General features: G+C 43.3%; 1 protein-coding gene across 3 annotated transcripts; it reads right to left on the reverse strand.

The window, feature by feature from the left end:
- Positions 1–51,217: 51,217 nt before the first annotated feature.
- On the reverse strand, positions 51,218–106,451 carry SHQ1 (SHQ1, H/ACA ribonucleoprotein assembly factor). Of its 3 annotated transcripts, none has more exons than XM_052778262.1 (12): positions 106,381–106,451; positions 103,911–104,093; positions 102,802–102,866; positions 101,792–101,914; positions 100,847–100,998; positions 99,160–99,272; positions 97,029–97,156; positions 86,285–86,439; positions 84,417–84,470; positions 81,673–81,796; positions 73,833–73,953; positions 51,218–52,807 (listed from the first exon to the last, which is right to left on the reverse strand). In XM_052778262.1, exons 1-12 carry the CDS (start codon positions 106,449–106,451, stop codon positions 52,159–52,161), a joined length of 1,938 nt encoding a protein of 645 aa, XP_052634222.1. In that variant the 3' UTR covers positions 51,218–52,158. The 3 variants fall into 3 exon arrangements, with proteins under 3 accessions (XP_052634222.1, XP_052634223.1, XP_052634224.1); XM_052778263.1 differs by lacking the exon at positions 106,381–106,451 and adding an exon at positions 105,011–105,106; XM_052778264.1 differs by lacking the exon at positions 106,381–106,451 and adding an exon at positions 104,753–104,985.
- Positions 106,452–111,584: the final 5,133 nt, after the last annotated feature.

Below are 111,584 nucleotides of genomic sequence, written 5' to 3' on the forward strand. Positions count from 1 at the left end.
CAAATCTGGCTTGCTCTGGGGCATGTGAAGGGACCAGCTCCAGGCAATCAGAGATGCTGTGCTCTGTGCAGCTGGCATTAGGATCACCGGCATCTGGTGGGAGTGCAGCTACTCAGGACTCACCAAAAGAACAACAACAAAAAAGCCTCTTTTCTCATAGAGTACAGCTGAATTCCCTTCCTCCCATTCCCTTAACAGATGTCAGAAAAAAGCATGAATGGCTGCAGCTCTGTGCTTGACTCACAGCTTTCACACTTGCTACAGAGCTGGCCTGCTGCTTCTGAACCCAGTTCTGGAAGGTGTTGCTTTTTGAAAAGCAAAATAGAGAGAAAGGAAGAAAAACCCTTAAACACTTAATAGTAAACTCCTTCAAAAGAAAACTTGCTTCAAGCCAAAACACATTTGCCAAGTTTCAACTAAATGTGAATTTTCACAGTGCTGTAATAAACACCTCAATATGGGGGTTTCAAAATGAGAATGCGGAGACAACTTTGCTCCAAGCAGTTCAGAAATATATATATAATATATAACTTTTTTTTTTCTAAAGAAAAATCAAAGTACCCCAAGGAGCCATTTTATGGTGCCTCAGTTATATATACATATATATATATAAAACCCCAACCAAGACACAGAGAAAGCAAAATGAAAAGCCATGGATTCATCTGTTGCCCATAATCCCAGTTGTGCAGGAGGATGTAAGCAGGAGAAGGACTCTCTCCCCAGAACCACATCACATTTCTGGATGCTATTGCAGCAGATTAACCTGGGAGCGCTACGGGAAGGAAGCATTTCCAGGAGAGAAAAGTGGTCTACCACAGAAATCCTCTTGCAGAACCTACCTGGCCATTTTACCCATCCAGACACCAGCCAGGGTTCCCGTGGACTCTGTGACACCCCGCACTGATTTCTGAGCCCAGCACCTTCTTCCCCAAGCACCGCACCGAGTGGTGCCCGCCATGGCTGTCGGCATCAGAGGGGCTCCAGCAAGGTTCTCCAGCAATGGATAGCGACGGTGTGAGCCATCAAACACTCCTAGGACTGGAAGAGTCTAAAATTCTTGACTGCTCAGATGTTGAATGGCTTTTCTTGTGCTTAGGCTGCTGTGTAAAGCAGGATCCCGAGACAGCAGAGCTCTGGGTGCGAAGCGTGAGCACATCGATCTTTTCTCAGGGCCAAGTCTGGCTGCCTGTTTTGCAGACAGCTGCTGATTTGTTTTGGAATGTACAAAAACGCCCTTAAATCCAATTTAGGCATTAATTGGAAAAAAACCCCCCGAGTGCTGTATGGTAGCTTTGCAGCCCCAAAGGTGTCCACAACTCCTGAGGGGACAGCAGTGCTGCTGTCACCGGTCCAAAACTAGTGTCATGGTGCTGCCAGCTACAGCATCCCTGCAGAGACAAGCGGTGGAACTCTGCTGCCAGGGTGACCGACAGCCTTAGGCTGGTTTTAATTCTGGCCACCTCCCTCGCGCCATCACACATAGGATGGATTGGGAAAGCTGCAGTGAGAGAACAACCTGCGTTCCTGCAGGGGAAGAGACTGTGTTTGGGACCGCAGCCATGAGTGCACTAAACTTGTCCAAATAAGGGCGGGGGGGGGGGGAAGCTACTTACGTTGTTTCCCCAGCCTCGGAGCAACATGTTTCCCTAGGATCAATTCGGAACAGGTTGCTGTGTTCAGAGCTAATCTTACACTAGTAGAAGGAATTAAAAAAATGAAGAGCTTCCTACATTCATTGCTAAAAAAATTAATCTTCTGCTGAGAGCTTCCTTTTCTACTTTCCAACTGGCCACCTTGCTTTCATTCAAGGAAAGCCCAAGTAAAAATGTAAAACCATTTCCAGGTGGTTTTGGTTAAAGCAAACAAAGAGCTGTGAATTGTGTCAGAGCCTGGTTTCAGGCATGGCAGAAGGTGGAGGGTTAGCCAGAAAGAGAGAACTGCTGCTGCTGAGATACAGCCACTGGCCTAATTAGGTGGAATAGCTATTAGCAATTCCACCTAATTAGATAATTAGATTAATTATCTAATTAACTGAGATTGTTGTTAGACAAAGGCAGGTAGAGCCTCAGAGGTGATAAGGAAGATATCAGGGCAAGGTTACTCTGTGATTTATATTGATTTCTTTAACAGTTCAAGAACTCCCCTGGTTCCCACATTTATTTACCCTAGTCTTGCTCCTCCAGGATAGTTTTAAAGTGATTAAAGCAGGGAGGAAGGGGGGCTGTGTTTTTAAAAGTAAAAAAGGAACATTTCAGTGCACGTTGCCCCTGTGCTACTGAAAATTCAGGACTCGGTGGAGGGGAGAAACCAGACTGGGCAGGGGGATGCCTTGCGGACAAGGACCACCTGTGTCCCCCCACTTCTTGTGCTTGGCTTTTGCTGCACATCCTCCCCGCAGACCTTTTTAGCTACCCAGCTTGTTTAGCTTTGGCGAGAGAGACAACATGTGACCTACTGATGCACCAACACCGAATGGTAGCTGTGGTGCTGGCAGATTTTTCTCCATCGCTTGTTCTTTGCTTGCAGTGCTGGTGGGAACCACAAGCCAATTAAGGAGGCCTCATTGCAGTAGACGTGGCGTAAAAGTAGCATTAGAGCATCCTGCCCCAGAGACCCGGCAGTCCTAAATACCCAAGGGCTAGCGCAAGGCAGGTTTGCAAGTTTAATAAGCTAAGTCCTCCTCGCTCAGGCGTGAAGCTAATATTATGCCAGGCCCAGGTGGAGGAGGCACAGCCAGAGCCTCTGGCTTCCATGATTTCAGCCACCTGCTTTGAATTTCACCACGATGGAGTCAGGCCCACAGAGGAGCCCAGATTTCAAGCAGCGCAGGAGGGTATACAGCCACATCAACCCTGCCTTTCCCATCCTACATCTATTGTTAGCTGCATCAAGGAATTTGACCCACTTTGGGAGTTTCTGGTGGTTTTTCACATTCCATTTGTCCTTTCTGACTAACGTTTTGCACTCATGTGTCACAACCCTGGCTTTGCTCCCTGTGGTGGATGCTCAGATTGCCGGAAAAAGATCCAGCTGCTGTATCCCACTGTTTTTAGAGCTTCTAAGCTCTGAGCGGATCCAAGATGCTACCCACACTGGGTTTTGAGGCATCCTCTCCACGTGCCAGCTCCACCTAGCATCCTCCCTTCTCACCGAGCTTCCCTCCAGCAGCCGGCTGATTGAACTCAGACCTTACAGGCTTTGCACACTCGCTCACACTGAATACACAATCTTTGCAGACTACAACATAATTTTTGCAAAGGCCCATAAGAAGCGCAATCCCAGGTGGGCTCCTCCCTGAGTTTCGGAGCTCGGCTGGTCTCTGGTCACGCCGCAGAGCACAATGGCATTTAGAGGTCTGGTGAGTAGGATGTCCTTGGCACAGGACCGGCTCTTTTGCTCACCTCTCTGCAGGAATCCTCACAAATCAACCATATGGCAGAAGAAAATGGTTTATACACCTTGTCAAGAGCTCAAAGGTGACTTACGCTTTATCTTCTCTAGCTTTGGTTGGTCCCACACCTAAACCAGCCCTTTCCCACTACAAATGCCTCACCATCGCTTCCCCTAACTTCTCCTGTGCACCTCTGAGGTTTCTCTTTCATATGCCCTCATAACACTTGACTTCTTCGTTCAGCCTTAATACCTGTGTATAATAATAGCTTAATAACTTTATAATAGCTTCAGCCTGTCTCCTGGGAGGTACAGAAATAAACCTGTCTTTCCTAGTTGCAGAGACTACGTTAGAAGATCCATTATTGGTCAAACCAGAATCATTAAAATTCCTAGCACCCTTTGCCCCTGCTCCGGTGAGTGTGCCTTGGCATCCTTTTCAGCAAGATGCTCCACCCAGGCCTTAGCAGCATCCCCTGGAAGAGCTGCAGAGTGTAAATGTCACGCAGGTGCCACAGGTACCGTGTGGGGCTGGGCAGGCTGTGCCCTGCCAGATGTGGGGCATTGGGCTCCCACTCTCCTGCCTTCACGCCCATGCCCCAGAGGCCACAGCCACGATCTCAGGGAGAACTTGCTCTTTCCTAACAAAACATTTATGTCTCCATGGGAGCTAAAGGGTTGCAAGCACAGACCAGCCACATTGCTGCAAGCAGCCGTCCATCTGTTAAGAGTATTGGAGCAAGCGACTTTCAAAGCCAACAGACACTTTTTTGCAGAGTTTTTCCACTGTAGAGAATATCACAAAAACTTCTATTTTGTTGTGTCATAATACTGGTAACTAAGAGAGATTTTTACCCTTTTCAACAAACTCTGAAACCCGTCCCAGGCCTTGGGGAGGGAGCTCTCTCCAACCAGCTGCAGGATGCACTGCCCAGGGAGGAGGCGACTGGTCCCCAGCAAGCCCGGAGAGTCTCCTCGCCTCCAGAAAAACTTCCCCCAATGGTTTTGGTATCCTTGGAAATCTGCCACCAGTGTGCCAAGGCTGTCTCCCATTAGCCGGCAGGATGGAGGGAGAGCACAGGCCGAGAGGAATGAATTTAAATCATGCCCAGCAGCAGCAGACTTCTAACCCCTATTGCAAATTCTAGCTGTTCTGCTACTATTTTCATCCGGTTCAAGAAGTTTGCAGGAATAGGGCTGCAAGAAATCAGGCGACTTAAAGCTGGAGGCTGATCATCCACAGAATCTAGCAGCATTACTGTGCTGATCACATTTGGTGCCGAAGGGCCCGAGTGGGCAGTTATTTCATTTTGGGGGCTTGGAAATCAAGCAGTGCATCTCATTGCAGCCCAGAGTTCAAACCCCAGAGGACAGTAAATCAGGGAACGGTGCACAGGCAGCACATTGACACTCCTCAGCATAAATATCAATTTTCACACTGTGGTCAGGTTCTGTAAGTGTGGGGAATTGGTGTGGCAATGGGATTTTAACGAGGTCTGGTTGTGATTAATCCCTTTCTAGGCAGTTCCTCTAAACGACTCGATTCCTTGCGATCACTCAGTAATTACGAGACTAAAGCAAACTGTAAGGGACCACAATGGACATGCGCGTGAAACGATCCAAGGCTGGAAGACAAATGTACTTGCTGGGAATTATTAAAACAGCACAAAAACATGGAACTTACCCAACATGGAAGGAATATTAGAATGGGTAAGAAATATTGTATTGCAATTAATGCTGTACAGGACACTACAGCAGGATGGGGGCTACCTATGAAAGAGAATTGCAACACCGAAGCAAAACCCACGGCCGAGCCTGGCCGATGCAGTGCAGTTTGTGCTGGGCTGCTCCCGGCCATGCTGCTGTTCGGCGGGGGACACCCGTCCTGGGCAGGGGGAGGTAGGAAGCAACAGCAGCCCCGACAGGGTGAGATAAAGCAAAAGTCTGCAAATAAACTGAAATCGGTCACTCAAGTTCCTGCTCTTACGTCATCCATCCTCTTGCTTTTACCGCTGTGGCAGAGAAGATTCCCTGCCCAGAAGGCAGCCCGGCCGTTGCCAGAGTACACTGGGAAAAGGGAGCGAGAGCTGGCTTTGCAGGGGAAGCAAACGCCTTTCTCCAGCCGATCTCCATCGCTCTTTATCTGCCCACAGCTGCTCACAATCTGGCCCCGCAGATAAGGAAGGCAGCGCTCCCCATCCTTCCTGTTCCTCCAGCCGGCGAGGTCTGGCAGCTCCGCGTTTTCTGGAGCTGGGGACAGCAGCACCGCACGGCAGACGAGCGCGTGGCCAAGTCCCACGGCTTTAGCTGGGAGGTGCCGCGGTGTGGCAGCCAGCCATGGGGATGGCAGGCACGGCAGAGCAGGCACACGGGCTCAGCACACATCTGCTCCCACCCCGCAGCCCTCCCCGCGCTCCAGGAGGGTGGCGAGGGCAGGGGCTGATCTGGATCCCTCCTAGATCCATCCCTCCTCGCCATCCTTCTTGCCACCCCCTCCCCAGCTGTAGCAGTAACTGGGTTCCTTCCTTTCTTCCAGCTTAGCAGTACGGCTCTGTCAAGTGCATCCACTGTAAAAGGGCCAAATTCATCCCAGGTGTCCACGCAGAGGCTTAACCAGAGGGACACTTGGGATGGATTTAGCCCATTACACAGCGTGTTAATCATATTACTGCAGAAACCTGACGCAGTTCCCAAAGCGCGAGCTGATGAATCCTCCTGGAGCCCGGCGGGCCTTGGAGCCTCGTTCCAGCGTGCCAGAGGTTCTTTTATTCATTAATCATATTTGCTTAATAACCTTGTATCTCTCCAGCGGAGGGAACTGCCAGGCTCACATAAGGTAATTGTGGATGGCTCTTCTGGAGAGCTGGAAGCACTGGCATTTTCAGCCGGTGCGTGTGGCACAGCTCCGTGGTAATTTCCTTCCCCCATCCTCAGCCGCAAGGGCACAGGGAGGGACGCAAAGCCCTGAGGATGCTACATACCCTTCTGACAGCGCTTCTCCCTCAATCTCGCAGCAAAGTTTATGACAGTGAATTTATGATGTTCCAGGTCTGAGCTGCCTCTTGATTGACAAGCCCATGCGCAGCAGCAGCATGTTTAGTGCAGGTAATTACTGATGATGTCAAGGAAAAAATTGCAGAGAAGATCCTGTAAGCAGCCAGTTAATTGTACCTGTTCCTCTTGCTAAAAGTTTTGATAGGTGTAATCCATCAAATATGCTTTATGCAACTTTGCAGTTGTTGACTAAAGGCCAATTTTATTGCTTTAGAAATCAATGGGAGCAGCGCTGTTGGGAGCAGAAGATCCCATTGGCATTTCTCGTCTCCTGTAACAGCACCCGGCGTGCAAGAGGAAGGTGCTGATCGCAGAGCCTGCTTCTCTCTGCTGCTCGCTCCTCCGTGCGGTGTCTGCTGTTGCTGTCCCAGGAGCACTTTTGGTTCTTGTAGTCTATTGAAGCTCCTGAGATTAGCGCTTGCGTTGTTGCAGTATGGGGTCTCACTTTGTAGCTGAGGTTCAGGAACTTCACTTTGATTAGACTCATTGAGAATCAAGCTTTTTAAATATCCTGTGATTATATCACTGAAAAATCTCTAACTGGCACATTTTCCAAACTCTCTGCTGTTTGTGTGATGTTTACTAACCAGCCCGGGCTTCTCCACCCCCCAATACACCCATTTCTGTACAACATCGCCTGGGTGTCAGTCCCAAAGCAAGGCAGAGTGACACCCCGCTACAATCCCCAATGTATTATTTTCCCCACTGTTGATTAGGGAATGGATTCCCAGATGGCAAATATTGTGGCCAGAGCATGGAATCATAGAATCATTTAGGCTGGAAAAGACCTTTAAGATCATCAAGTCCAACCGTTAACCTAGCACTGCCAAGTCCACCACTAAACCATGTCCCTAAGCACCACATCTGCATGTCTTTTAAATACCCCCAGGGATGGTGGCTCCACCACTTCCCTGGGCAGCCTGTTCCAATGCCTGACAACCCTTTCAGTAAAGAAATTTTTCCTAATATCCAATCTAAACCTCCCCGACACAACTTGAGGCCATTTTCTCTCGTCCTACCACTAGTTACTTGACAGAAGAGACCAGCACCCACCTCACTACAACCTCCTTTCAGGTAGCTGCAGAGAACGATAAGGTCTCCCCTCAGCCTCCTTTTCTCCAGGCTAAACAATCCCAGTTCCCTCACCTGCTCCTCATAAGACTTGTGCTCCAGACCCTTCACCAGCTTTGTTGCTCTTCTCTGGACACGCTCCAGCACCTCAATGTCTTTTTTGCAGTGAAGGGCCCAAAACTGAACACAGCACTCGAGGTGCAGCCTCACCAGTGCCCAGTACGGGGGGGACAATCACTGCCCCAGTCCTGCCGGCCTCGCTGTTCCTGATACAAAGAAGTGGTATATTTGATTGCTTGTTCCCATTCAGTATTGTCCACCTAACCCACGATTCGGTTGCACCCCGACAGATGATGCAGCATTTCTCGGAGCGCCGGGGGGGCTCGGAGGGGCCAGGTAGTGCCCGCGGGGAGCATCTGGCAGCCGCCGTTTCTTCTCTCTTCCTCCTCCCAGGCAAGGAGTGGTTTCACATCAGCAGCCTCATGGATGCAGTTAAACTGCAGCCTGGGCCGATTTTAAATCAACCCCAGATGGGACATCTTCTTCTTCCAGGGGATAGTAAATCTGCTTCAAGTCCTACCAGCCTCAGAGGTGCTGGGTAAGGCTCCTCAGACTGGCTTTTACCTGGCGTCGTGCGTGCCACGTGCCCTGCAAACTACTTGTTAATCCTCACGAGATGGACGCTGAACTGCATTCATTTCCAGTTTACAGATGGAAAAATGAGAGAGAACGGGCACCTAGGGACACCCGAGGACCACACGTGAGGGGTGCTGCTCAGGGCACAGCGAAACGCTCCTCTGCTCCTCCTTGGCTCATCCCACCGAAGCAGCATATCCCACTCCGACGCAAAGCAGAAATGATGCTGACGGAGTACGATGGGAATGTCAGTGCTCTTCCCATCAACGGCACACGGAGACCAGGGAAAGCATATGTGTCTAGAGCTGTGTCACTCTTCTTTCTGAAACGCACCACCCAAGCCCCTGTTCTGGAAATAGAAAATCAGGGACCTGCTGGCACACACGTATGGTGGGGAAGAACTCGGGAAATTCAATTGAAATGCTTTTAAAAAGCAAAGGGAAAGCAGACACCCTCCCAAGACAAGGAGACTAAGAAGTGCCTTGGCTATTGGGAACAGCTATAAATACAGGCAAGCTGGTTCTGGCAGAGTCATGATATCATTTAATAACATTGCTGGAAGGCTAATTGCATAGTTTAAAAGCAAACTTATTAAGTAGTAACTATGAAAATGTTAGTTCTGAAGTTACAGGATTATAAGAAAGCAGACTGGTCTATGCTGTATGTTAATGGCTGAATCAACATATTAGAGCAATAATCTGCGCTTGGTCTAGCTGTATAAACCTGCTCAATATTTCAGCAGCAAGATATTTTTGCCTTGGTTCTCACAGAGAAAAATACACTCATTTATTTCCCCGAAATAGCATATTATGATGGATGCAACTGCCAAGCTATAGCTAATGGATGTAACATGATGGAAAACATCATTATTTAGGTGTGGGAAATTGTTCTTTAGGAATCCAGTGTCTGTAGCAAACCTGCACTCCTTGAACCTCAATTCCACAATGCATTTCAGATGTGGATTTTAAGTGACTGTTTCTAATTAGCATATCACAGAGCCCTGTCAAAATACCTTTTGGCAAACGGCAATAACGCGCGCACAGGATTTTAAATCACGTCTAGAGAGTGGCTGTGGAACTCAACGCCTGGCCGAGGAGCAAGAAGGCAAACCTGGTGACCGGCCCCAGCTCTTGTGGGTACTGCTGGTCCTGTGGCACTCGTCCCCCCGAACCCTCTTACAGCGAAGGCACCTGGGGAGAAGATGCAGCCAGCAGCGCACATCAGGCCGGCATCGCTACATCTGCGAGAGGCTGCTCCCGAGGGCCGTGCATCTCCCGAGGGCCGTGCATCTCCCGTCTGCTGCAGCACGGGTACCCGAGGACCACACTGTGGGGGTGACATGCCTGGCACCGCTAAGAGATCTTCCCAGCTGCACAGGGAAATTGTAAGCTCCCCGGTGACGCATGGCACAGGAGGAGGCCTTTTTCTGCTATTTCCCGCAGGAAAATGAAAAGGAGTGATCAAGGCGTGTGAGTGCTGGGTACAGCGATGTGCCCAAACAGCCCAGCTGCTACAGAGAAAATTCATTCTGGGTTTGGGATTTCCCTTGCTACCCAGACTGATGGAGTCGGCCTGGTGTAATGCCTGCGGAGAGCTGCTCTCTGCCCGCTGGGGCTCGGGAACCAGCCTGCGCTGAGCTTCCTTTGGCCACTTATTCGTGGTCCAGCACTGACTCCCTGTAATGCCCCATTACACCACTCAGCCCGAGTGACACAGACCAGAGCCCAGCAGCCCCAGTCCAAACACACTTACTTGCAGCTTACACAGCACTTCCTTGCAGCAGAGAAAACCCCCTCTCTGCTCCCCCCAGCAAGGGCACGAGTATAAACATTTGCAGCTGGCTCCCATCAGCCACGCAGAGGCGTGTGCTTCAGGTGTTTGATAAATGGTCCTTGCTTTCTATGAAAGCTTCTGCTGTGTATCAAAAGAGGCATTAAACCTGTCTCTCCAGCCTTAGCGGGGGCACTCCTGATGGTTTCGGCTGTGCTAGAATAACAAGCTTTGCTACTTCAGTGCTCGTTTGTGCTCCTGGAGGTGTACAAGCAACTCTCACTGAATCTGGTCTGTTCCAGGGATGGGTTTCCAAGCATTTTGTGGGTTCCTTAGCCAGTTTTGAGAGGTGCACAGCATCCAAAGGCTGGGTCCTTTGGGATGCTGCCAAATCATCCCTGTGCCCAAACAGGAGGGAAACTCCAGCTGTAGTTATGTGGACCGAGCTCTTCTGGTCACTCAGGCTTGGCTGGCATCAGAGCCACCACCAGACCTGGCTCTTACTAATGCTGCTAGCATTGAAAGGGCACTAGCAACACTATCTCTCGTTAGCTGATGGGGAAATCAATGATAATCAACTTGTACAAAACCTCCATCTCCGGCAGTCGTGTGACTGTCACTGTCACATATAGAGTCCTCTCTTGCTTCTCCAAATTGCCCCCAAAAGCCCGGTCCACGCACAGCCTCAATGACCACAGCACAAAAGAAACGAAGCAGAAAGTAATTCCTATTTTAGAATCCCAATTCTTAGATCGCTGTCACTATTTCTAGCACCCACTATATGTTTTTAAGCACTTGGCACAGTCCTAACTGTTAGAGGAAAATATACCATGCTGGATCCGACAGCCTGAGAGAGGGGAGGCTGCTGCAGGTCCGTGCCCCCAGCAGGCACGTGCACAGAGTACACATATACAGTACATATATATATATATATACACACACACACACATAGGTACGTTGCTGGCCACACAGATCGCAGTCAGGCACTCAGAGCACCCACACAAACGGAGCCAGCACCCATGGCCTCATCCTGCTCCCCTCTCTGGCTGCACAGGGTGGAAATCCACTGATGACAATACATGTGTACAAGGTGGGTCACGGACCCCTTCTCCTGCCAGTGGCAAAACCAGTCCCTGCCCAAACCTTGCCGGGGAAGCTGTCACGCTGGGAGCCGGCCGAACGCGAAGGCTCAGCCAGCTCACAAGCCACGGCACGTGGCCCCTCGAGTTATCCTCCTTAGAGCTGGTACCTGTTGCAGAGCCAGGCTGGAAGGGGAATTGCATTAAGCTGTTTAACGACGAGAGCGAAGCTGCCGGGAGGAGGAGAGCCACGCCGCAGCCACCACCACCCGCCGAGCAGGGAGAGCCGCCCCAGAGGCAGCCGGGAGCCACGGCCACTTCCCACGGGTGCAGCACCCACACGGGACCAGACCCTGCAAACAGCCCTCGTGGAGGGGGGGTCCCCATGCCAAATGAACGCGGACACCCCCTCTGAGCAGTCAGCAGCACACGGGTCTTGTTCCCGACAAAAACCATGCTTTTTGTCAACCGGCGTGCACAGAGAGGGCTTGCCTGCCCAGGCTGCTGAGCAGCTGCTGGGGAATTTTGTTTGGCTTTTTTTTTTTTCCCTTCTCTCTCTTAGCTGGGAGCTTATTGTGCATTTCCAACAGCAACCGGGTGACCCAGGTGATAATTCAGCTGCCACTTGGCCTGGCACCAGCACAACTTGGACACGTTTCAGACACCTGGCATCACACAAGGAGGGAGGGAGACAAAGTGGATCGATACCCTCTGCCCCAAAGGCAAACAAACTGCATCGATTAACTCCAGCGGCCACAAAGACTTGCAGAAATGATCTGGGTTGCAGCAGGTCTCACGGAGACAAACTCCTCCACGTGTTTCTCTCCATAGGGAGGTGGTTCGGCATCCCCCTGTGCCTCCTTCCCCGAGGGGTGAGCCCCTGTTCACTCCATCTCTCAGATGTCCGAGGCCAAATCCTCCAGGAGCAGACACGGGGGCAAGAGGACCCAGAAACTTGCCAGCCCCCCCGGGATCACTCCTCGGAGGAGACAAACATTAAGTAGAAAACACGTTTCTTTGCCGCAACCTAAATATGAACAATGCAGTTACAAAGTTTGGAGGCAGGTGTGCAGAGAGAGAAGCAATCCGTGCCTGTAGCTGCCAACGCTTCATTTCAGCTCCAAAGCTCTCCTGTTTGAAGTGGCTGAGCGGCTGCTGGGATGCACGCACAGCTCCTGCGGCCACGGTCCGGGACCACAGGCTGGGTCCTGCTTTTCGTGGAAATGGGTCTTGGTCCGGGGGTCTTTACACCCACATTCTCCTCCTGGGGTTCAGCTTGGGCTCGCTCTCCCCTCCGCCCTCTCCTTCCCCACGGTCACTCCCAGCATTTCCTGCAATTCATGACTCCATGCTTGATGGAGGTCAGGATTTAATACTTTTCTCTAAACTGGTCACTCTGAACTGAATTCCCTTCTAAATTTTGGAGGTGCTGATGATCCCCCGGCATGGCTCGGTGGGACCCCCCGGCCAGGCAATGAGCAAAACTCCCCAAACCCTGTCTCAGTGCTTGCCTGTAAACAGGTCACAGCCCCCTGAGAGGGGGACACTGCTTTGTAGGACGAAATCCCATCCTCACCAGAACTGATGTATGCACTGAGCCTGCATGTGATACAGCCGTGTAAAAGGACAAGCAACCCTTATAAAAAAACACCACGTGGGTAAGGCACCGCTTTCTTTTTCCAAAATGGTGCTGGGCAGGAGGGTTTGGGGAAGAGGGTGGCTGCTAACTGTGGCTCCCAAGGGACGGATCTGGGCCAGCAGTGCCGCTGGCAGCCCACTGCTGCTCTTGGGAGGTCCTGGGGGCTTTTCCGCAGAGCTGTTGTGCTCCCGCTGCCTTTCCCTCTCCTCTCCCTTCACCCTTACACTGTTCTTCTGGCTGCCCAGCTTGATACTCAGCCAGCGAGGACATAAGCCACTGATAAAAGGAGAGAGGCTTTTATTTATTATTCAGCCATCTCCAGGGTTTCAGTGCCACAATGCATTACCCTACTTCCCACATACATTATTTATTTCCTGGTTCAACACAGGTAAAGCTAAAGTGAATGTGAAAGATGTTCAAAGCCCATACACAAAAGACTAATCCAGCCCAGCTTCCCCAAGCTGAAATCCCTTCCCTGCTCAAAACCCAGCCTAAAGATGAAATCCTGCTCCTGCTGAAGTCAGAGAGAGTTTTTAATAATGGATTTGAAGGGCTCAAAGCCTTAACAGGTATCTGAAGGAGGAGTGGTCCTGGATGCAGACATCCCCTCCCAAGCAGCCGAAAGTGGATCTGCCCAACGAGTCATCCATTTTGGGGCTGCCCCCACCACCTCCAACATAAATGGTTACGAGCTCTCAGGCAGCAGTGACACCGGCGTAGCAAAATCAAAATGTCTTGGGATCTTGCTGCTACTTTTTTTTTTTTTGGCATCGAGCATTCGAAGGGAAGCAAATTCAGGAACCGGAGATACTCCCGAGCCTTTGGGTCACAGCCTTACCGCCATCTGCAAAGGAAGCAATCAAATTTCACCTCAACCCCTGTGAATCCGAGGCCGGCGCCGGTGGCCGTCCCCGCAGACTGCCCGCCGTGCCAGGCAGGCGGTGTGTGCCGGGCAGCTGCCATGCTCTCACGTCTCCGGGCTGGCTGGGATGGACACCGGCTCTGGTTGTTAGTGCCGAGTTCCCGCGGACACCATTTCTTTAGAAAACAATGGGATTCCTTTGGATAACAGGGGGAATTCTTTGGATAAGCTGTGTTTCCGGGAAGGAGGGAGATGAATTTGATCATCCACACCTCAGTCCCGAGAGGGGAGTGAAAAAAGATCAGCTGAGATTATTCAGGCATTTACGTTTTGATGAAAGCTGGCACTCACCGGGAGTTACCTTGCAGAGGAAACGCTCCTTTTTTTGTCGTCCCTGCTGCAAAGGATTGGCAAAGTCAGACAGGGTGGGCTTGCAACACTCAGCCTTCAAAAACATGCTTTGCCACCCCTACGTGCACAGGCAGGGATGTTGAAGGGGAGCCCCTCAGCACAGGGACATGCTGGCTTCCCTCCTCACCTTCTACCACCCCTTCCCATCTGCTGTCCCACCAGGCTCTGGCACCCTGACCGGTAATAGCAGAGCAAGCCCTATTAATGCACAGCCTTTAGAGAGCACTTAACCAGCATTCTCCTCCTGGGAGGCAAATGAGACCCTTGTCTGGGCCTGGGGGCTCGTCCCATGTGGTGGGGGCTCCCCGGGTTATGTACCTGCCATGGGGGGCTCTGGGACCCCACCGCCCCATGCCACCTCCACGCCTCACCCTGTCCCCTGCGTCCTTGCTCCAGGACCGGCTTTTGAATTCACACTTCAGCTTTTTCATCCAGGCTTCAGCTTTGCCCAGAGGCAGCAGGGTCTGGAGAGATGGCCCACAGCTGCTTGCACTGGGCATGAGCATGACGGGACCCCCCCAGTCCCTCCCACCGGGACCAGCTCGGAGGAGAGATGCCCCTCATGTGGGCAGGGTGCTGCCGGTGCCCGGCATCAGGCAGGGGTCAGCCACCAGCCCCCAAACCCCGTGTCCCCCTCGATACCTCTTGCAGCCGCTCGGCCAGGGCTTGCTGAAGAAGCGCAGTGGAGGATGGAGATTTGCAAGAGCAGGGTCAGGAGAGGATGGTCCCCCTGTCCCTGCCACCCACTTCGCCTGTGACAAAGCACTGCCCTGGCAAAACCAGTGGGCTTCCCTGCAGCCAGCTCCAGGGGGCTGAAACCCTCCTCAGACATGCAAGATCTCCCAGCCATGAGTGTTGATACAATGATTACCGTGTTTGTTATGTTAAATACCACTACTTAAACAAGCCGTGCCCTTAAGCATGGTGTTTGGGAGCCCATGTCAATATTAGCTTGTGAGCAGCAGAACACAGATAAGCTGGAGCAGGTGAGGACGTCCACTCCCATGTGCCGTGCAAGTAACGCCTTCGCTTTAACTTTCAAACCTTCTTTGATCACTTCCCACAATTGTCTTGTCGTCAGAAAAGGAGTGTGGCTCTTTATAAATAACATTTGCTTTGATGTAATATCTCTACATTTTCTGCTAATAAAATGGCCTCAATTCAGCCCAGCCCTGAGTAAAGCCCATAAATATTGCTTTTCCCTTCTTAAGAGCTTGCTTAAGTCCCTCTGATAGCAAGGGAAGGTGCGCATGTGATGCGACACTATGCCAAACATGGGGAGGATTCATCACACGCTGCAATTTAACCGTGCACTTAAGTGATTTGCTGAACTGGAGCATTAAATGGGAAGCAGCGATTTCTTTTAACTGCCTATAAATACCATAACTTCTTCTCATAGCTGGAGCTATTTTTTAATGGCTGGTGCTTAGCTACACTGAAGTTTAAAACCCCATGGAAAAAAAAAAGCCCTACTTCAGCACATGGCTAACGCAACAGCAACACTTCTTGTCCATATGGAGAACATATTGGCTGAACTCAGCTATGAAGCGACCTTTATCTTTGCTCGTGAGATGAGACCAATTAAGTCGGCGGTGGCAATCCTGCCGGTGAGTTATCGCTCTCCTTCCTCAGGCATATAAAGGTCAGGCATGAGGCGGGCGATGCGATGCTCGCTGCACGGAGGCTGGCTCTGCTACCTGTTGCCCTGAGACAACTGCGGATGCCCACAGGCTGCTGCTCCTTGCATGGCCCAGAGGCTAATTTTCAGTTAATTGGGAGATTTTAGACCCCCCCCCACCTCGAGCAGGATGCTGGGGAGAGGGTCTTCAGATGCATGTGTGTGTATATATATATATAGACATACACACCCTGGCACTGTGCATGGCGGAGCTCCAGACTGAGCAGCCTGAATCAAACCACTTTTGCAGCCCCAGGGGTTTCTCCCCCCACCGCCAGCCCCATCCCACCGTGGGGCACGGCTGGGGACTGCACGGCACACGGTGGCCTTCGAGCCGTATATCACCGCAGCCGGGTATCACGGTCAGGGCGCAGGGCAGCCGCTTCCCCCAGGGGATGAATTACAGAGCAATAAACCACGCTCGTCTCAGCAGGAGGGTTTTATGCCCGCCATCAATCAGGAGACACAAACAGCTCTGTTCCCAGCAGGACTGGCAGAAAGCGAGGCAGAAATGGGTGCACAGGGATCCTGGGGATTTATGAGGGGGTCCTGGCCAGGGTGGGAGAGCTAGGCACCTTGGCACCCCCTGGCCCCCGTGCCCCCGCAGTGTAAAGCATTGCAATGCCGGGGATGTGGTAGCAAGTCCCTTATTACCCGTCAAGCCTCTCTCGGCACCTGGGAAGGGACCAGGCGGAGGCGATGGCTGTGGCTGTGGTGTCCCAGCTGCCGGGCTGCCACCGGTCTTAGTTAAGCCACTCTCATTTAATCTGAAGAAGTGCCGATAAGCCCGGCAACTCCCAGGCTGGGAGGTCGTGGAGCTTGTACCTGTGCGCCCAACACTGCCTGGTTCAAAAATTTAAAGCACAGAGTAAAAACCCAAACCTGCCCCAAGGAGCGAGGGAGTTTTGGGGAGCCAGGTCCGGGGGTGGCCGGGTCGGAGGCTGGCAGCAGCCTGCCTGCAGCAGAAGCGTTGCAGGCACAGTTTTGCCAGCACCTGGCTCCCTGCTCGTCCGTTTGATCTCTAATTGATAAAAGATCATCACGTGAAAAAAAAAACCAAACCATGCTCCGTGTAGAGATTTGGGAGGAAGGGAGTTGAAGATGTGCGTTCGGGGCTTGCAAACCCTCCAGCGGTAGTTAGATACCTGAGTGCCTTCCTGAATATGGCCCTAAACATCTGCTTTCCCATTACTTAGAATTAGGAGAAAGAGCAAAATCCAAACCAGCACATCCAAATGACTGTATCCTAAGCACAAACACCTGGACAGAGAGAATATCTCTCACCTGATACCTGCTCTTTGGTAAATTTGCATTTTCCTAATAGGTTTGTTTCACCAGCAGAGGGGAGTTGCTTTCCAAAGCATCCTGCCAGCTCTCTGGGGCAGTCGGCTACAAGCCAGCCTTCTTGTCAAGATCTTAATCGAGATGAAAAGGCAATAAAACTACAGACCCTGGTTCATTCTTCAAGAGAAAAGCTCAGATCCGAGCAGCAGAAAGACTGCAAACCTGTTTCACTGTGATGCAAAGGGTAAAAACGAGCCACAGCAGTGCGGAGTCACATCTTAACCTTGAAACCCCTCGGGATGTCCTCCCTACAATCTTCTTTGGGCAGAAGAGCTGCCTTGCACCCCCGGGCGAGTGGCAGACCATCACGTCTCCTCCCGTAGCCCAGTCAGATGTTCAAGCCACCCTCCCGGCCAGAGCCCGCTCCCGCTGCATCGGCAGCACGAGTCTCACTCATCTCCGTGGGATCCCAACACGCACTTTTTTTTCTGCAGGAGATACTTCAAGGACATGAATAATATGGGATAACAACACAACAAAGTACCATTCATGTATTTATGTACGGCCTTTTCCCTGGCTCCAGTTAGCTTCTATAAAGCCGTCAGTTTTAATGAGCGTTTTGTTGTTACCCTAATGTCGCAGGATCTTATATCTTTTCCTTGCTCTGCTATGAAAGTTTTCCTTGCTGTTGTATAGCTGTTTTTCCAAGCTAAAAATAGGATTATCTTTTTACCAATCAAGTCTGTCTGGGATTATGTATTCAAAGAGTGTGATATACAGACGTGGAGTAAAGGTTTAATGAATCACAAAATTGAATTCTTTAGGGGCTGGCAGCATTTTTCTGAATAAAACAACAACTTAATGTCCTACGTGTTGTACTTTACGAACTTGGACCTAAACTTATTTTGTACAAAGGAAATTACAGAGGCAATCATGGGAGGTCTTTTATTAGTATTTCTTCTCTCCCTGGCACAGAGTAGAATATGAATTGATTGTCAGAGATTTTTTAAGTGCCTTTGATTGAAGAGATGTTCTCTGATAAGCTGCTGGAGGAAAATAGAAGCCAACAGCTGCTCCATTTAACATCAGTTAGCCTCCAGTTCTGGTGGTTTGCTAAATAACTATTTTACATTCATAAACACATCTCTGTGTCACAGCCATGCTTGCACATACCTCCCCGTTTCTGCAGAGCACTGTGTGATGCCAGCTATTCAGTGGTGCTGTAGGAGAAGTTAAGTCGTGATGCTGAAAACATACGCAGGTCCTTCACCATCTTACCAGCCTGGACGCTGGCATTTTTAAATACCCCAGCAGCCTCTGACAGTGCTATATCCCTTCTTAAAGTGGGGGAGAGATCATCATGTGTGTTTTAGAGCCAAGGAGAGAAAATAAGTAATTTCTTGTCTGCAGCATTGTGTCCAGCAGACAATTAAGACATAAATACCAAATGTTTCCCGTTAATAAATTTTCAGGGGGTTGCTGATCCCTGGATAACTCTGCCATGCTTTCCCCCAGCTTGCAGCATATTCCATCAAGTCATTGCCAGACCCATTTCATAACTCTGGTAGCTGCTTATTGCCATAAACCACCTTTGCCCACACCACACAAATTGTCTTTATTTTAACACCATCACTGCCCATTCGCTTCCCAGGCTGCGCAACGGCTCACAGCCCTGAGGAGCCCATACCCAGTGAGAGGCGACTGCCAGCTCCATGCCCGGCTTTTGCCTCCCCAGCCTGCCAAATCGGGACAGATGTGGGCACAAGCTGCCCCAACATGTGGATGGGTGCTGGGGAGAGAGGCAGCATGAGTCTCCGTTGCCGATGCTGCCGGACTGGGGAGCCCCGGCCGGGGTCTGGTCCCCGCGGGGAGCATCCCCCCCCAGGGAGACCCTTTCCTGCTGCCATCTCCAGGGCGCTGCAGCTATAAAATGCATCTAAACGACCTCCAGTTCATCAAACAGCGCCAAACACATGGGTGTACATCTGCCGTGCCTACCTTTGCATGCAAGAGCAGCCCTACGTGAGCACAGCTATAGGAAAAAAAGCCTCTCAGCCGGCGCTTTGGAGCGGTGGGTCGCAGGCGACTCCCCAGCCCAGTCCCCTGACGTACAGCCGCCTCATACACAAGGTCACCCCACAGATGTGGGAGCAGGACCGGAGCAATGGCTCAGGGCAACAGCCTGCCCCACGCTCCCCCCTCACCCAACCCGACAGAGGAATTTATGTCCCAGAGCTCCCCTGTGAGCAGTGCCCCGAGGCACCAAAAATGAATCCCTCAGTACAGTTTTATTATGCAGTTCAAGGTGCAGTCGAAAGATGTTGGCCGACGCAGCTGTGCTTTCCTCCTCCTCCCTCCCTCCTTGTAAAGGAGAGGAGGAAAATCAAGTTGCTGGCTGCCATCGGCACCTTCCCTGCCCTGGGCACTCCCACGCCAGACCCGGCAGCCCTTCCGCACGTGTTGCAGCCTGGTTTATTGGCAGCCTGCATTTGATGCTAGCCTGGAAAGGCTCCGAGAAGCTCACAGGCTCTGCTTTTAGCACTAGCAAAGCCTTTTCCAAAGGAGACACTTAAAGGGTTATGCAAGAACAAAGCTAAAAGGGCTTGTAATTATTTAAAGTTGGGCAGGGGTTAAATTAGCCAAGCAGACTCATTACCCGCTTCAGATCTTCACTGCAGGGCAGTGAGAGGATGCACATCTCCTCGAGCTACAGAGCCGGCCAATTTGGAGGCTTTATTTAGCCCAGGAAACCTTTGGTCTCCCAAACCAAGAGCAGCTGCAAACCACTGGCCCTGCGGAGCAGCCACCTTTGCCCTGCTGTAGCAGAGAGGAGGAGCTGATGATAAGAAGCTAAAACTTGCTCCAAACTACCCTGACCTGGCCTGGCCATGTTTCGCAGAGGGTTTCGTGCCCTCTGATCCATCTCTCAGCTGACCGACCTTGCTGGGGCAGAGGGGAGCAGAGCAACTGATAAACTTTGGGGCGCAGCAGCCCTCTGCAGGTTGCCTCCCTCCTCTCGCCCCAGATCGCTGCAGCTTAAAGAACGAGTGGGAAGAAACGGCAGCTTTGGGCCATCGCTCCTGATGAAGCACTTGCCAAGGCAGAACTGACTTCTTCCTTCTGCCGCAGGGCTCTTTCTGCTGGAAAACATCCCTTGGACTCTGCCTGGGATCAAGGGATCAGAGCAGGCCACGCAAAAGATGCCAGCCTGGGCTTGTGCCAGAGCATCACGATCAGACATTGCTGGGAGCGTTCCTGTCAGGGGAAACCACCTCCTGCCCAAGGCAGCAGCGTGGACAGGAGTCTGACCCGATCGCTGACATCCCCGAGCAGGAGCAGCCGTGGCAGGGATGGGCAGGGGGTTCCAGCACGTTTGGGCTGGACTCAGAGGCAGGGGGGAGGCAGGAGTGGGGACAGGACTGTCCACTGAGGTCAGGTCTGCTCTTACCGTGTCTTCCTAACAGGCAGGGAGAGAAGTTGTATTTGTACCGTGGGTAAGTGCGAACTTATTGCAGAGATGGAGCGGAAACCGAGGCAGCACTTTCTGCAACACAAATGGCTTTCAAGGTGCCGGAGGAAAATCACTTCGGTGCCCTGGCCCAGACGTGCATCCCTCTCGGTGACGGCTCCGGGGGATGAACCTGCCTGTAGCTGGAGGCCAGCCCTGCGGTTTGGGGAGGCACCATGCCGGGGCCCGGGGGTGCCAGCACGGTGGCCACGGGACACCCTGCTCTGCTGGCTGGCAGCCCAGACATTGGAGACCCAGCCTCTCCTGTGGTCTCTGAAACACAGAAACAAACCCGGCAGAATTTGGTTTTGAGACACGATTTCACCATAATTGATATCATAAATATTAAACCAAACAAACCCTTCTGTGCCCTGCCACGCTGGGAGCGCTGCCTGCAAGAGGCGTGTGTGGAAGCGCGGGCTGAATTTCTGAGCGCTGTAGTTATAGCAACAGGCGGTGTCGTTTATCGGCAGCAGTTATGCAACTCTCGGCTGCACCTTGAAAAGTGCAACTCGCTGCACAAAGCCTCTGAGCAGCAACGGCAACCAAAAACCCATGGGCACGGGCGAGGGGGGTGGCTTTCAGGCATGGCACGAGCCCCTTGCTGCAACACGCCTGCCTCAGGTGCCCTGGGAGCTCCCCAGCCACCTTTGCACCATCACCCGTGGGCACAGACCCATAAAAAAGCAAGCCCCGCGTGCCTCCTTTGCTTGCACAGTCCCCAAAGTGTTCAATCGACGTTATGCAGAAACAACACGGACGCCTGCCGCTAACCGTGGAAGTAAAGATCTGTTTGGTACCCGGTGTGCGCAGGGTCAGCAAGGCACACTGATGTCTTTCAATGACACTTTGCTGATTTTCTCTTCTACACAACACGCAGCCAGGCTAAAGAGCAGTTCTCTTGCCTACAACTCAGATGCCCTGCTAGAAAATCAATAGTCATTTGGTGATATTCTGGCACTTGGCTTGCTGCATTGCAATGCCTTGGGATGAGTAGCTCCGATTTGCCAGTCTCCAGAGTAAGCAAAAACCAGTAAGGGTCAGACTGGCCTTGACCAGATACTCTCGGGCCATTTGAGCAACACAGCCTGATAAATCCATCTGAAACTTCAAGAGCCTCAATTTGTGCCCATCCAAGGGACTGCCCCACCCCATCAGACGGCAGAGAGCAAGCTGGAAAGGTCCCTTGGGTTCCCCCCGTCCTCCCCCTGGCAGTGCTGTGCATGCCTCGCTGCTGCCCGCCTGCTCATCCTAAAAGTCCTGAAAAACAGGGTGCACACCTCATAGCAGCCTCACTAGAGCCTCGACAGGTTTATATGTCAGACGTATACGAAACACATCCCAGCCCACACCAGCAACAGGTAGCACCAGCTGGCCCCAATGTGGAACGTGGATGCTTTGAGCATTCCAGGGCCGGACCCGGCACACACAGCCCTGCTCCCAGGCTGCTCCAGAAAAACTACAAGGCACAAAGGGTAGGTACCAGCTTACTTACCTTAGCTTATTTACCTACAGAAACGGAGAGAACAGGAATTACAGAATTCAGTGCGAGAAACAGGATCGCTGCTTTAGATCTGGGAACTGACCCTGGATTTGTGAGTCAGCACCAGACCAGGCTAAAGCAACGTGTTTCTGTTCACTGGCTTAACCAGGGAGCCAGGGAGCAAAGAAAGGTGGGCATGCCAAGCACCAGCTACAGTTTAAAATAATCAGGAAGCTTAAAATAGACTCGAGCAACTTTGAACCACAAAAAAAAAAAGCTGACGGCATCTTGTTTAAAGAAGAACAGGAATTGCTCTTTTCTGCGACTTAAGGACAGCACCAGCAGAGGTGGATTTCAGGTGGTTTCAAAGGGCAGCAGACATATTATTTTTAAATTATAAATAAAATGTAATACCCTGACCTCAGGAATACAATCGTCTGCTTTCAATGCACTCCCATTTCTTTAATTCTTCTCCATCGGCGCAGATATATGAACTGCCACAAATCCCTGCCACCTCCCCATCTGCGTGCATTACAGCCTGAAGCACAGGACCTGCTCTGGGTTACAACCTGACTGGGAAGCAAATCCCTCCCGGAGAGCAGGAGGGGAAGGACATGACTCTTTCCCCTGGGCACTGTCTGTGATAAGAGGAGAATTAAGACCTCCAATCTATTTCTAATGGAGAGGTTACGAGAGGGCATTTTGGAAGCAATTGAAAGGTTGGTAAAGGGGCTCAGCCGGGAAATGTATGGAGTCTCATTACCTTTTATCTTCTGAGCACATAAAGTTTGCAGAATCTCTGTTTAGGTTAGCAGGAAACCTCTGCAAGAATTATATATGCTGCCCACGTGCTTATCAAGGGAGAAAGAGCTGTGCTCTATCAGCCAGCTGTGGGGCTCGGCGGAGATAAAGATATCCCCCTGCCCAGCAGTGACTTGGGATAAATCATCCTGTCCTCGCGCTGCCATTACGCCTAACCTCTGCTTGGCCCCTTCCAATTGTCACACAATTTAGCCGCAAGAGCCAGGACGAAGGAGCGTGGCTGGGTCTTTTTCAGTCGTCCTGCTGCTCTCCCTGCCATGTGGGAAAGAAGGGAGTGCTTAATTTACAGTTCAGCTATAAATGCCCTGTTCTAGATAGCCTATCGAGACCACGGCTTAGACACACACCTAGCTGGGCACCAGGAAAAACAGTGTTTGGATCCAGTTGGGTTCTAGGCTGGATCCCAAAGCTGGAGTCTGAGGGGCGGCCGGGGACCAGGCGCTGGCTGGGCAATACCCCTTTTTCTGCAGACAATCCTCACCAGCTTCACAGGTGTCACCGTCCCTTTGTGCCTTCAACCCTGGCTGCCCGTCAGGTCCCACCGCACCGCCGGACACAAACCCCACGGAAACGGCTGGCTCCGCAACACGCATCTCCCACCGAGACCTCCGACAGCCCCAGACCCTCCGTGGGATGCAGAAAAACCGCACGGACCGAAGCTCAGGTCTGCCCTATCGCTATTGCAAAGAGGGTTTGCTACGGCCCAAAAGCGCGTCGGGATCGCAGGCTGCGTGGATGCGGAGCATCGGTGGACCGGCCGGGCGGCTGTCAGAGCAGCCCAGGCTTCGCGTGGGTGACTTCACCGCTAGCGCTCAGGGACCGTCACAGCCATGAAGGCAGCGCAGAGATGTCCGCAGGTGTGAGACGTTGGTGCAAATCTCGGGTTCTGCATAAAGAGAGAGACAGCCGCTGCCTGCAGCACTTGTAAGTCCAGAGTGTGGGCAGCGGACGGTGCTAAGGGGACTTAGGGCTGCCACAGCCACCCAGGGAAATCTGTCCCTTCCAATCGATTCAGCAATGATTACGAGGCGTGCTGTATTCAAGAGACTGCAAACGGAGCTGGCTGGCCATAGATATATAGTGTGAGGCCTGCGACATTTGTTGTTAACCAATGCCACCAAGTAGTGAAGCAAATAACCAAAATCCCAGAAGACTCATTGTTTTATGTAAGCACGATATATACACCTGGAAAATAAAACTGCGCATGTGAAAGAGAACAAATTAAAATTCAATTTCATCTATACCAAATAGATGCTATCATCAGTGGGAGGATGTTAGAGATATATTGGTACTCGCATAATTCTTTGGTGAACTTTTATGGGCCAATTGATAAAAAATATTCTCATGAGAGCAATGCACATTATTTCTAGAGCTCCGGTATTTTACTAGCGAGTCAGTGCAGAGATGTGTGATTTACACAACGAACACAGAGGGCTACCTTGACATGGGTAGCACAAGCACGAGTGCTCTGTGGGGAATTCTCCCCTGGAATCAATGCACAACGTCTCTGTTTGGCCTGCGGAGAGATGATGATCTAAGCCAGGATTTACGTGGATCTCTCCTGTTAGAAAAGTAGCAGACGCTTTTAACAGCAACGTTTCCAAGCAGGACAAAATGCAGCGTGATATAAAAAATAAAATCCGCAGCAGTCCCGCATCTTTTCTTCTTATTGTCTTAAATGCCTTCAGCAGAGCGGACCAATTTCTTCCAGCTCTCCACGTGTTCACAAAACCGAACACGAAAATCTAGATGAAATATATTCATCTGTGTCTTCTTTCCAGATGCGTGGCACTGGGTCAAATTCTTGCAGAGAAACAAACTGCTCCGATAAGGCCAGCGCTGTTTGCTAACTCTGATGTCCGCCCTCGCACAGTGCAGAGCAATACCTAGCTGGTCCATGCTGCACACGGGCACAGTCGCATTCAAGGTTCCTGACACCTGAGGATCTCAAAGCACTTTCTAAAGAGCAGCAGAGTGCCAGCTCCTTGCGCTGATCTGATGGTAGCTCTCATGGAAATCAATCACAAAGGTTCCTCATGGCACAGAGGATGCTGGTTCAGACCCCCCCATAGATCATCGGTCAGGATTTGCTTATGGAAAACAGATGGACTTTGTGCTGTTTAAAATGAGAACTACATTCACTAATTCAGTCTCGTGGAGTTCCAGGTTAAAACATCAGCTGAGAAGACTCTGGCTCTGCCTGTTGCAGGCCACGGCAGCACGCAGAGCTCACAAGGGATGCTCGTGGAGCCGAAAGATGCGGTTGCTGCTCCGCAGCACCTCCAGCACACTTGCTGTGTGCGCAAAGCCCTCCCTTACTTCTGTGCTCTCAAGGGACCGAAAATTTAAATAAAACAAAACAAAAATCCGCTTTCTGAGCTCGCCCCCCCAGATGCAGTTTCTTTGAATTCACAAGTCCTGTCTGTGTGGAAGAGACCTCATTTAGTTAATTAGTGCCATTTAGATAGAAAAGAGCAGTGCTCAAAACCAAACCTGAAGCGCACAGGAAATTTACCCCAAACTGGGAAATCAGGTGCTTAAATGATAACAGCATTTTTGCATTTTACTACACCCATGCCGCCTGCCCCTGCTCTGCTGACTGAGGCAAATCACGGAGGCCCACGACTCCAAGGATGCCTTTCTACGGGATTCACCTCATCGTTCACCGCAGCAGGAGCAGCCGAGCTCAAGCTCTTCACCTCAGGCACAAAGAGCTCTGCAGGCACAACATCTCACCCCCGCGATTACGAAGGAGATAAGTCACTCGGCTCTTCATGCAGTGAAGGCTGCGAGGGGACGGCTATGTCAGGAAATATTTGCTGGGGCTCAACATTCACCTGGGTTTTTTTATTTATTTATGCATCTTTGCATTAACACCTATCGCAGCTCAGCCGATTTCTTTCTTTTGCATAAATTTATAATATAATAAACCCAGACGGTTAAAAACAAAAACCTGAGGGTTTTGTTTCTTCCATCCCAAGAACAGGTAAGTATTTTCTTGAATCACGAGGAGTTTCATGGGCTGCAGGAGGAGGCCAGTTGAGACCGTGTGTCTAAGCCACGCATTGCAAACACCCGTCACTGTGGTCACGCTCTCATCAGCGCGGCATGGATCCTGACTGCTTCACTCCGGCAGGACAGAGGCACCCAGCCAGCGGTGCCGTGAGAAAAAGGATCAGGACGAGTGTCTAAGGAAAAAACGGCTGAACATAATGACTTCATTACTTCTAGCCAGCACGGTACCAGTCACTGTAATCGACTTTGCTGTATTTTAGCCTATTCAGCAGTTTTGCCTCCGCTCATCTGTCTGCGCTAACATACGTAACTATTTTATTAAAATCTAATCCAACTACAGAATAAATAAAAATCCAATAGTAATATTGAGGTCTAATTAAAGACAAAAACCTGTTGCCATCTTTCTAAACTGTCTTCATTTGACTTCACAAATTTGCACACACGTAAATCAGCCCATCAGGCCTTTTTTAGGCATGTAAATGACTCCAAATGGCCCCAAGGATGGGGGCCCCCGGCGAGACACCTGGGCGATACGACCCGAGCACTGCTCAGGCAGGTTCAGGTAAACAAGCATTTGATTTTGCCGATTGCATCTTGGGTTGCGTGGATCACATCTTACTTTCCAAAAGGCATCTCCCACGGCTGCTGACAACCTTACCTTTTTGCTTCATACCGGTCAGCAGGGTTTTCGCCATGAGGGTTGATCCAGCAATGATTTTTGGTATTTCTGCGATGTTTTCAACAGCAGGAATAGCTGCTGCATCCCTCAGCCAGAGATACCAAATTTAGCATCTTGTGGGAGGCAGCGCCAGTTATAGTTTGCAGGACTGACTTGGGGACTGCAGCTTTAGCAGACCCTATTTGATAGATCTGAATGTTTGCTGGGATCTGATACCATTTGGGTCTGTCAGATCTGAACAAATTTTGCAGGTCTGTGCACAAAGGTCGTACCAGGCAGCTCGGATGTAGAGGATTTCCAGGCTGACCGTTCGGTTTGAAATCAGATGCCATTGCTGTGTCGGCTTCGGCTTGGCTCCGCAGCATGGTATTCTCTTCTCTGACTTCCCATTCCTTTCTTTAAATGGCAAAAGTAGCTTCTTAGAGTGCCAAAACAAACCCAAACTGTGAGAAGACACAAGGATGTGACCAGACACTTGCAAAGTGCTGCAGTGAGCAGGGACCGGAGCCTCAGCTCTCCGCAGCGCTTGTAAGGGCAACAGCAGCAAATGGATTTGCACCACTTGCCTCTGACACGATGTGCCTGCGCTGTCTTGCGGGATTGGGGGATTTCTTTGGCTTCTCAAACTACAACAAACACACATAGAAACATGTCCTAGTCAATAATTTATTATACTGAGATGGCAGCATAATTAAGTTACCAGAGGGCTTTGGGCAAATATCTGGTAGCATAAGGTGCTACGTGCTTTTGGCACGAGCTTTATTTAAACACATTGGATCAATTTGAATCAATCTGACATGTACACACTTCAGGGCATGGCTAGTTTCAAATCAATTAAACTCCTTATGACTTTATGATTAGAAACCTGAGGTTATAAAACATTAATATAAAATCACAGTTTATAAAGTGAAAAATAAAATCCCAGTGTAATGTTTCATGAAGATCACAGGAATCATTATATAAGCTTCATTAAACAAACAAGGTAAGGGTAATTAGGCTGTAAATTGAGTGCAGTAGTTAAAAAAAAGAGAAACTATAATTAGGAGGTGATGGCCACTTAACCAAAAATAAGGAAGTATGGATAACTAGTTGTCTGCTGCTTGATTTCAAACAAAAATACAATTGATATCTTCATGAGATGGTGCATCTGAACAAAACCTTCAGCCATAGAAGTTGGTTGTAGCAATTGGCTGCAGGACAAGCGAGAAAAAAAAATTGATTTGCAATTTGCCTGGAAAGAGAAAAAAACCACACTAAGCAACAAGGTACGTACAGGTCTTGCACAAGATAGTGAATAAAATCCTAAATTATGTCATAGCCACAAGTTGTGCTCTAAAGATATAATTCAGCAGAGCACCTGAGCAGGTGCTCGGGCACTTTCCTACGTGGTGAACATATATGCAGGGGCTTACCTGGAGGGGCCGGTGTAAGTCCCACTAACGTGGACAGGACTGAAATGTGCACTTCAGCGCCTGGCTGATGAGAAATGAGTTTAACCTGGGGGCTTGAGAGCATTTCTAGGGGAAAGTCTGCCAGGAGATTTTACGTTCTTGTGCATTTAGTGTAGGAATTGCCAAATTCAAAAGTGCCATCCCCTGCTAAGCCAATTTTCATTAACCAAAGTCCCAAGGGAACTAAATCCTTCCAATAAGCATTCAATCTGCGGAAGGAGCATGATGATCTTGCTTCTTTGCTGGCTTGGCACAAATTACCCAAGCAGATCAAAACCATCCCCAGCACAACCGCATTTCTTGGGCAGATTCAGGCCAGCACGCCTTTTCAAACGCTGTGAAAGATCCTAGAAGCAATTCTCCTTCAGAAATATGCATAACCATTTTGCATGTGCTTTTATCTGACCTACCCAATAAATACACGTTAATACAACGAAGTGTCCAGTACCAAAAAAAAAAAAAATGCTGTGGATGGGAAAATGCAAGGGGCTTCCCAGCAGTTCCCTCTCTTACACATGGGGCACCAGTTGCTTCCTATAGCACTCAGACATGGGTGCCAAAGGGCAGGGTCCAAAGTCCACTAAGTTGGCAGAAAACTTCATCAGCTTCGGGGAACTTTGCACGGGGCCTGGTGCACGTAGGAAATCTCCTTTGCTCGTTGTTTTTATGAGGTTGAAACACAGGGTAGCCACACGCAGCTTTTGTAGCTTAATCTTTGCTCAAACCCAAACGACTGTTCATTTAAAGATGTAGAGGGTCTGAAGAAAAAAAAAAAAAGCAAAACGTAGAATGGGACAACCATAACTGATGCCAGGCACAGAAAAGCCCATCCAGCAGATCCCGTTGTGCAGGCAGCCTGGGTCGGGTATCGTCCTCCGTGCTGGACCTGCTGCAGGAAACCCAGGCAGACCAGCGTGCCCAGTCTGCCCAGTCCCAGCAGCCAGTTGAATAAGAGACAATCCTCTCGCAGCCCAGCCCGGCTGGCAAACGCCGGGCGTTCTCATGCACCCCAGCTCCCGTGTCCTCCTTTCCCCGTCCTCCTCCCCGGAGAGCCCCGACCGCCTGGCTGGGGCTCGCACAGCCCGGCGTGGGATGCCTGTCTGTCTGTCTGCGGCCAGATGGTTTTACTTCACACGTAAAAGCATCCAGCCCCCTCCTCCCCTCTCCTCTGGGCTCGGCGGGGGCAGGGGGGGCCGGGGGCTGCTGCACCGGCTTGGCCATCAGCACCCTGCGTTTGCTGGCCGGAGGGGGTCTGCGGCAAACGCGGGACCTGTTTCAAAGCCAAGCAGCCAGCCAGGCCAGGAGAGCCTTCCAAACCCCGTAATGACATCCCGATGGCTCAGAAAATAAGGTATCAAGACTCTTGTGAGGCTTGAAATAAAACTCAAATCTGGATCGCTTCAGCCTCACGCTGCCACTTTGAACTTCTTGGCAACTGGTTCAGAGCCTTTGAAGCTGCATCCCGGTCCCACCTCCCTCCCAGTTCAAACGCAGCGTGGCCGGCATTCCTCCATCAGCTGGCCGGCACATTGGTGGCAGCTCACGGCCGGGCGACTGCCGCATTCCCGCAGACCCGCCGGCACACTGGCAGCATCTCGGTCCAGCCACGGTGCCCTCAGCTGGGCACCGTGGCTCAAGGGGGATTCATGGGGAAAGCACCAGCTGGAGGGGTTATTGCAGGGAATTAATAAGCTGAAAGAAAAGATGAGCCTTTGGGGTGAGCTGTCAGGCCCCCAGATCAGACCCTAAAGGTCGAGGTATCCCAGTCAGGCCCCCAAAATCATGACCTTGAGTTTAGAGTACGGGGAGGTTTAACTCACTGCCCGAGGCTCGGCTGGTTCCCCGGTGGCTTTTAGTTTAGTTTTTAAGGGTGGGATGAATCACTTTTCTATGCTTTCCTCCCTGCCCGGAAAGGTGAGAAACAGCTAAAACCGAAAGAAACCCCAGAAGTCGGCGATATTTCCTGTGGCTTTGCCGCAGACGCCAGAAACCCTCCAACCCCTGGGGAAAGGGCTCCACGCGTTCGCAAACGTGGAGGAGAAAAACCGGTTCCGTCACAAAAGCCGCGGGGACAGGGTGGCCGGGTGACACCGTCCAGCCCTCGCCACCTCCCCGCAGAGCACAGGGTGACGAGTCTAAAGTCAGAACTGGGGGGGGATCCCGGGGACCCCCCCTACCTGGCTGTGCCACCGCAGGGCTCTCGAGCCGGGAGCAGGACGAGGAGACGGCGAGGGAAGGTTTTTACGAGCTGGCGTACGGCAACTCGCCAGGGATGCCGGAGCGCTGGCCGGGAGCCAGCACGACGCTCCTGCATTTATTAGGGGACCCGCTGGCTTACCAGGAAATTACACAACGGTTAAATGCTTTATATATTGAACTAGTTTATTAAGGAGCTGCTCAAGATTTTTTTCATAGAGGAACCATTCTGGAAATTATGATGCTGTGAGCAGGAGCCGGCCCCGCGATGCGGCACGGCTTGGTGGCACGGTGCCGCTGCATCGCCGCTCGCGGGGAACAGGAGCGCAGGGTGCAGAAAAAAGAGCCATAAAATGGGAGATCTCTCCCAGGAGCCTGCAAACAAATGTAAAAGAGCAAATCCCAACAGGCAGGCGTGAGCAGGGCTGCGGCTACGGCTGCGTGCCAGCAAAGTCGCGGCTGCAGCACAGGCTGGCAAACTCACATGGGTTTTTAATCTGTGAGTGTGGGCACCGCTGGACAAAAACCATGGCAGGATAAATCCCACGGGGAATAAATGTTTGTCCCATGCCGGGGCCAGACTGGGGAATGGACACATCCCCACTGGGACTCCCTGTGCCGGCACCCCTGCCCCACTGTCCCCTCCGGAGATGGGACCAGACCCCAGCGCTGCTTCACAGGTCACCTCTAATTTTCCACAGAAGCAAATCCAGCTGTGACTCAGTCTGGCCTCACACCCCAGGCAGGATCTGCCAGGTGGGCAGGGTGGTAAATGCCAGCACAGAGGCTAAAGAGGAATAATCCCTGCCAGGTAACTGGTGACTCAGGCACATACCCCAGGGCTAGCAGGTGCCAAAGCCAACACAGATAAATGACAAACACAATGAACCTCGAGACTAGAAATAAAACAACGTGCTGAGTGGAAAGGTCACAGTCGGGTCTGGCCAGAAAAGTCACCGAGGCTGTTGCAGATAAGCAAAGAAAGGAGTCAAAAAAAATCCCCGCGCTTTCTTAGGCGGTGGGAGGCAGCAAAGGAGCGCCGGGCTCCTGCCTGGCACCCTCCCTGCGACGTGCTGGTGGCAGAGGGACTTTGCAGAGGGACACTGCCGTGGCCAGGGGGTTGCACGCTCATTTCTGCAACCCACCCAGCCCCAGGGAGCAGCCAGGTTTTGTTCGGTGGCCTCAGGCACAGCAGCAATCATCTGCAGGGACAAGGAGGGGAGGGCGACTGTTTCTGATTAGGTAGGAAAATTGGGGAGCCTGTATGGATGGCTCCAACCTGTGAGATCCCCAAAGGAATGCGTTAAAACCGTCTCTACCGACACAAACCAAAAAGGTCGCCCACGGCAGGAGGGCGTGCAGCCATCCCGGGGATTACAGCAGCCGTTTTGCACGTCCCGGTGAGGAGCGGCAGAAAATGAGTTTTCCGTGGCAGGCATAACTGTCAACACAGCGTTTGCATTGCATTGATTACCTCTGGAGAAAATGGGGACAGCGAGTGTATTGACCTTTACAGGGAAAGCACCAAGTATCTACAGGCTTTCCGCTGCAGAGCAGAAGCACACTGCTTGCCTGTTAGCACACAAAAAAAAAAAAGGGAGATGTCTCGCTACCCCCTGCCTTGAGGGCATGAGGAATCGTGTTCTTCCAGTGCCGGTATGCCCTTGGCTTTGCCCAGAAATCGCTACGGAGCTGCTCAAGGCATTCTCCCAGCACCTGGTCTCCTGCATTTTTCACTCCTTTGCCTTTGAAGGCAAGGTTGTGGAAAATACTGGTGGAGCTCAACAGCACTCTGCCCTCAGCCACCTCTAATCCTGGACAATCCAGGCACGCGCGGTCCGGCGGGCAGTACATCATGTACAACTGCTGGAGTGTCACCATCGAGGACGAGGCAAGCGGCAGCTATGGCCACTCACCCATGAAATGTAAATTTAATGTAACTATTTGCAATGTAAAGTGCTTTGCACTTTGAGAAATATGCTATTATTTGTGCCTTTTATTGGAGAGAGGGGGGAAAATATATTCAGAAACAGTCTCTTGTGCGCGTTCACTTCTTCCTGCATCCAGAGTTATGGAGTTTATATTGAAATTTAGCAGCTGTGGGATACACGGACCAACAGTGCCATCACCACTAAATCATCTCTTATTTAGCTAATGCCCTTCATCGCTTGCACTCTCCTGCAAAAGCTACATATGGAATAGAAAAGGACCTGCCAGGCTTACAACAGACTGGTCAAAAAAATTCCACCTTCATTCAGTTCCTCCAAAATGCACTGTCCCAATAATATCAACCATGTATTTATAAATATTTCAGGACTAGTGGGTTTATTCTTAGGCAATAATAACGTTTTCCCAAGAGTCTTTTTTGTTTGTTTTCATTCACCTTACCAAAAGTGTCCACCTCAAAACAGTTAAATCAATTGCGAAGGAATAAATGCAATTACATTAAAGAACATCTAATCCACTATTGCCTCTATTACAATGTATTCTTCTATTTAAAATTATGACAAAGACTTCTTAACTTTCTAGTCTCACACTACATATTAAGGAGTTGTCTTTTTTTTAACTTTACATCTGTAGATATTAACAAAGCAAGGAAAAAAAAAAAGGCTTGCAAATACAAGTATTTAAATTATTTCAAAATAATGTGGGTTTTTGCCATCTCCTGACTTTTAAATTCATCTTTCTCCCACTTTCAGGTCAACATCATAAATTATGAGTTTCGCAGCCAAGGAATTGGAGCCCCTGGTAACTCAGGAATTAATAGATTGGGGGGAAGCAGTTGAGAAAAAAACATTATTGTTAGAAGTAATGCAAAGAAAGGTCTTTATAAATGTTACTCTGTATTCACAGACTCAAGAGGAAATGCCTCCAATAAATCCCTGCAGAAGACGGTTTAAGCAGAGCTCTCACATCACACTGCTATGGGCTATTAACGCTCATGCAATCAATTAGCTGAGTGCATGAGAGAAGCGATAACTTCATTGCTCCTCAAGGATCTGGCCACCTCCTTGGTATTCAATTGAAAGAAAAGACTTGAGCCCGGCACGAGATAGCTGACCTGCTCTGAAATGCTCGTATACATCCAGCGGGTGGTAGAGCTTCGGCTGGAAGAACTAGGCACATCCATGCCCCCTCGCCTCGTCGAGGCAACGTGACATCCCTTGTTTCTGCTTAAATTTAACAAGTTAACTATTGCAAGCTAGTTACATCCTTATAAATTCTCCCCCGCAAAAGAATATACTTTTGCCAGTGAAGCCAAATTATGAAAGACCATGTGGCGTGACCTATAAGACAGCACGACCGCTTGTTGATTTCTTTTCTTTCTTTGGTTCAAAATAAATTAGCTGTTTATATTGTATTTTTTTGAACTGCAGGTCAAAGACTTGTTTTGCTCCAGAAAATGTGAGTGACTGCCTGGCCAGGCTTAAACTGGTGACAAGATTAGTCAGTGGAGGTGACAAGTGCCTTAACAGCCTCAGATGCTTGGTAAGGAATGTCCCTGCACCAAACCTTAATCTTTCACTAAAAGTTGGGCGTGTTAAACGCTGTAGCAGAGTATCTGGTATCCCGGTATGAGAGCAAACACGCATCATCTCAGGGTGACACCGTCCCTTATCAGAAACCGTGGCAGGTGGCCGCAAGGGACATTTGTCAAGCAGCCCTGCCGAGACACCCCACAGCCCTCGTCCCTCACCCAGGTGAGCTGGGCTTACCTACTGGGATCAACCTGCTGATACAGAAAGTTGAAGATTGATGGTGGTGAACAAGATTTTCATCATTCAGTGAGATAACAAGAGGCAGAGATAAATACTTCTGCAGGCTGCATGTCTGGGAGGCGTGGTTGTACCTCGCGATTCATTAAGTTTCCAGAAAGCTTCATTTGCTGTCATTAAGTGCTACGCTAACGGGACTGAGTGGTTTTCCAGTGACTTGACTCCAGGAGGCACAGCAAAACTCACATCAAGCACTTCTTTAAGCCACAGCCTTAGCAATGACTAATATCAAAAACCTGGGGAAAGAGAGAAATGCGGGTCAATAAAAGCTATAAGGGTGGTTCTGCAATCAATTTGCTGCGCCGCGAAGGACAGACAGCAGTAGGAAGGCAGGCAACCTGGAGCAAAGGCATCCCAAAGCCTCATTGCAAGATCTGCTGTGGTTCTCGCATGGGAAAACAAGCACGCATAGCACTGCGTGCAGCGGAGAATTATTATGGAAGACTTGATCGTTTTCTGTATTACATCAGCGTAAATTGGGAGCGCCCACGGGGTTACTAAGCTAAGGCCTAAAGTAACAACTAAAAGTTGTTTGTCAGATCGTGCCGAACTCATCCCAAGCGAGAGGACGTTGGCCCCAGGTCCCCTCCCAGGGTGCGGAGAGGACACGTTTGCATCTGCCGGCAGCGATGGACTCGGGGGAGCCTGCCCACGGGCGTACCTGCACCCCTCGCTACTAAGCCAGCCATAAATCTCACCCGCTTACCTTCACCCCCCAATAATACACCCAGCACCTTCCAGCAGACCCATTTTGTGGAGGCACTGGAGGATTCAGACATCCAGCGCTCACGTAGGAACCTGCAAGCGTCCATGGCAGCTGTCCCCGAGGAGGACCACGGGCAGTTTAGGCACCGGTGACAGGGCTCGGCCTCAGGTCCCCTCGCCCCACAGACACAGCTGCCAGGAGACCTGGGGCTGGTGGGTCCCATTGCATCAATCATCCCCTTCGCAAGGTTCTGCCGCTTTTACGCACGGCTTTCCTTCTCATTTAGCGTACACAGTGAAACGGGTTAAAACCTAAACCTATTTATAATAATTATTCTGGAGGTTGTCTGCAGATAACGTAGAAAATAACACTGGATTTGGAAAAAAAAATCCCTTTTAGCTTTAATTAAAGCATTTCAAAGCCACTAGAAGGTTATTTACAGGGTGTGTAAATGTAACTGGAGGGGAGGCAGAGTCAAGGGAGTTCAAAGGGTGTCTGTGAAAAGAAAAAACCCACTGTGTTATTGACACCGCTTCCTGCTTTCTCACACTCAACAACCTTCTTAAAACAAACTAGAGGAAACAACAGCAACAACAACAAAAAAAAAAAGCTACTGAGAGCTGTTTGAGATTAAATAATACTTTTTGACAGCTGGTAGGAAAAGGCCTGGTCCTGCATTCATGCTTACAATAGCGTGCTGCTCCATACCCTTATTTGCATTGTAGAAGCATCCGAAAGCCCAGAGGGAGCCATGGGTCAGGGCTGGCAGGGGGACAGGGACGGCAAGGGGACGGGGACGGCAAGGGGACGGTACCTGTGGGAAGAGCTGAGCCCTGACCTGCAGCATCAACGGGCTGGGGTGACAGCAAGGAGCTCCCACGAGGTTCTCCCTTGCACCGTAATCCTCCGGCATCACCTATGGCTCATGCCTGGGCGATTTTTGTAGGACAAGTGGGTTTCGTTCCCTCAGACTGAGGTCACCAGTCTCCATCTCGTAAGGACCCCAACTATTTTGAGATGCAGCTCTGGCCCCCCTGCCACAGTCGCTGCCACCGGACTTTGGTGGGAGACGGCACCAGCTGCTGGGCGCTGCCCATGCAGACTCAGATCGGGACACCTGGGGGTTTTTCTGACAGAAACATGGCTTTAGGCAAAAATAAAAATCATGCAATGCCCTCGTTTCCTCAGGGCTTTGGAGCATCCATAGGCTGAACAGGGCTAAGAGGGAGGCTGAGGTCTGCCCTGCAGCTCCCAACTTCTCCAAGGAGCAACAGCATCTTCCAGCTCCTGCTCCCTGGCCATGCCCGGCCCTCAGGAAAGCCACCCCCATGCACCTACAGAAAACCCTCAGAGTTTTCCTTCAGCAGGCTCACCTGCAAATCCATCCATAGCATTCTCCTTGCAGATTCTTTCCAAACCCAGCATCTCACCCCTTTCTTCTGGCCTGTCTGGGGAATGGCCCCTTTCTCCTGCAGTGCCCAGTATAGACAGTCCTCCCCAGGCTTGGGTTTCCCATTCAACCCTCCTTAGCATCCCCACCCCACTGCCCCTGCAAGTATCGGGCACATTCGTCAGACATGAAGTGATACATATATTCCAACCCATTCATTTCCCCATGAAAGAACAACAATAAGCAGCACAGGATTAAAAACTGCTAAAGCAAGTCACACACGGCACCTTATAGAAGATGAACTGCCTGCCCTCCACTCTCCCCAAAAGGCAATGAAGCAGCAATTAAGGATGTGCAATTTTGCCATATTAACTCTGAGATTTCGTGCATTACAGAAGCCATCAGCAAGCAAGGAGGAGCGACAACAAGCACGAGCTGGCTGGGCATCTCCTGCTCAGAGCAGCAGAAGAAACTACAGCTTCTGGAGGTCTTTGCACATGCAGAGAAGCCACTCTGCAGATAGTCCCACAGACTGGCAATCGCACTTCTGCATCAGGACCTCTCCTGTAATTGCAGCTCATTAGATGTGCACACAGTGGTCTTTAGTAGTTCAAAAATGTGATGGAAAAGAAAAAAAAAACCTGGCAGGTGGCTTGAAAACTGAGAGAACATGCACTAAGAAAAGTCTGCAAATGCATGAGCATATTAGAGGTGTGTATTTGGCTGGCAAGAAGCCTGCATGGGGTTGTAAGAAATGTTCTCCATCCTAGCAGTAAGAAAAAAAACCCCTGAAAAGTGATAGAGGAGGAAGAGACAGTTAAATTCCTTGCAAGAACCAGGGTGGGGAGCGGGGCACACTTGGATAAGGACACAGGATTACATCCCACCTGTTCATCCAGCTCCAAGAGGGAATCAGAGGCAGGTGCCCCCTCTGTATCCCGAGCTCCCACCTGGAAACCTGCACTAGTCCTCCAGAGGTGACCTTCCTGCTTCAAGCAATTTGCACCGAGTGTTAATAAAGCTGAGGGGATTTGAAGCACGGGTTAGGAAAGCTTCACAAACACCTACCCTTTAAAATGCTTTCTCTTCTTCATCTTTTGCTATTCCCTTTAAAAAAAAAAAAAAATCAAAATACATTACACATTAGATTACTAAATGAACAGAAAGCCTCAGGGCCTGGGAGCCCATATTCCAAATGATGAAATCACAGCCACCAAGGCCGGCCAGGACCAGTCTGTTAGCCCCAGGCTTTCCTAACGAGCGCTAACAACACTGCCAGGGTATACAACAGCAGCTGAGTTTTGGGGCTGGATCTCAGGCCCCCATCTTGCACGGTTTGGGGAAGAGGTATCTTTGAGTGGTGGGGGAGGAGAGTTTGCAATGCGTTTTACCGAGCAGTGCGGCTCGGAGATGAGCGATGCTGGGTGGAAACAACAGGCTACAAAGGTGCTTTCCTATTTTAAAGAATCAGCATGCTGCAGGAAAGCCATGGGTTCAGCTGGCTACTTCCCTTCTGTTTCAGGAGAGCCAGCCAGTGTATCGGATATTCATTCATTTGGGGCTAACTATCTTTTCCATTTCTGAACAGCTTCAATTTTCTTGGTGTCTCGGGGAATGGTTTATGAGGAAATAGAGCCTTGAGGGCAGACAGATGGAGAAAAATCTCCCTTCTCACCAAATTGATCACTATAATCTTTCATCTGCTCAGCGCAGACCCGGGCTGCCGGCATTCAGAGGTGCCACAGCTCTACTGGCGGAGCAGCCCGTCCGGCTGCGTGGTGCCTGCCGGTGCCGCTCGCTGCTTCCCCAGACCGAGACCCGGGAGGAGGATGGACGGCACAAACCCAAACCATTTCACGTGACGGAAAGAAGAGGAAAGGAGATTGGGGGGGGGGGGGGGGGGTGTCAGATCCAAGGTCCCGCTCCGGTGCTGAGCAGCCTCAGGGCTTGCCCACAGACATGACTCGCACCGATTTAATTGCTGCCCTTGCCCCCTCTCTCTGCTGTCCTGTGGCATAAAGGAACTTCACGTCACTACTGCTAATAATGAGGAAGAGAAACCTGCCGTCCTTATTACGAAACGTTTGTATAGCAATATATCCATACCGTGGGCTGTAACCAAAACTGTAATGGCAGCAGCAGCGAGACACTGTGGGATCTCCAGTGTTGGCGGAGCTCAAGAATGGGTTAAATAAACAGCTGCTGGGAATGATTTTGACACAGATCTACCTGCTTGAGGGCAGGAAAATGGACCTCGCAAGCTCTGTTCCCTTCCCCTGTTTCCTGGTGCAATGACTTTATGGGTACAGTTTTCCCTCCCCGGTCCTGGAAAGTTCTGGGGATGATGAAAGTGTGACCAGCTCAAGCCAGCCACTGATGCACCAGTGCTAGAAACCATCTTCCCTCAAAGAGCAACCTTGGTTAGCTGGCACTGAGCAAAATAAATACGTAGAAAGGAACACACAAGGACAATCATGGGACACAAAATTTGACCAGGTCTGTAGGGAAGGCAGCTGAGCTTATAGATACCAGCCTCCACGTGACATAGTTCAAGTGCCTGCACCAAGATGCTCCAGGTGGAGCCGAGGTGACTCTTTTGACCGTCACTTTTCTGGTCCTGAGACAGTTTCTCAATCCTCCTCCTCTTCCCCCGGGGCTCACTTTTCACTTCCAGGCTGTCCGAGCTGCAGCCAGCTACCCCCCGGCGACCAGCGTGACAGGACATTTGCCCAGCCACGGGGAGGTTTCTCGCCAGGGTCCCCATCAGCAGAAGTTAATACAGACCTGGGGCGAACGTATTCGTAGGAGACCTGTCGGGTGACACAGGCTCTGAGCAAACACCCAGCGGAGCCGTCCCGCCAGCTCGTCCCCCCCATGCCCTTCTCTCCTTTGGCTTGAGTCACTCCCATGACTCTCAATTAACATTTAAGGTTTCACTGAATAGCCGGCTGATTTATTTTCTTTCTCGGTCCAGTAATTTATGGAAATATATTCTTAAAAATCAACCAAAATGCACTTTACTAATAGATGGGCCGTTCTCTGACATTTCGCAGAGTAAATGAGCATTTGTGCCCAGTGGCATGTTATCCCATGACTGAACCCCTATAAAGGGCTTCAAAAATATCTATTAGCCAAGCTCATTAGTTTAAATATCATTAAAATAAATTATATTTCTCTACACATAGGCCTCAAAGTGAATACTACTCTCAGTGGTTACAGGTCAAACATTCATTTACTCTAAGGACTCTTTGCGCTGAAAATAGAAAGGGTGTTAAAATTAGTTTACACAACTGCAGCAGTACAGAAGAGTCCTGGTACAGAAATGGATCTGCCCATGCCTCATTACTCAGTTTAAAAGCATTAGTGTTGAATATGCAGAATTTATGACAGATTTTCTTTTCCGTAAGAGCCAACTTTGAAGTTTCCTGCTGGTTCTGCGAACATTAAAAAGATCTTTACTTTAATTGTACTGCTTTTTAGATTTATTCATGTATCCATTTAACCTGAGACCCATTTTAAGGGAATACTTTAAGGTGGATTTGACGTAGCTCAATTTCTCGCGTTTCTGGTTTCAGTTTGGGGGGGGGGAGGCTGGTTTGTTTGTTTTTCCATTGCTCACGCCAAAAAAATGAAACAAAAGTAGCCCCATCTCCATACAAACTGCACAGACTCAATTAGGCTGATTTAAACCACTCCCCATTCCCCAGGACTGATTTACTGCCCTCTGCTAAGCCGCTGTGCCGCTGCCGCAGAGGAACTCCTCGCACGTCCCGCTGTGCTCCAACGCTCCTCCGTCTCCATCGGCAGCTTTCCCTCGTGGTCCTGCTGCTCGTCCCAGCCCTTGCCCCGAGCCAGGACACGGCGACAGGCTCCCTGGTGGCCCGCCAAGTTGCCCTCCTCGTACAACGAAGGGCACAAACGAGGCACGTGCGTATGGGGATACCTGGAGACGGTAACAGCAACAGGCGATGTACTTTCAAACCAGAGCCTGCATAACTGCACTGCCTACCTGACTGCTTAACCCATAAACCAGTTATTTTTGAACAGCAGAGATGTGGCTGTTGATTTATGTTTTCATTGTTGTTGGCTTTGCTGAGGCCGGGCTGCCAAAAGGGAGCATCTCCTTCTCTTTCTTGTCGTACCTCACCAACAAAGTTGTTTCCAAAACTCTGAATAGTTGCATTTTTGTTGGAATATGGAAGTTAATAGGATGCAGTTAATAGGATTAATAGGATCTCTAATGATGTAACTGAGGTGCGTGTGGTTGCACAGAGGTCACACAACCCTTGCTCTGCTCTATTCGACCCCTCTACTATGGGTGATACAAGGGAGAGGAAATCTAGGGTGGTTCCAACGTCCCTGCACCGAATTTGCAGAACTAATAGTTACCGATGAATAATAGTGTCAAGGCAGAGTGCACACGGCAACCCACAAAGTGATTTTCACAGCCCTGTCCCAGCAGGCCCCTAACAGTCTGAAGCAATGAGGACCTTCGGCCAGGTGTTTTCTATGTCTCGAAAGAAATCCCTCCCAAAATGCCACACTAACCGAAGCGGGCAGTTATACCTCCAGCAGGTATCTGCACACCAGACCTGCAGCTGCTGTAATGCAAATTAGACAGCAGGCAGTTCTGAAGTCTGGATCTCAGTCATCTCTGGAGTGAAAAAGTACATGTTATTACAAAAGCAATTTGTATGTTGCTATTCTCAAAGCATCACACGAGTTGTACTTTCCTTGTTAGCAGCACCTTGAGAACATTACTGCCAATGGAACAGAAATCCAGCATTAAGGTCCCCCTGTTAGGGCTATGACAGATTGCAGGGAGAAACAATGCGGTGATTGAGGACCTGGACTAATCACACCAATTGATATAAATTACCATGTCAGCTATACCGTTGCCGCAGTCTGCAGGTTTACACCTCATTAAGCTTCCAAGTGCCAAATGAATCAACAGGGTTCAGCAGAACCATTCTTAATTAATTGTTGTAGCAACAGGGAAAAAGTAACTGAAGAAGAGAATCAGAACTCGCAGTGAACACGGGCGGGTTTGCACAAACTGAAACTGCTTTTCCGATTTAGCATTTGAGATTAAAGACGCCCACATACTAATCTCAGCCAGCAAATAACTGCCAGGGGCTGCTTTTGGACTAGGGTGGAGTGAAAATATAGGCTGGCTACTTGGAAAAGTTTTTTGTCGAGTTCTTCGGTTTGTTTTGCATAGCTCTTCAGGCCTCAACGTTTTGGTGCCTGTGAAATCTCCCGGATTCGATTTCCCACCCCACCTGCAGCGGGCAGAGGCCACTGCTGGGCACCTGGGCATCTCTTGGAGCCGAGGGAAAATTGCAGTTCAGCAGCTTATTTTTAAGTTTAAGCCAAACGCCTCCATTTTTTCCTATGTTCCCCAAAGCAAGATGCAAAACTTAACGGTGAGGGAGGAGGCCAGGAAAGCTGTGGTCTCACCTCTGGCAGAGCTCCCAGCCTCTTGCTCTACTGAATCTGCCGTGCCAGGCTGCTGTAAGGACAGAGGTCAAGCTCGGGGGACAAAACATCAGCAGCCACAACTGAGTTTGAAAAGCAAAGGACTCTCCTGTCCCTCACCCGGGCTCGATGCCCTTGTCCTCGCAGGTGGCTCTCCTCCACCACTCGGCAGAAAGTCTCGTCAAAGCCTGGAAGACCTGGAGCTCAGGGCACGCTGCGGTAAACACCAGCAAAGCCCGCGGGACTGCAGCATCTCCAGCCAGCCTCCGCAGACGCTTTGCTTCGACACCTTTTTGTTGCATCTTTAGGATGGATTAAACACAGCCCCTGTGCTCCATCCCAGGCGGCAAACCCGCGCTGTGCCTGCTGCCACGCCAGCTCGCACAGCCCCGCAGCTGGGGTGCTCTCCCGAGCAGGAGCAATGTCTCCAGACCGTCAGTCCGGGCTGGCAGCAGGCAGCAGATTTGGGTGCAGGCAACAGGCAGGCAGCTGGGCAGCATCCAGCTCACCAGAGTAGGGTTACACCATCACACCAGCATGCTCATGGACCAAATCCAGCCGGGACTCCCGCGTGCACAGCTCACGCTCTCCAGGGGAGTTTTGTCTCTCTTCTGCTGGCGTGCATTACACCAGCTCGAAATCTCCCTGGCGTTCACATCTGCTTACCGCGCAGCTTGTAATTGCTTGTGTAATGCGATGGTCAGTTTAGCGCTCAAACCACATTTCCAGCGTTGAATGTCTACAGGTACTTACGTTTTCCCCATCGCTGTCAGTCATCCAGCCCATTTTCCCTAATCTATAAAACATCCATCTCATATTTATATCACAGTGGGGCTTTGACAGCTACAGCTTGTAGCTGTCACTGTTCTCCAGCTTTCAGGCCAAGTTACACTAGATCATCCAGTCACTCTATAGCATCGATTAACCTGTAATTTAAGTAATTTGTAAGTAAAATGTAAGTTTAAGACAAAAACAGATTATGAACACAGATTTCACCTCTTTCATGCTTTTAACTGGGGAGCACCACTGCGTGGCAGGGATGTGTTACTATTCCCATTTTAAGGGAAGCGGGGTGCCAGGAGCATAAGGGAGGTGCCCGTGGTTACTCAAGAAAACAGCAGCAGAGTAATGAGCCAAAATTACCTGTCGTCCATCCCGCATCCTCCTCCTCAACCCCTTTTTTTTCTTCTTTTGTGCCTGGGGTTGGATCCAGTGGAAATATCTGGCCAATTTCAGGGAACTCAGGGCTGTATTAAAATAACATTAGCAGCCAGGAAAACCCGATGCTGCAACTCTAGACCTTTTTGCGGGGCCTGGTTAGGTCAGAGGCCCCCGGGGAAGGCAGACGTCGATCCCCGAACTGAGGCAACACGCTCGCAGCTTGGTGCTGCCAGCGCAACGCCTCCTGCATTCCCATGTGCGCGAACACGTGCGTCAGGGTCTGTATCACATTATCAATGAAAATATCTTCCCATGACTTGCCAAAAATCCAAGAAATTCTTTTAAAAGACTGGTCTGGGACTTCACCCGCGTCCTCGGATTCATTTGAATCGTACCTCCTACCAACCTAATACATTGTTATTTACTTTGTCTTTTCCCCATATAAATCTATACAAAATTAATAAAGCTGACCATTCGTAAACAAGAATGACCTTAAACAATATTTCTAAGCCTCAGAATTCCTGTTCTAGTAACTATGAGAATAAAAAAAAAAAAAAAAAATTGCAGTTTGGTTTTGATAAAGTTTGGGCCAAAAATATTTATTTACATTATAGATATTTTGTTCTCTTACATTTATTACTGCAATTAATGCAATAACATTTCCAGATTTGTTTTATTTTAAGGGATTTAAGGTGCAAATTGGAGGATTAGCAATCCAAACAGAATAGCAGGAACAGAAATAGGTTTCCAAGCCCATTTATAAACGGCTAATTGCCAAAGAGTCTCCCTTAACAGCGTTCTGCGGCAAAACAAGCGAGGAGCCCAACACTGGAAGGCAGGTTCTTGTGTGGAAAGTCACTTCACACCTCAATTACAGCTTCTGCCAGCCACTTCAGATCTGAAGTATGATGTTTTCTCTAGTGAGAGGATACCATTAGTGCAAGGAGCAGTTAGCACTGAGGCTGCGAACCGTGCAGCACCCAGGGAAATCACCTCGCAGGGGGAACTCCTTAGACTTTTGGTTTTAGCCACTTTGAAAAGCAAATTGATTAACACACACACACACACTTGTGCGTGTGCACACACATGCTTCCTTTGCCGCCTGTGCTAGATATTCATTGAGACTCAATCAGCTTTGCAGTTAGTAAGAAAAGTGTGATTTCAGGCTTTTCATTAGGGTCATTAAGAGCATGGTATTAAGGTTCCACAAGCTTATTGTTTCAACAATATAGAACAGGTTCAGGAAAGACATATCACTGTAATTATTCATAACTCAAATCCTTAAGGATCTGAGAGCATAATCACGTTAACATCAGTATCTTCTTGGAATAAAGATTTTTCCCAATTTTTACACAGTACTACTCCACTTACTCTCAGAGACCCTACATACCCTCCATCACCGTGACCGATGAAGTCTGCTGTCGGCTATCTGAAGACAAAAGGGAACTTTCTGCCGGCGCCCCAGACGAAATCCTTGCCTAATACTTCGGACCACAGAGGAATGACTGGAGCGCTGCCAGGCACCTCGGTTTAGTTTCATAGCTCTCGTAGATGATCCTCACAACTCTGACTTTGATACAGCCTGCTGTGTCACCACGGATGAAGCCGTGATCCTTCCCACAGCGAGCTCCCAGGCACAGCAACGTTTCTGCTCCTGCCCCTTCGCCTCTGCCATTTCCCAAAGCAGCAGGCACGGCGTTGCTTTGCAGGCCTGAGCAGGGCACAGGTACCACAGAGTCTGGAAGAAAAGCATATTAAGTGTTATAACTTACACCAGGTCTCAGGGAGAGGTAATTTCAGCTCATTCCTTTACCCCAGCTATAGGGACCAGGCACAAACAGACCGGTCACGCAGGACAAGGGAAGGTGATTGGAAGGATGGACCAAAAATCTCAACTTTCTATTGCACTCTTGGTTATGGGATCATTTCAGACAATTTAATTCCTAAATTAATGACAACACTAGCAACTCCTGAGTAATCTGCCAGGTACAGCAAAGTTAGGATATATCACATGAACACAACCAAACCTGCACAGATGCACGCTGTGCGTAACTCCTCGCAGCACTGTTCCAAAGCGCAGAGGCACACACAAAAGTGCTAAGGCAATTTAAAACACAAAAGGATACACACCGCGACTTTAACTTTGATAGTCTTCCCCTTTCCAAGTGCATTATTCCCAGGACATTACGGTCCCTGCGCATCACTCGTTACGATGGCACGCAACACATTCTAGCCATTTTTTATTCCTCAGATATTTTCCAGTCAGACGAACAGACAAACTGATCTGATGAGTTACCCGCTTCCAGTTGTTAGCAGCCTAGCAGAAATCAGCAGGAGAGTGAGCAACACGTTACTCTATTGCCGCTATTGATCCACCAGCGATCCTGAGAGTGTGAAAGGGAGAAGCAGCTGTGGAGGCATTAAGCTACTTGTCCAGGACAGCAAACACTGAAAAGCAATGACAGCTCATCCCAGGGCTCTGCCTGGCACTCCCCGCTCCGGCTCTGATAGTCCTGAGCAACTTCTTCCTAAATCCACAGTACAAAGTATTGCACTTGCTTTTTAGAATATCATCACTGACACCCAGATTTGCAGGCTCAGATGCTTTGACCTTGTCTGCTTTTACACTTGTACATTCAGATTTTAAAATTAATCATCTAATTCCAGATAACTGCTTTTAAATTTGGCCGAATGGGGCATGAATCTTGCTGAATGAGAAATGCAGGTCCCTATAGTGAAATAGATTAAGCACTGCTACACTCCCCATTTTGTTTCAAGACTTCAGTTGCAATTGCCTGCTCTAATTTGAGATGGGAAGTCTCGCTATAGGGTAATTAAGCACGCAAGGAGCTCGGGAGAGCTGCCTGCCAGCACCTGGCAGTGGGATTCCCCTTCCAGAGGCACCTGCACTAAATGGTAATTCCTTCCCTCCATTTCCCACTTCACTCCCTGATGCTTCTCCCGGCAGCTCGGAGGAACAGATGGAGCAATCACCCTCCTCCTCTCCACAGAACGGACCCCTGCTGCTACCCAGCGCCTTATGCAGTTGTAATACACATAATTAGGCAAATCAATGGACAATGCAGCATATTAGAGAAGGAGGAGTTACATCAAGGCAAAACATGAATCCTAATTTATTTACCGCAGGAAATGGGATATTTCTGCATAATTGCCAAAAATTGCGGACACGAGACGAAAAGTAATTACAGCCCTGGCAAGTAGGGTGCTGCAATCAGGTCACTACCTGGACTGTTTGGAGTACAGCTGAGGGGAGTTTGTTCTCATCTTGATATGCAGTTGATTTATGCCTTAAACATCTCATTACCATTTATGAGTTATACTCCCAAATCTCTCACACATCCATAATCAGAGAACGATGCTTACTGCCATTCACCCTCCCACTGACTCCAGACAGAAAAGCACAACTGAAGGTTGCAAAATCCTTGTTGCCAGCAGCAGCCCTCCCTGCCCTTCATGGAAAGCCAAAGCTTGCATGGCAGAGGCCAAGCACACACAGCTGCTGTCTCCTGACAAAACCGGCTGCTGAACTTTCTCCTCCCGTCGCTCCCCAGGCACGGTTTTGTTTAAGGTCAATGCTGGCTCCGTCCTCCCTGCCCAGCAGCTTCTCTCCCTTCCTTCTTCAGCCCCTGCAGCTCCCACCCTGCGAAAGGCAGGAGATGGTGCGCTCTCACCATATCCCAGTGGCAGAACAGAGGCATGGGAAATAAAATATATCGACCTAAAGAGCAGGCGTGCTGCCGGCAAGTGCCCTGCGAACAGGCGAGGTGATGAGGGGAAGGATGTACGGAGATGGGACCTCCAAGAGCAAGGGGGGTTCTGCGCTGGAAGCGGGGTCGTGCACAGAGAAGAATGGTGCAAGCCAAATCACTGATGAGAGCGAGAGAGGCTATTACATTTCTGGGCTCTTCAGAGGTGATCTGCCTGCCAAGAGGAACCACCAGGGATCTGTGTCCAGTGCTAGAAACAGTCTTGCACACGCACAGTGGGTTTTATCCTGGTTTACTGACTCGGAGCAAGGCTATGCTCAGGGATCGCCTGAGAACAGGACCTTTCCAGAAGACAACCACCAAAGCATTGTTCAAGTGGTGATGAGACCTCAGAGATCCCCCTGAGCAGAGGGCTAAGAGGTCTGTTTTACAGAGGTATAGATACACAGTAGAACAGAGAGCCAAGCCTTCAGACACAACCTTTTGTTTTTTGTTTTTTTGTTTTTTTTTAAGAGGTTTCTGGTATCTAATTTTGGCCAGGTTTGCCTAATTTTCAGGGATTTAGAGGAGCAGTGATTCCACCTGGTGTAGGTGAGAACCACAGCTCCCATAGCACCAACGGCCTTGAGTCAGACACTCAGATACTGATACACAGAAAGATATTTAAGAATACATCAGGAATTGTAGATTTTAGCCTCTTGGCCTTGCTCAGCCCAAGTCAGTAGCAGAGGAAGAAGTCTCCGCTATCAGATTTGAGCTTTATTCCTTTTTACTATATTTCTGCATTCCTTTTCCAAAGTCTGGATCTTCCCGAGTCAGGCCCAGTACCTCTGAGAAACCAGGGAAAATGATTTGCAAAGTCACTCAGGACATCAACAGCGAAGAGAGGGACTGGCCACTGAGCTCCTAGGGTTACTGGTTAGTGAGGTTACCACCTGGCTGACCTTGCTAGTTTATAAACCTGAAACTTTCTGTTCTTTTCCATGCTAATCACTAACCAGCACTACCTGACTAAAGGAAGCTTCTCCCACAGAAATGACCGGCTGTCAGGTCAGAGCTGTCCTTCATGGAGCTCTGCCAACATCTTAATCCTCACCTAAGGGACATAGCTTTAGTTCTTGTTCTCAAGCATCCTCCAAAATGCCACCAACTGCGCTCAATTGCATTGTGGCTTCTGAGTATGAGAAAAGGTTTAATGAAATGCAAACCAACATTACCAAACACATTTCATATACAATCTAAGTCAGGTCTCCAAATGCAGTACTTGTGAAAATGGTACTGTTGCTTCTCCAAAACCTAAGAATATAAAAATAGTATGATTTATGGGTACCACAATACTACATACCCAAATTTATTGTGTCAGTGCAAAATCATGCCTCACACATGCCCACATAACCACAGGCTGCAGCCCACTTACCACTAAAAAGGAGAGAAACAGATCCACGACAGGCTCAGAAAATACTTTAAAATTAGTGACTTGCAAAGACAATTGACACCAATACCATTTGTTTGTATGCTATAAAGGTGTAAATATCATCCACTGCTGAAACATTTAAGAAAAGTCTGCAAGTTCACTTCAGACATTTCCCTGGGTGCTGCACCCTGCTCACCGTAGAGATCCCCGGGGTGGGGGTACTGTATTTGCTCTGCATGTAAACGCTCAAGTACGACCATAGCAATTCCATATTCATTTTGTTCTCCCAGCTTATCTTCTCGCAGCTCTGGAGTGCATTCTTCCTTATCTTGGAGACAAATGGCCTCCATGGAGAGCTCTAAACAGCAGAGCTATTTATCTGTTTGACATGTGTTTCCCTGTTTGTTTTCTCCAGCCTTGAGACAGTCAGCTTAGGCTTTGACAATATTCAGCTGTGTCAACGGCAGAGGGTTGCCTGGCCCCTTCACTCCAGTGCTATGAATCAATTTCTTTGCCATGTTTGTCATTTACTGTAGTAAATCAAGTCTAATCGATGCTTTCTTCTTTCGATATAGAGCAAGGCCTTTACAAAACTTTTCAGAAAGCTGGCTGGAATTAAAAAAAGATGGGGGTGGGGAGAGAAATCAATCATTTAATCAATTCAGCACCGATTTTTTCTTTTGGGAAAGAAATGAAAAGGTGGCAATGTCCTATGGGTGACACTGTCCCCATGGGCAAGGACAAAAAAAAAAGTTTTCTCTACTGATTGTTTCCAGTATTTCACCTGTTGCTTTTAACACCTTATTCTTAAAGCACTACGTGAACATGTGTCTCCCTGTCTAACATGACTGCATCTCCTTTCAGAGCCAAATCCTGAATGCAAAGGACTCCCCCCTCCACACACACCCACCGTGTTGCCCCCGTAGTCCTGCCAAGCAGCAGAGCCAAGGCTTGAGAGCACCAGATTTGCCTTTGTTCTCATTTACCAAGGCTCTGTTACACTCAGGCAGCTCAAGACAGCAGGGCTAGCACATATGCACAACGAGGGCCTGCAGATCCCTCTCCTGCTATCCCTGGCAAGAGCAGCACTCCAGGCAGCAGCCAGGATGGAGAACAGACTCTCCCGGGGCCTCAGGCAAGAATCCAGGCTGCTGCCATTCTCCTCCTCGGGAAGATCAGCTTTCTGCAAGGACAGCTCACAAACATCTCTGCAAAGATGTGGGGCTGGAAACGAGACCTTACCTTCGCTTGGGTCTGGGTAAGAACGGAGGTCGGTGCTGTCCCAACAAGAGTCTACTGTGGCAGGGAAGTGTCAGGATGTTAACCAGAGCCATTTTCCCACGACCACCTTAGTCGACTTCAGGGGAGCTCTGCACCACTCCCACAAAATAAGGTCATGACAAAATGCTCTACTTAGCCTAAATCTCTGATACAAAGTTAACCGATTAATGGCAAGACATTGAACAAATTATATTTCTAACTCCATTTAATCTCTCCCCCAGAACACTCTGCACATCTCAGACAACCGCTTTCCCCTCCTCCAGCAAAATGCCACAGCTCTTCCCCTCTCAGGCTTAGCTCATATTCAAACTTATTTTCAGTAGGGATTTTGTCCAGACACTGCAGTTCTTTTCTCTTCTGACTGATTATGATGATGAGCAACAAATGCCTTAAAACAAAGTATTGGCTGTGCTACAAATAAGCTTGGGTGGATGGGAGGGGAGGGCACTAGAAACAAGGAGAATTTTAAAACCAACAAAATGGACTACAAATGTATTGAGTTCCTCATATATCAACCAATTTCCAGCCTGGAAAACCTGCATAAGAACAATTCCTATGGATTCATCCAAATAGCTCCTCTACATAAATTTGACTCCTTATAGGAGTTCACTCACTTCTTTCAGAACCCACAGCAGCTTATAGGATTGAGGGGTCGGGGGGGGGGGGGTGGGGTTTAGGGTTTTTTGTTTTTCCCAAGTGTTTGTGGTTCATGGACTCGGCAATCCTCAGTTTTGGCTAAACAAGGTTACAGAGCTCCACTTTTCTAAAAGAAGCATCTCCGTGTTCTTTTTGGAGAAGCAAGGCTTCTCTTTCATACAGACATTGCTCATCCTGAGCACTCTGGGTGTGCTGGATAATGCAGCCACATGTGAAATTTTATCACCCAATGTGGAAAAAACTTCTCACCCCACCACTACAAAGGTCACATAAATTTGCTATCAATATATAACAGTCACAATTCGTTATCAGCTCCACAACCAGTAAACATAAGAGTTTTGCAAAAAGGCAATGATGAACATCAACATTGGACAAAAAGGGGAAGAAACGTGGGAACGGGCCTCAGGGTACAGCGCACCACAGCACATTTCCCCAAGTGCAGACGTGCAGAGGAACAGCAGGACAGAAGCAGAAGGAACAACAGCACACCGCAGACCTGCGGGAAGTGAGCAGGCACTAGTATGTTCTCAGAGGCAGAAACAGAGCTCAACCACGCAGGGTCTCAAAGGTGAGGACATCAGTGACATCAAAGTTATCTGGGAGTTAACATCCGTGTACGTGCCATGTTCTCACCTGGCATTTATTGTGGCATCACACTGTATAGACACTGCAGATATTTACACCCAAACTGGATTCACGCAGACAGATGGAAAAGGCTCACAAATAGCATTAAGAAACCATGCTTTTAGGCACTCAGAGGAAAGAACAAAAAGATTAACTAAAGAGGTCCTCACTCCAGAAGAGGCAGCAAGGCCCTGCAAGTAAGTAGAGTAAGCAGGTCTGTTGGAAAAAGAGAAACATTCTCCTCTGCCACACAAAATGGGAGAATGGAGAAGAAGAAGAAAAAGTGGGGTGGGGAAGAGCTGAAGACATGGGGTACTACAAATACCTATCAATTTTCACAATGAGTATTTCCTAATTCAGCCTTCTCCAGCCCATGTTCAGTTGAAGGAAGTTTCAGAGTTCATACCTGTAATTTGGGGAGAGAGGGAGTAGGGTTACTTTTTTTTTTTTCCTTAAGCGTATTTCTTCTCTCTCAGACATATGCTGCATAATTGCAGCTACAGTGTAGATTTTATTGCTAGCATTTAGAAGAGTAAGTACTCACTGACATGCAAGATGGGAAAGGTTCCTCCCCTGGGGAACAGAACACAGAGACTGATTAAGCAACCAGTAGGTATTTAAGAACATAAGAAATATTGGCAGATCAGCGTTGCACTTCTTACTGAACAGGAGTCGGCACATGAACAGAGCTAGCCTGCCGATTTCCAGCAGGGTGTAGCATTGGTGAAGAGTAAGTCTTTAAGCTCAGTATTTTTATACACTTTTTAATAGTCAAAAGGTTAAACAGTAATCATGGCTTGCTCCTCCAGAGGCATGAATGAGGTTTTGTCAGACTGCTGAACCAAACCTGGTGGTCCATGTCCCATCCCACCTCCCTCCCAAACCCTTTTGTAGAGATTGAATAGCAGCACATAATTTGCAGTAGCCACCTGATTTCAAGAACCTATCCACAGTTAACAGAAACTAGCACAAAATATATTGACTGATTGTATTATTTTAACATTATAAAGACAAAAAGGAGCAAATGAGTTGGCCAAAGCTATGTGACAGACAAAGCCAGGTCTAGACAGCACAGGTTTGCTTTCAGTTGTATACTCAAGATCGCTGTACCACGTTGTTTCTCATTTTGGTTAATGTTATTGTGGCGATATTAAGAGCATATGCAGAAAAAAGAAAGAAATAATTAGGATTTCTGTTCTTTAAAGAGCAACAGTAGTCTCCACATGTGGAAACATTTCAAAAACAGCACAAAAGAATAAATATGTGACAAAACTGCTGAAATAACTTACGTAAGAACTGCAGAAATACAAGCTATAACCCTTCTATCCTGTACTGATGACAAAGCAAATGCCTTTATTTTGTACAAAAAATAGAAAATATTTATATATTTTAAAATAATTTGTCAGCACTATTTAGACTTTTAAAGTTACAACCATTATTTTTGAAGTGGTTAGCTATAAAGCATTTTAAAACTTTAAAAAAATGCAGCAAAATGTCATAAACAAGTTTATACAAACATACGGAGGATATTTTTCAAGTAAATCCCAACAGCTAAAGATAACTAAAATGATGCTACAACTCATTTCGGTTGTATTTGATTAGGACATCATTCTACTACCAAATAAGCTTAATGAAAACTGTTTCTAGAAGTTTACTGACATTACACATGCACACATGCAGAGATTGAATCTGAGACACTGTTGAATCAGAGAAGAAAAATAAAAATCTAACTATGAGCGTATCTATCATACAGTTGTATCAATTCTTTTCAAAGCAGTCTTGTCCTCCAAACTGTCAACACAACAAACAATAAAAATATCAACTTCTTTCTGCAGCTCAGGATAGCCTTGGGAACACCTCATTATAGCAATGAGCTGTGTTGCTAGTGGGTCACACCATGTTCTAACACAGCCCTTTAGTCTTCATCTTCATTTATGCTGCGAAGAAAAAGCAGTGGGTTTGTCTCTGAAGACACCTCCAAGAAATTTCCCTTCCCAGTAGTATCTTTTGAAAATCTGTCAGGCTCAGATACACAGTTTTCTTCTTGTTCCTGTAAAATGCAGCTTGCACTAGCCAATCCTTCAGGCTGTTCTGAAAGTCTAATTGCAGTGTACATTTGCTTTTCTAATTCTTCTATCAATTTTCCAGGAAGAGTCGGAGATTGCAGAGAAACCTTTGATTTTTCATCACTAACCTCAAACGTCGAAGTGTTTGTGCCATGCCTTAATCCATTACAGTCAATAAGTGGAGCTGTCCTCTCCTCTTGAAGCATGCCTTGTAAAGAATTTATTTTCCCACCTTCACTGGTTGAGGACTCTCGCTCATCTGAATCAGAGCCTTCTGTCTCAGATGATGAAGTACCGCTTGATTCTTCAGAGTCACTTGTCTCCGACTCAGAGGAAGGCAGCTGTTGCTTGGAAACTGTGCCAGCAGCTTTTAACATGCTCTCTTCCTCTTGTACCAGCACTGCTGCTGCTTCCAGCTCTTCTAGTTCAAATCCTAGGTGGGACTTAGCTAGTGTGGTTTTCTGCAAGGATTCAGAGAGCGCAGCCAACTTTTTTGACCTATAACAAAGAACAAGATATATTATTTAACTTTACAAACAGAACTCCCATTTGATAATGAAAACACAAACCTTAAACATTTCTACTATTCACTTGGTTTGCAAACAACTTTCTTCTTCAATTATAAGTGTAAAAGTAGATGCTATGGGGAAAAAAAAAATTCAAAAGTATTCATAATTACTATTGTTTTGGGTAACTCTTCCCACAAGGCTAGAAAATATCCTACTGAAAGTCTTCGGTGACACTTTCAGAAAAGATACTGCTTCTTTGATGTTTCAGCAGTGCACAGTAAGGGAAAACAGATTTCAGAACAAACCTTTTCAGGATTGCTGTCTTTAGCAGTGAACTCTGCAGTATGTGGCTTGCTGGATTAAGTTTATATGCAGCAAAATCATTCTGTTTTACCACCCTTCCAGATATGCCTGTTAAATGCAGATGAACCGACAGAACATAGCTGATCAGGTCCATCTCAGTGATATATTCTCCTCTTTTCACAGCTAGCTTGGTGCACCCATGATAGCAGGAGATGTTCAATACTCTGTCTGTAGATGTGCTTTACCTTTCACTTGTTAACTCAGCTGAAATGTAATTCAACAGAAGTATCAGGACCATTTAGATGAACACCTCTAATAAAGCAGGCATGCTATGTCAGCTTCAAATCTTTGGTACAGCCATATTCATTTCCTCAAGTGTTTTGAAGTCAGCACATGCTCTACCAGAAAAGCGCATCATGGATTTATTTATAAACAGAGAGACCAAAAAATAAGAGTGCGCCTTGAAATAGGGGGGGGGTGTGGTGTGTGCAGAGGGGAAAATGGGTATAAAATAACAAACATACATCCTGTTTCTTGTTGTAGAGTTTTGCCTCAGACTATCAATCAACTTTTCACCACTTCCTGCAACAGCAGGTCTACTATAAATCCTGCAGTAACTGACTGGGTTTCATTCCTCTGCCAAACCTGCTAACCTGCAAGGCATGACACACTGACACTGGAGCAAGTAGCTGATAATGTAATACATGACTCCTGCGAGGCAAAAGTTAAAGTGCTTGTTCTCTCAGTTGAATGATTTTAAAGATCTTTATATTCTATTTCCCAGGGGGCATAATTACTCAGTATAACATAGATGCTTCCATTTTTTTTTTTTTTCTCCTAAAGGAATTGTATTTAAAAGTGGGGGAAGGGAAATTCAATGTAGCTTCTTACATGTTTTACACAGAGACAGCGCACCATTTAAAAGCTGAACTTGGAATAAAACATACTAAACATCCTTCGTTCAACCCATAGACTAGAAGACTAAGAAATGAAGTGTTTTCCAGAAGTAACTGAAGCAATAAAGAACAATTTATATTCCTATGATTTTTAAATCTAAAGCTAAGAATTAAATCACATTATCCTAGCAGCCTCCACTATAAAAACAGGTACCAAATTTTAAAAAGCTGCTTAACACTATTCTATTTCTTTCTTTTTGGAGATATATGTCCATTTTATTTTTGTCAAGAACTTGGATTTTTCTTGAAAAGTTATGGAGGATTTGAGAAATTGCCAACCTAACTGGGAACAAAGAAAGCATTCTCCCTGCTTCATAGGTACAAAGAAAGAAAAAGAAGCCAAGTGATACATAGAAAGGTTCATGAAGCCTTGCAGGTAGGTGGCAACAGAATAACTGGCTTGCAGGGAAATCTGCTTCCTGAACACACTGGTGAGAAGCTGGTTTATATCCCGAGTCACAAGAGTTTATATCCCTTTCAGAAAGCATTCTGCTTTGCTTTTGAAACAGCCTCTTTCCTTCCTTCTAACTATACATATGTATGTGCGTGCATGTGCCCCCTTCCCCTGTGAGAGTTGTTAATAATATGAAGGTACAATCCTTTTTCCTGTCCTACTGCCTACTGTCCGCAAGAATACAACGAGCTCCAAAAGCTAAATGTGCCTTGTGACAGAGAACACTGTCTTGTACCCATTTTATATGTAGTTCCTTTCAATTTCATTGACAGCCACAAGCAACTAACTGTAGGCACAACAATTTCCTCTGGTGATACATCTTCAGCTCCAGCTACCTCAGTCTCACCTACCTGTTTTACTACTGCCTTTATAGATAGAAAATCAATTTTGAAAGTCCTCTTTGTCCTCACATCTCTTCTATCACATCTGCCACTTTGTTTCCTAATCCTATATGTATTTTTGGGCTTTTCCCTATTTCCGCTGTTCTAATTTTTCATGCATATTTTTCCTGCTGGATACTCTCAGTCCTTGAAATCACTCCCTTAAAATCCTCTCCTCCTCTTTCACTATTCTCTTATGATGCAGTTAACACATTAGATACAGAACCATGTCACATAACTGAATGGAGTATTAAGGAGACGTATGGTATCACGTACTCTTTGGCATTAATAAATACTTCACTGTGCTCCAGATTACTTAATGCCAAGTGTTAAGGAAGAAAATACACAGTGGTACAGTCATTTGACTCAACACGCATTGTGTTACTAAATTAGATATAGACTACTGACAGATAAAAAATGGCCTCTCTAAAGCAGCAAGTGTTTGGTCACTCTATACACAAATGCATTTTTATCAGTGAATTCCAAGAGAATGAATGAAAAAGCCAGTGCCTGACAGCTGCAAACATCCATCCTACTGGACAACCGTAAAACTGCAAAAGGCATTTTTAGTCTGAAAACCTTGGGTTAATTCCTTCTGCGTGATCAAAATACACTACAAAATAATGACAATAACTGATTTCATAGAACAACTGTGGCTTCAAGTTTCATGTTTAGTCCTTTTTCCCAAAAGTTTTGATAGAACTACTGAGAGAAGACATGCTTTTTATCTTTACAAAGAATTACAAGAAAAAAGTCATTGATTAAACAGCTCGCTCTTCCCTTCTAACATTAACAGCACAAATGGATACTCTGCTTGGATGAGTAAATGCCTGCAAAAGGCCAGCAATTCCATCTATCCTCTTAACCTCTTCAACTGCCTTACTTCAGCTCTCACACAGTGGTCCCATGGAGCAGTGTGATTGCCAACACCATGCACAAGGACACAACCCATGAACTACCAACCAGCACATTTCGGGAAAGGGGAAGGGGTGCAGACTCCATACAGACCTGCACAACCTTCTTTCTCTCTGCGCCACCTATGACCCAAAGATCATGTTAGGCCAACCACAATAGGAATCTTCTAATAAATCATTAAAAACCCTAGAAGATTATTTTACTATGTTTTTTTTTTAAGCTCTTAGCCACATCAGGTATTTGATATAAACAGCATGCAAAAAGTCTCTTTTCAGTTACTCAGATTTCTTAGTAGGCTAAACGTTTCTTCCCAACTTTCACTCTGGTCATCAAGTCTCTTCCAGAAAAAAAAAAAATGGACAGCCTACAGAGCTCGACATTTCAATATGAGAAACGAAATCAAAACTGTCACACTCTTGACAAATTTATACATAAAAGCAGAAAACTCCACTCTCCCAACTTTCCAAACTTCCATTAAAAGAAAAAAAAAAAAAAACAAAACAACCCAGCACTTGAAGAATAGCTTCCCCCCTCCCCCTGTGCAAGGGACTAACAGAATTACAGTTAGCTATCAGTCCATCTTGTTTAAGGCAATTATCTAATTTCAAGGAGAACTAAGTTTCAGGAGTGCATTTCACATCAGCCTTAAGAAAAGGTGGCAGCACCGCCTGGACAAAAAATAAGGCAAACAGCATAAAAATCAGAGCATGGAAATGCTTTCAGTGGGAGACCGTGGGTGTCTGAATTAATGATTTCCCCAGCTGAAAGATAAGCAACAATTCAGGAAACAAAAATGAGACACCAGAAATGAGATATCATGTATTAGAGACTTGCAGTAAACAGGTCCTGCTGTTTCCAAAATCTTTTGAGTAGTGTTTTAGAGATTAGACAGCAAATACTTTAATTTTTCAAGTATGATTAATGGAATCGCATGATTACTTTACGACATGCTCATTCAGTATGCACATTTGCAGTAATGATATCTTATTATTATGGTAATAACATTCTTACATAAACATGCATAATAGGCTTTAAAGGTGCTACACATGATAATTATTAGTTATCAAGATGTCAGTTGCTTAAGGAAAATGTTTAATTACAGGTTAAATTGATCAGATGCATGTTTTGTTTAATGTATAGCTTTGAGGAACAGATAACAACAGAGGCATCTCAGGTCTTGTCCATGTAGTCCGGAATTAAAATTTCAAGACAGAACTACTGTAACCCTTGTCTAGGCAGCAGGAGAGTTTCTCCATGTGCTAGAAGAAAAAAATCTTGTTCCATGGATCTCAAATTATAAAAGAGTAAAACTGGGGTGAAAAAAACAAAGAATCAAAGGAGATTTAGCAAATAAAGGGAGATGGGTAAAACAACTGGGGGGGGGAGAGGATTATGGCAACAGGAAAGGGAAATCATTACAAGTTACCGCAAAGCCCACCTATGGCAGCATGAAGAGAAGTGATGGTGATGGGGACTGACTGCAGCGCTAAGACACAAGCAGCAGCCCGGATGGGAGGGAAACAGGACACAATTTCTCCAGTTAAAGACTAATGCTCCTACAAGCTCCGGTTCTACCTTCTGTTCCAAGGAGTAAAGAGGGCACTAGGATCTGATGAATCAAGACAGCTCTTATCTCCAGAACACATAGCTATGAGAAAAACGTCTCAAAGAAGACATACATTAGGGATTTGATTGTTTCCAAGGAAGATTTAACATAAGCTGGAAGGAAAGACAAAATTCAACCTAGCCACAGAAAGTAAAAAACAAATGCAGGACTTGGGGGATACATCCAGCCACAAAATCCTCTACTATGCTTCTGTATAAAATGTCCATCACTCAGAAATAGCACTAACAAAAGGAAAAGGTTTAAAGAAAAAGTGTTAATGGGCCAGGCCTTTCCATCTGCCTGGTACTTCCCTTACATCCAATCCTCTTGCTTTAGCAGTTTAGTTATGTTAAAAAAAAAACCCCAAACAAGTCAAAGAGAACTTAAAAATATGAAAATCAGCATTCTGCTCCTCATTCTGTATGGCGGGTGGCACCGCATACTTGATCACGGCATGGGAGTTACATATCTAAAACACTGTACAGAGTATTTGCAAACATGGGAGTAAATAGTCAAACTGGCAGCACAGCCTTTCAAAGCAGGAGTCAGTAACATTTCACTATGGAATGAAAAGTGACTTTTCTTACACAGGCACAAGCTCTAGCTTGCTTTTGTTTTTGTAAACAATAGAAGGATTGTTTCTACTGCCTCATAAGTTTGGCTTTGCACTTCACAAACATCCACTTTTCTGAAGTACACAGTGTAAACTAGGTGTAAGACATGGCAAAACACAACAGAACTTTCTTATTATCTACCCCAGCTTAATCACAATCAAGTCAGCGTACAGTGCACAAGTGCTGTCATGACAGATTGAGCTATTCGTGCCCAAGCAGAACACAACAGCAACAAAGCATGGGAACCTGTGCATCAAAAACATTGACAACAGTTTTGGTTAGCAGCCTAGTATTTGAATGTGACCTAACTGGTCTTGGAACCAAGCTGGAACCTAACTAATCTTGGAACCAACTAAAATCTCATTACATTACGTTGTTCAAGTGTGGTTAGGGCCTATTCACTGTGTTACAACGGGAATCGGTCCTCCATGCTAGCAGTGCTCTAACTTGGCTCTACAGGGCTCACAAGCCCTGTTTTAAACATAAACCACTTTACATTAATTATCTTTAAGCCTTACAGGCAAGATAAACAAGTCTTAAAGAAACAGTAGATATTTCAAGTGCAGACATGCCTTTGCAGTGTCGTAGGTTCCACCAAATACGAAAACGGGCCTGTCTCATTGCCAAGCAGCCATCCCCTGGTAGGCCTACAATTCCTTGAGATGCATTCAAATACAAACTAGCAGCATGCTGTGCCAGTCAGCAGGGCTGACAAATATAAAAAGGGCAGTTATTTAACTTACCTCCACTCAGCAGGAGGTCAGAACACATAGGATCCAATAGTAAAGCTGTTGCATTAAGCAAAAGGCTTTCTTGTCTGCTGGATCACAAGGTATTCCCAACTGCCTTAATTTTATACATTTACTGTATGAGAAGCTACCAAGTTTAAGGAGAAAGTGTCAGTCTATATTTAAACTACGTTTCTCAACAAGGCCTGGCAAAACTCAGACTTATGAGAGAAAGTTTCATAGACACCCTCTTTCTTAGATAAAACAGATAAGATAACAAGCAATACAACCAGCCATGAGTAACTTTAAATGTGTTCCAAATTACATACCTGGCAGCATTGCTTACAATTTCCCACAATTATTCTTTTAGCCAGAAGCATCGTAAGTATTAAGACAATTCTCGAGTTAATATTAACTCAGACATCACCAGATATTATTGAAAGTAGAGCCTCAGCAGTTCAGATGCAGAGGATGTGTGAATTTAGTATCTTCAAGACTTTGAAATGTCAGTTAAACTATAAGGGATAATGAAATTTTCTGCCTTCCCAACAAGACTGGTTGAGGACAGGCTCAATAGGATGTAACTGATGTTTCTGCATGGACTGTCACTGGTGAACAAAAGGGCACCTGCAAAAGGGCCAGACTCTCCAGACCCTTCAGATCATCTTATTTTTCCCCTGCCCAGAATGGTTCTTGCTGAATTCCATCCATCACTGTCTTCCAGCCCAAGCCTTATCTGTCCAGACACAAGGGGTATGAAAAGACACTGTTCAACGTTCAGTCCCTTGATAATGTGAACATTAACTTCCCACAGAAACTCTGTCACGATCTTGATGAAAATTAATATCCCTATGGCAGTAAGTCTACTGCTTAAGCTCTCTTGAAACAGAAGGCTCAACAAGTTACAGCCAAACATGATATCAAAAGATAAGAAAGTAAGCTCGTACATGAATGACACAGCTGACAAAGCATCCAACTATTCTTACATATGCTCGAGAAGAAAATAAATTGTTCTTCAATCTAAAATTCAGATGGCAGCTTCTATCTAGTCCTGCACAGCTGCTTGAGCAACCAAACTGCTGATCTTCGGGGAAAGTCTCTCGAAGCTGATAATTGAGCTCACCCTGCTAGGCAACACTGTAAGTCACTGAAACAGCATATTCTGAGACCCAGGGGCGGAGGTTAAAGTCGGGGAGAGACACATACTCTTGAATTGCTGTAACATTAACTTAAATTTCAGGGCTTTAGACCAACAGTAGCATGCCTCCCTCAGAAAGGCAACTAACAAAAGTCAAACATCCCTCTACACTTAATTTCAAACAGCTAGAAAGAAGAAAAAAAATAATATAATGATTTAATTCTTATGATACAGAACTGAAAGACAATTTGATTTTAATAAAATATTCAAGACATGGAAGAGTCAGGTTTGATCAACCCCGACTGGTAAAACACAGAAGTGACAACGATGATGGTGCTGAATGCAAAAGCAGACTTCATTAATGTAGAAACATCTGAAGTCAACATGCACAAAAAAAAAGCATAAATGGTCAAACAATGAGATTAGGTAACAAAAAAATCCTCCAGTTTAGGAAAAGGATCCTTATAAATGGACATTTAGCTGCAATAATAAGAAACTCATCACACTAAACACACCATTTGCCAACACTACTCTTTTTAGAAGTCATGGGTTACAAAAGAACATGAGCCTCAGAATCAGCCTTGAGGTAAGAGACTAAGACTCAATTACACTTTTTAGCATGCGTTTTATACGAGATGTCGTATTTCACCATTTTTTATTTCACTTTCAAGGTTATTCCTAACGAGTGCTTCAAGTTATACACTAGTCAGTGACCTCCAACCATAGTGAAATACTTTTAAAAAGCAAGCTCAGAATCAGTGAACAAAGTTCTGAAAGAAATTCATAGCAGAAAGCCCATAGTCTTGGTAAATGTTAACACATAGTGACAACCACTTTGCCTATCTGTACACACTGTTGTATTACAAACAATGACAACGAACCTAACTACACTGTTTTTATTGCAAAGTACCTTATACACGCTTTTACCCCAAGTTCCCACAAGCTTAGGGAAACTATGCACAGATTTTATTTCATCCAGCTCTGGGAACACAACTATTCTCTACAGTGAAACATGGCTAAAACTTACAAAGCATAACAATACTACCATGAAGTTTAAGGCATGAAGTGGAAAAGAAAATACACACAGCACCTGAACCACGGGAAACCCTTTAATGGAAACAAAAGGCCCCCACTCAGAAGAACACAGATAATACTATTTTATACTTGCACCACGCACAGAAAATACCATAGGTTCCTAATGAACAGAAAAGTCTAAAACCTATTTTACATCTCTTTTCAAATATGGCACCTCTATCCACAAAATTCCTTATTGTATCAGTTAAGCAGAAAGATGAATATTCAACATTTACTAAATAACTTTCCAGCATTTATTAGCTGGTTAGCTCATCATAACCCTACCTGGCTTACAACATCTGGAAGAATCACAGAATAGGTAGTACAATTAACAGTCAGCGAGATAAACACAAACGGCACCATTCAACAGTTTCACATACTTAGTTTATTATACATTTTTATAGTAAGAGGCAGAGCCAATAAATAATTCCACTAAAATCTCATTAGCTCTGATCAATGAGTACAGAAGATAATATAAAAACAAAGCTGAATTTGGCGTGTTAGTGAAGGCGAAACAGGACCATTTTCTTCAGGACTCAGGTAAAAATTGACCTAAACTTTAACTAATCTTCTATATTATCTGCAGCAAAAGAAAGACGGATGAGTGTAAACACAACAGAAATAACGCAACATTCGTCACATGATTTAGTACTAGATTAACCACTGTCTTCATAGGAAAAAACCAAACCATCTCCACAACACAGCACTAAAGAGTGCTTAATTTCTACGTTTCCTTATGAAAAGGCAGCTGCTAAAATAAAATGTGCTCAGTCTATTCAAGATATTTTATGCAATTGCAGGAAAGAACTCATTCTTTCCATTTCTCAAGAGGATGGATTCTGATTTTTAGCCTAAATAACTTAGGTTTACACAGTTATACCGTCCATGTCTATACTTATTGTTAATTATTTCTTTTCTGACAACTCCTGGAAACACCAGGCAACTTCAATCAAATTTAAGAGCAACTAGAGCTTAAAGAAGATCTTTAAATTCCTACTTATTTCATGAAAATAAGCAGAGGTATAAATAACGACCCTCATGAGAAAAGGCTGGCAGAACACAGCCATCGTGTATTGGTTTGGTAGGAGGCCATGGCATGCACATACCAACCAGCTGATCGGTGCTAAGACCAGCTACTGCACATGCTGCCTCTTGCCTGGTGGAGGTGTCAAAGGATGTGGCAAAGAGATTAGGGCACAAGGCTTGGGTTTGTAGGAAGTTTAGAGAATTTTTTTTTTTCTTCCCTCCCTTGTAGACATCAAACAAATTGGAGACTGGAAAAGCATTCACTGCACACCAAATCCTTATCTTAAATATAGGAAAACCACACTATAAAAAAGGGATCTGGAAAATACATCTCCCTGTAAGCAAGATGCCACCACTTTAAATTGACAGGATTAGAATAGCACAAATCCAGCATAAAGAGACTACTTTTGACAAGAGAAACCCACCACTTATTTTCAGGTGACAGAAAGCAGTGCTGCACCGTAAACAGTGGCTGATGTGGAAGAATCCAGTGGGTTTAAGGGGAACATAAAATGGTTTCATCTTTAAATTCTGGCTTTCAAAGGGCATTACATGAATTCTGAAACTACGAGAGTGATATACTTACACTGCAATCCAGCTTGCAGTCTTGTAAACATGAACTGCTATCTACATAGCTTAAAGTATTAGTTTGTTAACTATAAATCAAATATAAAACATAGCACCATCATTTCAATTTAAGTGACTTCTTTTATGTTAGTAAGTCTGAATATTTCAAGTGGCTTTCCCTCCATATTTATTCTGAAATTCCATGGTGCTTCTTTCATAATGAATCTAAATACTGCATGAGCTGAACTTCACATTTATAAATATTTTAAACAGATGAAGCTTTCCAATATAACATCTTACTTTCACTACTTGGTCTTTTTGGTAAGTTGAAACCAAACATTTCATGGATTATAAAAGAAATCAAGTACAGCCTACTTACGTAGATGATACTATGAAAATATTCATAAGTGAAAACAGAATTAATATTGGACTATAAAAAGAAACTAAACAGTATTTATATGTTTTAACAATACTTTAACTGAGCTTAGAAGCAGCTGAGCATTGCCAAAACAGCTTCAGTAAGTTGCAGTCAGTCCAAACATCTAACAATGGCACAGCTTCCAAAGCTATATATGATAAATACAAATAATGAAAGATGAACAGATAACTCACCACAAAACAGATGCAGAGAAAGGAACAGATTTTATAATGTGATAGTAAATATTGGCTGTATTAGAGAAACAGAATGCTGACAATTGTTCTACATTAGCCCCATCTCCCTCAAATTTCTTAACTGCCATTACCTGGAACTTGGTCTTCACCATCACCGCTGGTGATCTAGGAGATAGCACTCCTACAGTGTAAATTATGCAATTTGTATTACAATATGGGAATGAAAGGTACTCACACAAAGCAGTGCAGAATATGTGAATTTTAGTGTCAGGATAATGCTACTAAAGTTATGTATTACAAAAATAATAACAATGACAATGGACAGGCTTAAAGGCACAATTACAAGTACATGACTTCAACATGATCCTAGCACTTTACAATGGAATTTATCCACCAAACAACAAAAGTCCTAATTAGCTCAATCGTAGTTTTAACTTTGACACTGCTCCATTGCTTCCGACTGACACCTTTAACACATGAAAGGAAAACACCACCTGTAGCCTACCCACTCACAGTCCATTTTCAATTCACACAATCTATACATAAAAAGACACCAAATCTGAGCATCTTGCAAATTCCTATCAGGAAAGCAGATTTTTGCAAGGGCCTAAACTGAATAGCCTGCTCCCATCCTCTCCCCCCCACACCCTGTTGTGTTTGCAAGGCACTTAGTATCAGATGCTCTAGAGTGTGATCATGCCTCTTATGAAAAATAATAATTAATAATGATAATAATACCAGCACACCCCACTGAACTGGCTGCAGATCTGGCTTCGTGACCGCGACAGGGAAACTTGCAGGCCATGCACGCAGCATCACGTAGCTGGCCCACACTGCCCAGTTCTTGCAAGAAGGAATCCCCAGGGAATAGTGGGGAGTGGGCATTAGGCCACAGACTAAATTATCATCTCATTCAACATTTTTTCCTTTCTCATTCTACCTCTGTTCCGTCTTGAGATTTATGGTGCAATCACTGCAAGGGGCACGGGTAGGTGGAAGAGACCAAGCTAGTTACTGATGAGGTTGGAAACAAAACAGGAAGACATTATCAGCCTGCAGATCGGCTTCCCACTTTGATCACAGCTGCACACTCCACCGGCTTAGAAAGGCAATGACTACACAAGCTCATCCTTCCCCTAGTCAAAACAGAAGAAGAGTCAGCCGAGATGTGCTGAGTGAAAAGACATGACACAGATCCCTGACCCTTCTGTAGGCAGATAGGAACTGCCTCCCAACAACTTTGGAAAATCAAAGCAGTAGCCTGAGGGAGAAAAAAAATGGCTTTCTTCTTTGCCTCCTCTACCCACAGCAAGGTGCATTCAGACACAGCCTGAAGGAATATGAGCTATAGAAAAGTGATGGAATAAATAGAAAAAACACAACAGAGGAAAGGAGAGGAAAAACATCAAAGGAAACTGCAGCTAGCAGCTGTGAGGAGATATTAAATCCCTTGTTTAAAAATCCATGTTTTACAGGGCTTGCTAAAACATATATAAAGGGGAATTTCTGCTATTACATCCACCTGTCTATCACCTTTTTCAGCCTTCAGGGCAAACAGTGTTTTGCTTTAGGACTCATAAGTCAGTATATTACATTACTTGGGTATTGTTATTTACAAAGTGCTCTAGGTGCACCTACTGCTTTACAGACACTTGAAGTGACAGCTCAGGCCTTAAATAAGATGCAACATTTAATGAGAGGCATGGCAGCTCAAGATGACAGTAAACAAAAAGAAACTGTATTAAAAACATGCATCAAAACAGTGAAAGAGGAGACATATATAATGTGCTTGCAAATTATTAGTTACTATTTTTAAATCAAAGAACTGTGATCTAAGGATTAAAAGCAGTTGACCTGGGATGAAAATAAATAAATCTGGGTTCTCTACCAAATTCAGGCACCAACAGTCAATGTACTCTTTGATAAACTGGTAAACCCTTATCCAAGTTTTAAGGAAAATAATAGCATTTCCTCTTGTAAGACTAGAAAAGGCTGTTTTAGTAGCATAATAAATTGCACAGAATCTCAAATACTTTCTGCACTTAGACCCATAGCTAATGCTTGAACCACAAGGTATTGTTTTGAGTTATGCTATCTTGATGGAAACAAGACAGTACAGAATTACCCAACAACCTAGGGAGAATGAGCCAACTCATAATTACTCTTCACTAGAAAAATGTGAAAACTTATTGCTGTCTGAATTTTTCCTGTTTCCTGTTCCACTAGATGGATTTTATTTTTAATCCTTTTTTGTTATACTACACGATGGCTAAAAACTGAAATCTCTGTCCCATCATACTTGCAGAAAAGTCCAAATCAACCTTTAGCTTTGTTACCAACAAACTGAGTTTATTCAGTCTCCTGCCGTAACATATGTCGTTCAGACATGTACATTCATGGAATCTTTCTTCCCCTAATTCTCTCCATTTTTCAACATCTTTTTGAATAGACACTAGAATTAGTCTGTGTTTTCGCACAGTCTCACAAATGATGCATTCTAAGGTCATGCCAATTCCTTCTCCTAAATGATACTACTCTGCTGCTTCAGCTGAAGATTGTACTCACACTCTTACCTCCTCAGAGATAAATAGGTGCTCAGGTTTAAACTGTTCTCAAGCATGACCCAACCTATTTTTCTGGAGCTGCTACCCTCAAATGGCTTATATTCTCCAATCCATAACTACAATTACAACCTTTTACTGTGAATGTGTCATCTTATACTTGATGGTATCAAAATGCACGTTGTTCAAATAAGCACATACTGCCAATCTGGGTCGGTGTGTGCAATTAATTTTCTACCTTTAAATAAATAACATTTAATGTCACCAAAAACTTTTATCTAAAAAGACATATACTGTATTTTCTTACAGATTTTTTAAAGATACTGGACAGTACTCAGACAAAAACTCTGAAAACGATGGATGGTCTTAACTTTATAAAGCAACAAAAACCTACCTGTGTTCTCCCAGTTGTTTTGGGGTTTTTTTTCCCATTTTCCAGTATTTCCTAGAACACTGACACATTAGTAACACCTACTGTTGGTGGTATGTAAACTGAAATATGCATAAAATGAACCTCAAAGAGCCTGCAAAGAGACCATTGGAAGTGGCCGCTCCCATTATTGGTAAAAGCTCAAAAACCAGCTGGGACATCTGAAAGTTAACACACCACTACAGGCCACCAAAGAAGTAAATGAAAAGCAAACCTAATGCAGCATGATTACTCAACGCAGTAAGCAAATGTAGTGCTGCATGCTGAACTAGCTGCCAGCAGTGGTAATGCCAGCTTGTAAAGCCTCCTAAGAAGGAATTACAATAATTGGGGATTGTAGTCATGAGCTACTATAGCAAGTCATCACAGGACAATAAGGGTGAAGCCTGTGTGACCAGATAAAACACAGCTTTCTTACTGTGTTCATGGAAAAGGTGTGATCACAAGCAGCACCAAAGATTTTTTCGTTTATCCCTTGTACCTGTACGGCTCTTATTAAGCTGAAATAGCAAAGGAAAGAATAGCCTTCAAACTCCCAAATCCAACAAGTTGTTTTGTTTTGCAGGGGGCGGAGGGCAGGGAATTAAATGGCTTCAGTGTATCCAAAATGACAATACCATTAAAGAATTACAGTGAAAAATAAAATCCTCTAACTACAAAACAGATCAAAATAAGGGATTTTGCAACGGTGGCAATAGGGTTGTTACACTATCTGATAAATAACATAACTGGCTACATCAGAACATATGCTAAAAGCATATGCTAATGGCAAGGCTGCTTTCAAAGCAGCAAGCAACGTGAAAGCAATTTGGCTTTTCTCTGCACCACCTACTTTGAATACTGGAGTTTTTAATCAAACCTGAAATTACCTCAGCCTTCACTAAGCTAAGGTTAACATGGGCAGCAATGAAGGTAAAGTAAAACCTAAAGTACAGCCAAAGCAGAGTACAGTTGACCATGGAACTGTAATGCACATAAAATACAATACTATGAGGTGTATTCTTCCTAAGTTTTTAACTGTTTGAAGCGCTTTAAACATGCTGTACGAATCAGTTTAATCCCACAGAGCCAAGAAGCAGGATTTTCATCCAGAATATATCACTGCTTATGCCTTTGTTCTTCTGAATCATGGCTGCTGAATCCAAGAGGTTAACAGCTGAAAATTAGCATATTCCTCTAACATTTGAGAATGCTTTAAAGCACCGATTAATTTTTCTTATCTGCTAATACATTCCCTCCTCCCCTTATTACAGATCGAAAATTGAATAAACTAACATGTTAGTAGTACACCACTTGAAAATCTTTTAGGATAGTTTTGTTCCTGAATCCTCCTGTCTGAACTTAGTATTTTCATACTAGAGGTGCAAAGTCAACAAGATTTATTCTATTCACCCCTCATTTAGCAGTACAGTCCCGAGTTTCAGATGTTACAGTTGAGTCATTCCTAGGAACATGGCAATGCCACAAAGAGTGAATAGGACTTCATGAATATCAACCCCACAAGCAGCAAAAAAGCAAAGACCAAAAGATTTTTAAAAGCCTGGTTTTCCCCTATTCAAGTATTTTGAGCTTTACAAAACCCTAAACCACTAAAGAAAACAAAAATGCCAAGAAGAAACAGCTGCAAAAATGGCACAATCAAAATAGTTTCTACATACTTCAAAACACTTTTCAAAGTTTTCCAGATCTTAACAAATAATAACTGGGTCAAATTTCCTAAGTTTGCAGATAGATGACCAGTTTCACAAATGATTTTAACATACAATTGGAATAAATGTTAAAATTCTATTTACATTCATCTAAAGATCATAATATTTGACTACAGAAGCTTAAAGATGTTATATGTTACAAAACATTTTCCCAAATCTAGCAAAAGCTTCAGGTAATTCTTTCATGAAGGCTGTAACACATGACCTGTTTTCAAATGCTTTTTGCCCTACATGCAAGCACAGCATAGGATATGGGTGAGCTGGTATGTGTAACAAGATACAAGGAACATACATAAGATGCTCTATAGAGGAGAGAACTTAATGTAAATTAATAACAGATCTATACAGCTACGCAAATACTCATATGAGCCGAAGAGAAGCTTTTGAAGATTCAGTGTAGTACAGTGTGTTCAAATGGGCACAACAGGAAGCAAACTATCAGCACTACCCTGATGTATGCTTTGAAAAGCAGTCTTACACATTCAAACCTGGTCTGTTTTGCAAATATAGAGATGATAACTTGTAAAATAAATTTTTGAAGTCAGTTAAAGCCATGAAAAAGGTCAGAAAGAACATAAAGAAATCTTCCCTCTACCAAACTTTAACCAATGCAACAGATTGAAACTACGATGCTGAAGGTTGAGTTCCTTACTCCCTTGTGCACTCTACAATCCAATGTGACACAGGCAGTAAAAAGCCTAAGTCTCGCAGATCTTTTTTTTCTAGGAGACCTGGGCTCCTTAATGCCTTTGCAACATCAGGCCTTAACACTTCAGGCCCACATCACACTATATTGATTAAAACAGTAATTCAGAAAACCTAGGGAAAAGTTAAGGGGGGTTGAACAATCACAGTCAATCTCATCACCTCAATGACATGCTGTGAATGTAATTAATCCTACATTTATTTAGAGAACTTCACACCCTGCACATAAAGCAGCAGCTCCCTGCTGGCTTCAGACTAGGTAATTATGTTGTAACAAGGACTAGGTTTTGACTATAACAAAGAGATGAAAAGGAAAACAGACCTATGAAGCTAGCCTATCTTTTAGGGTATGTCTCACCTGCAAATCAGGAGAATCAAATGTAACATGCTTAGGAATATCTGACTTAGCTTTAATTTAGTTAGTTCCAATAAAAATAGCCGCTTCTACAGAGACTGTATAAATGCCACCAGGAATCCTGTTTTTTACTTTAAAGCAAATAGCCCATGCTTGAACTGGCATTTTACACCTACAGTCACCAAAATTAGCAAGATCACATTTGTCTTAGGTTGCAGAGCACATATACACAAAGGTGCGACTACAGAGCATGCATACATTAAAGTGGCCTATATACTGGTATAACAAATCAAATTGCATATACAGTTCCACAGGACACACTGAGGCAATTTAACAGCTCATCTCTCTCAACATACAGATGTCTTTTACTGCGAGAGTTGAAGCTACTATAATACACAACAAAAATAATGATTTTATCATTTTTTGCAGTAGAACAGATCATGAATGAAAGGTGAGATGGTAAGGTAAAAAGTAGAAAAATAGTGGTAATGAAAAATATAATACAAATTACATGGGATCAAACACCTTATTCTCCTGCATTCCTCACACCCATAAAACTTTGAGAAGTATACAACTGTACAACTTGTGCGTAAGTAGAGTATACTAACCTGTGGAAAACTGCCACGAACACTAACACCTTCACTTCCAACTCAGGAACACAGAAAATATACATTTACTGATACTGAAGTGGTACATGTTTAAAACTAAACATGTATTTAAATGTTAGGTAGACAATCGTTCTCTCATGCAGGGATGCAGAACAGTATGCACTTAACTGCCTGCCTGGACAAGGACTCATAGGAAGTTGTTCAGCCCTCCACCTAGCCACCCATGTTATGGCCAGCAGGCATCATGTGGCCAAGCTACCAGAAGGCACATATGTACAACAGTGGACAACAAAAAGTGATGTGAATAGAGACTGGCACAAAGGGGACTACAAAACACTAGAGAAAGACATCAGGCTACACGAAGGAACCTCAGCACAGCAAGAGTCAGTGGGTAAACTAGTCTGACTTCTATAAAGGACACAACTCCTATGGGGTCACAGACACCTAACTCCCCCCTGGCAGAAGGGAAAAAGCTCTCCTGCAACAAACCCACACCTAGATTCCCCTGGTCATGGCAGCCGATATTGCAGCTATCAGACAACCAGTGGTTTCCCCAAAGCTCCTTCTCCCCTCTGTCATCTCCTTCTGCTCAAAGTAAGGTGTGAAAGATGGAGAAAAGCTCATACTTATAATACAAATTCAGTTATAACTTCACCTTGGAGAGGCTGCCATATGTATCATAGTGGTTTGTAAAAGCTCTGACCTAAAGAGAAAAAAGCATGCAAACCAGACAAATTAAATTTAATTTTATTATGGAAATGAAAGTAATAACAGAAGTGACAGCAGGGTGGATGATAAGCTCACTTAGCAGGGGGATCAAATGAAGTGATGACATGTCATTATGACCTCAGGGGTTAAAGATGCAATTTTCCATCTGGCTTTTCAACATAAATGTTGACACCACCTGCCCAGATTTACTACAAGCTGCCTCCATAGGTCTTTGCCTAGCTTTTGTTACCCAGGTTAACATTTACTTTTCCCTCTTTTCTGCTAACTTTTGCTGAGCAACACACTCCCCTTCTTCAAAACCTAATGAACAGTTAAAAGGATTTTACATGCCACTTTATACAATAGATTAAATTATTAATAATAACTTCACAAGCAGCTCAAAGAGAAATACTAGAAACATAGAAAGCAGGTAAAACTAGCTATAAGTTGTAAACAGGAAGATGAAATTTTAGCTACACTTGCTAGGATCTTGCATTGTCTGAGACTTCTAGGAATCTACTGGGAAAAAAATAAAAATCATTAGAATTAAAAAACTAGCTTGTACTCACCATACCCAATTGACTATTAGCCACCTGCACGTGTTTTATTCAGCAGCTTAATCATTTCCAATTCCAGATACATTGTGCTTAAAATAAATCATGTTTTGCCAGCCCAGCGGCACATTCACTTATTCATCTAATTTAGCCACAGCCAAACTATCATCTCAAAACAAATCTGTAATCATCTATTGACACACTGTTGGCCATAAGGTTTTTGTTTCCACATTGAATATTTAAAAGCTAGTACCTACCAATGGCGTTCCTCTCCTGGAGGCTTAATCTGGAATGGGGCTGTATGCTTACTACCATTTGATATATCCGTTACATTTTTGCCTAAGCCAAACTTTTTTTTCTAAACCTACAGCTCCCAGACTTTTCTCTGCCAGTACAGGTGAGCTAAAAGACTTGCTTCCAGCTGTTTTTAAAGTGCCCAGATCCTTCGCTAAAAAGAACCTACAGTCTGTTTTAACTGTTTAAACGAAGAGGCCTCAGCCTCCACTAGGACCTGGTTACATAAGAGGGAAAGAGAGGAAGAAAAGAATAACCCTCCACGGATTTTGAGCGCACCCTGGGACTACAGCTATGAAAAGACAAGAGAACATGGAGACAAAGAAAGTTAATGAACTTGCATGGAGCAAATAGCTAAGAAACAAAACAGAGAAAATATCCAGACTGATCAGACATGCAAATAACTTCACTGAAAGACCACCACAAAAATACCTATAAATACCTTCCCCTCCCAAAACTCTTTCACCACAAAGGCAATTACCAGAGGGACGTCTTAACCTTCCTCTCTCTGGAATGGAAGATGTACCACCCTCCTCTCCAGATGCCTTACCTTGGGGAGCTGGGAACCCTTGTCCTTAACAGACAAGTCACCACCCATTTCTATACCTGTTAATGTATTTTCTGAATGACAAGTGAACTTTGTTGTTCCCTTCAACAGAAGGGAAAAAACAAAGTGTTCCTGTTCACTTCCCACATGCTTAACTTCAAGCACATGCTTCGCTGCTAAACTGAACAGGAATGACTTAAGCATATGCTTAAATGCTTTCCTGATTCCGACTCTAAAAATAAGAACAGTTTCTGTAGTTCCTCTTTCTCCTGTTCTCCTAATGACAGACAACTATTGTGCCATGTCATTATGACAATAAGATAGCTTAATTGCCCTCTTTCCAGAAGCTGTCAGTTCTGCTTAACTGGTACATAATGTATGTGTCTGGGAGTAAATGTGTTAATATATCAGTCACTTATATGTACCATACATTTTTCCCTGCTGTATTTAAAGAAGGCCTTGGGTTTTATGACTGACTTGCTAGACATTATATTCATTGATATGGGCAGCAGTGGTATTACTGTCTTATGACTCATTTCTTCGTGAAAGATGCATGAAATAACTTTCTCCTCCTTCATTTACTGCACTTTTTCAACTCAACTTGAACCTGAACATGAATTTCCCCATACTTGTATTTAAGGTGTGGCTCAAACAGGCCTCCTCAAAAATGACAATGTAAAATGAACTGGCTGTTCCTGTAACTAATCAGGATTGATGAATCAAAATGTTCAGAAACACCTGTAGTTGTTTTAGAATATTTTGTGCATTGTACCTATAAGAACATAGTCACTGAAAGCATACAAAGAATAAGGTTCAACAATACCTACAACATGTAATAAGCAGCTATGAACTAAAGGCCTTTAATTGTCTAAGAAGTATCTAAGAAGTACTGGTAAGGTCGCACCTAAATATACAGCCTATGCAAGCTGGCTCACTTCTCTTTCATATTCCCCTTTCTGAGCACGATTATTACCAGGTTCCCTCTATATCCATTCACTGCTTCTTATGTCTTGTGCACTTAAGTTTTTTTTTTCCTCCCACAGTCTCTTGTTAAATTGTAAACTGGAATGCAAAGACTTTTTATGAGTTTCACTGTTTTATGAGTCTATATGTTGCTATATTAAAAAATATGACAATGGCAATTTTTGTGTTTATATTAGTAATGCCTTCCTTTTCAGAGAAATACGACTTGCAACTCATACATGTGCTTTTGTGGGCCTTCAAAGAAGGCTGTGAAGACATAAAAAGGGAGGAAGAAAAAACAAAAGCTGTGTGAAAAATAGAATAAACCCGACAACAATATAAAGCTTAGTAAGATTAGAACATGCAGCTTGCTTTGTTCATTTAATGCATTTCTCACTGTTTCCCCACCAATACTTTTGTTTTCAAACCATTAAAGCATGCTGATACTTCTAACCAGTCTGGTTACAAAGTTCCCAAGGCTCTGGAAATAAGTAAAGCCAGGCTGATTCCATTGAAAGAACACAGGTGAGACACAGAAGTGCTGAAGCGTAGGAACTTTGTCTGGAACTGGCAGAGTCAGTTTCCACTCAAGTGAAGTGGAAGCCAAAGCACATTGCCAGGGAGACTGAGCTGGCAAGCGACTACAGGGGCAAGAGTACACAGCGCACAGAGATTTGTGACACTTATTCTGGTGTTAATAATCAGTTGGTACAACTGCTACAGTCCATAAGTCATCTGTTTCATACAGATGTAAATAGTTTGCATGTGAATCTGACCAGAATTGGAAATTGTCAATTCTATTGGAAGTTATAAAATCAATTCTGAACTAGGAGTTGTTTCCAACCTTTTTCCTAATGTTACGTAAGTGCTATATAAACATTTTTCTTCCTGAGAAAGATTGCAATAGAATGAAAATTCCCCAGAAGCTGTTTTTTCCTCCAAAACCATTAATATATTAATGAAAATTCACATTTTTATTTAAAATGCAATTCCTCTGTCCCTTCTCCAATGACATCACTAAATAAAAAAATGCACTGAATGTCTTTGCTTATGTAGTAAGAATAGCTGAATAGCCAAGGTTACTAAATGACAAAGACTGATCACATTTCCATTTATAGGAGATAGCATTTCTTTTGATTTTACTGACACTTGTTCATAGATGAAGTATGATAAAAACATTTCCCACATCAATAACTAAAGAACTTACTTGATTTTTTGAATCCAGATGCAATAGTCTGTAATGAAGACATCATTAAGGATGTAGGCAGGGTCACTCTCCATAAAAATCTTGTGAATGTCCAGCAGACACTTCAAAACTGCAGCTTTTCCTGGAAACAGATTTTTATTTTTGTAATTCACTAGAAATCATAATAGATAGTCTTTACCATCTTCTCACCTTTGAGGCTTTAATAACCATGCTATCTACAACTATCTTGTAACGTGAAGTTGATTCACAGTCTCAGAACAGCAGTAATATGACTATGCCCTTTAGTATCCACATCTATGTGGATGTGGAGCCTCTGAATTCAGTAGGAATCTCTGCAAGACTAAAGCCTCAAGGCATAGTCATGCGTGTAATTCTCTACAGCTGAAGAAGCCCCCTCCCCCAGGTTTTCCACTTGTCTGAGCTGTGCCAGCCCAGACTTTAGCACAGTCATACAGTGCACCATACTGAAAAAAACAAAAGAAAAAAAGGGCAAGCTGAAAAGTAACTCGCAAATAACAAAAAGTTATGCCCCATCATTTATCTGAAGAAAGGGAAAACCTATTTTCCTGTATACCTGCACAAATACCTGTGTTGGAAAATAGTAAGGTTGGGAACATACAGCCCACAGCAGGATTAAGCACACAGGAACCACAGCCATTGTGTAAGCCAATTGTAAGCGATGCCGTGGCCTAACATCTAACCATTGCCTTAAATTAAGCAGAAATTTTCCTACTTCTGCTAGTTACAGAATAATTTGGCAAATTGAGACCCCAGAAAGAAAACCTCACTTCAGGCTCAAGAAGGTGCCATTTGACATACAGTTGATAAATGCAGTTAAAGATTAAAAACTCGAATGTTTTCTCATTCCACAACCAGAAATCTTTTTGTAGTCGGTTTAATTTTCTTCATATGCAACCACTGTTTATGAAGAAAAGAACTGATTAATTTAACCTCCAATTAGCTGGAATCTCCTCCCTTGGTTTTCTGGTGAAAGTTGCTAAAGGGTTAAGTGCTGGAGCACTAAAAAAAAATAAAAATAATTATTTTCACTGTTTAATGGGGGGGAAAAAAAACCCCATTCAAATGAAAACAGCCACTACTGCAAATGGAATCTAATAACCCTCTCCCAAGAGGCTGGTTCCTCCTAGGCTATGAAACCTGAACATGGATGAAATTACATTTTACAGATTAAAAAAAAAAAAAAAAAAAAAAAAGATCAGAACTCCCCCTGCTGTTCAAGCACAAAATTTATTTGTTTGTTTTTAAGTAATTCCATGCTGAAAAAATATAGACAGAGAATGAAAGTTAAAGGATGTGGAAGATGGCAATAAGGAGAAAGAATGTGGAAAGTAAAAAGCCATGGCAAACAGAACTGAAAAACCCCACTGGTTTGGAAGAGACGAGCTGAAGAAAAGTCAGGAAAGAAAATATAAAATCCCAAATATAAGTGATGAACTTTTAGATTGTATCACCGTCAATGCTTGTTAAGCCAAGCTTGTCAAACTTAACTATTTTAACTAAAAAGAAGTGTGCTCTTTTAAAAAGAAATGATATGTGGAATTAAAATTTTGCTAATTTTTTAAGGTTCTACCTGTCAAGCTGCCAGCCCGCACCATTTACAATATCCACTACTGTTACTCATCTGCCAAGTAAGAATGTAAATTAGTGACTATAACACTAATTCTCAATAAAAAGTAGTCTTTCTTCATAAATTAAAGATTATAGTAGCTTAATGGTCCTCTAATCAGAGGGGTTGAAAATCTAGTCAGACTTAATAAAATAGGGAACCCTACATACAAGCAAACACATGGAGCACGGCAAACTACCAAAATTCTGCTTTCAGAATATGCATCTTATACATGCACCCTATAAACAAGAAGTCCTTACACAAAACTGCATTTAACTCCTTACCACAGCAATAAAAAATAAAAGCTGAAGAGAAAACACTATTTAAGCCTTAATGTAGGATATTCTGTAACACACAGATGATTCTTGGCCTATTTCTGTGAAATTCCACACCGTAGGTTCTGCCTTTGCATATCTGCTTCAGTCTTCAGTAGACATCTGGTCTTAACTTTCAGGCTGTGGTTATGTATTCAGTAGTATTACTACTTACACTGGCTTAAGTACTCTTTGTTGCACTCCTTTGCCACCTCCTTTTCCACAGCTCTTTGTGATGTGCCAGTGCAAGTATTTGTGCAACCATACAGTGAACTGGATCAGAGAACTGATGAAGCCAAAAGATGAACAGGCTAGGGGCTTTTTTGGCAGCTATGTCGGTCCAACTCACTGAAAGGTTGTCTGTCAAAGCAAACCTAAAATGTGCTAGTTTTAAAAATCTTACTTCTTTTATAGCCCTAGGATTGTAATTTTTTTAAATTCACTGTATACCGGAGTTAAGAAAACCATGGAATAGAAGATGAAGACATGCCGATGATAACCGATTTCATTTTCTTCACAGAGCTTAAAGAGGCAAGCACATTTAAGTTCAAGGGTGAAGAAGAAAAATTGTCTATTTAGAAAAAACATCAATAAATGTTTAAGAGCAGGCACAAGAAACTTTGATAATCATCTCAGGAAAATATGAATGGTTTATTTTTAAGTCAGTTTTTGCGTATCTTCTGTGTAAAGTTAGAGCTCTGCATTATACTTATCAATAAACACGCTGCTTTTTGTGTACAGATACTATTTCCTGATTATTCAAAACCAAAACTCATTATATTTAAAAGTACAAATAAAAGGATTCCAACTTCTGTAACAGAATAAAAAATATTTGATCTTCTAAGCTATTAAAATTTAAAATGTAGAACTTAAAAGTGTATGACTTAAGACAGACTCTGCTACCCTCTATTTTTTGATGTGAAGAGCTGTGTTAGAGATAAAGGAGGACAACCAGCAACTTGAAATCGTGATATACTGCAAGATGGGATACCAAATCTAAGTATTAACCCATTGTTTTTCTGAGACAAAGGTGGTTTTCTTTTCCTGCCATTAGAAATCATTACACTGCTGTTGGGGAGAGGATGAGCTTTAACTTCAGAGAAAAAGCAGCAAAGAGGCTGAGCAGACAAGGCAAAAATCATAGAAGTCAGAGCATATGTCTGCAGATCACTGGATTCTTCTGGAGTTCATTGCTATGACAGCTGGCAGATGACAGCCCACAACTTGAATTCTACAGTTTCAGAAATCCAGTCCTCTTTCCACAGGTTAGTTCAAAAAAGAATACAATTTGACCCTAGTTCTATATCTGCCATTTAATACAATAACCTACTAATTTCATGGCATCAGGAAATTCTACCAGCTTTCATATTGAGTATTTGGAAGCAAAGGAAATTAATAGTCCCATCATTCTATTTTACATTAAGTCATTTTTCCTGCAGACTTCTGTATGTTTTTCCACATTTTCAAGAAGGAGGAGCATTTATCTAAAGATAAACTGAACTTTGCTGTCTCATTAAAAAGAGTGAAGAACAGCATTCTTAAAAACAAGAACAGAACTCTTATGGCCTTTTAAATGAAAATGTCCTGGTAATAACTTACCCAGCTAGGCAACAGTACTATCTCTTTTTAATGGGTAATTATAGAATCCTTAATCTATTAGTGTTAACTTCTGTATGGAAAGAAGCAAAGCATATTTTATGTTGCAGAAAAGAGCACAAATGAGTTTCCTCTTCATTATTAACTCATAGACAGTAACTTCCAAATCAGTACTATGCAATGGTAACACAGTGTCAGCAAATACTGAGAGAACCAGCCCACACCACTTATTACAGATCTACTGAAAAGAAAAAGGGCTCCATATATTTACATAAAACCCACACCTGATAAACTTTTGTTAGTCAACTGTCAAATGCAGTATATACATTTTGTTGCAAATAGCACTGTAGCTGGATGTACCACTGCATTTCATACACTTTTTTAATCCTATCCAAAGAACAGATAAATACAGTAGATATCCTAGATAACTATGCTGAATTTTGAACAGTTTTGCTGAGGTATTTTAAGTAATATAGATCACTAAAACAGCATATGAAAAAATCTGCTGAGGACCTCAACATTAATCAGCTTCATGCATTTGCCTTACAATTAACACTTTGGTAGGAAGTCTTAATTCAAAATAAGAAGTGTTTCAACCACATGCAAGGATCCTTAATAGCTTAAAAATGCAGTATCCTGTACCTCGGAAGTGATCTACCATCATAGCACTAATATTTTTAAAGTCAAGTCACATAACTTGAGGCGTAACAATTCAGTCCCATCAGAATTCTTTACTATTTTTAAATAGTTTACTGTGCTTATTATTACTATTATCAAAACATTGTATTATACTATGTCCCAGCTTCTGTTACCAGCATCCTGAAAGAAACCCCGAGTCAGGATGAGGCCAACTCAAACTGATTCTTAAGTTAAACACCAGTCCTCTTGCATCTGCATGAAAAGGAACAGTTTTGTGGTACTACTTAATTGAATTCATCATCTGTTACTTGACAGTCATTTTTACCTATGTTCATCACGCATGTATTGCAATACAGTGCCAAACTGGTGAGGCATCATTTCCAGTCAACAATGAGGGTAACAGAGTATTTAATGCTGTAACTACTACGCTCTGCACATTGCGTAGTTCGCTAAGTATTTTGTAAAAACAGAAATTCCTCAAATGCATAACTCAACTTCCACTGAAGTTTGAAGGAGGAAACATTTTGACTGAACAAATGTGCCTTGGCAGTACAACCATTATCTACAAATCTATTTCTTTTAAGAATACATAGACACACTTCCCCCCCCCCCCCAACTTGTGATAATAGACAGGTAATACATCCATTTTGTATCTTCCCCAATTCTTTGGTAGTTGGCTACTTAAAAAAACTTAGAGCTTTTCACACTATACACACACCGTAATAGTAAGTACTAATTTGACGCACAAACCCCAGAACTTTCAGAACTTAACATTAATCACCATTACCTTCATCATTACACTGCTAACTTGCTAATGCCCCTCCCAACAGATTTATGCCCACATGAAGGAAGTAAGGTATTTGTGTCTGCTTCCCAGGCAGCCCCTGGAGATTATCATGGCTAACACTCAAGGTAGTGTCCTCTTCTCCACTATTAACAACTCCAGTTGAAGTGGACACACATTCTTTTTTCTTGAGGCTTGCACGTGCCTTTTCAGCATCTTGAAGATCCACGACCAGCTCTGCAGCCAGTCGGCCCATCCTGCACCGTTTCCCAGGCAACCAGCACGGCACAGACACACACAGAACGAAGCCAGACCTGCTGCACTTAACTTCTTCTACTGCTTCTAAACCATTCTAACCATCAACTAAAGAAAGGTGAATTTCTTTTAAAGCTTATGGCAGTAATTTTTATGCAAATCACTGAGGTCAGAAAAAGCAAGGCTAGCCTATCTCTTGTCCCAGTAGAGAATGAGTTAGCATACTCCCCCAGAGAAGACAGGGACTTGGCTGTTGGAGCAAGACCATCACGGGTGACACAAGGAGACAATGACGATGAGCACTACTGGGGCCACTGTGTTTTAAAAGCAGAGGGTAAGGAGGCAACAGCAGCTGCATGTCCAACATAGGAGGATGGAGTAGGAAACCTGACACACAGTTATTGTAGATGCCACCTCCCTTACCAAACTACTGAAAATGTTTCGTTGGATCATCGAATGTTCACTCCAATACCATTTTCCATCATAACGTCAAGAGAAAAGCAAAGAGCTTACCTCTCACATACTATCCTCTTAAGAAAAAAGTCTAAAAGGCTGGCAGCGCTGTATGATTTCAGTTTTGTTAACGGAATTTTATTTTCACACTTATGAACAGCAACATAAGCCAGTGGAGATAAGTAAAGAGGGACAGTGTGTATCTTCCCCCTAAAACTTCACTACCCGACTGTTATAATGTAAATGGTATTTTGAATCATCAATAGTTTTTGGCAGTAAGAGAGATTAATATTGCCATTTGTGGTTTGTTTTTTTTTAATCCTACAACTCACAAGCACTGAAAATAAACCACCAAAGTGCTGCTTCTCAGTGATTCTTCTGTCCAGACAAAAAAAAAAAAAAAAAATCATCTAACACTGAATGCCTTTTTTGAAAATAGTAACTCACAATAAACAGAAAAGTTGCAAGTAACTTTAACAACCCAAGATACAAACATGGTTGTGTACAACTGCACAACTGAAGCTGGAATAACCATAGGTTTGAAAGTTTGTACTATTACATGAAAGCTGTCTGGGATAAAGAGGGAATATATAAAAAGAATGTTGCTGCTGAAAGAATAATTTGCAGTCATTAAGATGACGACAGCTCCACTCCTGAATGTGAAACGAAACAAAACAAAGCTACAGATGTGTAGTCAGTTTTTTATTCTTCAGTTTTAAATGTTGGGGTTTTTTAAAATTTTATTTATTTATTTTTCAACAGAATAGCTTTCATGGTATTCACTGCTTGGTTTTTATGAACAGCTCTACTTGGCTGTTATTTAGAACTATCTTATTTTCCTAATAACAAGCAGAGAACTAAGATAACATACGCAAGTCAGAGATTTTGGCCTCTGCTCTTAAGAGAGAAAAGTTACACGGGACGTACTAAATGAACAATGATTCAAAACAAGTTTTGATGCTGATACAAATTCAGGATTTCTGTTCTTCCCAGACTACCACTGAACTTAGCACAGAATCATCTCAACCATTTTGCCTCAATCCCACAAAGAACTGTAACACTGAATATGAACCACAGAACTACCCCTTGCCCTCAAATATGTGATTCTGAATGACAATCTAAACTGGCACACACAATGGAACAGCTTAGGAATTAAGATAGCTAGATGTCAAATATAGTTATTTTGAACAGGAAAAAAGAAAATAGTTAATGGACTGGCTCAGTTTAACGAACAAACAAAACAAAACCCCAGAATATCTAATTCCAGAAAAACTAACTGGCAAGGAAAGCAGGAATTCAACATTAGGGTAAGCTTCCTTTCTGTCAAAATCCTAACATCACTGACAAGGGTTAATTAAAACAACAGTTCTTCCAAACAGTAAATCACACAGGGAAGCTGCCCAGATTTGCAACTGCAAAACCATGATGAGCAGAACTTAATCAAACAGAACAGTTGGAACAACTGAAGATGATGATGCTTTAAAAAATTCCTTTAGACAGAGACAAATCATGGAAGTTATGAGAAATCCTTCCAATCTTTTTTAATAGGGCTTCAGTCAGGTAATTAAAGAACACAAAGAACAACAAGACTGCTGCTATACTTGTAACAATGAAGTGACCCTGCTTTGAAATAAAAACTTAGACACCTTTAGAATAGGGTCTAAAAAAAATGACAGTATCTAACCTACTGGAACAAAATCTTCATTAAAATGTCCTTTTCCAAAAGAAAAAAATCTCTTTACAGACAAATACAGTATAAAGAAAAATACTTTGAAACCTTTTCCCTAAAGCTTTGCGAATCATGGTTGGACTATCCTGATTTACCAAGATACAGGATCTGATCAAAGATTTTTCTAAGGATGAGACATTCATAACATTTCTTCTGTGCGGATCTTCTGGCGTGAAAAACACAGCTGAATTTACACCACAACTGCATGTATTACCTGCTGGCTAATAAATGAGTTGCTTCAGGGGCTTTTTCCTGTTAAGAACACTAATTTTGTTCTCCTCTCTCCCCAGCCCCATTTTCACAAAGCTGCAAGGTGTCCAGAAATGTTGATATCTATCAAGTTTGGGTGAAACTGGCCAAAGGATTCAAAAGTTATTAAAAAAACCAGACATACAAACAACGTGGCTATATCGGCATCACTTGCCAATCCCTGAAAAACTTACCTAGTTGCAGTATCATGACTGTATCACTGAATGCACGTGTCACTAATCCAAAATGTCTGTATAAGGGATAGCATAGCACTCTTCTTCCAAAAGATACCAGGACGTCATGAATGCTAGCGAAACTCTGTGTATATCAGTGAAAAATCTGAATTAGTCTGTGTGCTTTTCGATACAAAGAATTAGGTTTTCATTTGTTTTCCTTTAAGGAAAAAAGTCACAGCAGAATAGAAAAAAGCACACTTTTATACATCATGCATCTAAAAATCTGTATTTTAATAGACATGGAAATCAACACATTAAATAGAAACAAGGCGCTGCACAATTAGTTTGCATGGCAGGATAACAGGAGTCCTATACCTTTTGATGGTTTTGAATTAAGAAAAAAGAATGTAGAGAACATTAGAATAAAACATCTAACTCAAGACTTTGCCTTCTTTAGATTAAAGCAATAAATTACATCTGTCCCACATTATTATATCTATTAAGGGGAAGCTATAAAAAGCCTTTTAAGAATAAAGAAAAATTAAAACCACATGATATTAACAAAATACATGTGTACACGTAAGATCTTTAAAAATGATACATGACTCTGCCTTTCATGAAAATTATAGATATTCAAGACAGGGATAAATATATCTGCCTAAGGAAGGCAGTTCATTGTCCTCCTTTACGAGTGAGGAAGACCTCCAATTTACACAGGCCAGAGGCATTAATGAGTTATTAAAGACTTTCCTAAGACAGTGATTTCCTTTCCAGCTTTCACTTTTCAAGACAAAATATTCCATTTATGAATTAAAATAAAAATACCTATTTCATCTTGAACTCTCAATTTATTAAAATTAATAAAAATGCTTTGCTGACAGCCAGCACTTTTTTGCATTATATGACTACCTCAACTCATTTTTCATTTTAATGGATCGCTGGTGAGCATTTAAATCATTTATGTTTTGTTATTTAATATTTAGAGTCTAAGGTGTGCACGTCATGCATAGCAAAATGGCAGTCAGTTCAAACAAACCACAGCTGAGGCAATTTTGTTTACAGATTGATGAAAACACCCGCCTCTACATGGTTTGTATAACAGATATAGTTATTAACAGCTTGGTGCCAGGAGACTGAATTTTCTGGGTGTGAAATATACTGTTGGCACAGGCTGCGCCAAGAACTGCTATATTATAGGATAACCACATGCAGAAAACTCCTTCCCTATGTTAGGATATGGATCTGAAAAAAAATTGGAGAGTTAAGGCAATCACTGCATTTTAACTGCACTCCTTTGTGACTTGCTACTGCAGAACATTCAACTGGAAACAAATTAAAAATAACTGATCTAGAAAACCAGTTGTCATTGAACAAGTTTATATATAACATTTGCCACTACTAGAAACGTTTGAAGGACTGAACCCCAGAATCCTGTCAAATTTCATTTTTGATCCTGCAAACTGCGACTTGGCTCAGTAATTTCAGGAATGAGGATGGGACAGTTCTTTCTAGCTTGCTGCCATCATAAGAAATTATGGATTACAGGCCAGGTTAAGTCCCTTCCACTTCCAGCTCTGTAACAACTTAATTACACAGGCTTGCATGCCTTCAGTAAACAATCTGAAAGTACAGAGAATAGAATTCGGTTTGTTTCCTGTAGTCTATGTTGGTTTCAAAGGGCTAGCAGCAACTAAACAAACAGGGATGTGGCAATAACACTGAAAAGAAGGGACAGGTAAAGCCACATATGTCCACTAACTAACTCTGCAAGAAACCCGAAACAAAAGTATTCAGCGCATGTCTGAAAGATCACACAATCATTAAAGCCTTAATGAGACAACAGTTCTACAACTATAGAACTGAGGTCTTTTTGCTACAAGAATATGGAATTCAGCTTCTCCATGATAGGTGGAAAAAAAACCCCAAACCACCACCTTTTGATTGAATTCTAAGAGCTTTTCCTATCATTGGGTTTGCATTTACTTCTGGGCTTCCCAGTTCCACTCTCCGATGTACTCTGAAGCCACACAGCAGAATGGGGGAGAAGCCAGAAGCCACCTGATTTGCAGCCAAGAAAAAGAGCAAGCTAGAAGTGCAGAGTGATGAACTAGGAAGGCTGAAGAAAGGCTCAGCAGTCAAAACCCCCAGAAGTAAACAATAAGCTGCTTTATTAAGGCCTGCCATCTTCAAAAGTTATTAAAGCATATATCTGAGGTAGGGCTTAAAGGACAGACACAAGAACACTAAGAAATTACATTCCCTGCTTTTTATGCCCTTTCTATTTTAACTTGCGTTAGCCAGTTAAAACGGGAAGATATCTATAACTTCTGATCAAGGAGCTGGAAGGCGATGTTTTCTTGCCCTAAGCATGGAGTTTCACACACATACTGTGGACATATGTGAGGAATAATTACAGTTACTTCCTAAATAAAGGTCAGGACTCGTGAATCAAGCCCAGGAGCTACGGACAGCATGTAGACGAGCAGCTTTTTCATAGTGCCTATCCTCAGCTTTTCCAGAACGGGCCAGAAGGCGGCCCAGCACCCAGACAGACAAGAGGTCATACTCCAGCCTCTGGAGGTTACTAGTAGCTGGGAGCCCAGAAGTCACAATCAATTTTTTGTAACATTTCTTAAAAAGACAACATACACTTAAATTCATCTTTAATACTGCAAGAGTAAGCTTTCCACAAAAGCAACATCCAACACCAAAAACAAATAATAAAGCAAACACATAATGCAAAACTTAAGTTTTTAACTTACCTCCAGCCAGCACAATGTTGCACTCAATTTCCTGATGTTCCAAGACGATTCAACCTGATTTTAAGAGGAGACTGTAAAACAAGTATTATCTAATTCAACATTCAAGACTGCTGGCAAACTATTTAAGATAACATTCTGGCAGCAATTTAAGAACCTTTGTGAATATGAAGCAGTAATTATATTATGGGCATTGAAATGGCCACAGGACAGTGTTAAAAATTATATTGCAATGCAGATGTTAAATAACTGAATTGGTTTCTGTATTGGGAATATCTAGCCCATGCACAAAGCCTTTAAAATACAACAGCAATCACAGAAAAATGGTATTTTGGTGGAATTCTGGCCCTTTTCACCAAGCAACAGGAACGTGAATCAACAAAGCTCAAGCTAAAATGCCTTGTTTTGTGAAAACAGCTCAAGACTTTTGGCTTTTAGAGAGGGTCCTAAAGCCAGCAGTACATGTAAAACGTCATGATTTTTAAAATGTGACAGATTCATAGTATTTGTGTGGTAATGTGGTCTAGTGGGATGATGAGGGCAAAAAGCCAGGAAGCCTTGATCTATAATCCTGGCTCCAGTAAAGATCTGTGTGGCCTGAATGTCTTGGTTTTCCTATTAAAAAAAAAAAAAAAAAAAAGAAAAAACACACCCCAGTGTTTTCTCCACATATACCACACAGTTATTGCAAAGATCAATAAAGAATTGTACAATTGTGTTCCTCTCATGTTTGCAATTTTATGCAACACTAACACGCAATACAACAACCAACCTAGATTATTCTGTTGAATAAGCAGGTCTGGACATTTCTGCCTGCCATTCTAAAATCCATGCCCTGCAATTCAGTCTGATTAAGACAGAATGGTTTTGATTACATGCTCCAATATTTCAATTAAAAGCATTGAGAAAATATCTCATTGGTTAGTATCAGCAGAGGAGATGCTAGGCAAAAAGTTGTATCTGGGAAGCAAGTCTGTTTCAAAAAGGCAAGCTATCCACAGAACAGCATGAAATCCATTCTAAACTTTTGCTATTTTCTCAATTCTTTATATCCTGTAAAAAGCCTAGGATACAGAACACAAAATAAAGCTGGCTGCTGCTTATGTAAGAGATGGGCAAACACCAGAATCCTGAAAATGGAAACATGCCTTCCTACTTCTCTCCAGTGTTTGAATACTAGAAAAAGAAAACTCTGTATTAGGATTTTTTTAAATGTGTGTCAATTTTAAAAGTTTTAAATGCCTCACTCTAGTTTGCAGAATACCTCAGGAAACACCTTCTACACTCAGTGTTTAAGCTTTAAAAAAAAAAAACAAACAAAACCAAACCCACAAAAAAACCTAAAAAAAATCAGTTTAGTTAAAGGCATATAATGGTAGCCTATAGAAAATACTAAACATGTATTTTCAGTCCTACATATGTAATGATTTCCCATGCTTTTTCAGAAACCAAATCAGTAGTGGTGTTATTACAAACACACCTATTATGGAACTGTCCAAAAAACAGAAGGAAGAACCATCAATATAAAAGAACAATTATTTTGTGAAATCTGCATTTACATAAATCAAGACACATCACAATGCAAAACAAATCAGAAACAAACAGAATTGTCTGGAGTCTCCTGCAACTCCACTTCTCTCCTACAGCTAAAATGCTGCTCCAGAAGAACAGAAGTATCTAGAAATCATATTAATCCCCACATGCATCCCAACAGCTCAATCTAGAGACATGAAGTCTTTCATTTTAACTTAATTATATATTTTTAATGCTTGGAAGCAAGTTCACTTCAAAAGGTAAGTTTCCTAAATGACAGTACAGGGACACTAGGTTCCTAAAACATAAAGTTTTGGGGTTTTATTTTTTTAACTTACATTCTTGTCTCCTTCATTGACACAGATTTCATAGCAATATGCCAGAAGGATATCAATTAAACCAAGATATACATGATGACGGCTTCTTTTATCCAGAAGATAAGATTTATTTGTGAACTTTCTCAGCTGCTCTCTCTCCTCCTCAGAGAAGACAACTATAAAAAGTAAAAGGATAATTGATTATGAATTTAAAGGTGGCACATTCATTTTAATAGGTGGTAATACTACTTCAACAGTCTCTTTAAAAAGAAGTGTATAACTAATCACAAGTCACTCATCACTCAAGAAAAAGCCTAAATCATTCTTACTTGCATTTTTAACTTTTACTAAACTCTGATACATTCCTTTCAAAGTCAAGTTCTAGCCCTGCAATGTACTGCACGTACACACTGGCAATTTTGAACCCCTCTGAAAGTGCCAAGGATTTCTGTGGATGCCTGGGTATCTTATACAGAGATAAGCACACAATCAGGATCTGAGTAAACTGAAGTTTCTTAAGTCCACATTGTATGGGATAAAAATAAGAAAACAGGATAACAAAACCAAGTATTTTCTTACTGTAGAAAAGGGTAAGAACTAAAGAAATGGGGGGGGGGGGAGAAAGGTGCAATTCTGCATTTCCAAGCCTCATCAATTTCAACTCATGACCTAGGCATGATTTAGGAGCTTCATTTATGCTGCCTGATAACATCCTTCCAGTGTCTGGGGAAGATCAAAGAAAGATCAAAATCCTATTCCCACCAAATTTGGTACGAAAGCTGCATCTCCTTCCAAAGAGCTACAGCGTCCACCATCAGTGACCATCATATTTTGCTTATCTTTAGTGTACCTCATTAGTTAAGAATGGCTATACTGAGCCAACCCAAAGAATCTTCTCACCCAGTACTTTGTCTTTGGGATGCATAAGGAAGATGACAACAACAACGCTGCAGGCATGCTGTGACAATGCATCAAAGTATTTCTCTAGGAAACAGTGGTATAGACGTGGATAGCCAAGACTGAATATTGAATGGTAACCCTTCTGAAGAATACTTAAAACACTTCAGAAAGGATAGCAGAATTGCCTTGGAATAACAGTAGAGATTAAGTAGATAACTGACTAGAAGCCAGCCCTGTACAAACTCAAAGTAAATCAAGAAGCCATTTAGTACCATTAAAACAGCCAGAAGCCAGAGCTAAGAGATTTTCATCCAGGCTGCATGGAGTGCAGGCATTCCATCAACAGGCTCTGATTTACTAAAAAGGATAGATGTAGTGAGCATATTTCGGTCACACCACAGAAGACAGTTACAGGCACAAGGTGACTTGACAAGAGAAAGAAGTGTTACTAGCTTGACGGCTGATGCTTTGCTGCATTGACGAAGTCCCACTCCATGATTTGTTCAAGCACCAGTAACACTGGAACCAGCCTGAGTTTAAAATACCACTCGTCGTTGAAGGAGATTTCTCTGAGGACAAGCCTAATGCAGCACTCTTGTTACACCTTCAAAATAAACCTTAAGTGCTAGGGGTAGATACATGATGCACCCCTTAACTCATTGAATTTTAATTATTTATTCTTGAGGGGGACAAAACCAAACCCTTACAATTAATATCGAAATTTCTGTTCAATTATTCTTCTACCACCCCTTTTTTGAGTCACTATGTTCTGGCATACTTAGCTGTGGGCAGAACAAAGCTGTAGGCAAGATGTAGAAACTTAAAAATGTAAAACAATTAATGGTTAACACACTTAAGATGAGGATGTGATACTGGCCAAGCATTAATATGTTCATCACTCCTGATAAAGCACCTGAAAAGTCCTTGCTAGCCAGGCAGAGAGCTGGGAGAAGAGCCTTTGTGGCTCCCTGAGACAGAACCTTGAATATTGCTGAGCCGCCATCTTCCGCCAGCTTCATCAGCACTAACAACTTGACCTGGTAGCCCAACAATTCCTGCCCCAGCTAGGTTCCCTGTTTTTCCAGTTTAGGATTTTATATCTTCCATGTTGGTATCTTCCTCTGGAATCCTTGAGCTACTAATGATCCTGTCTCAACAATCCTACCTGTAATTTTATTATTTTTCTGCAGACTTTCTCACAGCTGTTTCTCAGCAGCGTGAGCCAAGGTCATGCAGCTGGGCATAACCCGTAATCCAGACCCCTGGACCCTTGGGCCACAGGCAGCTAAATCCCCGGGGGGATGGTGTGGGTGGGGGTCTGTCTGTGTGTTACAGCGTGGGTTACAGAAAGAAAAGGTTACAACTTCTAGTAAACCAAGTTCCTTTTTACACGCCTTGCCCATTCCTCTCATCCTAAGGATGATGATTGCAAGTGTGCTTATAGATGTTTTTCCTCAAACATTGCTCATCATCATTTTACACAATCCACATTCTCAGGGATACAATCAGCCTATAAGACATGTGGTCGTCTTTATCCTAGGAGCTTTCTACAAGCTTTCTAATTTTATGACATGTTTTGAAACAAGTATTTGTGATGCCAAAGGCACATACATATGCACACACCTCATCTCAAGACATAAAATTACGAATTAGGAAAAACATTTTTGAATGTTTCTTCTTTATGAACTTTTAAAATGTTTCTATCAGCTTCATAACCATGAAATACTTGATTTAAATTCCTGTGGAAACTTCTTGATGAGCTAAACATTTCTCTGGAGTCAAGCCAGTCTCCGTTTATTTACAAGCTCCCACAAAAAGAAATTCCAGCTTTTATATCATCTTGAGAAAGCCAATCTCTTCCACTTGCTATGATCTAGTAAAAAGTGACAATTCAGAAAGACTGTGGCAATTCTAACACTGTTTTTCTGTTAACGCAATGCAGTTCAGTATTACCCCTTAAATCACAAATATAGATGATGTATCTATATTCTATCAACAAATTTCTTTATAAGTTCTTAAATCGCATTGATTCTTCAGTGAGTGACCTCTATCACTTGTATTAAAATTATCCATAAAACCATATGTGCAATGTTGTAGCATATTTGAAAAAAAATTAGTTTCTGAAAAACATAACATAAAACCACTTTGTAAGTTGCTACAGTAGGGTGGGTTTAATGAGGTATCACAACAGGGTGTTTACAGTTAGAAGAAGGGCCAACTGGAAAGAAAAAAAAGCATTTCCAGTTTCAGCTAGCTTTCACTAGAAAACCCTCTCGTTGAGTACAACACAATTTATTATAAAATAATATGCAAGTGGCACTCTCACCCTGAACAGAAGCACAAAAGAGGAGAGGTGAAACTGAAGCTAAAGATGGAAAAGAAATTGTGAAAAGCAAACAGCCAAAAGCCTGTTAGCAAAGACTACTACAGCAGATCAGATTCATAAAGCTTAAAATCACTTCTCATTACTACAGTAATAAAGAAATCTGTTACAAAGAAGCTAAATAATTCCTTCAGAGCACACAAGAATCAATCACAGAGAAAACACCTGTTAAACAGTTATGCCAGCACTCTCACATTTCTAGGCCCCCTCAATGTGCTTGCTACAGTTAGCAGTCAAGATGCACACGTATCAGGAATGCAACTGCTCCCCTTCAGAAACTCATTATATTCAGTACTGGAGCCACTACCGAGAATCCACTCTTCTTAATCTGCAACTGCAACCTGAAGTTTGTTTTTGTCTCACAGCTGATCAAAATTAAGCTCTCTTATCATCAGAGATAAGAAACAGTCCAACACTAAGAGCAAAAAAAAATTACCTTTTAAAGTTTTACTAACAAGTATGTTGGATTCCCTACAATCCACATTCTAGAGGAATACGTAAATGTGAACCACACTTCCCTTCTAAGTAGAAAGCAAAGAAACTCCTAGTGAAGTTCATGAAACATATGAGATCAAGTTTTCTTCCTCTAAAATGCAAACTCTCTAAAGCTTCATAACATATACAACTGGACCATAAACACAGAAATTGCAAGTCTACTGGAGACAGCAAACAAGACATAGACTAGACAATTCCCAAAGGTAAATGTAACAAGATGTTCATTAACTCGCTGCAAAGTGCCAGGTGTTCTAAATAAAATTTATCTCTCTGGAGAAAATATTTCCATTTTACAAATAAATATCTCTCCATTTCTTAAAGTTTTTGAAAAATAAATTATCCAGGCCTGAAAGTCATTATTAACACATCAAAACCACCACCTACTTTTTTCTCCCAAATCAAAAATACAAGTACAAAGTATAAGATTAAACAGAAGTAGTAAAACTGTAATTACATTTTCTGCTATATTAAGCCTGTACACTTGCATTACCAATGTTTTATCTAACAATGTGTACAACAATATTAATCTAATGCAAAGCAGCATCTGCTGCTACTTATCAAGTACTAAATTTGCAAGTTTTCCTTAAGTTTGATTTTAAAATGTTTTGTACATTTGTCAGTGCCAAAATCACGCTGCTTCTAGCCACAGTATAACTGTGTGTATTAATATATGCAGGTCTAAAGGAATCAAAACAAAGTTACTGTTAGATGATACCACAGAGATTACCCTTACTTTTTAATCATCTCCTTTACTTACTTTAAACTAGCCATTCCTCGTGTTAAAATAAACATGTTTCAAATTGTCCTTCAGTCCCAACTGTCAATGAGGTACAGTTTAATCTCTAAAGGGGAGGATGAGGTCTGACAGCTAGAGGGTGTTTTGTTACGGTCTTACTGATATTTTATACTGCCAATCACACCACTTAACTCAAGCCAGTGTAAGATCTGTATCTCAAAACTACTATGCCACAGTTCCAAATGTGTTAGAGGTACTTAGATAAAATGTGCTATCTAGACAGATAGCTGACTCAGTGGTCAGACTCAGAAAATTACAGAAAAGTATAGGTCAGGAAATACCTCTGATACAGCTGGTCTATGCTTCTGGTGAAAGCAGAACCTTGACTTATGGTCCTGTCAAGCCAAGTCTTGAATTCCACAGCTATCTTGAAGGACAATAACCGAGCAGAACTGATTCTCCCCCCCCACCTTTTTTAATGTTAACTAAAATATTATGTTACAATATTAAGGTTTTTAAATGTGTACCTCTATCCCTGTAAATTAAGGAATGAGCAACACCGGATAAAGGAGCAGATTAGTCAGCAGAGAGCAGATTAGTCAGCAATAAAGTTAGCTATTGATTTTAATCAGTAGTAAACAAGTCTCTTCTTTTCAAGCTCTTCCTAAGACATTGAAAGAGGAAAGGTAGCACTACTCTGACTAGAAAGATGCCCAAAGGCTTTGCTCAGAATCAGCACCTTCCCCAGTGCTAGATACTGCCTTAAAAATACTTGGTAATAATACTGTAAACTTAAACAAATAATGGAACTAATAAAGCTGATTTTCTATTGATTTGTCTCTTGTGCTTGAAGTTGTTGCTATCTGATAAGGTATGAAAGGTTACTGAAACCTCCACAGTGCTGACATGCTGATAACATCTCTTTCCTGTATGGACTCTACAACATCTAAAAAGATGGCACTGAGAAGTCAATAAAAGCACTCTTTCCCCTGTACAGGGTCCATTTCTGCAGAACTTGTAGGAAGTGGCCATCTTTGAGACCCCCTAAAGCTCTGTCAAGGACACTGTGATCAGACGAGCCTCAGTTCTTCAGGCAGTGACCTACAAGTCCTAAAAACACAAAGCTGCCTTCCTCTGCACACCTATATTCACTCTAAACTATGATCAGTCAAGTCTGGTTTGTTCATCCCTCCCTTTTCTTTACAATTCTTCCACTCAAATTTTAGCTCCTTCACAAGTATCTTTTCTTCCATGTCAAGCTTCCACCCTTCTCTAATTCTCAAATCAACATTTACAGCACATTTCCTCCATACCACTCTGACCTTCTTCCTCCAGACATTCTCCATAAAGTCATTGGACTTGGACAGTCTTTCCTGGATATCACAATTTCCTTTATACTAATTTTTGTCATTATTCTTTAACAAATGTACAGTTCCTATAAACCATACCAAAACCATACATCATTCTTTCTTCCATGTCTTACTGTTCTTGCCTTTTAAAATCTGAGATACTTTACAATAGAGACCTATCATTTATATGTTAAGGATTTTGCATGAATAAACAGCAACTTTTCCTCACGTGAAAAATATTTGCTCTGCAGCAGAAGAGTGCCAGGAAGGTACACATGCTGCAAAGGCCCAGAAGACTGAGTAGGCAGACAGGTAGGCAGAAAAATTGCAGAAATCTGATAAAGAAGAAAAGTAAGCAACTAATCTTAAACTTATGAATCTACCAGTAATGGTATATAATTAAGCAGAGCCCTACTGAAAGGTGGATCTTTAAAAAGAAACTGCTTTTCATTCTATAAAGAGATCAGAAAGAGAGAATGGTCACTGGTAAGCATGATAGGTTACCGTAAACAAAATAAACTATCCCTGGAGCATATAAATGTTATATGAAATACATATGTCAGCCTGAGCCTTTGAAGATTATTGTGTTGCCTAAAAAGGAGTTTTTACAGTTGTGCAATTTGAAGTAGAATAAAAATGAACTTTTAACTAAGTTGAATGTGACTGTTAGAAAATACAAAAAACCTTTCATCTGGAATCTGTAGAAGCAAGACTCTAATGAAAACTTCAGCAACAGCAGCAGAAAGCAAGCTTTCTAAAAGTTTTATTCCCTTGTGGGAAAGGCTGTGCAATTAGTTAGGCTTTATGGAGTACTACTTGACTTGCATTAGACATTGTAAGTGTGAACAAAATCTGGGCCTTCAGCTTTAGAAAATGTCCACTCCAAAAATGGTATTTTGCTAGAAACATGATGGTGAAACCTGCTCTCTAGTGTATCTTCCGGTTCCTCAGCCATACTTCAAAGGCAGTAATCTTAGCTGCCTGGTGGCTAACAAGCCTAGGGGGAAAATAAACAAACAAAAAAACCACAAAGGGCAAGAAGAGACAATACACAGTAAAATGTAAAAAAGGACAAAAGAAAGAAGAGACACTTAGGACAATAAAAGAAGAAATGAAAAAAAGAAAGAACACGCACACCATACACAGAAGCTGGAGGAAAAGTAAAAAGGTTAAATAAAAATAGATTCAAGGTAAGGACAGAGGAGAGCTGAAGACTTTGCATCCTAATGAGAAGAGCTGATCCAAAAAGAAAAAAATCTGGTAATGAAACATTAAAAAAACCCTGATGATGTAAAAACAAAAGAGAGAATAATCGGGGATGAAAGTAAGAGCAGTAATCAACAAAACAAAATCTTCAGTTAATTGTAATGCCATACAAAAAATAAAACAATCCCCACAACCCCAAAACCAAAACAGCTATCTGTATTTCTAATTACTCTTTGTAGCCGAAGACATTATAAAGACAAAAGTAATCAAGTTTTTGGTTCCAAGAAACCAAAGAAGATAAAAACCAAAAGGACATCAATACAAATCAGCAAAAGGAAGAAACAAAAAAATAGTTCTCTTGGTTCAGTGTTTCTGAATAAGAAAATACACTTTTAAAAAACCTGCTAATTTTTATGTCCCTTTCCCACACTAAACTCACTTTTCCATGTAGTAACTTGACGAGTCAGTTCCCAATGACATTCCTGATTCCACAGACACTGTGTAGGCGCGAACTGTCCTAATGGCAGCAGTAACAGAGCACAAAATACAGGGACTCTAAAGGTACCAGGTGTCAAATTCTAGTGCCAGTACCCCAATATTGTGGTGGCCTGTACTGTAATCCACCATCAGTTTTAACATTAGCATTCCTACCTTCTTGTCTTACCAGTCAGTTTACCCTCAATAAACAACCCTCTAAACAGATACACCATTTCATGTTTGAGGGTAGCAGACTTCCCCAGTACGAGATGCTGCACATCTGACAGCACACGATTTCCGTCGTATCTCTCCGTTTCCATCTTCTTGTGTAACAGCTTTGGACAGCACGTTTTATCAAGAACACAACCTTCATTCACACAGGACAGACAAATGTTTTTGCAAGCTGGCCATGGCAGTACACCTACCATGAGTTGTACACGTTTTAAACATCCCAGTATTTGAGGTCTCTTTACAAGCTGTATGCTTGGAAGTCCTCATCATAGAAGATGATGGAAATTACCTTATTGTAGATGCTTTCCTTAACACAAGACATGAATTTGGAACTCAGGAAGAGTAAGAAATCTGTGTACTCTTCATTTTATGCCTCTTTTCCATAAGCAATAAAAAGAAACCGCATGAAGGTTTCAATCCCTCCTCCTTTATGCCCTTAAACAGGTTCAAAAGTAAACAGGGGACATATTTATCTGATTTTTATAATAAAAAAGGTTTGACCTCACACCTACCTGCAGGGGGATACACACATACACAAGCTCAAAGAATCACCACACATCACTTCATAAAACACCCTGAAACATACTGCAATACGTATAACGTTCGTGCCCCTAGAGCTTCTGTGCTTGAGTACCCTTTGGCTTTTTGTAGCTAAGCACTAGTCTTCAAAGGCTTCTTACTACAAGCATACCCTAATACCAATGACAGCCTCCTTGTCCTTCCAGCTGTATAGCACACCTTCGCTTAATGCAGCCAGAATTCTCCCCAGTTCTAGTGGAAATAACATAAAATTTCTCGAGTAGCAAAGAAGGTCCTTCACTTAGCACAGTCCTTGTTTCTTTTATGTGCCTTTTCTATGTCACTTCCACTTCACTAAGCATGCATACTGGAATACATATTAAAGCAGACATGCAGTCAAATTGCATTCAGCTTGTGAGAATTCCTGAATCTGTAACTCAGATTAGCCAGACCATCCCTTTGATTGGATAAAGCATAAAAGCAATATAAAACCATAGGGAACTCATCCTATTGAGGATCAGATTCTGGGTCCAAAAGCCTGGACCCACTTTCTGCCCTTTTGTATTTCCATTCATAAGAGACCTTCAAGTGGAACCTGTACTCCCTCTCATGGTGGTTTCTTTCACCACAGTTCACTCAGGTTTAGGAACCTCCAATGGTTTCAGATCCACATTAGCCACTTGCCATCCCCAGCCACTGTTGCCATTCAAACAGCTGTAACCATGTTGTCAAAACTGAGGTCTTGCTAAGGGAAAAGGTGGGTGGTTGTCATTAACATAACCCAAATACCAGATAGCCTCTTATGTTACTTAAATTTCCCCAAGATCCACAAAACTACATGCTCTTCATTCAGCCATACAAAGGCTGGACTATTTTTTTTTTTTATCATCCTTATTAAATATATGCCTGTTATAACAAATGATTTAGAGAAAAGATGATCCTTTATGCAGTCCCATTTTCTGTGTAACTTGCATTAGCAGGATTGCCAGGCTTTCAAGCTTTTGTTGTTGCCCCCAAAATGCAGCGGCATACGTATGTGTTTTTCTTCAGAATCTCAATTTGCAGTAAAAACATTATCAATAAAAATCATCCAGCAGCTCTTCATTTTTGTTATACTCCTTAACACAGGCAAACATTAGCAGTGTTTCATTTACTACAGAGTGAATGGATAAAAACAAACAAAAGAACCCCTCATCATTCTATTTTCAAGCCTCTTGTACCTTTGTCCAATGCTTTTTAAATCAAATGCTTACGAGGGATATAATTAACAATTTCTGGCTTCAGAGGCTGAAAAGAGACTAGTAATGAAGATCAGATTACATTCACAGTAAAATACATAACATTTACCCAAATTCCATTGTTCTGCCATAGAAAATGTGAAAGTGCAGGTATTATTAGTGCACTAATATTTGTTAAGAACCTCTGGTGAAGGGATTATCATTATCTACTGGAGTAATATCGGATTTTCATACTACATAGGAAATGAACAAAGGACAATAAAAGAATATGCATAATAGTAACTTGTAATGCTCTCTGCAATCACTGTGTACAGAAAGGTAATCTCAGTTATCTGTTAACAGTGCTGCTAGAAGGTCATCTACTAAACCTGAAACCATTCCTTTTAGTTTCTAAAAGCACACAAAGATTTTTCATTTGGAAAAAAGTCTCTGAGACCCATAAAAATAGCAGTAGAGTAATAAATGCCATGAACTTCTGTCACACTGTGTAAATAAAATAAAACATCCTACAGAAGACGTGTTCATCAAACAGAGATATTAGTACAATCTTCCACAGTTGATTCTTGGAAAACTTGCTGTGAAGTATCTGCACCTTATTTGGAAGTGGATACAAAAACCAGTTCTGAGTAATTTTTCCATTGAAAATACAACTAAGAAAGGGAGTACAGTTACTTGAAAAATCTGAAAAACGGAGGAGATAAGGACCAGCAACAAAGGACCCATTTTCTAGCTATTACTATCACTACACAAGGATAGGTTTGATTTGATCTCAGATGCCATGACTTACTGACACCGGCAGCTTCTCTGAAATCTTGGAAGATTACAGCATATCCTTAAAAGGGAACTTTTTCTTCATAGATACCCGAAATTCTAGAATGGCCTTCACGAACAGTTAACTCCAAAATTTGTTATGCAGACAAAAAAAAGATCACGCACTACACTAAATAACTAACACGTAAATGCTTAAGATGAAATGACCACTTTATAATATGTGTGCTCCACACACAACTGTCTCAAAGATTTCAGTATGTAACTGTCCATCAGAAAAAAAAAAAATTTTCTTCAAGGACAGCAGAAGTAACAGACTGCTCCTCTAAGAAGCACAGTTAAGACTGAAAATTGTAGGGTAAAACCATATTTCTTCCTTCAAGAACAATAACCTAGAACATAACATAGCATCACAGCAATTATCATTCAAACAACAGGTGTGTGTATATATGTATGTTCTCACCAAATGTATGAGTGTCATGTTCCTGATGACTTTCTCCTTGTAAGGCTATCATTTTTTTACGAGCATCAACCCACCATGGTTTGTACTTTAAGACATGCTGAATAGCTTCATCTTCAAAAAAATCAGCTCTAGAAAAAAAAAACCAGAGTCATATGCTATTTATTTCAGTTTATAGTGTATGTGGGTATATTTTAATGCATGCATAGAATACACCTGACTTGGCTCCAGGCTATTTTCCATACCTTAGAAATACAACAAACCTGATCAGTAGCTGTACTTTGACTGAAAACCAGAAAATAATCATTATTAAAAGCATAAACAATATTCTCTTATCTTACAGTACCCCTTCCTTACCAGCCCCACCTTTCTTGAGTCACCCAGAAACATAGGAAATTGATGAGCTTGCAGCATGACATGAAGTAAACAAACCTGATTTCTTCTGGATCAATCTAAAGGAAAACATGCCAAAGAAAAGACTTCTCAGAGAACGTCACTGGCAGCAAATGTGATTTTACTGGGAAGCTCTCCCACTTTAAAATTGCGTATACTTTGGAGAGGAAAGGTATGCAGCTGAAGGGCAAAGATAAAGTAGGGCTAGGGACTGACTTTTAGGTAAACAAAGGCATGCTGTAGCAAGGTGGAAAAAGAAGAGTTGTACATGAATTCTGGAAGAGAGATTACCTCCATCTCAGCACAAAGCCACTACGGTAAAAATCTCAATATAGTAATTCTGGGAGGATTTATACTGAAGGATTCAAGTTCTAAGCCTCCTCTTACCATTTTAGCTTTTTCCTCAAGCCAAACAATAGTATAAATACTGAGAACTGAAAATAATGCAGGAAATTTCTTAATACCTTCTTAATCATCATACAAAACCTGTCCAGTCTACTGTGCACAGAACGTAAGCTCTCACACCAATAGATTTCTTGATGCCTTCCTTCAGTGTCTTTATAAAGTAACTTAAAGCTATCAGCCAGTGTACGTTTTCCTCATAGGCAACAGAACACTTCTGTTTGCTCCCAGAGCTGTCCTTCTCATCAGGGTACACAGAAAAACAATTTTTCTTGAAGAAAGGTTGGTATCATCTGTTCTGAAGCATCCAAAACACAGCCATTAAACTACATGGTTGTAGCTCATCTACCAGGCTAGAACACAGGGTCTAAGATGGAAACTTACAATTACTGTACTTTGCATCACATTATAGGCTACACACTACTTCAGTTCTAGTGAAATGTACTTCCAAGTGATGTTTCAAGCAAGCTTTTCTAATTTCTATATGCTACGGAAAGACATGCGGCTGCCTCTGAAACACCTGATGGGGGAAAAATTCAAAGTTTGTAAAGATACCTTCTGAAACAACTCAAAATGGGTTAAGTCTACCTCTCCCCAGCAAAATACACCGCAAGTACTAATTCTCCCTACTGGGGACTACACTCTTCTCCCACCAAATCAAGCTTGCAGGAATCACTGTATCAATAGATCTCATGGCTTCAACTTAGTTTACTTATCTGGAAGTTTCTGAACCTAACCTGACCTGAAATGCTCCAACGTGAAAGGCACGAAGAATCACTTCCACCTTCATTACACAGGATGAAGCACAAAGAAATACAAAGTCTTGGTTTGGAACTTTTCCTCATTCTGCTGTAAAAAAGGTTTCATGTGAAAAAGGCAAAAAACTAAGTGGCCTAGACAAAATCTTCATAACTTCAAAACTCAAATTTACTTCCTCATAGACCAGAATGGTTCAGTTTCCCGCCTTGTTTCAGAGGGGGAAAACAAAGTTCTGACACCGACAACCCAAACTGCTGGCAGGGACTGGCTATTCAGCCACTGAAGAGGTGAACCATGAAACCTTCTGCAACAGTTCACAGCAGCCCCTGCTTGAATACAGACTTAAGCAGTAATTAAACAGTAGAGTAACCCCAAAACAGATAAGCAAGGTCTTGTGTCAGTGTCACACTTAAGAATACCATCTAAGGCCTGCTGTGATGAGACAAAGAAACAGACAAATAAAAAGTAAAGTTATTATTTCCAAAAGCGATCTCAAACCCAGTAATTTAAGAAAAGAAAAAGTGACTATATTTCAACTGAGGTAGTTTTACTTGACCAGGTGAAGTAAATCAATACTCACAGGTAATGATCAGGCTCAAACTTGGCAGCCTCAGCTGCCAGGCGTTTCCTCCTACGTTCATCTACAGGAGTTTGGTCTGGATCCTTAATGTCAATAACATCACTGAGTTCATCCTGCAAATGGAACAAAAATTGTATGACCAAGTCACAGGTATGATATACAAGAGGAAGGATGCTTATCAGCATTGCTCTGAAATCCCTAGTTGCTCTTCAACCTCCCTTTCCAATCTTCCAAATTCAGGCTCTATTGTGCAAATACAACATCAAAATTCCAAGGAAATTCAATTACTTGAAGCTCCTTAGAATTCATGATACTATGAAGTCTATTCAGGCCGTTTTATCATAAGGCAGGCAGGTTATTTTGCATTATGATAGAATTTGCAATGTTTAACAAAAGCACACAACCACAACAAAGACAAGATAAAACCCACAGATACTGTTCCTGCAACTTTTGAGATTACCCTCGCACTCTGAAGTGGCCATACATTAATTAATGGGCAATTGCAGTGCCCTTTTAAGCATCAAGTAGTGGTACATTAATGCTGATGGGAAATGTACTTCTTCACGAGTTTCATGGTAATAAACTAGTGTATATACTCTAACAGAATGTAAATACTTTCTCCATAAATAGCAATCCTTCTGCTCCAAACCCTGAAAATACCACAGTTCATGCAATAATGAGTTGAGTTATATAATTGAGTTGCTTTAAACAGCTACAACTTAAATTGCTTAGAGTAAGAACACCACAAAAAATTAAGTTATCTACTATTTTAATAAAAGCTCTGTATACTACAAATATTGTACTACATAGCATGCTACAGGTTCTAGATTAGATTCAATCTATTCATGAATTAAAGAAACTGCTGAACACACAAGAGCAAAGTAACTGCATTTTAAAGCTCCTATCCTACCAATTAATCCTCAAAAGCAAATTTCAGTGCATCAGCATAACCCTAGCAAGTCCCACAAATATCAGGTGGGCAGACACCTTGAAGAGTGCACACTTCAAAAGTTATTGTCTTGTGAGAAAATCAAGTCTAAAATAAAAAGTACAAAGAGAAAATTACCATGAATTTCACAATGAAAAAAATTTTAATGTAACAACCATAACAGGACCTATAGATTAGCCAGCTTTATTTTAATTGACTAATTTCTTTTTAATTTAAAAATAAATAAAATTCATGGCATCTGAAATATACTGTACATTGATGTTAAATATGTTTGAAGTCAGAACAGAAGACAACACCAACTATAAAGCAAAAGCATTAACAGCAGACTTAACAGCCTGTAGACTGTTTGCAGCTTGCTAGAACTGTTCACCTGGCACATGGCCTACTTCATACAGGCCTTTTTCTCCGTGCCTTCACATGCTAGCGATAGCAGCCCACTTCCAGAGGCCAAGGACCCCATTCAGCCCTTTCCTCTAACACTGAAACTACTGCAGAAACAGGTTGGCCTGGTGACTCTGCAACACGATTAACTCAGTCTTGACCACCCCCCACTTCTACAGGAACAAGGATTTGCCTGTACTACTACATGCAAAAGCAGTATATTCTTAGTCACAGAATGGGATAATAGAGAACAGTTACCGAACGATCCCCTCCTGACTATGACAGGAGCCAGGAGGCCTCGCCAACAAGAAAGTTACCCAGAACTTTTATGATAGGAAAAGACAAAAATGCACCTACCTGCAGCCGCTGGAACACCCCTGACCGCAAATTCCCAAATCCGTAACGGTACTGTAGTGGTAGAGTGCCTTCTGCACTTTCTTTGTAAGGGGTCTGCTCTATTTCCCAGTCAAATTTTTCTTCCTCCTCCTCAGACAACTCAGCAGAGGCAGCTGTATATATTGCATGGTCAGAGAAAGAAAATTATTACATAGAAAATATATATGATTTAATAGAGAGACAAACACTGATAACACAATAACCCTTTCTCATTTTACTACATCTTTTAAGAAAACTCATACAACACTGGGCCATACGGGCAGATGCTTACATCAGTAATCCAAAGGTCCTGCTCCAAATTCTCCAACTCTCAAAAACAAAGACCAGGAACACTAAAGTTTTTAAGTATACTCCCGCAAAGACTGAAATTATTGTTCCACTGATTTCAACAAGATCAGAATTTGATGCTAAGAGAACCCTGACAGGAGCAAAGTGATGTTATCAATAATTTAAGAAAGGTATTAAAAAATTAAACACAGACAGTCAAACATTCTTGTCTGTTAAATAGTGATGTTAAGTCACCCACTGGAACCTGTGGTTTTAATTAGCTTCTACCATTTGAGCTAAAAGTCCAGCTGTGCTAGCTTGTAGTAAGCAGAAGACTCAAATGTGTGTGTATTATACAGCCACTAGAGGGGTACAAAGATCTGCAGAGGATTAGCATATGTTAAGCACATTTTGGAAAAATGTAAACATAACTGAGCCTATAAAGATGATATGTATATCACCTACAGCACATTTATTTCTATACTTACCCGTACTTTCAGATTAATTCACACCCTTCTCGTACCTCAGACTAGACAATAATAGAAATACTATATTTTTTTACATATATCACTATGTAGATCTAGAACTATTTCATTATGTACATGTATCACTAGTATAAGCAAGATTTTTTTGTCATACCTATCTCTTCAACTAAAGGTTTTGCTGATCTTGATTTCTTTGGTGCTAAGAGAGATGTCAGCATGTCCAGTCCCTCAAAATATTGGCCAGGAATCTCCTTAGGTAACCGAATTGTAAAAGTTCCTTAAAGGAAAGTCAGAATATAGTTAGTGCATTAAAATATCCAGACAAACAAAAATGTGCATTTTTCCTCTAACAAAAAAGGCTCACAGAAACTGGGACACATGCAGGTAGCATTTTATTATGCATCAATCTGCGCATGTTTTTAACCTTACTTCACAAGTTTCACAAAAATAAAAGATTTTAATGGTAAAGCATGAAAGAGGATATTTAACCAGTTGTGGCCTCTTGACTCACAGTGTATAAACACAAACCAACACAATACAAGCTTTATTTTATTTTTAATCCTTCTACCAGTCAAGCAACCAATAGAAGATCACAGGAAACTACATTCAGCAATCTGATTATTGTCTTAAGTCAAGCACGTAATAAAGGCTTTGCAAGCAGCAAATTATAGGGTTTATTGCTGTTTTTTTAAATGAATATATTAATTACAGAAGGTACATATTTTATTCCAGAAATACCTTCCACCTTAAAGTGTGGAGAAAGGTTAATGTCTTCTCTCTTTAGATGTAGCCAAGAGACTGTCTCAGGATTATCTCATTTCTACTCAGCACTACCTGACTTCTTTGCAGATTTACTAGACTAATGATCTTGCTACAGTAACATGTCTAGCCCCCCCAGGGCTTGAAGAGGACTTGTACATAATTTTTTCATTATTAGAACAGTTTCGAACACGTCCTCTGTGCCTAAGGATGGCCTAAGTATGTACTATATATCCTGAGCAAGATTTTTTTAGTACTGCGTAACACAAGAGAAACTTTACATTTATTCACAGTATTGTATACTTCACTGAAGTTCTACGCAATTCCAGTGGAGCAAAGTATAAATAATCAGAGAGTTAGTAGCACTTTTAATGGCACATTAATACTAATAATATTAACTAATACCTTTGTCTGTATTATAAGATGCTTTTTCTCTGCCATCTTCTACAATTCTTCCAGGAAGTGTCAATCTGCAGGCAAAAAATGAGATGCCTCAACGAACGCCTGACTAATTCCGCAACATAACATCTCAGCCTGTAAAAATGTAAGGCACATTCCAAAAGCAGCACAAAGGACTTGACTACATGACTCCTTTTGACAGTAATGGAAGTCATGCAGTTAAATCCCCATGTACTTCAAAACCTTTTTCCTAGCTATTGGCACAAGCAATCAGCATCTGAGATTGAGAAAATGTGTGACTCCTGGTTTCCCAGCTTGGATGAGGTCACAGCCACCACAAAGATGACACCCTTCGCACTTTGTGCAACACTTGGAAGATGCTGCAATTTAAAAACTTTAAGCTAACCCACAGTGACAGGAAATGAGAACTTATCCAGAGTTCTTGTATTGCTTACTCAGAATAACTAAGTCACTGCATTCTACCAGTCCACTAAAATCCCTTGTGGTCTACTAATGTATATAGGGGAAGCATGTCCAAGAATTCAGGAAGCAGAAAGTGAGACAGATTAATAGCTCATCAGCTCTTACATGGCAAAGGTTCTCTTACACTTAACACACATACTGAGATTGCTTCTTGTTCCTTTTCTATAGCGTAGTGGCGAACTTGCTATCTAGAGAAAAGATACAGCCTGGAACCTCACTTCCTACTGCCTCCACTCGCATGACTTTTCCCCCCGCTATGTTACTACGAGTGCATGAAAATCCATTCTTCACCAAATATGCAGTAGCTGGCTCTCAATGGGGAAAAGACACGCTTATTCTACACAACTTGCATACATCCAGAGAATTTTCATGCCATTTTACAATTAAAAATCTATTGTAAAGTAAAATTAGAAAAGTATTTCTTTAAACTCCCTTTAATGTGATTTAATGCCTAGAAACAAAGAGGCCAGATCCATAAAAACAATTCTTTGCATGAAATGGGCTGTCTACAGTTGACAATGTAAAAGCTGCAGATGAGGAATTTTCTGAAAGGACCAAAATAAAGTTCATTCTCTACTGACTTTTATTTATTTTATAAAGTTCAAATTTTTTTAAATCCTTCCACTACTTGCCTGAGAAAGTACGGCTTAGCATAAAATTTAAAATCTTCCCCTTCAAAATACACGTCAAACTCTGAAGCTCTGGCATAAGGTACTTTGATTATTATTGTAAGAAAATCTGGATCCTGGGTCAGTTCAAAAGCTGGAGTTATCATGATGAATCCAGCAGGAAAAGCAACCACTGGTTCTGCGGCCCTATCAAAACAGGAAAACAAGAAAAGATTATTGTAGTTTCGAATTTATGAGAGCAAATAGTGTCTCTTCAAAATTCTCTAAGAACATTTCAGATTCTCACAAAATTATCTTCCGCATGCTCAAGAAGAAAACACTCATGACGACAAAACAAAAAAAAGTGTTATCAAGAATTTGAAGGTACCACCTCTCTGCACCTTAATGAAACAATTGAACGTAAATGAATGCAAACATTTGGAGCACAGGGAAGCATCTATTATATTCTGCATAAAAAACACACTAAATTCAGTCCTAGAACTTGGCAGCTTTTCATAACTGTTGTTTATAATTTCACACATAGCAGATGTTACATCTTTACAGTTCATTAGTGAACCGATCACAAACCTCTATTAGAAAATATTGAAAAACAGTAATACTTCCAAAAAATTAGAGCTGTGTTTTATAATTCATACACATATTAGCCAAAATACAAGCAACAGATTCAGTACAACCCAAACAGATTACCTGAGCATACACACTAAGCATACTGCTCTTCACGTCAAATTTAATGCACAGTAAGTCAAAGATGCTCCTTTCCAGTGCGTTCATGACACATGAGCTGTCTGAACAGTTTAAACATGAGCAGTTGACACACTCAGGATGTCCAATGTGAACATGCTTACTATTTTGATCATTTGCAGGGTTTTCACAAATCTTGAAGAAGCATCCCAAAAACCTCACATTCCTTCCAAAGATTCAGTCAAAGAAAACATAAATAATACAGTAGTTGTAAGTTAATTAAATTACCTAGAGGATACCTGGGATCTCCTTCACCAAATGCTTTTAAGGACAGTTTAGAGGAACGTCCATCAGAACCACATGTATGTATATACATGGGCATGTGTATATATTTAGTATGAGAGAAGGAATTTACATAGTACCATTCACCTGATATACAACTTGTCTGACCCTTCAGTAGCTTCTAAATGCAAGATAATTCCTCAGACTTAACTTAGAATCCAGTTTGGGGGTGGGGGGTGGGGAGTTGTACAAAGGATCACATGCTTTTCAAAATTAACTTTTTAAGACAAAAATATTTTTACCAAAAAATGCAAAACAGAACTATTACCTGTGAAAGACCTACTTTTCACTGACTTCCACAGTTAACTTTATTAAACGTATCCCCATTCTTACAACTTTGTGAGCAAACATGGAGCATTAATCATTAATAGGGCTGAATTAACAGATGACCCATTTTTTCATTTAGGTAATTCATAGGAGTAATCTACTTCAATTGACAGGTATTAAAGTAGTGAAACTTCCCATTTCACCATATTAATTGATTCCAGGGCAACATTCTCACCCTTTCCAGGCTGAGAAGCTGCCATGTGTTTATCGAGTTGTAACTAGATAGGAAATACCTGGCTTGACGAACACCTGCAAACTGATGTACATTTCTGTGGACTTTCTTCATATCTATTTAAACACCACATACTGTCTAACAACATGGGATAAGAGAACAAAAATCCACTAGCTCATTTAGACCCTTCAAGGATGATACCCCAGCCTACATTTTTATCTTCCCAAATGTGAGGTTTGTAACAGTTAACAGCAGCCCCAAAGCCAGGCCCAGCCATTCCCGCTCTGAGCTCCTCAGCGTTGCTGCACTTTTGGCATCCCTGATGCAAATTAATGACCTCACACACTAACGTGGAGGTTCCCACACAAACCCCAGGTATTTCACAGCCCACAGCCTAGGAACCCTTGATATCCCTCCCACAACACCTCAATATTCAATCCCCAGCAGCACTAAAAATCAGGTATCCCAAAATAATTACGCTTCCCAGTCTTTTCTGTAAAAAAGACCGCAGTGCACTAGAGAAAAAAAACCAAACAAACAGCTCGCAGAACTGTTTCCGTCGCAGCAAAAGTGACAAACGCTTTGCTCTGCTTGCCCCCAAAGACACTACAGTAAGCCATCATTTCCCTCCGCTGCTCCTTAAACTGGCTCGAAACCCGACTTTCCAGCCCCACCGCGGGCCCCCACAAGCAGGAGGCCCGTCAGCCGTACCGCGGGACAAGCGGAGAAGCCGCTAAGCCCGCGGGGTAGGCGGTGAGGGACGGGACGAGCCGGGCTCCCACCAGCAGACCCGCACCACGGCCGAGGGCCGCGAACCACCACCCCCCCACCCCCGGGGCCTCTTCTGAGGGGAGAGAGCCCTTCGGGGACGCGGCCACCAGCGGGGAGAGCTCCGCTCCGCTCCCCTCAGGCCGTAGCCCGCCGGGGCAGCCGCCCGGCGCCACCACTCACCGCGCCGCCGGCCCGCTCGCCCGCCCTGCACCGCGCGTAGCCTGTGTGGCGCTGAGGCGGCGGACGCGCATGCGCAGGCAGCGCCGGCGGGGCGGGAACCGGCAGCGGCCGGGCCGCCTCCTTCAGGGTCGGCCCCGCTCGCCGCTGCCCGGCTTCGGAAGAGAACAGAAAGGGAGGAGACGTGAGGGGGTAGTACCGGCAAGTGAGCGGTTTCTCGGCCCGGGGGGTAGGCAGAGGGAGTCTCCGCCACCCCTCGGGTCTGGCCTTCCCTCACGTTCCCGGCACGGTCTGGTGGTGGTCGGGGCGCGCCGGGCCCCGCCGGCGAGGGGGACCCTTCCCTCCGGCCTCCCCGGCTGGCCTTATTTTTTAACAAAGGTGGTAATTTGGTGGGCCTGACGTCCTGGTTCAAGCGAAGTCCGACGATCTCAAGAGATGAAAGCGGTATTTGATAGGATCCTAACCCTCAACTACAGTCACCCGGATAGATCTACCGAAACGCTAGTCAGAGGACGGGGGCTGCAGCGTGAAGATTGCCTGTGTAGCTTCAGCTCTTCCCTCCTTCGCGATAGCTGCAGCCACACCTAAAACTGTAGGCATCTGACATGGCCAGACCCTGCTTCTTAAACGTGACAGGCTACTGAAAGTAAATCCTGTGTCTTGCAGCTTGGAATATAAGAAATGCTTCCGTGTAGAAGTAAAGCATACGGTGAGAACAAATAGCTCTGGAGAGGAGAGAATGAAGTTAAGAACTGAATAAACGGGAATAGAAGGTTTGGACCTAATGTAATTTAAATTGAGGTGGTAAGGATAAAATGATTTCAAGAACCAAAATATATTGGAGGGCTGCAGAAATAGAGTAAACTGAAGAGTGACCCCATAAGCGCTGTCAGAATAGGAATTCCCAATTACGTAAGTCTCTTCTAAGACAGTGGATAAATGCAAACAAGACTAACAATGTAGATAAGAGGCAGATCCTGATGAATCAAAAGAAATACAGCATTAAGGAGAAAATGCAACAAGAAGCTTAAAAAATTGCTAAAAGCAGAAAAGTTGGTTTAAAAGCCATAATTTACTTATCTTTAAGTACAGCATCTAATGTACAGTTAATCTGATTTTTCTGTCATTAGACCAGGAAAGTTATTCTGGTTCCAGGTAATTGTCTACATTTTTAAATGTTACTGATTCTCTTCCTCTCCCCGCCCCCCTCTGAAATGCAGTCAAACATTTCCTGGAGGGAAAAAAACATAGTTACATAACTTCTGCTAATGAAGTTTTAAAAAAACCAAACACCACAATCTTCCAGGCTGATAAAGATTGATTTTTCCTGCTGGAAATCCATTGAATATGACATCTCTTCATGAAAAAGCATCTTCGCTCTTGTACAGAACTGAACCAGCAGTTTAAATACTGCACAAAAAATAAATACTTGCTTCAAAATAGATCATTCTCCCCATTGATCTAAGATTGATGGATGGCTTTAATATTTGGCCTAAACTTCCTTGTGTCCCAGGTTTTACATGCAGAACTTGAAGATGCATGGCATATAAAATGCATCTTTTTATATTAAGAAGCTAATGACATCTAATTTCAGATGCTGATTTGACTTGGACCAAGGCCTTGATCAAGTCCTCGGAAACTTTTGATGCATTTCCAGAGAACTTCTGCCCTAATTAACTTTTGGACCTTACCAATGTAATCTATAGTAAGAATGTTGGACAGGAAGCTGAATTATGAACCAGCAGGCACCATCTTCTTTGTGTAAGTTCAAATTTACATAAGACAAGTCTGTGAAAGATAAGGAAGAAGTTTCATCAGAGAGTTTATTCTTGTCTAAGTGACACTTTTCCAAGACTGCCACAGAATTATTTTTTTAGAGTCTAAGAACTCCCAGCCTTTTTTGTCTGGTAATACTTTCCTTGTAAAAGAAATATTTATATGCTGATTTCAGTGAAGAAACTGGTGCGTCAGCCATTCTGCTTTTACATCCAAGTATGAAGGAGCCTCTCTAAGAAATTTGTATTGCTTTCTCCTGGAAAAAGCATACTGAGTTTTTTAGAACTGTAATGAAAAAGTTTTATTTAGAAATGTAGAAAGACTACTTTACATCTTTTGGTGCATGTTTCTGATGAAGAAGTGCATTTGGCTGCTCTATGTTTAATGGAGCACTGAAGAATAAAAACGCATTATCTACAATGTTTTGGGCAAGTAATCAGTAAAATTTGCTGTCCCCTTGAAACACAGAAGTGAAAACCAAAATATTTTGACTTCTTTTGTCTAAGTGGCCCAAAGCAGTCCTCCGAATCTGACACATTTTAATCTGAGTTTCCTTTCCCCATAGATTTGATTTTCCAGGAGTTTATAATCATGAACAGTTTCACCTACAGAAGTACTGTGTTCATAATACCATGATATTTTCATAGCTTTATTTTTGCTCTTTCCTCTTGCCATTTCCATTATCCAAAGATCATAAAGCTTCCTTCTCATTTTATTTCTCCAGAGGAGGGAAGGATCCTGGATCACAAAGACCTTCTGTGCTTTTTCAGGTAAGGGTAACAACATGGCTTTCTAGAGGCAGGGTGGTGGTCTTTATAAATTCAGGATCAAACTTGCAATAGTCTTCACAATTCTAAAATCGTAACAGTCAGGGATGTAAATATGTAATGTGTTTCTTGGCCACACCAAGAAACCACATTTTGTGGTGTTACCTGCTAGACAGACATCCGACTTGCTTTGACATAGGTGTACATAAAGTTTGCATGTGAGAGATCAAGTTATAGTTTAGCTTCTTAATGAGTGAAGGACATAAACTGTAATATTAGTAACTGTAACCCAGAGGCCCCAATGAACCGCTGTGAGAGCGTGACCTGCCACAGCTAAGCAAGAGAGTTCTTAGATCAGTGGCCCTTGGAGTAGCGCAGAGGCACGCACATCAGGTGTGGCACATGTTTGTGGCAAATGTGGTTTTTTGTGCTGAAGCAACTTTCAGGTTTTTAAACAGCTTCCTAGGGATCTGCTGTGGTCTCTTGTGTGTTAAGAGCCCTTGGAGTTGTTCAACTTACACTCCAGAAGTAGCATATAATCACCTGTTTTTGCTAGTCTGGAGTTTTAGCTCAGTTGTAGGACAGTGAATTTTTGAAATTTATTACTCACTAGATAGTATGTGGTATAATTTTCTTTCTATGCCTGGTCTGTAGAGGGTGTATTTCTGTTACAGCCCTGTTCCTGGAAACCTGGCTCTTCTAACCCAGTCATTTACTCTCACATTAAGTTACTTGAATCTTTGGCTGCTGCAGAAAACAGCACCTCTTACACAACCTTAGAAATTGTAATCCAAAAAGATAAAATTGACTAAGGCAGCTTCAATTCTAAGATTTTCTCAAAACATAACTATGCTTTCAATTAGTTCCTTACAGAGCTACATAAAAAAAAATTACATTATAGTACAGGCCTTTGAATTATTTGCCTTTTAATATATATGACGATGCCATGATACTGTGTCTGCAATACAAAATATGCTGAACACACTTGGTATTAATAAATTGCTTCAGGTCTCAAATATGTGGAGTTTTACTTCAGCTGGCTCTCACTATTGTTTCAGATCTAAGCCATCGGTTTGACTGAATATCTCAGTAGCCACTGTCACGTATCAAGACCACACATCGTGGCCAGTCCATTGCTTTGCCGCCAAAGTTGAACGCTTCAGAGAGTGCAGTGGATTCAGCAGCGCTGATTTGAAGCTGTGCAATGTAATTCTGTTTCAGTTCAGCAGTGGAACTGATTTTGTTTGAGCATGCACGCTGGTGGCACGGAAGAGTTGATATTTGCACAACTTAATTTGAAAGAAAATAGTGCAAGTAGGCAAGTAGGTGGGACACTACAGCATGTCACAGAAACAAGGGGGAAAGTCTCTAAAAATCCCTTAGGATGTTTTTCAGATTTCATAATGTTTACCTTGGTATTTTTATGCAGACATCGCTGACACATCTCCTATCTGTGACAAGAGATTTTATTGATAGTATAAAATGACACATTTGTACAGGCTGAGGATTTCACGGCGTTGCTACTGGTATTCATTTTTTTCTTCAGTATAAAGTTTGGTAGGGTTTTATTGTAGTACGTATATTCTCAGAAAAGAGCGTATGTTTATGCATCGTGGTTTTTCTGTAGTTTCTCATTTAGTATTGCTATTTTCTCTTACCATGAAGTAATTCATATTTTTACATCTGCTCAGAATCCGAGTTGGATGAAATTCTGAGACAGTAATCGTTCATAGCATTTGCATTGGTACTAAGGTAAAGTACATTTTGGGATACCATTAGTGAAGGCTCGTTGTGAGACCAGTACAAAATGGCCAGGCTGCACAGTTTCACTGCCAAGTGAATGCCATTTAAGTAGCAAAGGACCAACTCTTGGAAGATTTACCCTAAAAGTAAACCCGACTTTACAGAGTAGGGCTGCACAGCAGGAGGTTCACCCTTTTGCACGAGATGCATCATTTACAGTATGCCGATCCCTTACCTCGGCAAGGTCCTGATCTGCAAGTTGAAGAGCCGTTGTCCTCGCAGCCTGCATAGTTACCTGTCTGAAGTGTAATGTTTCCCTGCAGGTAGCACTGTGACTTCAGCGCTGGTCTTTGCAGGACAGCTGTAGCACTTACCCTTTATTTTAAAACTAACAGATCAGATAGCCCGGCGGAGAGCACACCTCCGCAGAGGTGAGGGACACGATGAGAGCTATGTTGGGCATCAGCCCCATAGCCCTTCTCCCGCGTAGTTCAGCAGCGTGTGCTCGCTGCGCTGCACAGCGGTCCCCGGAGCCGAAACCAGTCACGTGGTGCCTGTTTCACTTCCAGTACTAACACCGCGAGGGACGGGTGAGGCTCCGCTTTCCCTGCTCTCCCCATGCCAAGGCTGGCATCTCCATTTTTTGTGCAGCTTCTACTCCAGCTCCGTGGGGCAGCATGAATACTTGTGTTTCTGTCATACTGTACATTTGAAGGTGATAAATCAGGTTATGAACCTAAGTAGGATTTATTTCTGTGAAATTCGCAGTGTTGCGATCTCTGCTGATGTTGCACAGAAGACCGGCTAAGTAACTTGATCAGTCATACCAGGACAAGTCTGAAGGCACCCAAAAGCAAGTCAATGCTTATATTCCTTCACCGTTCTGCAAGTATTGCAGTTTATCGCGATACGACCTGCCTT

The sequence above is a fragment of the Harpia harpyja genome, chromosome Z, assembly GCF_026419915.1.
Source record: "Harpia harpyja isolate bHarHar1 chromosome Z, bHarHar1 primary haplotype, whole genome shotgun sequence".
Lineage (NCBI taxonomy): Eukaryota > Metazoa > Chordata > Aves > Accipitriformes > Accipitridae > Harpia > Harpia harpyja.

Excerpts from the sequence above, each read along its gene's own strand:
- SHQ1 (XM_052778262.1), bottom strand. The coding sequence starts at position 106,451 with ATGCGCGTCCGCCGCCTCAGCGCCACACAGGCTACGCGCGGTGCAGGG. Across the intron at positions 99,273-100,846 it reads GGGTGTTCCAGCGGCTGCAG|GATGAACTCAGTGATGTTAT; the intron begins GTAGGTGCATTT and ends TTCCATTTGCAG. Across the intron at positions 52,808-73,832 it reads ATCTGGATTCAAAAAATCAA|GTCAAAAAAGTTGGCTGCGC; the intron begins GTAAGTTCTTTA and ends TCTTTGTTATAG.